At 54.5% G+C, this 142,235-nt stretch overlaps 1 protein-coding gene and 1 long non-coding RNA gene across 3 annotated transcripts; both read right to left on the bottom strand.

Annotated features, from left to right (window-relative positions):
• Positions 1-45,333: 45,333 nt before the first annotated feature.
• Positions 45,334-90,436, bottom strand: LOC110598580 (uncharacterized). Of its 2 annotated transcripts, none has more exons than XR_013423540.1 (4): positions 90,149-90,436; positions 56,737-56,891; positions 52,556-52,720; positions 45,334-51,752 (listed from the first exon to the last, which is right to left on the bottom strand). It is a non-coding gene; the product is annotated as an uncharacterized LOC110598580 (long non-coding RNA). The 2 variants fall into 2 exon arrangements; XR_013423541.1 differs by lacking the exon at positions 90,149-90,436 and adding an exon at positions 61,931-63,149.
• Sox1 (SRY-box transcription factor 1) lies at positions 76,649-80,712 on the bottom strand. Its single transcript, XM_078016348.1, has one exon. It carries the CDS (start codon positions 79,864-79,866, stop codon positions 78,697-78,699), a length of 1,170 nt encoding a protein of 389 aa, XP_077872474.1. The 5' UTR covers positions 79,867-80,712; the 3' UTR covers positions 76,649-78,696.
• Positions 90,437-142,235: the final 51,799 nt, after the last annotated feature.

Below are 142,235 nucleotides of genomic sequence, written 5' to 3'. Positions count from 1 at the left end.
AGCTGGGTGTGGTGCCATCTGCCAGTCCCACCTACAGCCACGGAGGCTGACGCGCAGTGGGTGGAGGGAAGGCCTCAGCGATCGTCGGGTGGATTGCTCATCACCAGGGAGAGGACGGGACCCCCACGGCAGAGCTCCAGGGCCGATGGGCTGGGTGGGCCTGACCCCCATGAGGGATAGCCAACACGCCACTGCCCGACCAGCCGGGCTTCCCAGGACGCCCCTGGGTCAGCTTCTGAGTTCAAGGTCCTGGGACCTCTTCCCGTGTCTGGGCACCGGGCCTTGAGGTCCTCCCAGTTCACACTTCTGCCCCCGGGCCATGTGCCAGGAGTGGGGGTGATTCCTCAAGAGACTTCCCCAGAAACAGGAGCCAGGGCCAGAAACCCAGCACGGGGGGCACAGGGGGGCAGGCCAGGGAGACTTCGCCTCCCACACATCCTGTCCTGCCTTCAGCGGGACGCCTCTCGTCAGCAAGGTAAGAGTGCCCTGGAGGGTCCGGGTGTGCGCGAGGTTTGCATTTATGCCAAGGGCAGCATGAAAACACCTTTAAAGAAGTTTGCTATTAAAGTTCAGAACATGAGACAAGGCCACAGAGATGGCCAGAGCAGAGGGACACTACACCAGAGCCAGCAGGACAGTCTCCAGCATCGTCCACAGGAAGTCCATCTCCGCAGCCATCTCCACTGTCCTATCTGTGCACATCGTCACGCCCAAACCCAGGTGCGTGTGCGTGGGAAGAGGCTTTATAAATGCTCCAAGTAGAATCCAGCTGGCACTAGAGAGACCCAGACTGTGTTGGGACACAGGCCACTGCAAATCGAGGGGTGGTAGCTATTTTTTTTGTTGTTGTTAGACGTGATTTTATCTTTATTAATAATAAAATTGTACCCATGTCTCGAGTCAGAATGATAGGAATAGAACCAACTTCAGTGTCTGCATTCTGCCTGTTGCCAACATCAGAAGGGAAAATTATAAATAAAAGAAAAACTATTGGATAGCTTTGTTACAGAGGCAACTCCAAATTAAAAATAGTAACATCAAGAATTTGTAACAAGAGGCTGCCTCTGATGTTTTAAACTAGAAATGCTGAACCATGATAGCCAGGATGAGGAGTCACAAGGAGGGGACGAGCAGAGGTGACAAGTTTTTACCTTGTTTGCTTCACATGAAGGGAAGAGGATAGCATCTGGCATTCTGGCTCCTGGTCTTCATCCAACAGTTAAGGAAAGTGTGTCCAAGTTATTCGATTATGGAACAGGAGCATGTTGACTAGCTGAGTGGGAAAGCAGAAATTCTAAAATTGACCAGGGAAAAACAGGAATAAATGACTAGATCACGTTGTCCAGAGTGAGAAAATGTAAAAATATAGGAAAGTATAACAAATATTAGTCATAAAGTAAGACTGAGGGATAAAATCAAGGGTATCCATTGTTACACTAGATGTAAATGAGATAAATTTCCCTATTAAACTCAGAGGCTATCAAACTGTTTTTTATAAAAGGCCATATTCACATATTCTTCTAACTAAGTGGTAACAAAAGCTAAAAATGAAGGAATAAGCAAATAGATATCAGCACATGAAAATGGAAAGAAAAATTGTAGTATGAATGAAGAATTTAGAGAAAATAGCTCCAAATGAGACAAAACAGGCAATATATAGTCATAAAAGTCACAATTCTTTATGATGAACCATTAACCTGAATGTGCCAATCAACATAGTGATAAATAATAGTAACACAAATAAATGCCAAAAGAAATTACACAATAATGACTTCCATCACAATTAAATTGAAAAACATCAGCCAATGAGTGTTGACCCATCTGATCTGAAAATGCAATGAGGGCCTTTGTGTATATTCAATGTCCAATAAATACAGTTACAACTTTATGACATGTAAAGTTTACCTTGTGTGTCTGATTTAGATTGAAAGGGAGAATTTGAGAGCCACTTGGGCTTCTCAGTGGCCCTCTGAAAGTCCCCCCACAACTCAGCAGCCATCCTGTAGGAGGCCTGTTAGATGGCTGACGCCCTCGAGCTGAAGTACTGGGAGGCTCCGCGGAAACCCTTTACCACCTCCTGAAGGCTCTCCAAAGCCTACAGGGTGGTCTGAAAGAAATGCAGGTTTTTCCCCAATTGATGTTACCTGGCTTCATGCATAGTCATGTTGGTGGGAAGTTTTATGTAAATGAAATCCTGTTTTCCGGTTGACTAGTTTACTGTTTAAGATTTGTTGTTTTTTTTTCCTTGATTGATTCTCAATTGACAATGGGTCTTACAATTGAGCTTTGAGTTTTTCTTCGCTCAGCCTTTCTAGTGAAGCATTAATGATCACTAAACAGGTGATTAGCTACACTTGGAGACAACTGCCTTTTAGCAGACTTTCAGTGAGTCTTCTGTACAGGACCCTTTGTTAAGTGAAGCCAGCTCTGCAGTGGTGATAGTAACCCCATAATTTATCTGCTCGGGAAGTGTGGGGCTGTCTCTGCTCGGCAGCATCTCAGCCTCCTCTGGTAACTATACCCTGGGTGCTGAAAGCCGGGTCACATCGCCCTTTGCCAGCCCAGGGGTCTCAGAGACAAGCCCAGAGCTGATGGCTTTTTCCAGGGACAAAGGATGCAGCCAGGCCCAAAGGTGACACCAGCCACCACAGCCCCGATGAAGGCCTGCTATGGCTGCTGGTTCCTCCAGAGCCTACCAGGCGCAATGAGACAGATGTGACTCCTTGGAGAAGGGTCCTGCTCACCACGGGGCTGCAGCAGAGGAGGGAGAGGCACCACCCAGGCCCCACTCATCAGCACAGGAAGGCGAAGAGCCAGCCAACCAGCAGGAACCAGAGTGAGACCCAGCTGGGGTGACGCGTTGACGCCTGAGCTCCCCAGCCTGCAGCTGGGCCCTCCCACCTCCTGAGTCTCTCTGGCGGTGAGTTTCTACCTAACCTGGCTGCGGGTGGGCCTGACCTTTCCTGCAACCTCAGGACTCCCTTCAAGCATGGATAGAGGTCCTTTGTTTATTTCTTTTCTTTTTGCCTTGGAGATGAGACTTTATTTTGCATTTTAAAAAGTTCATTCAAAAGCACTCGAGAACCTTGGCCAAAAGTTTTTAATGTGGCCACAACCAACATGCTCTCTCAGCCCAAAGCCTGCAGCAGGATCACAACACTGCTCTCTGAGTGTCAAACAGGGAAGAACCACATTCTCCCTTTCTGTACCTGAATTTAATGCAAAAGAGGATGCACCCTGTGGACTTGATTTCCAGTGGAGGACTGGGACTCGCCATGGGGGCATGGCTGGCCCCTCCTTCACCGTCCTGATGCCCACAGTGCTGGCTCCTGGAGCCTGGTAGACCTCCTCTCAGCTCCTCAAAACTCAGTGCCCCTGAGGCTGCTCTTCCTGCTGGGGATTTCTGCCAAAGGAGAAGAGCATCCTAAAGCCAGACCTGGAGCCTTCGTCCGTGCTCAGATGTGCATCCTGCGGACGGGAGCCCAGACTGACACCAGGACCCGCTGTGCGCATGGCGGGACCTGCGGGCCCTTCGGCCAGCCAGGTCTTACTGTCCACCACAGCTGCAGCCGCCTTCTCGACCCAGGATGTCCGGGCAGGTTGTGGGGATAGCCCAGAACCACGCCAGCTGACTCACAGGCTCTGCTTGCTTTCTGCTCCTCAAAACATTAATGGTGCCAAAGCGTGCCTGATATTGAACGGCGTCCCCTGCTGAGCAGTGGACAGTGCACTTATCACCCAGCCTGTTCCTCCATGAAAATGAAGTTCCCACAGGGCGTCTGAGATCCCTTTGGCAGCAGAGACTGGCTGCAGATATGTGATCCAATGATGCCCAGACGATTCTCTACCTCCAAACATTGCCCACCCCTATGCCTGGCCCTTGGAGTCAGCTTCTCCCAGCCTCTCCTCTGAACCTGACCTTCTGGCCTCCTTGGTGGTCCCTTCCCATGCACCCTCCTCACTCCCACATAGGTCCCAACCTCTTCCCCTCTTCTCTGTGGGGTCGGGAGGCCCATAGCTGTCTCCAGCCCCTTCTCTCTGACATCACAGACTCGCTGTGCTTCTGGGCACTTCCTCTGGGAGGCGCTGGGGAGGCCCTTTCATGTTCTCCATGCTACGTGGGTGCCGCAGCAGCCTCGGCAGGTGGAACTAGTGTCCCCACTCCGCACATGAGTACACTTGACTCTTGGAGGGCCTTGTGACCAGTAGGTGTGGGCTGGGCATGTGCCAGGTCCCTGGACGGCTTCCCGCTCTGCAGTGAGTGCAGACAGCACTCATGACTCAATCCAGTCCAGCAGGCCTCTGCCCTTGGCAATGTCCTGTTTGGGTTACTGGCTCACCCAGCCCTGGAGGAGCCTCCAGAGACCTCCGTGGGGTACACACATTGATGCTGTGCTACTGGGGTGACAGCAGCAGACTCCTGCCTTCTCTTTAGCCCCTAATCTGTGCTCCTCTGGTCATGTCAGTGGATCTCAGATGGGGGCCAATTAGGAGCCCCTGAGAGACATTCTCTCACGAAATTCCACGTGGCGGTTCTGGCTCAGTTGGTCTGAGCTGGGACCTAAGACCTGGGTTATCTGCAGTTTTAAAAAGCTCGCCAAGTGACTCCAATGCACAGCCGTACCTGAGGACCGCTGGACCAGTCGACACCCTCGAGTACGCCCTGCGGTTTGCAGAATGTAGCGCAGACTCTTTGGCCTAGAAGGCAGCCAGGACCTGCCTTGATCTGGTCCAGCCAGGACCTGCCTTGATCTGGTCCCTCCTTTCACAGACTCACTTTGCTCCGGGGGTCCCTCTGCTTGTTTGCATGGGTGTGGTGCCTCCCACACACAGGGCGCCAGTGGGCACCCCCAGGCCCCCGGAGGTGCCAGCAAGCACAGGCGCACCCCAGGCACAGGGGGAGAGGGGGGGTGCCCTGCGAAGGGCATGGCCAGAGCTCTGGGGTCCCCTGAGCTGCTTTGGAGGGTGACAGAAGTTGAGCAGGTAAGGAACATCAGGCATCCTGGGAGCAGAGGTGGCACAGAGCTGGGGAGACTGTGAGGCGCTAGGATAACTGTGGGCAGCATCGAGTTGTTGGGGGGCAAGGGGAGCAATAGCAGGAGGTGGGCTGCCCCAGACCCAGGTGTGGCTCAGGAAGCCCTGTGCACTAGTGCAGATGCTAAGATCCCCACCTAGCCACAGAAATACAGAGCATCAGAAAAGACCACCAACTGGCCAAGGTCACCAGCCAAAAAACTGCACCCATGTTTTTCTGATCCTAAATCCTTATAGAAGTATCAGCTATGACCTTATAGAAGGTCACAATAGCACATGCCTGTAATCCCAGAAATTTGGGAGGCTGAAGCAGGAGGATTGCAAGTTCAAAGCCAGTCTCAGCAACTTAGCAAAGTTCTAAGCAACTTAGTGAGACCCTGTGACTCAATGTAAAGTGCCCCAGGTACCAACAAAAGAAAAGAAATGCCAGCTATGACCTCTGCCTCCTCTGTCCTCTGCTGCGTGCCGTATTGGACTTCTCTGGTTCTCTCTTCCTGTCCTCTGATGGCCCTCGATGCTGTGGCTCCCCTACCTTGCCCACAGTGTCCCACATGCCTGGCCAAGCCTCCTGCACTTGGGGCCCAGTTTCTGCCCGAGTTCTCCATAGCAACACTCCTGCACCCCTCTCCAGGTGCCCGGGGGTCCTCTCAGCCTCCACACTTAGCCGCCACCTTGCTCCTCCTCACTGGCATGTAGGATTCAGGAAGCCGGGGGCTTCGTCTTCCTCTGCCTGCGCCCAGCACATAGACGACTACGTGCAGAGCTACTGGTTCACGACTTCACATCTGCTGTCCATGTAGAGGAGCCCCAAGCCCTGCCCCGAGGCTGAGGGTGCGCCACCAGGTCATTTCTAGATTCAAGGGGCCCTTCTTGACTGTTGGCTTTGGAAGACCTTTCTGAGCCTTCACACTTGCAGCTGCTGATGCGCCGTGAGACCAGGAAATCCAGGCAGAGCATGGAGGACAGGGAGCAGAGAGCTGGGGCAGCAGAGTGGACGAGGCCCCCAGGAAAAGTCAGGTGGTCATGTTTTCCCTTACACTTCCAACCCAGCTCATGAGAGACAAACTCCAGGAAGAGGCTCCACCCAGGAGTGCGTGTGTGGCTGGACCCATCTTGGGATTCCGCCATGGACCTGTGCACTGTGGGCCGGCTGCGGTGGGGCACTCAGTGAGTTAAGTTGAAGAAACTCAATGTCCCACTTTCCTAAACTCCTCCGCTCTCTAGATTCCTTCTTCCCCCTGCTCCTGATCTTATCGCTATACAACTGCAAATATGCTGGTATTTATACAGATCATTTCACCAAACTTGTAATTACAGTCATTTCTGGAGGAAGACATTAGGGAACTATCAAATTATGCATCATATAATTGTGAAATGTTTGAATATTTTTGGTTAGTTTGTATGGCTTTCAGAATCAGAGAATAATCAATAAAATATCTAAAACAAAACGCTGGTAACTTGGGGAGTGTGGGAAGGACCATGTGATCCTGCACCCCAGCATGGCTGGGGGCATCGTGTGCCCTCGGTCCTCGGGGTGGGACCCTGCTCTTCCTGCTCACATGCACCTGCCAGATTTCCACTGTCACCTGAGGCTGACTCTGGTTATGGGGTGCGACCCTCCCACTCCCCAGGAGGCTCTGTAGCTGCGACCCTCTAGATCTCCTGGCCAAGAGTGGCTGTGCCGCCCAGCCGCCACCCAGCCTCCCTCCAGCCACACAACACAGCAGCCTGAGGGCCAGGGGAAAGAAGGCTTCCGGATTCTTGGCCCTTACCTTGAAGGCGCACGTGCAGTTCTGGCATAACCACGCAGTTCACAAGCCTCCCACCTCTGAGTGTACCCTAATATCAACATCTGGAACGCAGAGTGCCTGTTTCCCAGGGTTGTGTGACAAATTACCACCAACTGTGGGTCTTAAGACAGCAGGGCTATTTCCTGGAGGCCGGAGGTCTGAGCCCAGGTCAGCAGCGCCCCCAGCTCCGTCCTTCCTGCCTCCCCCAGTTAGCCACTGCTGCGGGTCTCTCACCTCTTCTTAAGAGGTCCATGTGGAACCAGGGTCTGGCTAGGGTGGCCTTTCTCCCACCTGCAGTGGGTCTCAGGTTGAACCTGTAGCACCAAGAGTTCCAGGGCTCAGCCGGTAGCTGGACCTCCTCTCTGGTCTTGGTGGAGTTCGTGGGAATTTGCTTTAAAGGCCTCTACTCACTCTTTGGGAACCAAGACCCTGAGTGTGAATCATTTCCATGGCCGTGTGTCTGGCTGGCTCTTCTCCATACAGCCATGGGGACCGGCTGCCTGCCTTTCCTCCCATCTCAGGGAATGTGACTGTGAACTTTGCCCGGAGTGGAGGACGACGCTGGAGGTGGGCCTCAGCCACGGCAGGGCCAGCCGCTGTGAGAGCACATGCCGCGTCCCCGTCTCTGAGGTGGGAGCCGCGGAGGGGCCCGAGTTCCATTTCCAGCTTGCCCCTGCCCTGGGTGGTGACTTGGAGGGCATCCTTCTCCCTCTTGGCTTTGAAGAGCTGTTTTTTTCTTCATCTTGACGTGCAGATGGTGGATGTGAGCCTCTGTTTCCTCCAATTGGGTCCGTAACCCTTTCCTCGAGTGACAGAGCCACACAGCTGTGGGGTCTTTTCCTCACTCGTAACTCCTCTTGGCACCAGCCACCCCTGCGCCTGCTGCATACTGATTCTCTGTGGCAGAAAACACTCCACAGCGACAGCCTGTCCGACTGCCCGTCCTCCCCTCTGGAAGCTGACCTGGAGCCCGGGTCTTCCCTCCATGTCAGAGCCCACACCTGGCCAAGGGCCCACACCTGGCCAGGTCTCCTAGACAGAAGCCCCAGCCAGACCCTCAGGCCCAGCCTCTCGTTGCTCGCCGCGTTAGAAGCTTTACCAGGACCCCAGGAATTTGTCTCCCATTCCTTGGCCTGGAGGACCGTCCTTTTCTGCCCAGAGCCCCTCCCGGTTGGTGGGCGGCCACCCTGCGTGGGCTCCACTTCTCTTCTCATAAGGACTCTGATTCCATCGTGAAATCCCACGTGTGTGACCTCATGTTCGCGGTTTCCCCAAGGCCCTGTCTCCAAACGCCACCCCATGGGCATCTGCATGTGAATTCAGGGGATACAAGCATTTGGTGCCTAGCAGAGACGGGAGCCTGCACTCAGGAGTGTTGGGTTCCAACCTGCTCAGAGTCACTCTGGCCACACGGTGGTGTGCCACATGGTGGTGTGCCATGGGCCGCAGAAGCCAATCAAGAGATATGAAGATAGCTCACAGGCCAAGACCCTGTCCTCGCCACTCCATTCAGGGGGTGGGCCTCGGCCAGGCTGCCCAGGACACCCAGTGTGGGCACACAGAGAGCACCAGGGCCCTGGGTGCAGGGTGCAGGAAAGGGGCAGGGCAAGGCCTGAGAGCCAGGAGCTCTGCTGGCTGGGCAGTGCGCTGGACCCTGCTGTGGCCTGGGTGCTCTTGCTGGCAACATGAGGGGCAAGGAGCCCCCATAAGGGCTGCTCGAACTTGGAGGGAGGACGTCTCCCTTCACCCTGGTGGCTGGTTCCCCAGAGAGGTGCAGGCCTCCAGGAGACAAGGGCTGCCCCGTGGGTCTGGCTCACGCCCTCGGCACGCATACCGCGAAGCTTGGGGAGATCAAGGCCACAATCACACGTGGCATCCCTGAACTCTGCCACACACTGTGTGTCCTCGGTGACAGGAGGCTGTGCCAGACGTCGGCCAAGCCCCAGCCTCTCCCTTCCTGCCAAGGTCTTGGCTTGGCACAGAATCACGAGCCACCACACACTTGTAGATTCAAACAGCAATTCTTTATTCCCAAACTCACACCGGAAATCCCCAATCTGCCCCGCACAATTGACGTTCTAAATACTTTCTCTCCAGGAGAACTCAGCGGGAACTCAGGCAGCAGGCACACCCTACTCCCAGCAGCAATAATCTTCAACCTCCAACTTCCCTAAAACTCCTATTGTCCTAAACCGGGAACACCCTAAACCCAAGGACCGGGATACTTCCTCAAACCTGCAGGATACACCCTAATCCTGGATCCACCCTGGTCATTGAGCAGGGTCACCTTTCTCAACACACATGCAATGTCACAGCAAATTTCCAAGGCAAGTCCATTTAACATGGGGTACGCTGGCAAGGATTTCGATGCGTCATTCCTACTTGGCAATGGCCCTCAGCACTTCCAACCAGGGTTTTCCCCTGGGCAGGAGTCCACGGTTCTGGCCAAACCCAGTTCACCTCCGACGAGGCAGGGGGACAGTGCGTGCTGCTCAGAGCAGCTTCCTCCAGCCACTCGGCCCCTTTCCAGGCGCATGCAGCATCCCCCCAAATCAGAAAGGCAGAAAAGCAACCGGGTACCACGCAGGGTGTTGGGGTCGCCTCCCGCCTCCCTCCCGGTCGCGCTCTGCACTTGAGGAAGCCCCGCCCTCCACCCTGACTCTGCAGGTCTGGTGTGCATGGGACCTGGGGGACGAGGGCGACATGACAGAGCTACGAGGAGGACCTGTTGCGGCTCAGGCAGCCTTGGCCTGGGTGACACATGGCCAGGTATGCATTTCTCCGTGAAGGGCAGTTAACAGGTCATCTGGCCTGTGTCGCTGGGACTCTGTGGTCTTTGAAAGAGCAGGGCAGGCCCTCAGTGTGGGGTGCCATCGTCTTCTGGGTTAGGAGAGACCCCCACAGAACTGCTGGGGAGCCTGGCTGTCGCTGCTGCGTTGGGTCACCTGTGAGAACGGGAGCCACCCAGAAAAGACTGGACACGAGGAGGGAGAGCGGCCGGGGAAACCCTCTGTTAGCACACTGACGACAGAGGAGTAGACGGCTTTGTAATAAGTGCGGGATTCTCAGGGGAAGGGCCAAAGGGTTAATCTGATGCCTGACCCATGAGAGCCGATGACAGCAGTGCGGAGCCCCCAGCTGATCAGATGATCATGCTGCAGGGCTGTGGTTGAAAACCGAGCCCGGCCAGGCCAGGTAATCAAGGGAACGCACACGGGGAGGACCCGGCCGCTGAGCCGGAGCGGCCACCTGAGATTCTATTACCTGTCTTTCAAGCCTTATAATGAGACCACAGTAACCCAAACTGGCTGAAAACAGGGATCTGGCGGTCTGTCAAGTCCTTTGTGTCCACGTTTACCCAGTCCAGATCTGGTTCCTGTGAACCCACGACGATCATGCCGGGGGCCTCAGAGAAACCCTCGCTGGCCCCAGGCTGGCCTGGGCTCTGGCCTCTGACCAGCGCCATTGTGTGTGGCATGGAAAACTGGCTGACCTTCGCTCTCTGCACCCGGGATTCCCAACCGGATAACATCCTGCTATCCCACAGGCCTTCTTCCCTCGTCTGTGGCCTCTCCGGCGGGACTCCCCTGAGACCTGCGGCCACTGTGGCTCCCATCAGAGGAGTTCAAAGACCCTCCCATCCACACCTGGGAAGGAAGCTCAGGGAGCTCAGGCGCCAAAGAGTCCACAGGAGCTGCCTTCCCCCTCCAGAGAACCCTGTGTCCGCGGGAAAGTCGCCTCACTCCAGCTCCGCGGAACCCAGCCCTGGGGGAGCGCGACTGCCCCTTCCTGCCAGAGCCAGGGAGCACGGCCTGTGAGGAAGGAGTAGCCCCAGCACCGCCTTCTAGAAGCACCAGGGGAAGCAACGCCCCAAGTGCCCATGGCCAGTGGGAGCACCTGGGCCTGGCTGCGGGCCATGCCCTGGCTCAGAGGCCCCCTGACTCTCACAGCCTGTGAGCTGGGCCGCCAAGAGGGACCCTGAGAGACAGATCTGAAGATGCCTGCATGCCCTCAGCAGCATAGCTCTGCAGAACTGCAGGCGGGAATGAGCCGCAGATGCTGGTCTTCAGAGTCTTCAGGTGGGCTTGACGCCATGTGACCTGTGGCCTGTTTCTGGAGGTTTCTTTGAGGATGTGCATGGTGTCTGCAGCTCTGTCATTCCAGAGACCACTTCCCGATCCTTCGCCAGGTCAGTCATGAGCAGCTCTGGAACAGAGGCCGGGAGAACCATCTCCTGCCCTGCTGAGACGGAGCCCAAGGCCCTGCGGGAGACAGACCCTGGGTGCACACGGTGGGCCTGTGGAGGCTGAGTGCTGCCAGTCCACGTGTCTGGTCACCAGAGCCCCAGGCCGTGACAAGGTGAGACCCTGGGATTATGGAGACCTTCTCTCTACTGCCCCTCGGCCTGGGCTGGCCTGGTGTGACCTTTCTGGCAGTGATGCACCTTGTTCTTCGTCTGCAAAGTGGGAACAGTCCTCACCTCACCTCACACCCCACAGCCCTCACCTCGCACCCCATGGCCCTCACCTCACACCCCACAGCCCTCACCTCACACCCCACGGTCCTCACCTCACACCCCACGGCCCTCACCTCACACCCCACGGTCACCTCACCTCACACCCCACGGCCCTCACCTCACACCCCACGGCCACTCACCTCACACCCCACGGCCCTCACCTCACACCCCACAGCCCTCACCTCACACCCCACAGCCCTCACCTCACACCCCACGGGAACCTCATTCTCACACCCCACGGCCCTCACCTCACGCCCCACGGCCACCTCACCTCACACCCCACGGCCCTCACCTCACACCCCACAGCCCTCACCTCGCACCCCATGTTCCTCACCTCACACCCCACGGCCACTCACCTCACACCCCACGGCCCTCACCTCACACCCCACGGCCCTCACCTCACACCCCACGGTCACCTCACCTCACGCCCCACGTCCCTGGCCTCACGCCCCACGGCCACTCACCTCGCACCCCACGGCCCTCACCTCACGCCCCACGGCCCTCACCTCGCACCCCACGGCCCTCACCTCGCGCCCCACGGCCCTCACCTCACGCCCCACGGCCCTCACCTCACGCCCCACGGCCACCTCACCTCACACCCCACGGCCCTCACCTCACACCCCACGGCCCTCACCTCACACCCCACGGCCCTCACCTCACGCCCCACGGCCCTCACCTCACGCCCCACGGCCACTCACCTCACACCCCACGGCCACTCACCTGACATCCCACGGCCCTCACCTGACATCCCACGGCCCTCACCTGACACCCCACAGCCACTCACCTCACACCCCACAGCCCTCACCTCACACCCCACGGCCACTCACCTCACACCCCACGGCCCTCACCTCACACCCCACGGCCCTCACCTCACACCCCACGGCCCTCACCTCACGCCCCACGGCCACTCACCTCACACCCCACGGCCACTCACCTGACATCCCACGGCCCTCACCTGACATCCCACGGCCCTCACCTGACATCCCACGGCCCTCACCTCACACCCCACGGCCCTCACCTCACACCCCACGGCCACTCACCTCACACCCCACGGCCACTCACCTCACACCCCACGGCCACTCACCTCACACCCCACAGCCCTCACCTCGCACCCCACGGCCACTCACCTCGCACCCCACGGCCCTCACCTCACACCCCACGGCCCTGGCCTCACGCCCCACGGCCACCTCACCTCACGCCCCACGGCCCTGGCCTCACGCCCCACGGCCACCTCACCTCACGCCCCACGGCCCTGGCCTCACGCCCCACGGCCACCTCACCTCACACCCCACGGCCCTCACCTCACGCCCCACGGCCCTCACCTCACGCCCCACGGGCACCTCACCTCACACCCCACGGCCCTCACCTCACATCCCACAGCCCTCACCTCACGCCCCACAGCCACTCACCTCACACCCCACGGCCACCTCACCTCACACCCCACGGCCCTCACCTCACACCCCACGGTCACCTCACCTCACGCCCCACGTCCCTGGCCTCACGCCCCACGGCCACTCACCTCGCACCCCACGGCCCTCACCTCACGCCCCACGGCCCTCACCTCGCACCCCACGGCCCTCACCTCGCGCCCCACGGCCCTCACCTCACGCCCCACGGCCCTCACCTCACGCCCCACGGCCACCTCACCTCACACCCCACGGCCCTCACCTCACGCCCCACGGCCCTCACCTCACACCCCACGGCCCTCACCTCACGCCCCACGGCCACTCACCTCACACCCCACGGCCACTCACCTGACATCCCACGGCCCTCACCTGACATCCCACGGCCCTCACCTGACATCCCACGGCCCTCACCTGACACCCCACAGCCACTCACCTCACACCCCACAGCCCTCACCTCACACCCCACGGCCACTCACCTCACACCCCACGGCCACTCACCTCACACCCCACGGCCACTCACCTCACACCCCACAGCCCTCACCTCGCACCCCACGGCCACTCACCTCACACCCCACGGCCCTCACCTCACGCCCCACGGCCCTGGCCTCACGCCCCACGGCCACCTCACCTCACACCCCACGGCCCTCACCTCACACCCCACGGCCACCTCACCTCACACCCCACGGGCCACCTCACCTCACGCCCCACGGCCCTCACCTCACGCCCCACGGCCCTGGCCTCACGCCCCACGGGCACCTCACCTCACACCCCACGGCCCTCACCTCACATCCCACAGCCCTCACCTCACGCCCCACAGCCACTCACCTCACACCCCACGGCCACCTCACCTCACACCCCACGGCCCTCACCTCACACCCCACGGCCACCTCACCTCACGCCCCACGGCCACTCACCTCACACCCCACGGCCACCTCACCTCACACCCCACGGCCCTCACCTCACACCCCACGGCCCTCACCTCACACCCCACGGCCCTCACCTCACGCCCCACGGCCACTCACCTCACACCCCACGGCCACCTCACCTCACACCCCACGGCCCTCACCTCACACCCCACAGCCCTCACCTCACACCCCACGGTCCTCACCTCACACCCCACGGCCCTCACCTCACACCCCACGGTCACCTCACCTCACACCCCACGGCCCTCACCTCACACCCCACGGCCACTCACCTCACACCCCACGGCCCTCACCTCACACCCCACAGCCCTCACCTCACACCCCACAGCCCTCACCTCACACCCCACGGGAACCTCATTCTCACACCCCACGGCCCTCACCTCACGCCCCACGGCCACCTCACCTCACACCCCACGGCCCTCACCTCACACCCCACAGCCCTCACCTCGCACCCCATGTTCCTCACCTCACACCCCACGGCCACTCACCTCACACCCCACGGCCCTCACCTCACACCCCACGGCCCTCACCTCACACCCCACGGTCACCTCACCTCACGCCCCACGTCCCTGGCCTCACGCCCCACGGCCACTCACCTCGCACCCCACGGCCCTCACCTCACGCCCCACGGCCCTCACCTCGCACCCCACGGCCCTCACCTCGCGCCCCACGGCCCTCACCTCACGCCCCACGGCCCTCACCTCACGCCCCACGGCCACCTCACCTCACACCCCACGGCCCTCACCTCACACCCCACGGCCCTCACCTCACACCCCACGGCCCTCACCTCACGCCCCACGGCCCTCACCTCACGCCCCACGGCCACTCACCTCACACCCCACGGCCACTCACCTGACATCCCACGGCCCTCACCTGACATCCCACGGCCCTCACCTGACACCCCACAGCCACTCACCTCACACCCCACAGCCCTCACCTCACACCCCACGGCCACTCACCTCACACCCCACGGCCCTCACCTCACACCCCACGGCCCTCACCTCACACCCCACGGCCCTCACCTCACGCCCCACGGCCACTCACCTCACACCCCACGGCCACTCACCTGACATCCCACGGCCCTCACCTGACATCCCACGGCCCTCACCTGACATCCCACGGCCCTCACCTCACACCCCACGGCCCTCACCTCACACCCCACGGCCACTCACCTCACACCCCACGGCCACTCACCTCACACCCCACGGCCACTCACCTCACACCCCACAGCCCTCACCTCGCACCCCACGGCCACTCACCTCGCACCCCACGGCCCTCACCTCACACCCCACGGCCCTGGCCTCACGCCCCACGGCCACCTCACCTCACGCCCCACGGCCCTGGCCTCACGCCCCACGGCCACCTCACCTCACGCCCCACGGCCCTGGCCTCACGCCCCACGGCCACCTCACCTCACACCCCACGGCCCTCACCTCACGCCCCACGGCCCTCACCTCACGCCCCACGGGCACCTCACCTCACACCCCACGGCCCTCACCTCACATCCCACAGCCCTCACCTCACGCCCCACAGCCACTCACCTCACACCCCACGGCCACCTCACCTCACACCCCACGGCCCTCACCTCACACCCCACGGTCACCTCACCTCACGCCCCACGTCCCTGGCCTCACGCCCCACGGCCACTCACCTCGCACCCCACGGCCCTCACCTCACGCCCCACGGCCCTCACCTCGCACCCCACGGCCCTCACCTCGCGCCCCACGGCCCTCACCTCACGCCCCACGGCCCTCACCTCACGCCCCACGGCCACCTCACCTCACACCCCACGGCCCTCACCTCACGCCCCACGGCCCTCACCTCACACCCCACGGCCCTCACCTCACGCCCCACGGCCACTCACCTCACACCCCACGGCCACTCACCTGACATCCCACGGCCCTCACCTGACATCCCACGGCCCTCACCTGACATCCCACGGCCCTCACCTGACACCCCACAGCCACTCACCTCACACCCCACAGCCCTCACCTCACACCCCACGGCCACTCACCTCACACCCCACGGCCACTCACCTCACACCCCACAGCCCTCACCTCGCACCCCACGGCCACTCACCTCACACCCCACGGCCCTCACCTCACGCCCCACGGCCCTGGCCTCACGCCCCACGGCCACCTCACCTCACACCCCACGGCCCTCACCTCACACCCCACGGCCACCTCACCTCACACCCCACGGCCACCTCACCTCACGCCCCACGGCCCTCACCTCACGCCCCACGGCCCTGGCCTCACGCCCCACGGGCACCTCACCTCACACCCCACGGCCCTCACCTCACATCCCACAGCCCTCACCTCACGCCCCACAGCCACTCACCCTCACACCCCACGGCCACCTCACCTCACACCCCACGGCCCTCACCTCACACCCCACGGCCACCTCACCTCACGCCCCACGGCCACTCACCTCACACCCCACGGCCACCTCACCTCACACCCCACGGCCCTCACCTCACACCCCACGGCCCTCACCTCACACCCCACGGCCCTCACCTCACGCCCCACGGCCACTCACCTCACGCCCCACGGCCACCTCACCTCACGCCCCACGGCCACCTCACCTCGCACCCCACGGCCACCTCACCTCACGCCCCACGGCCACCTCACGCCCCACGGCCACCTCACTGGTATCCAGAGCTTCAGAGGCTGCAAGAGCCCAGGAGGCGGGGAAAAATCACCTCCTGCCATTAGGGAGCCTGAGGAGGCCAGGGGGCATGGGATTTGCGGCAGGACACCTGCCCCTGGCCTCATGGGGGTGGCCATGGAAGCCTGCTCCTGCCCCAGATGCTTAAGGGGCCTCGAGTCTCAGAACGGGGCCACCACAGTTCCTTTTGGTGGAAGAGGTCCAGCAGGCAACCTGGGCAGGTGGCGGGCGAGGCTGGCCAGGGGCTGGCCAGAGGCAGGCAGAGCCTGGTGGGAGGCTGGTTCTGGAGCTGCTCCCTTTCCCCACTCGTGGGAGGCCTCCCTGGGCCAGGAGAGTGGACAGCTCTGCAGTCCCCGCTGTGCTTTCTTGTCTCCATGTCCAGACTTTATGCGTCCACCTCTCGTCTCATCCTCACCCCGCTGCCGCCCTCGGCTCTGCAAGAAGACAGGCACGGGGTCTGGAGAGGTCCCCTGCACTTGCCCTCCCTCTATCCCCCAGGCATGGCCACCTCTGAGTCCGCGGGAGCTCCTGTTCTGAGACCCGAAGCTGCCGGTCAGGCCCTCCCCAGGCCCAGGAGCAGGTGTGCGAGGAGGGGCGTCCACAGGCCTCTGTAGCTGCCCGCACCCCTTCCCTGTCGAGCGCACTTGGCTCTACCGCGAGAGCAGCACCGATCCCAAAGGCCTTTGCAGGGGGAGTTCCCAAGAGAACAGTGACTCCTCAGAGGGACACAGGACACATCACCAATCACAGTCACTCAGCTGCTGACCAGTAACGCCACACAGGCGGCCAGTCTGAGGCTGGTCAGCCAGGGTGTGACTCCCCTTCACCGCTCACACCCCACGCAGAAGACGCAGAAGGGCTTTGGCCCCGGCAGGTGAGGCTGCTGCTGGTGTTGAGCCAGGCACAGGAGCAGTCTCCATGTGGCCCCAACACTCAGGAGCAGGGCCCCTGTGGACTCTGCCCAGACTGGGCACTCCCTTCTCTCTATGGCCAGGGAGCGCAGGGTCACTCTGGAGCCTCTGCCAACCCCCTGGCCAAGGTGCGATGGCCCCTGCGGTCTGTGAGGAGCTAGGGTCTCCGTGGAGAGCGGGCTGGGGAAGGCCTGGGTGGCCCAGACCTGGAAGGCGGGCTCGGGACGAGGTGTGGGCAGAGCCATGTGGGCAGCAGGTTGGCGGGCTGTGCTCGGCATCCCTTCTGCTGGGGAACGAAGCGGACCCTGGATGGAAAGGTGGGTGGGCCGCTGCTTGGAGAGTGGGGACACGGGTGAGGACGTGGGATGGCGTCAAGAGCAGCGGGCACTGGGGGGCCCCCACACCTGCACCTCGAGGCCAGGTGGAGCCCAGGTGCCGCCGTCACCTGCCCTCTCCCCCTCCACCCCCTGGACTCTCTGCTCGAGGTCCCAGTCACCATCCAGGGAGGGCAGACAAGTGCCCAGCGGAGCCTCCTTCTCTGCTGGCCGGCCTGCTGCCCTGCTTCCTGCAGGTGGACCTGTTGGCGCCCCTGGCCGAGTGGGGGAGGCAAGGCAGAGTCCTGTGCCCGGGGAACAAGGAAAGGACCTGGGTGGCTCCCGGGCCTCCCAGGTCCACAGAGCTTGGGGTCTGAGATCATGGCACAGACCTTGTTGGTGGCATTTGGGCCAATGCCGTCCTGTGGCTGTAGTGTGGGGGTGGAGGCACCTGTGGGAAACCAGGACCCGGCACTGGAGGCTCAAGGTGGGCCCGGATCTTCTTTTTAAAAGACTTCTTGGTTTTAAAAAATCTGCCCTAAATATTTACCTACAATGTCATGGTTGGGGGACGTCCAGATGCAGCGAGGTCGTCACTCTGCGGTGTCCACGTGTGTCGTCTGGAAATCTGGTGCCCAGGCAAAGCTTGCAGGATTGGGTTCGTGAGAGCAGCGGTTTGAGGCTGGAGGTGGGCGAGAGGAGCTGGGGACACTGTCCCCCCACACGTGGGGGCCGACTGAGGAGGTTTCCCATGGCCAGGAGGGGACAATGTGATCATCAAAGTGAAAAGCTGCCGTAGATGAAACCCAGGGTATGTTTAACTCCAGGAGCTCTTAATGAAACTAAAAAAATAATAACCGTTACCACCGGGGGATGCTGATGAATAATTCATTGTTTTGAAAACTAGTAAACAAAGAGAAGGTATCAAATATTTATTCCGCCTTTCCAATATAAACTGCACGACCCGGCAACTGGGAAGAATATGAGGAAATTTTTCTTTTCACAGAGGTGTCCGGCTAGTAAGTGGAGAAGGGCTGATAGAATTCGAGTCTGGCCACACGGCAGCTCTGAGCAGCACAGGACACGAGTACTTCAATAAGAGACAAGCAGAGGGCCCTGCCAAAGAGGAGACCGGGAGGCCCCTTGCCTCGTTTGGGAAACCTGAATCTGACCAGCCCCGATCTCATAATTACAGTCCACGGGGAACTGGGACACGGGTTGGACTCACAGGAGCATAGCTGGGAGACCCGGCCTGGAGTCCTGGAGATGCGCAGCTCCTTCCCTCTGCCCGTGGGAGAAACGGCAGCAAGACCTACAATTTGAAAGGACTTCAGAAACGGTCCAAAAAATCACAACTGCAGAAGCCTTATTTTCTTTTAGTTCGACAAATCAAAAAGCAAACTAAAAAAGTATTCTTGACATATATATGTATGCCAGAGATAGAGCATTAGGTAATACAACTGGGAAATTGAAACACCCACTAGGAACCTTATGATGTTAAGGAATTAGTGCTAACTTCTATAATAATCATGCTTTTCAAAAAGATTTCTTTTTTTAAAAAATTTTTTTAGATGTAGAGGGACACAATACCCTTTATTTATTTATTTATTTATTCATATATGGTGCTGAGGATTGACCCAGTGCCTCACACGTGCCAGGCAAATGCTCTACCACTGAGCCACAGCCACGGCCCAAAGGACTGCTTCTTTTTAAAGGATTTTGCACAAAAATATCCAGCATCTGGGACTTGCAGGGTCAGGGGGACGGACTGAGTAAGACCTCTGAGAAGGGCCCTGTGCTGGAACCCTGCTGGGTTTAGGCACTGCTTTATACAACTCTCCCACCTTTATGCCTAATGGGATGGAGGAGCAAAACACGCGTGCACAGAGGCATAGTCCCAGGTTCTTAGACGATAAAACCGGTCCCATTGCGGGAATGCTGGAGATTTTCTGCTCTTACACCTACGTGCGCCCGTGTGCAACATATATGAATATGTACACACAGTGAGTGTACTGCCCCGCTGATTTCCGTGAGTGCTCATTCTCAGGCAGCTGATGTGTATTTTAATTGCTTTCCCTGGTGAACAAGATCATGCATTCTGGAGCCATCGACTAAAAACATGAACTGCAAAATTATGCTGCAAAGTTTAGAAAACTTTCAGAGGTTACATTTGACACGCTCAGATCCTGCCTTTAACAATGACAGAATGCTACACAAAAACACTGTGCTTCCTCTGGTCTGGGCCTTTATCTTATCCTGACAGATTATTGCAGGTTAAATTGTAGTGCTGACTTAAAGGCAGGACTCTTCAAGGCAGTCAGAAATTAAGGCTTCACCAAATGGTAATAAAGCTATTAAAAATGCAAACAGCAAACAGCCACACTGTACAGGTTAGACAGCTAATCCAAACTAGCAGTTTAAAAAGCAGAGCAATTACACTTTTATTTAAATGCAAGGAATATGAGCAAGAATAGAATGAGGAGCCTTGTTTAAATGCATTCTTTTGAATATTTATTAGAAATAATACATGTAGTTAAGCCACTTATCTGATTTCAGTGAATAAGTAAAATGCAAAAGATCAATTTTCATAATTATACCAAAGAAGTCTGTCTTTCATAAAAATCTCATTAATAACACCATTATTACTGAAAAAATATCTTGGTATTATTATTGTTATTCTAATTATCAGCAAAATGCTACTGATAATGTTGTCATAAAATTTCCTTTTAGTATCCTATTAAGAGAGATAGACTAAGTAGTGGTTTAAGTTCAATCTAGACCCTAAGTGGCACCATAAAAATCTTTGTGTATTTGGTTAAAGTATATTATGTGTATAATTATATAAATTACTACAAGTTTGGCAAACAGGGCCGTGTGTGGATAGATGTCTTGTGTGGGTAGCTCGGGCACCCTGGCAGTGTGCACACCCGTGCACCTGAGCCGTGAGCCTCGTGGGGCCAGACCACTTGTCCTCCGACCAACCTGTGTCCTGACTTGTTGACTGAGGCCAGTCTCTGCCCTCGGAGGCCAGGGGTCGGTGTCCTCTGGCCTTCACCCCTCAGTCATGATCTGCTTGCAGACACTAACCTCCACCTTGCAGGAAACGGCTTCCTTTGGAAGTCTGATCATGCGCAGAAACTTCCTCAGGCATTTGGGAGCTTCTCGTACCGGTTTCCATCTCTGAAACCCACACAAGCGGGGCTCAGTAACCGTTGGATTCCTGATTGTTCAGCTAAAAGTACAACAATGGCTAGCTTGAATCTTGCCAAATATTGCTGCAACAAAACAAAACAAAACTAAAAGCATTTTGAGACTTCTCTTTGCATAATGAGCTCTATTAAGGGAGAAGAAGAATCTGAAGCAAAAGTAACTCTACAGTTATTATTGAGACTTTGTTCTCAGTGTCCATAAAAAAATGATGCCGCCATCTCTAGTGTCTTTGTTCAAGCAGCATGTCCTCCTCCTGACCCCTCCCACCTCCCCAGCCCATGGCCAGCCCCCAGCCCCTTCCTGCACAGGGCACCTGCAATACAGAAGGCACCTCTGTCTCATCTTGGGCCCCACCAAGAGGCCAGCCCTGCCTCCCTGTGCCCCCCTGTGCTGCAAGGTGATACAGGCGACAGATCAAACAAACAAACAAAAAATCTTCTTCATTTAATACCTGTGAGGATAGTTAAATACCACTGGGCTGGCATGAATAAAGGCTCGTGAATACTTGAAGCATTTAAATGCTGAGCTGTGTTTAGTAAATTAATGCTAAAACATCTCTTTGAATTGGAAGAAATAATAACTTTTTGACAACACAAATGAGAGGAAATAGCCACAATGGAGTAAAATGCTCATTTTCACTTTCCTTATTTTTGTTTCTGTTGAAAGCTGAGAGCAGAAAGAAGTTTGGGAAGGATGGGTCACCCCAGACTGCCCCTTGCTGTGGTGAGTGGGTTGGAAGGGAGCCAGGACAGCCACCCTTTGGGGACAAGCGCACCCTCCAGGATGGCCACCCTCCGGGGCATGTGCACCCTTTGGTAGATGCCGCTACAGCTGCAGGGGACACTCCTCTCTGGGGAGAAGCTCCTAGGGCTGCCCTCCTCCTGTCCTCGTCCCCAGGGAGAGCAAGCCTCAAGATGGGACAAGGGATCTTCCACTTCAGGGGATACTAGAGTGTAGAGCGTGGGTGCCCAACCTTCCCCAGGCGGGCACCTCCCTGCAACAGGGTCCTGCTTGGTGCCTGAGCAGACCCCTGGGCATGAGGGAGACCCATGGTGGCACCTGCCTGTCCTCTGGGGCACCTGGTGATCCCAGATCAGCCTCTGTCCCTCTGTGAAGGACCCAGGGTCTCTGGTGGTCCACGGGGGTCCTTCCCTACACTCCAGGACACCTCTCCTCGATAGGATGTGGCCACACAAAGGGAGGGGAGAAAGTTAGCCAGAGACTCCACAACTGTCACTCCTCCAGACAGGCTGCAAGGGGGGACGGGGTGGAAAGGACACGGCCTGGAGGGCGCCCAGGGGCCAAGCCAGGACCTGAAGGACAAGAAGGTGGTCAGATGTGGGGAGGGTGTTCACGATTCCAGAAGAAGGAGAGCGGGCAGCGAGTCCACCCCTCTGCAAGTTCCCTTTTGGTCTGGCTGTGGACAGCATGTGAAGTTGCCAACAGAGGCAGGCTGGTGACACAGGCAGGCTGGTGACACAGACAGGCTGGTGACAGAGGCAGGCCGGTGACACAGGCAGGTGTGGGCCAGAGGTCGTGGATAAGCAGAGAGTGAAGCCCTAGCTGTGAGAACGAGCGGGAAGAATGACCCGCAAGAGCAGGTCCAGGGGCAGAGGCCCACAGGCGGAGAGGCCAGGGACAGGGAGACAGCCTGCAGAGGAGGTGCCCGAGCAGGGCTCTCAGAACAGCTCCTTGGGTCTTCACTGCACAGGGGTGGAGCGGGCCTGGCCAGCTTACCTGGGAACCCGATTTCACTCACTGGGAGCCCAGTGCTTCTGTGAGAAGTCCTCTAGGTCACCGTGACCGGCGGTGGGGGTGACCCCGAGTACCCTGCATGCGCCGACACACCCTGGTTTCCAGGTGCCCTCAAGGTCATCCAGCCCAAGTGGCAGAAAACCTGAAGGCTGGAGATGAGTCCTGTCACCATATGGGCCGTAAGTGTCCCCATGAGGGCCGGCTAGAGAGAGGGAGGAAGGTCACTGGGGCGTGCCCTTGAGGGGACGAGGAGCCCTGGCCCTCCCCTCCAGGCATCCTTCTGCCATGAAGGGACAGCCCTACTGTGTGGTGGCCCCCCCATGGTCTCTGCCTCCACACCTGTCCACACCTGGGGAGGCGGCCCAGGGTGAACCTCGGAGACAGAAGTCACGATGATGTTCTTAAGCATTTGTCGCGGACACAGAACGCTGACTAACACAATTCCCCCTGTGGCTTAAAAACTAAGGCGTGAACAGCCCTGCAGGAGTCAGGTCTTGGCTCACCGTTGCTGTTCTCTGTGAGAACAGAGTTGCTGGGTGCCATCTCCATGGTCGCCCCGCCAGGCGACGGCCCCGGGTTACCAGTCTCATAAAAATGAATCACTAAACACGTGAAACGGAAGCAGCCCGCGGAAGACAAGCCGACGTCTGTGCTGGAGGTGTGTGTACAGCACGACCCCCTGCTGCTGCAGAGCTGGGGTGCCCCTCCGCCAGCCTCACTGCACTCACGGGCGCATGCCCAGCCTGCGGAGCGGGGGCCAGGGCCAGGCGGGTCCGGGTTGCACCTGACAGCCTGCCCTCCCTGGCACACAGCTCCACGTGCACATGGGACTTCAGAGCCGTGGGCTCTTCCTGGCCTGGCATCCCAGCGCCCAGGTGTTGTTGTGGCCATCTTAGGATGCCCGGGGCACCAGCGTTCCTCTTCTGCAGGGGCGTGTTGCGGGTTCTTCAAGACAGCCCCTGGGCCTTCGGGATACAGGGGCTGATGACTGTGTCCTAGAGCCGTGTTCTGGGGGTCACAAAGTTAGAGAACCAAAACACAAGACCACCCAAGGTCACGATGGTGGCCATGGCCTTGAAGGTCTATTCTGCTCCCACCCAGAGGGCCGCGTGGGAGGAAAGGAAGCACTTGCAGGTCCCCGAGCACAAGTGGCTTACGTCACCAGGTTGGCACAGGTCAGCGGTGGCCAGGCCCCGGGAAGCTCTTCCACCAGGTTCAAAGGGGCTTCGGGTTGTTTCCTGTGTTCACCCACAGATGGCTGCCACACCCCCTGGGCTCAGGGAACCCACCCCAGCTCCGCTAGGACACAAATTAAACTCTGTTTTTCTAGAAGCAAGAATAACGGGGTTTCCTATAGGACAGGGCTCTGTCTACCTGGCCCTGTGCATGTGCCTCACTCTTCCTTTCTCTCTCTCTCTCTCTCTGTCTCTCTCTCTCTCTCTCTCTGTGTGTGTCTCTGTCTCTGTCTCTGTCTCTCTCTCTCTCTCTGTCTCCTCTCTCTCTCTCTCTCTGTCTCCTCTCTCTCTCTTTTTGACTCGGTCTCTGTTTCTCTCTTCTCCCTCTCTGTCTCCCTCTCTCTCTCTCTCTCTGTCTCTCCCTCTCTGTCCCTTTCTCCCCCGTCTCTTCTGTCTCCCTCTCTGTCTGTCTGTCTCTCTGCAGCGCCACCTTGGTGATTGGCGGGCCCCTGGGACACGCCTGGCCCTTCCTGGCTCTGTGTGCTTGTGCGAAGGCACACTCACAATTGGAAGTTTTTTCAAGGAAAGCACCCACTGAGCCCTCGGCCCTGGCAGGTGGCCCTGAGGAGGGGGCACCGCCTTGCTGTTGCTGAACAGCCCCCAAAGTCCAGGAGAGACCAGCGCTGCCCGTGTGGCCATGGTAACAGCGGTTCAGCATCTAACTTTCCAGGGTATAAAGGAGGCGATGAATTTCTCCTTTATCCGTGTAGTTCACAGTGGCAGGAATCCTGCCCCCACCCCAGGTCGGACAGCCCCGGTGACTAATGACCAACTGGCCACTTTCATTTGTCTTTTTCTGAAGGAACTTTGATTCCACTCCAGGATTTTAAACTCCTCTGGTCACTTGTTAATTGCCAGAAAATGTCCTCCTTGTGTCCTGATTACCACACACTCCTGGTTTTAAGATGGGGGCAAACCCACCCGCGACATCCTGCTGTGTGGCCCAGGGAGCCCGCTCACGGCCCCTCTCGTCCTGCCCTGTGTGTTCATGCAGAGGGTTGTGTGCATCGTGGCCCTGGGTGTGAGGGTGCCTGTGAGATGCACCAGGTGACCTCAGCAAGCAAAGGGGTCTCCCTGCCCAGTGCCCCCGCAGGGCACTGCAGGCGAGTCCAGCTGTCTGTGCTGTAGTGTGTGAACGGTGGTGCCCCCAGGCTTCCTCCACCCCTCGCACACACGTGTGGGAGCTCCAGCTTCCCTTGCAACATGAGAAGGCACCGTGGTCACTGTGAGACCAGGGCACCCACACAGTGCCACAGTGGTGCCTTGGTCCCTTGTCACCGTGGCCTCTCGCCTCCACTCATAGGTGCTCCTCTGCTGGGCTTCACAGTGCGTGCGGCCCTTGCAGCCTGATGACAGCCAGGTGTGGACAACAGGGTCAGCACCCCTCAGGAGACACAGCAGTCCTGAGGTGGCCAGTGGCCACGCTCATGTGGACATTGACCTCATAGGGGGCCCTCCTCTTCCGAAGCGGACTTCCCCCATGCTCCTTAACCCACGTGAGTGGTCAGGGTCACTGTCTGCTCACAGCACAAACCTAGGGTTCTCTGAAGCAGACCACACCTAGCAAGGGTATGGAGGCTCCTGGGCAGACACGGGGGCGAACTGCATTACACTCACTCCGTGGAGCTGAGAGCTTAGAGGGCCAGGTAAGTTTCTGTGATGTTTAAGATAAAAGTCTTGCTCCATGAAACGGCCCTTGTGATGTTTGGAGGTGAGGTGTCCCGCAAAAGCTCACGTGTGAGACGATGTAAGAAGGTCTAGAGGAGAAACGATCGGGTTGTGAGACCTTGATCCAATCAGTGGACCGATCGCCTGATGGGATTAACTGAGTGGGCCGAAGGCGGGTAGGGTGTGGCTGGAGGAGGTGGGCATCGGGCGAGCACTGGGGTCTCTCTCTGCTTCCTGATGATCCTGTGAGGGGCTCCCTCGCCACACTCTCCACCCAGATGTTCGGCCTCACCTCCAACTGCAGGCCACAGAGACCCTGAAACTGCAAGCCCCAAGTCGACTTCTCCTCCCTACAGGTGTTCTGGCCAGATGTTTTAGACTTTTTTAGTGAGAAGGCTGGCTGAAACAGCCCGGTCTGTGGGCCTGTGGGTGGGAGGGAGCTGGACGAGTCTGTCCCCTGAGCTTCGGGCACATGAGCTTCGGGCACGTGAGTGGGGCCCCTTCTGGGCACTGGAGGGACGCAGCCAGCATGCTCCGATCCGGCTGCTGAGTGTTTGGCTCCACTCCCCTGAGAATCCAAGGAAGCCGGGACCCTGCTTTGGCTCTGAACTCTGCCCATCGTGCAGTGGCCGGTGAGGACGACAGGGAGAGGTAAGTGGCAGAGCCTAAAGGCGGGACACTGAACCCAGAGAGCCTCCTGCGTGGGCGTGGCACACGGTGTGGACAGGACGCAGCAGGGGCAGCAGGGCCACCCAGACCCTCTGTGGACCTGAGCCCGGCTGGGGAAGAAGTAGCCCTCTGCTCTGGTCTCATTGCCAAGGAAGGAGGCTGGTTCTGCGTCCACTGAAGGCCACACCCTCCTGCACCAGGCGACCCCAGGCCACGCAGCCGGCAGGTCCGGACTCCTAGGTCTCCGCCTGTCTCACACGGTGCACTTGGCTTGAAGCTGAGCATCGGGGATGTCCTGGTGCCTCTCCTTCACTGTGGTGGTGCCCACCCATCGCCTGCCCAGGCAGGACTGCATCAGCACCCGTCCACATCCTCCTCTCTGAGCCGAGGACAGACCTTAAGGGCCACACCACCAACGTACACTCAAACCAGGGTTTAGATGGCACCTGCCTCTCACTGCTGCGTAATGTGTGACCACCCTCAGGGCACAGACCTCATGGTGCCTCCCCAGGTAGAGGTCAGACATTAGGGGCCCTGGGCCTCATGAAGTGGTGAGGGAACAGAAGAAGGCATCATGGGAAAGAGCCTCGAATACCCCCCGACTGGATGCACAGAAGAACCCCCCAGCTGGGTGCACAGGAGGAACCCCCGACTGGGTGTGGAGAGGGACCCCCGACTGGGTGCAAGGGACCCCCCTACTGGGTGCACAGAAGGACCCCCGACTGGGTGCACAGGACCCCCGACTGGGTGCACATAAGGACCCCCGACTGGGTGCACATAAGGACCCCCGACTGGGTGCACAGGACCCCCCAACTGGGTGTACAGAAGGACCCCCCGACTGGGTGCACAGGACCCCCGACTGGGTGCACATAAGGACCCCCGACTGGGTGCACATAAGGACCCCCGACTGGGTACACATAAGGACCCCCGACTGGGTGCACAGAAGGACCCCCGACTGGGTGTACAGAAGGACCCCCGACTGGGTGCACAGGACCCCCGACTGGGTGCACAGAAGGACCCCCGACTGGGTGCACAGAAGGACCCCCGACTGGGTGCACAGAAGGACCCCCGACTGGGTGCACATAAGGACCCCCGACTGGGTGCACATAAGGACCCCCGACTGGGTGCACAGAAGGACCCCCGACTGGGTGTACAGAAGGACCCCCCGACTGGGTGCACATAAGGACCCCCGACTGGGTGTACAGAAGGACCCCCGACTGGGTGCACATAAGGACCCCCGACTGGGTGCACAGAGGGACCCCCGACTGGGTGCACAGAGGGACCCCCGACTGGGTGCACATAAGGACCCCCGACTGGGTGCACATAAGGACCCCCGACTGGGTGCACATAAGGACCCCCGACTGGGTGCACATAAGGACCCCCGACTGGGTGCACAGAAGGACCCCCGACTGGGTGTACAGAAGGACCCCCGACTGGGTGCACATAAGGACCCCCGACTGGGTGCACATAAGGACCCCCGACTGGGTGCACATAAGGACCCCCGACTGGGTGCACAGAAGGACCTCTCCAGAGGGCAGCCCTGGGCTGAGTCCAGGTTACAGGAAGGCGCATCCCGAGTGGAGGAGCAGCCTCCAGGCTCTGCAGGACCTGGCCCTGCAGAGGCCCCAGCACAGGGCCAGCTCGGCCTGGCATGATAGGGTGGGGCCACCTGGCAGAAGCCCATAGGCCCAGCCAGGGCCTTCCTCCTAACTGTGGAGGCAGCCAGACGGTTTCCCAGGTGGAGGAGCCTCTCCCCAGGGTCATCTCCAAGGCTCTGTGGAAAGTGGGCCAGAAGGAGGAGCTGGCAGAAGCTGGTAGCCAGCCTGGGAGGTCCATGGAGGGACGGCAGCCTCTGTGGAGCAGGGAGGTGAGTTGGAGGAATCAGGAGGCAGGACGAGAGAAGCACGTGGCTCCTGGCCTGGGCCTCTCCACGAGGGCTGGACAAGGCCCTGGCCACGGCCACGGGAGGAGAGCCCGGCAGCTTGTGCCGAGTGTCTCGGCACCCTGGGACATCGGCTCTGAAGTAGCAGGCCACGAGGGGCTCGGCAACAAAGGAACTGGAGCATAGTGTGACCTGGGTGTGAAGGGCTGCCGTGGGGTTCCGCAGACTCGCTGTGGTGAGCCGTGAACTTCTCGCGGCAGCAGACACAGCCGTCAAGTCCCCAAGCCAGAGTGCCTTGCAGGTGGCTCCTACCTGGATCAGCCTCGCTGCCCGGGCAGCGTGGGAAATGCCAGCGGAAGAGAGGCGTATCAGATCGGGGTCCCCAAGCTGGAGCAGAGGAGTGGGCACGTCCCACCCCAGGGAGAACTTCCCAGCCAGAAGCTCTGGTCTGTGGCCTCCCAAGGTGTCCTTAGGAGACTCTAGAGGCCCCAGTTCCCGGAACACAGCTATCTAGTCCCTCTGAGGGGAACAGGAACCAGGCAAGGGACAGCTCCAGGACAGCAGAGGAGGCTCTCGCCCTGGAGCCGGCTGCGCAGCACTGCCGTCCGGGGTGCTGCCCTGCCTCGGCTGGCCCTTCCTGGGCAGCATGCTGTTTCTGTTTGGTTTCTGGACATTACCACCTTCTTGGCCTCTCATTTTGCTCTGCTACACCAGCGCCTCCCTGGGGACCTCCCTGCTGGTCCAGAAGCAGAGCAGAAGGTCCTGCCCAGCGCTCCTGCCCACAGCTGCACACTGCTACTGCCTGCCAGAGGAAGGAAGCACACCGACACCTCGGCACACACGCAGGTGTTGCTGGTCCAGCTTCCGTGGACAAATGGTGACGGCATGTGTGTTGGGCTCCAGGCCAAGCTTCTGTCCAGTGCACACGGCAGAACAAGCAGGTGAGGTGGGTCCACCCGTCTCCCACCTCAGGTCCTGTGTGGGGAGGGCTTACTGCTGGGGCTCCTGGAAAGCAAACAGAGGAAGACAAGGACAGGAACCTCCCAGGGGCTGCTCCAAGCTCCTGCTGTGTCCTGACACCAGAGGCAAGACTGAGAGTCGGAGCCTCTTCATGCAGGACTCTGCCAGGGCCGGTGGCGGTGGCGGCGGGGACAGCGGCTGTCAGGGGTCCAGGAACTCCCTCGCTGTGGCAGTCCTCTGCCAGTGCACACCAGGGACACTCTCGCACACTCTCGCACAGTCTCCCTGAGTGTTTCTGGAGCACACCTGACCCCACGCCGAGGACACGGTCCCGCCTGCTGGGGGACCTGGTGGGAAGCAGGGAAACACTGAATGCTGCGGCACTCCGTGCACCCCCCGGAGCCAGCCAACCAGGGGGACTGCTGGACCAGAGGCTGGGTGCTGAGGGCCAAGCATGGTCCACACTGGCCAAGGGCAACGGTCGCGTCAGGCCCTTGTGACTTTCTAGGCATGCTGGACAGAGAGGCAGGGATGGAAAGACACTCACAGTGCTGAGGAGCTGCCCAGGCCCAGCACGAGGCCCCACGCACGAGGCCCCACGCACGAGGCCCCGCGTCCCAGACGTCCGCCCCTCGCAGCACCAGATGCCCACACCCCAAGGACCTCCGTGCCATGGGAGCTGTGTGACATGATTCCTAGGGCAGGTGGCTACGGGGAAAGCCAGGCTCAGGAGAGCGTGCGGGCCACCTTACCTTTTCTAAAGGCAAGGAGTGGAAATGCACACACACATGCACACACACTTGCATATACATGTGCACAGGCATGGTTGCACACCCAAGCACACACAGACGCATGTGAACACACACACATTGTGTTAGGAGAACACAGAAAGGATACAGCAACAAACAGACCAAACATTGACCTCTGGAGCGGTGGAAACCGGGGGAAAGGCCCTGGGGCAGGAGCGAGGCTTCTCTGAGCAGCCTGTGAGTCTGTTTCTAGCTATGAGAAAGCAAAAGTGCACAGAGATCCGGGACATTTCCCCTGTGGGTTCGTGTTGGTGGAATGATTCTGAAACCGTTTGCCACGTGAGTCGGCCGAACAGATGAGTGAGCCCCTCGGCATTCTTAGCAGCAGAGGTGGGTGCAGCAGGAACGGGGAGCGGGGCTGATGGTGGGAGCGAGACCCCTGCTGTGGGCTGACCCTGGAGACAGCATAAACCCCGACGCACGGTCCCTCGCTCTGCCCACCTCCAGAGCCCAGGGCATCTCGCAGCACACACAGCTCCACCCAAGGCCTCTTGTCTCAATTCTCCCATCAAAGGAACAAGATTCCTGAGGGGAAAGATTGAATTTAGGTCTTAAGCAGGTGACTTTGGGGTGTGTTCTTGTACCAAAAAGCAAGAAAAAACTCAAAATCTAGAGTGGCCTCGCTGCTGGCAGAGGGTGTGAGCCTGCTACTGGCCAGGCTCCCACTGCCCCACCCAGGATCTGGCAGAAGCAGAACACACCAGCCAAGGCCGCTGGAACACGGGGAAGGCAGGCTGGGGGAGAAGGTCAGCCAGGTCCCAGGATGGCAGTGTGAGTGCTCTGGGGTATCCCCCGCTTTGTATCTGTCACCTTAGCCTGAGGGTGAGGTCCCACCTCTGCAGCCGTCTGGGATGCTATGACAAAAGGCCACAAACCGCTGGCTCAGAGACCACAGACATGCACTTCCCACAGTCCTGGAGGCTGGAGGTCCAAGGTCAGGGAGCTGGCAGAGTTGTGGTGGCCGGGCCTGCTTGCTGTGTCCTCACATGGAAGGGCAGGGCGTGGATTCCACTCCTGAGGGTCATCGCCTTGGGCTAGGGCTTCAGTACAGGAATTTGGGGGAAACCCAGCAGTGAACTGAGCTGGGCCTACTCAGGGGACAGAGGCAGCAGGGCCCCAACTGGAGCCCAATATCCCTGCCAACAAGGAGACAGGGTCTCGACCCAGCTACCACCCAGGTTCCAGAATAATCCACGTGGTGCCAATGGCGGCCAGGCCCCGGCAGCAGAGGCTCTGAAACCTAACTGGCAATAATAGTCACCCACAGAAGTCGAGAGACACGTGAGTCTGTTTGCCACCTAAACAAACCACAGACAGGAACCAACACCCCAAAGACTGACCAAGACCCGGAGCCTCACCATGCGGCACTCAGCACGTCCAGGAGTGATGCCAAAGCACCTACAGTCGTCAACACCACCTGGCCAAAACCAAGGGTTAGGGGACTGCAACCAGCCGCCTAGGAGCCTCAGCGGGGTGGAGAGGACCTAGGCTCAGAGGGCTCACCATCTGGCCGCCAGGGAACCTCCAAAGGCACGCGGGGTCACGTGGATTGTGCTGCTCCACCTAGCGAAAGGTCACAGGGCGGCCACGACACAGGGGCTCCCGGGAGCCCGCCCGTGTTTGGACATGAGCCACCCGTTCCCGTGAACTCCAGGAGGAAACACGACCGCGTATCAACCCGCAGGCTGCAGCTGGAGCTGGTGGAAGGGACCCAGATTCCCACTCCACATTGGCCTGAGTCAGGCCCAGACCAGACCTTAGGAAGCCAGAGGGCATCCGCCACAAAAAGCCGAGGCAGACGAAGAGCAAGAGTTTCACAGAAACCCAGAGGGCAGGAACCCACCAGCCAACAGAGAATGTCCAAAGATGTCAGTAAAACCCAAGAACCGCAGGCTGGACCCGTCAAGGAGGACGGCGGGATGCCAAGGGCTGGTGTGGGGAGCCAGGGAGGTGGTGACGGGCACTGGGCAGAGAGCAGATGGGCTCTGTGAGCAACTGGGACCACACTCGAGCTCAGAGTTGGTGGGCAGCTTGTTGAAAGACACACAGCAAAAGCTCCTCTCCTCACTTGACAGGAGACAGGGAGCCTGAATCGTCCTGTGCCTCAGAAGGACCCTCTCAACTAGAAACTTCACAAAGCAAAACAAACTAAAAGAAAACCCAGCTCCAAGCCCAGTGGCTTCACGAGACAATGCCATCAGACAGGGAGCACCTTCCAGCGTGGACCAGGTCCACGAGACCCTGCAGCCACAGAAGGGAGCCCCAGGAAAGCCCGACCGTCCAGGAGCCTCACAAAGACACAGCAGAGGGAGCATGGCCAGTGGCCCTCAGGACACCACCGACCAGGCAGCTCCGTCCCAGGAATGCCTTGGACAGCCACAGAGACGTCGCGGCCCGCACAGATCCGAGAACCCACAGGCAGGCTCCTTGGGGGCCGGCAAACTCCTGCTGGGGGGGGGACCTCAGCAGACCTGGGTAGACGCTCCCTGATGGGGCGTCGGCGTCTGGGAGACCCTGCAGCCAGCCTCAGGCTGATGGAGGGGACAAGCACCCTCGGGGGCAGTGACTGGCCTGTCACTGGCCTCACCCCTTCTGCTTCTGACCACAGCAGGCCAGGACTCTGGGCCCTAAGCAAAGCCCAGGGATGGTAGAGGCAGAAGTGAAACCCCCTCTCTCCTCCCTGATGTGGCCATCTGTGCCCGAATCCCGGGGATCTACTTAGAACTGTCCTGAGCTAGAGGTTGGCCGAGTGAGGTCGCAGGAGGCACAAGCCGTGCACCAAGAGAAAAAGAAGAATCAGGTTATATCTAGACATTAGAAATAAACCACGGGGAATCGACTTTAAGTACCCTTTCAACTGCATCACAAAAATGACGTATTTAGGTGTTTATGTCTCAAATAGCGCAGGATCTGCCGGCTCAGACTACAAGATGGAAGACCTAAGTGAGAGGGGCGCGGTCTCTGCCCACCCCCTGGAAGATGGCGCCTTTGGCAGGTCTCTGTGGACTCGAGGCCACCCTAGCCCAAGCCCTGCAGGACCCTTTCAGGATGAGCAAGCTCACTGTAAAGCTGGCATGGAAGGGAAGAGTCACTAGAATCACCAGCAATTTTTAAAAAGCGCAAAAGGAAGAGCACCCAGGGCGTCACCCAGAGTATCTCGAGATATCTGAAAACCATGTGTCCTCGGGATTCTGCTCGCTTTAAGGCAGCGTCTCGGAGCCTTCCTCTTGACGTGACTGTGGTCCCGGGTGGGCCGTGGCTCACAGATGCCAGCTCTTCTCTCTGGCTGGATTCCTTGGGGGCTGTCACAGCCTGGGCATTGTGTTTGCGTGGGTGGTGTTTTTTTGTTTTCTTTAAGTGGCTTTGGGTGGGAATTGGCTAGAAACCCTGCAACCCAGGAAACACATCTGAGTTTTTCAATAGTGACCTTGAATGAGGAACGTATACTTGTGTTATGAAGCACAGTATTTAAAATTATGATTCTATAGAGAATATAAAAATTTGAAGGGGTACTGAGAAACTGACCAACTTAAGTTTTGTGAAGGTATGAATAGGTCATAATGTACCCCATTATCATGTAATTATAATGCACCGGTTAAAGTTAATTAAAAGCAATATTAAAAGTTGAAACAAAAACGCACCCAATATCAAGACTTATTCTAACAGCACTATAACCAGAAGAGTGCTGCACTGTCAGAAGGATAGAGATCAATACAAGAGAATAGAGCCCAGAGTTCACTCACACGATTGATTTTTAAGACAGGTACAAAGACAGGGCTGCGGAGAAGAGAGAATCCTTTCATCAGAGGGCCCTGGGGCCCCTGGACGTCTGTAGGGGACCCTCCTCCTACCAACACAAGGTCGATCCCAGATACGAATGTGGAACACAAAACTACAGAAACTGGGAGAAAAACAGGAGAAAACCCAGCTGACCTTGGCCTAGCAAACGTTCGTGGATTCAATTCCAGAAGTACAAGCCATAAAGCCATGAACCACTCTGGCCAGAGCTTCCTCAAACTTAAAGCCTTTGGCTCCAGCCCGTCTCTGCTGAAAGATCAAAACTGCAGGATGCAGATCCGGGCCAAGAATTTGACTCTCATCTGACAAAGGACTCCCATGTGAAGAACTCTCAGGTCAGTGCGAAGTCACCCAGTAATGCAGTCGGCTGGACGTTTGAGAACACCCCTTACCAAAGAAAACACACCATGGCAAAGAGATGCAGGAAGAAATATGGTCGGTACCATTTTTTTTCAATAGGGGAATTCAGATTGAGGCCACAGTGAGACACCACTGCCCCTGACCTAGGCAGCCAGCCCTCCAGCGGCTGTCTTTTATGGCAATACCGAATGTTGGTGAGGACGCTGAACAAGCAGAATTCCAGACAGTGCAATGGCACGGACACCTCGAAAGCACATCTCAGGAAGTAAACGTGTGAGAGCCGGCCACGCAGCTCCTGCGCTTTTGTGATAGCCAAATGAAACGGATCTGTGTTCACCAAGAAATCACTTTCACAAGTGCTCATGGCACATTTTATGGTTGATGTGTTCCGAATGCTCCCAGGTGGGAAAGAATCCAAGTGCCCCCTCACTGGGGACCCGTGCACAAACTATGGTGTCCCCAGGAAGAAGCCGAGGCCATCCGCGCAGGAGAGCAGAGCTGTGTGGGGAGAGGGGCCGTGCTGGAAAACGTGGGGCTACAGGGACTGGGCGGGTGGCTGCCGGGCTTTGCCTGGGGAACGTGTGAGCACAGAGCGGCGCATGGGGCTTGAAGGGAGGGGCGGATGGCCTGGCCTCCCCGGGCATTCCCAGGACTCCACATTTACCAGTCTCAGAGCTGCGCTTCAGACAGGTCCTGAATTTTAATGTGTGTGAAACTAAGATTTCAGTAAAAATGTACAAAAGTGTATTCATTCTTCCTGTAAAAAATGTAAGCACTTAACATTTTTAAAAGTTTCAGAATGGATCTTCTAAACCCTGACCCAGAGGCACCCCAGTGGACATCTTGGTGGACAGCGAGGTGTCCTGTGTGCCTTCTGGGCACGCTCTGGTGGTGGGCACATTCTGTACTTGGGCCCCGTGAGCAAGATCACCCTCCTCCTGTGGTGACTGCCCTCAAAATCAAGCCCGGGGTCCCTCGCCTGGCTCCTGTCCCTTCTCTGCCCTGATCTGCAGAGGGATGGGGCCCTCCTGGGCCCTGGTGCCCCATCCTTCCTGAGGCTCCTCTGTCCTGCTCCTCCCTCCCCGGCCACCTGAGGTCTGAAGGTGCATTGTTTGCCCCAGTTTACCACCATGATTTTTCTTTTTCTTTCTTCTCTCTCTCTCTCTCTCTCTCTCTCTCTTCTCTCTCTCTCTCTCTCTCTCTCTCTCTCTCTCTCTCTCTCTCTCTCTCTCTTGATTGTCTTGGTGCTGAGGGTTGAACCTGAGGGCACTCTACCAATGCTGCACCCCTGGTCCCTTTGTTTCCTATTTTTTATCTTAAGGCAGGAGGTTGCGAGGTTGCTGAGGCCAGCCTTGAACTCGTGATCCCCCTGCCTCAGCCTCCTGAGTATCCGGGATCTCAGGGGTGGCACCACACCTGGTTCATCACAATGTCTTTACGAACACCTGTGGGTGCAAAGCTGGATCTCAGTCAAGGGACCCTCTCTAGGGCAGATTCTTCCAGGATGGGTGAAATTGCACTCCTGAGTGGTAGCCAGGCCTCCTACAAAGAAGCACTGCAACCAGGCCTTAAGATGCAGCCCAGCTCAAATGCATCTCATGAGAGACCCAGGCCAGAGCAGCAAGCCAGCCATCCCAGCTCCTGACCACAGGGCCAGTGAGATGGACATGCCTGCTGCTAAGGTTTGAACAGTTTTTACTAGCCTTAGTCTGTTTTGTGTTGCTATAACCAAATGCCCGGGGTGGGGTACTTCATAAAGAAGTTGGGTTTATTTAGCTCATGGTTCTGCAGGTAGAGGGTGTGGAGCAACCTCTGCTTGGCTCTGGTGGGTGCAGGGTGGTGGCATCACAGTGATGAGTACAGGCATAGGAAAGGGATTCAAGGGAGGTGCCACACATGTGCATAACCACCCTTCTTTCCAGGACTGCCAGCAAGGGCAGAGGACAGCTCCACCCTCTCAGGACCAGTCACACCCATGGGCCCTCCTCCAACCGGGTCTACCCCCCTCAACCCACTCTGGACTGAACCTCCTGCCCGTGGGCTTTGGGACAAGCCACATCAGAGCAGCACACAGCCATTGACAGCTCAGAAGCAACGGCGCAAGGACGGCAGGGACCCTGGGGGTGAATGCAGCCTGTGCCTTCACCTTTTTACTTTTTATTTATTTTCTATTTATTTTTATTTATTATGACAGCAGAATGCATTAAAATTCTTATTACACATAGGGAGCACAGTTTTTCATATCTCTGGTTGTACACAAACTGTATTCACACCAATTCGTGTCTTCATACGTGTACTTAAGGTAATCATGTCCGTCACATTCCACCATGATTTCCAACCCCCTGCCCCTCCCTTCCCCTCCACCCCTCTGCCCTCTCTGGAGTTCATCTCTTCCTCCCGTGTTCCCCCTCCCTACCTCCCTACCCCACTATGAATCAGCCTCCTTATGTCAGACAACAGTCGGCATTTCTGTGCCTTCACTTTCTAACATCACGTGGGAAACATAGCTTGTGCTCAGCGCTGAGATACCTGGGCAAGTAGGACCGGGAAGAGACTCTTACCTGTGGAAGGCTGAAAACGCAGGCCTGCCTTGTCCTTGAGACCTGGACAATGAACTCCCAGGTGACCCATGCCACCTCCGTGGGGACAAGAGACTTCCTTTGAACCCTTGATGGACCCTTGGGAATCAGGCCAAGTGTCCAGTGAAAAATAACAGGCAAAGCGGCGGGTCCCGAGACCTGCAGGGGCCAGTCCTGACGGGCTGTCGTTGGTAAATGGTGTGTATCAAGATCTGCTTCAGGTGATGGACTAGTGGATACAAGGCGAGGACAGAAAAGAATTGTCTTGGAAGCCCTACCTGGGTTTACAGAGATAAAATACTCTTTCCACTACGGACTTGGATATGAAATTCTGCAGCCGAACGCAGGTACTAAGGTAAGAGACCTTTGCCGTGAGCACAGGCATCCCAGAGGAGAGGGAAGAAGATGGGCAGTGGCCGGCTCTGGCCTGCAGATTTCAGGAGAAAAGACCTCAGTCTATTACTGCAAGTGATCTTAAAAGTCTGTCCCTGCTTGCTGAGCTCGGTGGACGGGATGAGAGGTCTGCTGGGCTGCAGCACCGGGCCTGGGCACAGAGCTGCTCCTGGGCCGAGCATCCCAGACGTAAGAGATCGGAGCACCCTGGGCTGCCACCTGTGCCTTTTGCCAGACCTGGACGCTGGTCTCTTGCCCTCCTTCCCCAGGCACAGCTGCTCCTGAGAGCAAACACAGGGCGGGGGAGATTCTCAGTTTTACCCACTCACACCTGAGCATGGAGGGAGGAGAAGGGGTGGAGGAGCAAGGCCCAGAGCAGGGAAGGAGAGCGGCACCCCCAGGTGCCCGTGTTCCCACCCGCAGTGTCTGGACCCTTTCCTGGGTGGGGAGTGGTGCTCTCAAGGGTCAGGGCCTGAGGCAGGTGGGCACAGAACTCTAATGCCACCTTGCCAGCACAGCCACCAGGATGCTCTGGACGCCTGGAAGGCCAGCTCCTGCCTGCAGGCCAGGCTGCCCCTCTGCAAAGCCCTGCTGCGTGGAGATTCTGCGTTCTCCAGAACACACGTTCTTTCAGGGTTGGTTGACGTGGGCTGTACACGACCAACGGGAAGGACGCAGAGGGCCCAAGCTCTGGGGGCGCTTCTGGTCCCCCGGGACGGCAAGTCCTCGAGGGCGTGCCCAGGGCCACCGAGGGCTCATCAGCCTGGTTCGCAGGCCGACTCCGGCTTCATGACCCCCGTGTGCCAAATTCTGTGGTGGGACTCAGCTGCGTGCTGTCTCGGGACTTGTTCCTGCTGAGGTGAGGACGCCTACTCGGCTCCCGCACGGAGCACAGAGGTCTCCCTTCCCTCGGTGAGCTTGCGGCACCTCAAAATGCCCAGGAGAGCTGTGCAGTCTCCATCTGGACCTCAAGGTGTGAGCGCTGAGGGCTCCCATGAGGTTTGACTGTTCAGAGGTCAGGGCCAGCTGCGCGTGGGGTAGGGGCTAGGGTGGGGCGACTGTGAGTGGCGTGCGGGCGCCAGCAGCCAGGGAGGGTCCTCTGCTGTGGCCTTTGAGGTCAGCAGCATGGACCACCTCTGAGCAGCTAGCCTTCAACGCAGAGCGCCGTCTGTTCTAGGCCCAGGGGGAGTGGCAGCGATCTCCGCGCACAGACGTTAGTTACATTCACTTTTTGATCTCATGAGAACAGCCAGGTATGAGCGGACGGCATGACGGTTCTCTGTGACCAGCCCATTCACCAGGGTACCTGGAGTGCAGAATCATGTCCTCCTTCTCCCCCACCTCCCAGCTCACGCCGGGCACTGTCCTCAGTGCTCAAGAGACAAGTCCAGTGTAGACAGGCTTGCAGACCCATGAGTGCACGTCATGTGACAAGGCCTGGGGACACCTGCAGGGCTTGGAGGGAGCCTCCATGTGGGCTGGGGTGTCGGGAGGGCAGTCCATGGGCGGGTGTTATGGGGGAGGTGTGTGGGGCGCCCCTGAGCTGCACAGCGCCCGCTCGGCTGGCTGCAGGGCAGGGCTGCTCCGAGCCGGGTGTGCCTCCCTGGAACAGGCTCCACTCGAGCTTTAGTATCCACATTTCCCATGGTGAGCTGTGTCGTGTGACTCTGTTTAAGGGTCCTGTCTGCTGTGCACTGGTGCTTTTGATGTACAAGCAGTTTCTATTTCATTTCTCATTCATTATCCTCATATTCAGATTCAGAGGTGTGCTTTCACCCCGAGAGCTGTGCAGAGGACCGTGAGTGAGCCAGTCACGTCTCCTGCCTCCCCTGGGTTCCCGGTCTGAAGCCATCCTAGGCTGTTGGTGACAGCCCCTGGCCCTGGCAGGTCAGCTGAGGCCCCAGGCTCCCGGCACCCGCAGCGACGCCCGGCTGCCGTGCTCATCAAGGACCTGAGGCTGTCCTGGTCCCCCCAGCAATCTCGTGAAGGGGCAGCCTCTCCGATAGCCCCCTGATTGAGGCTCGAGGGCCCAGCAGGGATCCGGCAGCTAGGCGTGAAAACACGTCTGGGCGGCTCCATGAGTGGCGGGGGCTGAAGGCCTGAGTGGCAGTCACCAGAGCTGCCTCTGCTCAGAGTGATCCGGGGTGGGGCCAGCCACGTGAGCGCAGCTCTGAATCTCATCTCCTCCCAGACTGATTGGCAATTATACTGCCATGCGTAGCTGCAATCAGATCTGAAATCATCTTGGCCTGGCTGTCACGGGTGCTGGCCTCTCCCCGTGCGCCCCCGAGGCACTGTCTGGTGAGGCTCGGGATCTTGGGCTATTAAAATAGGTTACGTGCTCCGTCCAGTTTATTCTGAAGGTGCCTGAGCTGAGCACAGGTGGAAGATGACAAGGGGCAGGGAGGGACCCAGGCTGACCACTGGCTCAGCGGGCAGGTGAGGGAGGTGCTCGCTGATAGGTCCACCTGCAAATGCAGATAAAGGAGCCAGAGGCACTGCCTGTTCCCTCTCCCCCGACACGACTTCCTCCTGTCTCTTGTCCCCATAGAGTGCCCGTCCCTGTGTCTTTGGGACACATGATGCTGGGGCAACAGCCAGGCCCGTGCACCCACCCCGTGCTGTAGGTCTGCTGCTCCTTAAAGGGAGAGCCAGCCTGCTGTGGTGGTTCCTGCCTGCCCCCTGCCCCCGGGGCTCCCACAGCTGCAGTCTGCATAGAGGCCAAGGCCCAGTGATTGCCACAGAGACCTCTGCTCCCCACTCGTCCTCAGTCCTCGCAGGGATGGACAGTGAGTGCGGGCCAGGAGCTCTCTGCCTTGGGCTCCAGCCAGGCTTGGTCTCGGGGAGACCTGGCTGGACTGGAGGGGTGTGATCAACTGTCCCCTCCCCAAACTGCCCGTCTTGCATGGACCCCTGGACACAGCTCCCTTCTCCCTGTAGTGTCTCTGCCTTCCTGGCACTGGACATCCCGGTTTCCCCACATCCTGTCCCCTCCACAGGACCTCTTGAGGTCTCTTGTCTTGAGGTGCCCTCTGTGTCCTGAGAGCCCTCTCAACTGGCACTCTCGGGGGCCAGTCCCCTGGAAGGTAGGTGTCCATGCGAGTCTGTGGGGATGGATGCCCAGCCGGCCCAGGTTCTGCTCGGGCTGCTTTCCTTATCAGGGCTTGATGTCAGTGTCCCAGGGCTGCCCTCCCAGAGCGTCCTCCCCCTAAGCCTCAGAGGTGGGTTCCCTTGCAGTGCCGGGAGCGGAAGTCTGGGTGAGATGTTGGCAGGTTCACGCCCTGGGGCCTGAGGTCTGTGGACAAGAGTGGTTCCTTGTCTTCTCCTAGCTTCTGGGTTTGCAGACAGGAGGATCACAAGTCCAAGGCCAGCCTGGGCAACTTAGTGAGACGGGGATGTAGCTCAGTGACAAAGCAGGTTTGAGTTGGATCCCCAGTACTATAAATAAATAAATAAATAAATAAAGACATTGATTTAAAACTCTTGGGCTGGGGATGTGGCTCGGGGCTGGGGATGTGGCTCAGGCGGTAGCGCGCTCGCCTGGCGTGCGTGCGGCCCAGGTTCGATCCTCAGCACCACATACAAAGATGTTGTGTCCCCCGAAAACTAAAAAATAAATATTAAAAAATTCTCTCTCTCCCTCTCATTGCTGAAACTACAACACTCATCTGAGCCGCTGGGGAACCAGGGAGGATAACCCTGTTGGAGGTGGGCTGCCCGGCTCCAGGGTTGTCAGGCAATACCCCAGATGCAACCAGCAAGGCAGGGCGGGCTCTGCTAACTTGGGGACAGCCCCCACCCGCATTCTCCACTAGGAAGCGGAGCATGTGGCTGCCGAGTGTTGTCCTGTTTCAGTGGTCAGCAGCACCGGTGAGATGGCAAACATTTCTTCCTGTGTGTCACCTAAGTTTCTGCTCTAATTTGGATGTAGAATGTCCAGGAAAGGCCATGTGTTAAAGGTGGTCCCCAGGGTGGCTATGGGGAGGTGGGGCCTAGTGGGTGGTCCTTGGGTACCCCTGACCCCCCAGTTTTTCTTTCTTGCTTCCCAGCTTCTGTGAGGTGAGCAGTCCCCCCAGTGCTCCCACCAGAGTGCTCTTCTGGACCATGGGCCTAAGGGTGACAGCGTCAAGCCACCATGAACCAAAACCTCTCAGGCTGACCAGCACAGCTCCCAGGAACAGCGAAGCACAAGGCCTGACAGGACGCGCTTCAGGCCGCGCCGTTGGGCTTCGAGTCCGGAGTCCAGCATCGACCCTGTTTCCTCACATCTGAGGTGCTCCTAAGGCACAGAGACCCTCCTGAGCTGTCTGAGGCTCATCTGAGGGAAGTCCGCACAAGACGCAGCCAGCCCTCACCCTACACATGCTGCGGTGTGGCTGCGTGCGGGCAGCACTGCCTCTGGGCGGCCAGCCGTGGGCAGCACTGGTCCGCCCAGCTGGAGAGCCAGGGCAGTCTCATCCACATGTGGGCATGAACCCCTGCTCTGGCCTCTTCTCGATGAATTGACCACGTCCTGCGGGAACAGGGCCCTGCACGTCACGTGACTTCTGTGATGTCTCGGGGATCTCAAGCTGGTGTGGATGAGGGTTAAAGTGGGAACCAGAGTATGGGAACAGACCAGAAGATGGACAGTGCCAAGACGGCTTCCGGAACTCTCTAGTTTCATTTCGGTCTTTAAAAAAACAACAAAAATGAGACCTGTCAACATTTAGAGATTAATTAGGTATTTGTGCTTTTTCCCAGTGTTTAGTGCTTCCTCGTGGAGAAACGGTTTGTGGTATCAAGATGCTGACTTGGGTACTTTCACTTTCTCATCCGAGTCTCGGCCCGACACAGCAGAACCTTCCGTGCCAGCTTCCGAAGCGCCTGTCCCTAGTGGTCCTCACAGCCTGGTCCTCCGTGGACCTAGGCTTCAGCCCTGCTGGACAAACTGGAGGCTTCCCACGCTGAGGCCCCCTGGGCGCGGTGCCGACCTGGGCTCCTGGGCAGCATCCTGCCTGGCTCGCCCACGCCACACCTGGCCTGGCTGAATGGCTGCGGAACACAGGACCTTGCCTTCTCAGGCCACCTGGAGTCAGACCTTTTCCCCACCCGCTGTGGCCGAGACGCTCCTGGAGCACAGCATCTCCCCGCGCCCAGGAGGACAGGGCAGCCCCTCTCTCAGACACTCGCCACTCACACATGGCCTCTGTCCTCTGCCTGCCCCTGGCCATTTGTCCCCCCTCCTTCATTCAGCAAATCCCTGCGAGCTGCCGTTCTGTAGCCAAGGACGCAGGAACACATAGACAAGGATGGACAGGCGGACCTTTGCATCCCAGGGGGCGAGAGACGAGCAGACACTAGTAACCTATGTGACATGTTCCTCAGTGACAGTGCGGAGAAGGCTGAGGGGAAGAGGAAGAGGGTGTCAGTGTTGAGAAGGTGCCAGGGTGCAAGGTCACGGCAGCCAGAGGAAGGGAGTGGCCATCCATCCTGGCTGGTGTGGACTGGCCAGGGAGAGTGCAGCCTGAAGACTGGACCCCAGGAGCCCGACCGTGGAGGGTGGTGTGGGCCCTGGAGCTCCTTCCCCCAGCTGCCCTTCTGCAGGCTGGGGGCTCCTGCTGTCCCAGGACGAGATGGCTGTGCCCTCCTGGCCTCCCACCACGGCCAGGCGCCTACTGTTCTTATATTTGCTCTTTTCCCTCCAGGGTTGGGAACTTCTTGAGAGCGTGAACCATGACCAGTCTCCTTCTTAGTATTGTACATGCTCTTCACGAAGTGCCATGAGTATGATCTCCAACAAAGACCCCCTGAATTGAATTCTTACTCTGTCATCTCCTCCGTCTGGTCAGGAGGAGTATAAGTTGCCGTGTTTGCTTGTGAACAAACCCCAGTAAAGACATCAGCTAACTTTTTCAGACTGGAAATAAAAAACCAGGCACAGATCTTCAGGGGATCTGTGAGTGACCTTTGACCCCCCGTTTCCTTAGTCCCTAGAAGAGCAGCCTCCTTAGAGGAGGAGACATGAGATAGAAATTTTACAAGCCAGAAACCTTGGCCTGGCTCAGACTAGGAGGGATGGTCTATGGGTGGCAGCTGGACTCAGAGTGAAAAGGTGCATGTCCACCTGGTGTCCCTGTGGGTTCTCAAATGCACCCCTCTCCTGGACAGCAGGAAGAAACGGGTTTGCTTTTCCACCCGAGGAGCTATAGGGCTCTGAGTCGGGCCCAGCCCTGCACCTGCTTCTCTAGTGCACCCTGGGGTGCTGTGTGCAGTGGCCAGACAGCTTAGGAGGGTCCAAAAGGTCACGTGCAAAGGGCCAGCCAACCCTCTATGGTGTGTCACCTCTGGTGAGCCCAGGCGTGTCCTCTGAAGGCTCTGCCATCCCCCCAGCTCCAAGGTCAGCTGGTGATGTACCCCTGGGAATTTCCGAGGACCGAGTATGGAGGGGCTAAAGACTGCAGCAATCCTCTTCCCCATCCTTCCCTGGACGTCCCCGGATGGCACACCTGCCCTGAACAAGTGCCATCACCAGGCGTCTGACACCAGTGGCCACAGCAGAAACTCTGGGTGTGCAGAGGGCACCGAGCCAGGAGCCTGACCCAGCAGGGAAAGTGCCCCCAGGACATGAACAGGGGCCTGCGAGCTGAGCGGCTCTCAGCCCTCACTTTAGCGTGAAGCGTGGTATTTAAAATGTAGGAATTCATGATTCCAGACCTCAGCCGTCCGCTCCTCTTGCTTTTCTATTTTGGTTGTGGCAGCTGTTTCTGAGAGTTCACATCCACCCACAGCTGCTGCTCCGCAAGGCTGGGGCCGCGCAGCGCTCTGCACCCCGCTTCCTTCCCCAGCAGAGCAGTCGGGAGCCTCCCACCCCAGGGTCGAGTGTGCCCCTGCTACAGTTCATGGTGGTGCTTCCCTATTAGAGATGCGGCCCGGCCCGAGGGAGAAGAGGTGGGGGGCAAGTTCAGGGTGGAGCTTCGTCAGTGTGCATTCTGGAACCTCATTCACTAGAGCCATCCATCAGCTCCAGCAAACTATTCACTTATTAAACCATATTTATGATGATAGATAATTAAAATGGTCACTGGAACAATTCAGTGAGATTCGCTGAGACTCATAACTGCAAAGATCAGACAAAGAAATCATCGTCTCTCCCATAAGATCCCCAAGGAGGCCAGTTTGTGAAGACCAATAGCTCTGGAGAGCCTGAAGCCCAGCGGCCTGGCAGGAAAGCCTGCAGAAGCACCTTCCCAGGCTCTCCCCTCAGCCACCTTACAGGGACAGAGCCGAGAAAATCACCTGTCCAGGAAGCCCTCCACAGCGTCATCTGGGTTCAGTCTGGGAGCCCTCCCTGTTCTAGGAAGAGGGGACAGTCCAGGTGGGCGCCCTGACCTTTGCTGGGCTTTGTGCCCCACACCAAGGGTATTGTGGGGAAGAGCAGGAGAACTCACCAGTGGTGGGGGACCGTGAACTAGGTGACTGGCACAGAATCATGGGAACGCTGGGAACGGCTGTTTTCCCATACAAGTTATCTAACTTGCAAAAACATTTATAATTTGCTTACCGCCATATTAAAATCTAGATAAGGCCCCTCAGTTACAAGAAGACTTCATGGCTTTCTTATCTGCTTTTGCAACATCTTGTAATAAGTCTTCTTTTCTGGTCTGTAGTGCTTTTTCAATCAATGCAGCTGACACCAGATGATTTCCACACAAGGGGCATGTCACGCTGGCCCTGTGTGAACGTTGACCTAATTTACTTAATCTTAGATTATTTATCTGGAATATCTTGCCTGTGAATATTTGAAAGTGCGTAGCCATTGTCGTCTTTAGGGGAAAAGGAAGAGCGGAGGGAGGAGGAGCGCCGCTGCCCTTCATAAGCCGGCAGCACACTAGTCCACGCGGCACGCAAGCTGCTAGTGAATTGGAATTTCCAGCCTGTGGCGTCTGCCCACGGGCACTCGGGGTGCAGGTCCCAGGCTTCTCCTGTTTACCCTTGCTTGCCCTGTTTAATTCTTACATTCCTGGATGGATCTGGAAAAGGGGGAGAGTTGCTCATTTCTGCGGTTTTCCTGGTACTTGCTAACTTCAGTCAGAGCAAACATGAGCCATCACAAGACAAGCATCCTCTTGGCCACACCAGAGCCCGGGCACCGAGACCCTCAGCCTGGCGCAGGGCTCGGGCTCCTCGGCAAGACACCTGCCTCACTCTGCTAGTTCCTTGGCAACCTTAAAAAAACAGGTAGTTTGATCGAAGACGAAAGTGTTCCTGTCAGTTCCTTCCTTACGGGTTGAACAGAAGCCTCAAGAGAGAGGGATGGTTTTCAAAGAATGGGCTCCCAAATAAAGCCATTTCAGTTTGCTTACCCACAAAACTCCCATCATTCTTGGTTATTTTACAACGTCTTTTCCTTAGTTAAATAAGTATTCATCCAAAAATAGAAAAGTGGATGTTAAATAATGAGCAACAGGACAGTTTCTTTTACAATAAAAGTAATTTTATTCTGAATTATCTTTGAGCTAGTTACAGTTTGTTGGCCAAGTGAGCTGCACTTCAGACATGGGCTGCTGCTTCCTGTATTAATTATACATCCCTCCCAGTAAGTACAGCGATGACACACGTAGATGCCACAGCCGTGGGCAGCCCGGAGTTCATGATGCACTTCTACCCAATCTATTCAAAACAGTAAACCTGGCATCAAAAGGAAAAATATGACTTCTAATTTTTGTAACTTCATTTCAAGAAATCTTGTGTCTCAAGACCATGTTTTCCTAATGGTGAACAAAAACTTTTTTTTTATATTATTTTTTAGTTGTAGTTGGGCAGAATACCTTTATTTCTATGTGGTACTGATGATTGAACCCAGAGCCTGGCATGTGCAGAAGCCAGTGCTCTACCACTGAGCCACAACCCCAGCTCAAAAAAACCCCATTATTTTAAAATACCGTCTTTAAAATAAAAAGATTACAAGCATGTCTTCTGTCATCGCTGTGATCCGAATGTGATTTCACATTTGAAAGCTTTGAGTCGGTCACAGGAATTAAAGTCCAGAAAGAACCCACTGCAAGGAGGACAACGCATTTCCCCGGAAGCAAACTCTTGCTTGCAGTTTTTGTTTTCTCCCTTAAATCTTTGGTTCTGTTTGTGGGTACAGTGGAGGTAGGTGGAGGTGGTGACACATTTGCATAGAAGAATTTAAGCAGAAAAGTGTCAAAATGCTGACCCCAAATTGGAAAGCGAACAGGGTTGTTGTAGAACTGCGTGGACCTGCAGCAGTAACCTGTAGTACCTACATCCCACCACGGGCCAACATTTTTGTAGATTTTTTCAAAAGTTACTTGCAATTCATTTAGGATCTCTGACTGAGAGATGTGGCCATCGGACAGAATTCACATTGACATGGAAAGGACATGAATCAAGCAATGAAATACAAGGCTCCCCTCCCCACAAGCACTCTCTTGTGTAAAAAGACTTTTAGGTAAGAGGTGCTGCACAAGTCCCTTTGATGTAGTGGCTCTGCCTTGGGCTCTGGCTAGGTCACACCCTGCCTACTCCCCACCTCTGCCCCCCATTTGGCTTTTCCTGTGCACTTTCTAAAGGGTCACTGAGAAGGCTAGGAGAACTCAGGGAAACACAGCACAGCTCCAGATGGGAGCCGTCCATTTTAAACCTCCAGACACTACATTTTAAAAAGATAAAAAGGAGGTGAAATTGACTTAACTAATACATTTTATTTAACCCAATGTATCCAAGGTATGATCATTTCAATCTGTAGCCAGTATTCTAAATGATTAATGAGGTATTTTGTAGGCTTTTTTAAATTTTTTTTTTATATTTATTTATTTTTTAGTTCTCGGCAGACACAACATCTTTGTTGGTATGTGGTGCTGGGGATCGAACCCGGGCCGCACGCATGCCAGGTGAGCGCGCTACCGCTTGAGCCACATCCCCAGCCCGCTTTTTTTAATTTTTAAAAAATATTTATTTTTTAGTTGTAGTTGGACACAATACCTTTATTTTATTTATTTATTTTTATGTGGTGCTGAAGATGGAACCCAGGGCCCTGCACATGCCAGGGGAGTGCTCTACCGCTGAGCCACACCCCAGCCCTTTGTGTGCTCTTTTTAACTTGATATCTCTAAAATCCAGTGTGGCTGCCAGGTACCCCTCCGATAACACTGGTCTGCCCAGCAGACTAGAGAAGCCAAGTGGGTGCTGAGAGAGAGCATGGACCAGGAGTTGGTCACAATGCGACAGTACAGTCAACTGCACTGTGCTGGGCAGGATCCCAGCTCCCAAAGTGCAGAAGGACCAGGACACTAAAGTTTAGAAATGAACACATCCTTCTTCCTGCTGCAGCTGCTGGACTTCCTCCTCCCGGGCAGGGTCAGGAGCCCAGCATGCACAAGCCCCCCACCACTAGAGATTCAGGTGTGTGTGTGCATTGGGGGGAGCCCATGGAAGAGTGAGTGTGTGACTGTGTAGTCTGCTTGTCAGAGAGGTCAGTCCTAGGTCCCGTGTGTGTGTGTGTGTGTGTGTGTGTGTGTGTGTGTGTGTGTGTGTGTGTACTACAGTAAGAGTGAAGGCTTCCTTCAGGAATCATGTTCTGACACCCTGACCTGTGGGAGTCCTGGAGCTGCCTCAGTGACTCAGAGCAGCAAAGCCTCCATCTCCTCAGGACCCCACTGCCCACAGGACCCGACTGCCCACAGCCAAGGTCTCTGTCAAAGTCTACCTCTGGGTTTCCCTGGCCTCCACAGTGCATGGCCTGGCAGGGGGCTTGGCAGCCCCACACACCACAGTGGGCAAGGACCAAGAGGAGCCACCACAGGTCCAAGGTGCCCATCATGCCATTCTCCACAGGGGGAAAAGAGTCTTCTCCTTCAGTCTCTCCAGAGGTGTCCAGGTTGAAAAGTCTCCCATCCCTAGGCCCAGGTTGACCACTGATAGTGACCTGTCCTTCACCCCCACCCATAACCAAACCAACCGTGTCCATTGATTTCTTAGTTTCCCTCTGGGTGAACAAAAATCGTACCCCAATCCTCCAAATCCTACCCACTCCATTTGTGGAGAAATAGGAAGGCATCTAAGGAGGGATCCGGGTTCAGGGAAGACCTCTGGCCCACGGGAGAGACCTCGGAGCGCAGGGGCCACAGCGCTCTAGCCTCACCCTAGGAACGGGCCTGGTGCTCTCCGTGTTGGCCTCCTTTTCCTGGGAACCTTTTCCCTCCCCCGGACGCGGCCGGGAGCTACAGCAGACCGCAGCCCGGGAATGAGCAGAGGGCCGCTGGCCGGTCAGCGGACCAGGCGGAGCCGGGACCCTAGGAATGCGGGGAGCCCCGCTCTCTTCCGCGGGTCCCGAGCTCCGCCCCCGCCCCGCGGACACCAAGCGCCTCCTTCCCACATCATGGCTCCAGAGAAAGGAGGTCACCCGCGAAGGTGGGGGCCGAGGGACCAGGCTCTGGCGGCGAGCAGAAGCCATTACAGGGGACGCTGCGTGGGGACTGGCAGTTGGCGGGCCGGTGGCGGAGCTGGCTTCACTCGCCGGCCGCCCTAGGAATCACTGGTCACTGGAGCTCACTCCATGGGAACTGGGGGGCTTCGGCGGCCCTCCTAAAACCCGCTGCCTTTGTCCTCTCCCTCACTGACCACGGGCCCCTTCCCAAGGGCTGGAGAAAACGGCAAAACCGCGAAACCTCGGGGCACGAGTCAGACAGCCAGACTCAGAGCCCCAAGGACCAAGGTTTGTGAATCCACCAGAAAGGGGGGACTTCGGCTCCCCACCGACTGTCCCTAGCGCACTCCCCAGCGCAGTCCGGGCCTCCCCCCTCGCCCCGCCCACAGAAGCACCAGACTTTTAAAATTGCCGTGGAAAGAGAAGCCTTCCCGGGAAGGCCCTCCTGGATTCAGATTGTCCGGTGTGGAAATCTGACGTTTGCCTTGATGACGTTAGCGCGGCAGCCCGGGCCCAAGGCGGCCAGTCTGCGCAGCTGCTGGGCCTTTGAAATGCCCTGGACAATGGGCTCCCTGTTCTCGGAGCGGGGCCTCCCAGCATTTGCATAGACTGTTGGGCCTGATTGACCAGCAGGCTGTCGGGATCAGTATTGTGCACAGATCACTTCAAGATGGTCCCCGGTGACAAGATTCAGGTGAGAGATGAAGTGGGAAGATTCCTGACAGTCACTGGGAAGAGCAGCCTTGGAAACCTTGCAAGAGCTTTGGTTTGTTGATTTTAAAAAATATATTTTTTAGTTTTAGGTGGACACAATATCTTTATTTTTTATTTGTATGCGGTGCTGAGGATGGAACCCAGTGCCTCATGCATGCTAGGAGAGTGCTCTATCACTGAGCCACAACCCCAGCCCTGTGTGTTGATTTTTGAAGTGGGTTTGTACTTGTTTGCTCCTAAACACCTCCTCAGTTGGAAGGGAAAATTCAAGAGCAAAACTTCCTAACAGGAATTGACAAAGCCCTGTTTGTTTGGGGTGTGTTCTGAGGTATTCCTTTACCTAAAAACCCAATAAATATACTGCCCAAAGGGGAGCAAATAGTTTCATTCTCTGTGGCCAAACACTGTCACCAGTTGAGTCCGAATTTGCGATTTTTTTCCAGAAACATTTTTAAAGTGACAACCCTGACCTCGGATGGCAAACCGAGCTGTAGAAACGGGTGAAATCAAGATGGTTCACCCTCCAGCTACTAGCCAGAAGCGGTACTTGGTTCTAGAAGTCGATGGTGCCACACTTACTGCAGACCTCACGGCGCTCAGCCCTTCCACCGCCAAAATGATTTCCACTTAACGCTCCTGTTTTGACTTCAGCTCAGAAAGACAAAATCTTGATAACACAAGTGCTTCTTCCCCAGAGGTTTGACACCATCTGCCACCACCTTACCCAGCGCTGGAGCGGGCGGGAACTGTGGAATTGGGATTTGTTTCCACGCCCACAGTTTCTGTCTTGGGATTCCAATCTTGGAGGGTGTATTGTCAATAATTTGCAGGGACCAGGATCCTGTGGGAGGGGGTCTGCAGGGAGGGGCCAAAAGCGGACGGATGGGTGGAGCAGAAGATGAAGCTGGAAGAATCAAGACCATGGGCGGAGTCATCTTTTGCAGCCAAAAAAAAAAAAAAAAAGTGGGTCTGAGGGCTTCATTTCTCCCAGGTCAAAAGCGTTCGATTCCGACAGACAGTTCCGCGGCCGCGTGCACCCGGAGGCTGCGCGCCCTCGCGGAGAGCCTACCCTGCCGCTCCCTCTGCCTGCAGGCCTTTCTTCCCACTCCCTTCGCCTCCGCGCCCCGGCGCCACCCACCCGAGCTAAAGCAAGTTCTAGAGGCGCACCCAACTGCCCTCACCCGCGGGCTCCGACTCTGGCGCACCGCGTCCGGGCAGCTCCCGGGAGGCGTTTCCACGTCCCCACTGCGTTTGCTGCGGATTGCAGCGACGCTCATCTCGGGAATATAACGATTAATCCAACCGCAGGTTTCCAGATAAGTGATTGTGATGGAGATTGTTGGCGAGAAAATAGACAATTATCCGCTGTTAGCTTTACATAAAGATCGCATTAACTCAAATTAGTTATCAGACAAAAGAGCGTCGGCGCGCGCGCCCTGCCCGCCCGCGCCCTGCCCGCGGGGACCCCCGGGCGCAACCCGGCCCAGCGCGAGGCGGGCGGGGCCCAGGCCTCGCTGGGCCAGCAGGGCCAGGAAGTGGGGGGCGTGCAGGTGGGGGAAGCCACCCTGGCCCCACGCAGGGACTGCGCAGAGTGCTGCGCTAGCCTGGACCCGGCACAGGGCGGCCTGTCCCCGCGCCCGCGCTGTTTCCCTGGCGCTCCCCTCCACTGCCCCAGCCCCCTAGCCCACGTCCTTCCCACACGCGCGTTCTTCTCTCCTGGACGCTGGGCGAGGCCGGGTCATTCTCTCCCAGCCCTCAGTAGCCCCTGGTTTTTGGTCCTTGAACTCAAGCGGGGACATCATCGGTGACTCCGGGAGAGGAGCAGGCTCTCCTCCCCAGACGCAGAATCAGACTCTGCCTCGCCGAACGCGCTTTGACTCCCCGGCCCAGGGGAGGAAGCCCACTCTCCCCTCGTGCCACTGCCCCTGTACCGCACCGCATCGGTGCTGCTCTCTACCGGACCCCGCTGCCCCGCGGAATAAGACATGAAAGGGGACTGGGGGAGAAAGGGGCCGGAGAGACCCTCAGAACTGTGCGTCGACGGCCTCGCCAGGGTCCCTGGCCGAGTCCCGCAGTGCGAGGGTGGGGTGGGGGCGGGGCCTAAGCAATGCGGTCGAGACAGCGAACCCGCGAGGGTCCACGCACGGCGGAACCTCCTGCCACGCTCTTCTTCCTGTTGCCTATCAGCGTGGACAGCGGCCTGTTGGAGTAGGGATTTCACGGATGCTGTCGATCCAAACAAGCCCAGCAGCGCCCATGCCCCAGTCCAGTCGCAGGGCCCAGCAGGGTCCCCACAGTCGCTGGCCCGCGCTGGCGGTGGCGCTTGCTTTGGGGCCGGCCTCTCCGGGCCCCCAGGGTCCCCGGGCCCCGCTGAATAGGGCGGATAATGACCCCCGGTTCCCAAGGCAGGCTTTCTGCTGCCTGGTGAGCCTGGATTTGTGTGGTCCAAGCCTTTCCCAGCTTGTCCCATTCTGTCACCGGGATAAGGGGCTCCCTCGGCTCGTTTGCACCTGCGTCGCTTTTGGCTCCTTCAGGAATGCGCTGAAGCTTGTAATCAGCTTTGTGAAGCCATTGAGTGCACGGCTGAGTGAAACTTCCAAAGCTCGAGGAAAACCGGCCCGCTGAATGGGAGCCAGCATGGGGCAGCTCTCCAAGCCTCTGCGCTGCCAAATTCCAGCAGAGCCCCTCACAATCGCGCCGCGCGGGCTTGACTGCTTTCCCCACACTGAGAAAAGTGAGAAAAGAAAAGCGAAATACCAGTCACCGAGGTTAGCCGTTTGTTCCCAGATTAATGGCGAATGCTCCCTCCTACTCCACCCCCATCAGCATAGCTCACCGATTCAGGAAATATGACATAGTGGAGGGGAGGGCAGTTACTAACAACTCCTCATCTGATTTTACATCTTCTGTCCCTCCCCTGGGGATGGGGTCTCCAGGCCAAGCCTGGAGGTGCCTGCCCTTGGGCCTCTGGCCTAGGGTGACCACAGTCTAACTGCCTTCTTGCTTGAGCAGAGGTGTGAGATGAGCCACATGCAGAGCTCCCAACCTGGCACTGCAAAGCCCCCAGCACATTTCCTCCAGGACACAAAGCCAGCAGGCCAGGCTCTCTGGCTCACATGCCCACTGCACCAGGCAGGCTCTCTCCTCCAAACAAACAGGTGCCTTCCGATCTCCGAAAAGAGGAGGGTGCAGGGAAGTGGACCCCTGACATCCATTTGCTTTCCTCACCAGATGACTTGAGAAGAGGGGTGCCTTTGCCCTCAGAGTTGTAGCTGCCACCCCACTGCCAGGTTCTTGGTTCTGGTTCAGGAGGGCAGGCATCTGAGCTGGGATCTCCTACTGAATTCCAGCTGGGAATTCAGGATAAGAGCCTCCCAGTGCCTCCCGGGCCCCTCAGTCCTGCTGTCCCTCAAGGCGAAGGAAAGTTCCAGGTCAGCTTTCTCTCCAGAACAGAAAATCTTTGGCAGCCAGTAAGAGGCCAGCCCACTTGCAAAAGGTAAGCCCACACCCGCCAAGGTCAAGACCTACCTGCATCCTCATAGCCTGTTGATTGCTGGTTCAGTGGACTTCTCTGTGCCATCATACCAGGTTCTGAGGCAGAGCCTGGCACTGCTCAGGTGGAAGAGATGTCAGCCTGTGCCTGGGAGTGGGCACTGTCCAGTTTGCCCTGCTCTCAGCCTGGAAGCAGGTCATCTGAAAAGGAAACATGGAGTTCTTTCTCTGGACCATTTACGAGCCCTCTCCTCTGTGACTCTTGTAGAAATTATTTGGAGGAAAGAAAGTGAAGGCAACGTTATGATCTGTGCAGAAACAATTACTGTGAATTTCTTTGTGCAATGATTTCCACCATGAACTGGAAGTCTTTCCTCTTCTGCAAGCACACATACAAGGTTTGCTGTGCCTTTCCTCCCTGCACACACAAGCTTGGTCTTCCTGCTGTGGCAGAGCCTTGCTTCCTATGGGGGCATCCTAATGCCTGACTGTGGCTCTGTGCTATAAATAGTCCCTTGTAGATCGAAAGGCTTAATGGGCCTCTTTAAATACCTAACTTATTATAAAGCCCTGGGGAGAATAGAATTAACAGGCAGAGCGGAACAAGAAGAGAGCTCCCCCTGTAGATGCCCCGTTAGACCGCTCTGGTCCCACTCTGGGGAGGTGCAGAGTGGGCAGGAATTTTCCTATTTTTATACATCTAGGTGCATAGGAGCCACAGTGCTCCTAGCACTAAGAGAGGCCTTGCTTCATGAAGCCCAGCCTGTGTGAGCAGGGAGGAGACTGTCCTTAAGAGGTCAAGTGAGCAGCCCTGACAGAATTATTTGAGGTATCCTGACTGTTATCAGTGGTCATAATAAGTAAGAAAAGTAGTACATGCTTTGCCCTCATTTTAAATGCACCAGATAGTCCTGGGGACGAGCAAGGAGACCTCCCCTTTCTGATAGTTCTGAATCCCCAACAGTGGCACAATGAGGAGTGTGGGACTCACCCTCCAAGCCAAGACTTCATGCAATCATTCGCTAAAATGCTGCAAACATCCCAAGTCGCACCACCCAAGCAGGCATTCAGAGTTTACTTTTTTTATCATAAAGTTTGACATGATGTTTTCAGCAGTGTTTCTCCTTCCAACCATTCTCAGTAACAAGTCAGGAGGATATGCTGCAATTCAGAAATTAGTGAAATTTTATTCCTGGTGGGGGCGTTGGATTAAGAGGCTGGGAGAGTGTGAAGCAAGTCAACGTGTAATTGCATGATAAGGCTCTCACGAGGAATTTATTGGCCAAGTTGCTATTTCTATTCCTTCCTAATCTCGTTTAGCACATTCGTTCTCTGCAATCTGTCTCCATAATCTTCCATAGCAGAATGGCAGCCAACAGAAGCACGCGTGTTTGGAGAGAAGAGAAAATATGCAGAAGCGTGATAAACTGATGCTAATTATCCATATTTAGGACACCGAGTGCAGAAGATCAAGGTTTACAAATAGCAAACCAGAGCCAATGGTGATGGCTTCCTCATGTGGAATACATCGGAGGGGACCAGATAAGGGTTTCATGGGCAGGAGAGATTTATTGGTCAAAGGGTTCACCTTCCACTTTTCCACTTTTATGTGGCAGTAAATTATTTAGGCTAAATTCACCAGAACATTACTCTTTCATTTGGCGATGTGCCACGACTTGCTCTTTCTTTGTGTCCTTTCAATGCAAATCCTTGTAGTTTAACATCAGTCGATAAGAAACAAATAATTGAAGTAATAGGTAATTCCCTTTAAATCGTTCATATAGGATGGTCCCAGGAAGAATGAGACGAGGTGGAGAGCAGAGGCTGAGAGGGAAGCTGTGTCTGCCTCAGCCCTCCAGCCCTCGGATGGCATGGCTGTCAGGAGCCAACCAAGAGCCTGGATGTGCACGTGAGGTGCCTCTGTGTGTGGCCCAGCAGGCACTGGTGGTGAGCGGTAGGTGTCCAGCAGAGCCACATTTTCCCCTGGCTGGAATCCTGATCGCTTAAAAAAAAAATCCACACTTTGTCTTTCTCCTCCTCCTCTGTCCACACCTCACTTCAGACTGACTGAGCATCACCCACAGTCCTCTCCAAGACTCCTGGCTGAGAAGAGTGAGTGAGGGCGAGTGCCCACAGGAGGGGCCAGGTGGCACCATGGCCAGCACCGTGGAGGTCCCGGTGTGGAGCTTTCCCCCGTGTCACCAGGTTGCTAGGAGCACTTTCCAGTGAGGAGCTCCAGGTGGACAGGACTTTGCTGAAATGTGCTTACTTTAACTAGCTTTATACTCTCCAGTGGTATTTGATATATATATTTTTTGACACATCAACTTTGGTGCCAGCTGGAAAATTGGTCTCCTTGGTCCATCCTGAGATGCTTCTAGAGCCATCATTGGTAGCTTTTTTAGTCGATGGTAGAGAAGGAAAGATTGAATCAGCATGAACCACTTATAGGGACAAGGTGGTTTTGGAATAAAAAGAGTTATGTTGAAGTTTGGGGACACTGTTTAACTCCTAGGTAAACAGGTATTAGGGCCAAACAATCCTTACCAAGTAGCTTTTCTTCACCTCTGACCACATGGACCTGAAGTTATCTAAAGGAGATGTCCACACATCTTTTCCTCTATTCCACAAGCCTAAGATGCATCTTTAGTTTCCACCTCACGATGAAAGAACAAGGTCCGCCAATCCCAAGTGGTCATGACGGAGACAGTGCATTGAGGTTTCAGAGATGACAAACACATTTAAGTTATGTGATATGTGTCTTAGAACCAGAGGATTGTAGTATGCATCATTTAGCTAACTAAATAATGAGTTTATAACATTTTGCCCAAAATATTTTCAAAATTACCCATTGTTCTATACAAGTTAACTTCGTTATAAATCAAGTCTATAGTTACATGTAATTTTTAAATGTAGAATTGAAACAGTTATTCATTCCACTCACCAAAAGAAGAAAGGAAAGAAAAAATATATATAAATATTCTTTTATCAGCAACAATCTAGCAATTGTAGGTTGCTAGTTTTTCCACAAATTATCTAAGTTAGAGAAGCCCCAGTTGTTTACACTACTTGACACATTCGGACACTAAAGAGTGTGCTGGTCCCCATCCATGCCTGGTACCTGCCACTAGGATGTGCATCATCTGGACCTGTTGGGGTTTGGTCTGGGGACTCCAGAGTGGACGTGGTTAATTGGATCATTTGTTTTCCAGAATCAGCCTGTCATCCTCAATGACAGGAAGGTGACCTACATGACACACTGGTGCCAAACTCTCCACCTTTCCATGCCCTTGTGTTGACCTCCACAGGTCACTTCTTCACCCCATGCCACCACCGGTCAGTCTGAAATTTTACCATTATTCTGAAAACAGGATCCCCTTCAGAGAGAGATCAGATAAATGCCCGGTTAAACTGTACCCGCTGAAGCGAATGTTAAAATTTTAACTTCTTTTTAAATTAAATTCAGCATTCTCTTTTAAACCAGCTTGTGTTCGTCCAGGTGGACACAGAGACTGATTTTCATCTGTCTGAGCATCCCGGGGCAGAATGTGGGAAGGCAAACAGCAGGGACTCATCCAGGGACCTGGGCCTCCACCACAGGCTGCCAGGACACCAGTGTCCTTCTGCAGCCCGTGGCCTGTGCCTGTGTGCAGGTGTGGGCAGGCGTGTGTGTGCACTCACAGGTGGGGTCTGCCCAAGTTGAGCTCTTGGAGAGCAGAAAACAGGGGGGTGTCGAGAGGCCAGGGGGAAGAGAGAGCAAGCGATCAGCATCCCTCTGAGGACGAGTGTTCTCCTTAGGTCCGCGATGCTGACAGGTATGAATGCCGTCTGTAATGGGGCACGGTGGTGTATGAGTATGACCCCAGTGACTCTGGAGACTGAGGCTGGGGGAGTGGCAGGTCAAGACCCACCTTGGCAACTTAGTGAGACAGACCCTCTCTCTCAAAAAAAAAAAGGACTGGGTGGGGCTGAAGCTCAGAGCAGAGCATCCCTGGGTTAAACCCCTAGTTCCACAAAATAAATGGATGAATGAACAGACTAATGTGATCTGTGTGCTCGACCCCGAGACCCAGGCCCTTCTTTGTGGTGTGGTTGGGGATGTGAGAGGCTGCTGTCTCTGCTTCCAGCCTTCTTAGCCCTCTGCCCACGTTCTGAGCCAGGTCATAAGCAGATATCACTTCATGCACGGAGACCCCAGTGAGCATCTCCACCAGTACCTGCTTCCCAGCGGGTCTCCACGTGCTGCAGAAAGGGCTCTGGGAGTCCACCTCTCTGGATCATGCTGGGCCTCCTTTGTGGAGGCATTTTGGCCTCCTTAGAAAGTGTCTCTGAGCTGTGGTCTCTTATCCATGGGCAGTGGACATTGAGGCATCTGAAACAAGCACAGAATCCAGTGATTGTTTGCCTCTGAATTGGTCAGCAAGTTGACGAGAGATGCTGCCATGTGCTTGGCATGTTGGAACACACTTTCAGCTCCAACGCCTTCAAATGGCTTCTGAGGAAAATAAATAAACAGAATAAGGGTGGGACTTATTTGGAATTATTCATTATGAGACCACCCGCAGCCTGACACTTCCAGTCCTGTCTTAATTCTTTTTACAGGGCAGGAGGGGACCTCAGATCCCGACATGTGCAGCAGTTAGCCTCGGCTCCCTCTGTGGTGCAGGGGCTGACGGGTCACCGTGGGGCCCTCTGCAGTCACCCGGGGCTCACCCTGGCTTTTGCACATTAAAGAGGAATAAATACCCGGCTGACTCTCCTCGATCATTATCTGTGAGCTGATGTGTTAAATGAGCCCGTTGCTTTAGAGGTTGTAAATGACAAGATTTTTACTATTACGAGTAATTTATAGCTATTTCCTGTTTGACGTGACAGATCCTCATGGAGAAGTCCAAATTTGTCTGCTTGACATACATTTATTTTAACACTTTTCCCTTCCCCAGATTCTAGCATGTACTAACTACTGTTTTCCTAGGTGTCAATTTGCACCTGTGGGGTCTACCTCTCGAGGCCTCCGTGAAGTCCCCCGGCCTCGACTCCAGACGGCGCCTGCGTTCCAGCAGCTAATGTAGGTGATTACTGGCATATTTACTGTAATTTATAAAAATCACAGGAAATGACATTTTTATTAGTCACTGCCTCCACCACCACCGACGGCAATGGATGTTATGCATACAAATCCATTTTTTAAGATTGTTCCTCTGAAACCAGCCGCTCTTTCCAGGCTAACTGTGAAGTGATCACATTTCACTTAGTGTGAACGGATCAAGAAGGAGCTTAGACTGCAGCTGATCTCCCAGGCCCCCCTGTGGGGACTGGAAAGGGCAGGGTCAAGGCTCTCAGAGACCGAGAGGACCCAGCACCGCCCTGACCTGGCCCGAGAGGCAGCGTGGAACCCGGCCAGGCTGGGCCCTCAGGAGCACTGCCTGGGTCCACTGCCACCGCAGCTGGTGCACACGTCCCTGTGTCAGCAGACTCCAGACCAGGGCAGAGGGAGTCCAGTGGAGACAGGCAGGGCCTCTCTCTTCTGTCTTGTCACTCCACGTCCCCGGGCAGCCTGGCTGAGTCTGCGTTGGGGACTATGGGAGATGCTGGGCTGAACACTGCCAGGTTCTTAGTGTTATTGGGTCTCAGAGAACAGAGGAGGGAACAGCAAAATTCAGCCTGGAACCCCACTTCCCAGGAAGCCTGTCCCAAGCAGCCCGAATCCCCGCTGTGGAGTTTGAAGGGTGGCCTGCGGGCATCGAGAGGCTCAGAGCTGCTGTGTGCGGAGTGGGGTCTGGTGGGAGCCACGAGTCCTAGCAAAACCAGGTGGTTGGTGACCCACCCGTGGGCAGGCCGTGATCGGGGCAGGAAGAGGGCTGAAGGTGTGCTCTGGAGGACTCGGCCCCCACAGGGGAGATGGAGAAGAAGCCGTGGAGGGGAAGGAGGAGCCAGAGGGTCACCTTCCCCCACAGGTGAGATGGAGAAGAAGCCCTGGTGGGGCAGGAGGAGCCAGAGGGTCACCTGTCCTCACAGGTGAGATGGAGAAGAAGCCGTGGGGGGGCAGGAGGAGCCAGAGGGTCACCTGCCCCCACAGGTGAGATGGAGAAGAAGCCATGGTGGGGCAGGAGGAGCCAGAGGGTCACCTGCCCCCACAGGTGAGATGGAGAAGAAGCCATGGTGGGGCAGGAGGAGCCAGAGGGTCACCTGTCCCCACAGGTGAGATGGAGAAGAAGCCATGGTGGGGCAGGAGGAGCCAGAGGGTCACCTGCCCCCACAGGGGAGATGGAGAAGAAGCCCTGGTGGGGCAGGAGGAGCCAGAGGGTCACCTGCCCTCACAGGTGAGATGGAGAAGAAGCCCTGGTGGGGCAGGAGGAGCCAGAGGGTCACCTGCCCCCACAGGGGAGATGGAGAAGAAGCCCTGGTGGGGCAGGAGGAGCCAGAGGGTCACCTGCCCCCACAGGTGAGATGGAGAAGAAGCCATGGTGGGGCAGGAGGAGCCAGAGGGTCACCTGCCCCCACAGGGGAGGTGGAGAAGAAGCCATAGTGGGGCAGGAGGAGCCAGGGGGTCATGTCAGGAAGCTCAGGCAGGGAGACCAGAGAGCAGGGCTGTCCGCTGTCTGCGCTCCCTAGAGCAGTCACCATCTGCCATGTCAGGGAGTCACCATGGGTCACGAGGCCCAGGTGGAATGGTGGGGCAGGAGTGAGGTGCGGAGCCAGCAGACAGGGGCAGAGAAAGGACGACCCCGTGGTGAGATGACTGTGGGAACAGGAGGCGGGGCACCTGGGCATTGGGAGGGTGGCACACTGAAGACACAGTGTGGCGCATGCTGCCTTCACCTCACAGTCTCTCCTGCCCTCTTTCCTCATGAAAACCGCCAGTGGGCCACAGCTTGCCTTTCTCACTCCTGTCCCCAGTAGTGAGGAGAGATGGAAGGGCTTCGGCCAGCATGGACAGGGAGGCTTCGCCTTGGACAGGATGGCTGGTGGTTGCCGGTGCTCTGGCCTTGCACAACGCACCCACACTGGGAATCCAGTGTTTATCCTCTGTACGGAGAGAAGGGGTGCTTCTCATGACCATGTTGTGAAAGAGAAAACCAGGGTTCCCAAGACACAGGTCCTAAATACGAAGGCTCACGCCCACCCTGAGTCCGCACAGAGAGCACACCATCAATCCCCCAGTGGACGCGCTCCTCGCAGGGTGGCCGCAGCCCTGGAGGGTGTGGCGGGCAGAGCCAAGACGATCCGCGGTGCTTGTCCAGGGAGGACGAGACCCAGACACCAAGCAGAGTGCAGCCGTGGTGTCCAGCATGCGTCGCCAGAAGATGGGGGGAGTGGGAGAAGAATAAGTGAAGAGAAGCAGACCTTCAACAGCAGAGCGCGCGCTCTGGCCAGTCATTGTGGTGGGCTGAAGGGCTGAAAGGAAAGTCTGGACACTTCGTGGGACAGAAGAGGACCGTGGACTGAGAAGCATCACTGGCTGAAAGCAAGGAACTCTGGGACTGAAGGTCCAACCTAGAGCGCGTCTTCTCCCCTCCCGGGAACTCCCTCACGGCCGGTGTCTGCTCACTGTGCTCCTGGCCAGCGGCCTCAGAAGGAAGTGGGGACTTCTCGGGCAGCCTGGGCCCTCCCACCATCACCTGGCCGAGTGCTTGGCTGGACCTGGAGAGGCCATGGTCTGCACTGGCCGTGGGGAGGGCCAGCCACGTGTGGCCGAGTGCTGAGCCCCAGGGACAGCAGCTGGGTTTCTGGTGGTCGGAGCACAGGCCTGAGGTCTTAAAGAAGAGGTTCATGGCCTCAAGGTCAATTTTGTGAAAATCCAGTCTAGCTGATGTTGAAGGAACCCACACGATTTCCAGGGTTTGAATAACTCCATGGCCTGTAAGGAACATTTTGTGCCGTGGGAGCTGTGAGTTGGATGGCGGGTTGTAAGTGAAGAGTGCTGCGCCACACTCACTCCCCGCCCGAGGCGCATCCCGCCGGGCATGTACTCCTGCAAAGGACTTGGGAGTGCATGTTCCCAGGGAGTAGCCCAGATAATTTTGGCCACCTGTAATCCCAGTGGCTTGGGAGGCTGAGGCAGGAGGATCCTGAGTTCCCAGCCAGCCTCAGCAACCGTGAGGTGCTAAGCAACTCAGTGAGACCTTGTCTCTAAATAAACTACAAAACAGGGCTGGGGTTGGGACTCAGTGCCTGAGTGCCCCTGAGTTCAACCCCCAGTACCACTCCCCCAAAAGAAAGAAATACCAGGAAAAGAGAAGATGCCCACACCCAGACACGGGGTGGACGTCCATGAGTGCCACCGTAGAGGCTCTGCTCCTCTCCTGTGACTCACGTTGGTAGGCACCAGTACGCCTCCTTGAATGCCAGCGTGGTCTTCCCCTTCCTACCTTGGATATGGTAGGCACCGTGCGTTGGTGAACCAGGGGACTCGTGGGTTGGGGTGAGTAGGACACCATCTTTGCACACATGCTGCACCTACACCAGGAAACTGGTGATGTGCCAACCTGGGTGCTCTGGGGAGCATTTCCGCTTTCGCGTGGCCAGACACACGGCACAATGAACCGGTTATGGAGAGCTGGTTCGGGGCCCTTAGTTCCTTCTTGCCATATGTAAACCATAAAGAGAATCTGCACACAGACTCACCCACACATGGCCTCTCCCTGGGAGAGCATTCGCGGTATCTCGCCAGGCAAGCGGATGAGTGTAGGTGCGGCCCACAGAGTTCCCTTATGAGAGTCAGGTTTGGAGGCTGCTGGGTGGTATCCTGGGAGGAGCATTGGGTTTCACCAGCGGGTTCTATCTCCTCCCTGGATGCCAAATTAGCAGGCTGAGTCTAAATCCCCACCCAGCTGAGATTTTCGTCTAATCAATTTCTCATTGAACCCCCAAGTTTCTGGTACTACAAACTAAAAATCTCTTTGTGGCGAGTATGTCTATAATTTTAGAAAGGTTTTCTGATATTCTGTCTTACAGGAGTTTTGGTCTGTTTTAGATTCTTTGTTTTATTTTAGAAACCAGACTGTCTTGCCGTTGCCGTGTTTCTTGTATTGGTGTGCGCGGAGGACACACCAGCAAGCGGCACCCGGGCCCTGGGCAGCTCGGATGCACGTGGGGCACGTTAACTGGGGATTACCCAAATGACTCCACTCTGCTGGGTCGGCCTCTGTCCAGCCCAAGGGAGGAGGCAGCACGATTCTATTTAAGTGTAGCCACATATGCACATCTGGGGAGAGTAGCTGTTTTCCGTATTATTCCTTGCATGAATTCTCTCCTACCATAAGGCCTTATCATTTAGATCCCTTGACTGATGTTCAAAAAATTCATCCAACATTTTGGGCACAGAAGCTCCACTGAACTTCACTGGGGGCCTCTTTTCTAGCTGTCACCCACCTCTGTGTGACAGGTAGGAGATTCATGGGTCAATACCTTTGTAAGTCCTGGGTGTGATTTCCACTTCTGGACATTTCTTTACAGGGTCCATGAATCACTTAAAATTTTTCTGAGTCTTTCCATGGTGATTCCTTGGTACCTGCTGGGAGGTAAAATTCATGTTTGTGAAGGAAACTGGCACTTACCCTGTGGGTCCCCACTTAACATGCCATGGCTCTCTCGAGGGAATGCACTGGCCTGGGAGTGGGTCTCCCTGTTCACCTGAGCCTCACCAGTGACCGACTCCTGTTGCCCCTATGGGTGATGGTGGTCGGGGTGTTTGTCACCAGGGTGGCTTGTTATTGAGGTGGTTTGTGGTGGTGAGTGTCAGGGAGGTGGGTTGTCACTGTAGTGATACTTGACCTTGGTGGTTGTCATGGTGGCGAGTTTCAACATCACTGTGGTGAGACTGCCATGGTGGCTTCTCTTATCGGGACCTAAGGGAGTGTCCTCTGCAGATGTGCCTCCATGGCAGGGGAGTGCTCTGGTCAGCGCTTTGCTGCGTCTGTTCAGTGAGAAGCTCTGCCCCTTCCGTGGGCTCACACTGCCTTCCCCTCCATGTGGAAATGGAGAAAGTCTCCTGGGGTGAGAAGGAGAGCAGGCTCCCAGGCAACAGTAAACAGTGGTGCCAAGGTCAAATCAGCCGCACCTGGCCTTGGCGCACCAAGCCCAGAAGACAGGCACTTCACAGTGAGCCGGCACAGTCTCTGAAGCTGTAGGTGGAGAGTCCGCAGATCCCCTCTGGCAGAAAGGCCTTCACTGCACATCCACCCAGGGCCCTCCTAGGCACCCAGAAGGGGGTCTTGCTGCTGCCTTCAGGCCTTGCAGAGCTCCAGCCAGTCACCTCTCTTTGTAAGTGCCCACTTGATGGCTCAAAGCTTGGTGTTGTGTGCAGGGATGAAACCTGGTGGTTAGAAGAGAAAAAGGTGGAGGAACTAAAGCCTCCTCAGTTTTCCCATAAGGAGCCAAGAACATGGAGAAAAGAAGACTCGTGTGAGAGAAAGCAGTGAATTTTAGACCTAATAAAAGAGGAAATCCCAATATGGTTAGTAATGAAAACCTTGAGATAGACGACAAAGCCATGAAGCAGAGCCACCCAAGGTGTGTTCAGCTCACCGAGGTGGTGCGTCGTGAGCTGCAGGCAACTGGCATAATGCTAAGATCAGAGAGTTCCTGGTTAAGCCTGGTGGCTTGAACACTTATATTTATTTATTTGTCCTTCTTGGAACCCCACTAATGTGAGAATTAAGTAATAAAAGAGAGGAGACAAGAGTGGCCTCTGAATAATAGCTTCTGTAGAGATGGAAATAAGGAGGGATGAGCAGACTCAAGAAAGCCAAGAACCAATGGGTAGAGTGAGTGAAACCATGAAAACCCGCCAGTGCCTGCCACGGAACCACAGGGGCCCAGACGGCGGAACCCCGCATCACAAATGCTGGTCTGAGGCCAGGTGGAGAGTGACTGGTCCATAAGTACTTCTCCAGCCCAGCAGACAGAAGCTGCCCTCCAGCAGACTCAGAGGCTGGAGACCCACAAGAGCTAGATCATGGGACAAAAGGCCCAGCTGAAAATGACGATCCAGTGCAAGTGCACAGGCTGAGCTGCAGGTCCCCTGTCTGCCTCCTGCTCCCTTCTAGGAATGTTTGCTGGCGACTGCAGAATTCTCTTCTAGAGAAACAAAAGGATTCGAAGGAGGGAGGAAGGAGAAAACTATAAATAACTAACTGACATCTGAATGTTCCTGCAATGAAAAGTCCAAGCTCAAGGCTGGAACAAGGCCTGCAGGTGTCCTGCAGCCCACTCCTGGGCTTCTACTAGCCTCTCAAGGCCTCATTTGAAAACTGTTAACAGGTAAAAAGCATGACTACACAGCAGTGGAGAGTCCCCAATGTGACAGACTCCTTCAACCTGCAAAATGGATCCCAAAGAGCAGAAGTGACCTAGGGCAAGGAGGGAGTGTTTCTTAAACCCGGAAGACATATCAGTCATGAAACAAAGTGAGCCAAGTAAAACAAAAAGATGGGAGGAAAAATCAGAGAACTAAGTAAGTTTTGAAGGATAAAAATATGATTGCTGGAAAAAAAAAAGACCAATATACAAAGGGAAAGACAAGTGTGGAAACTCTCTAAAAAAAAAAAAAAAGAATCAAAAGAAAAAAATGGAAGATTTTTTGACATCAGAGGATGGTCCAGGAGTGACCCACAGTAAGAATTTCAGTAAGAAATTAAAAACCAAGGGAAAGAAATTTCCAAGAATACTTCATGAAATTTCTTAGAATTGAAGTATGTGGCTTTCAAGAGTGAAAAATACATCAAATTCCCAACACAACATATAAAAAAAAGGCCTCACATCAATGCATATCACCATGCAAATAAAAATGAAACAAAGAAACAAAGTAGCTTAAATAGAAAGACTATAGATCAGATTTAAAAAAATCAGACCTAGCAAAAATAGGACATGTATAAAAGATCAGAAATCAAAAAAGCATGGACAGCCTATAGCCACACGGGACCATGAAAGGGTGGCTGTTTCCCTAGGTCAAAAATAAAACAGAAATGCCTGCTCACATACCTTCTGTTTACACCATGCTAGAGCTTGTAGCCCATGCAATAAGACAAGAGAAAAAGAAGACTTCCAGATTAGAAAGGAAGGAATAAAAATGTTCTTATTTACAAATGACGGGATTGTCTATGTCTAAAGTCTAAAAAGGAAATAATTTGGCATAAATGTAACAACAAAAAAAAAGATGTACAAGATTAGTGCACTAAAAACTCCAAAACATCACTAAGAGAAAATAAAGAATATTTAAAGAAAGGGAGATATGTGACATGTCAATGGATTAGAAGAACAATATTGTTAAGCTATGAATTCTCTCAAAATTTATCTATATATTTCTTGAAATCCCAATTAAAATTGCAGAAGTCTTTTTTGTTTGGGGTAGAAATTGGCAAGCTTATTTAAAGGGGGGGAGGGGAGATAGTAGAGGATAGGAAAGGCAGCAGAATACAGCAGACACTAGTATGGCAGTATGTAAAAAGGTGGATGTGTAACCAATGTAATTCTGCAATCTGGGTAAAAATGGGAGTTCATAACCCACTTGAATCAAATGTATGAAATATGATATGTCAAGAGCTCTGTAATGTTTTGAACAACTAATAATAAAAAAGAAAAAAAAAGCTTATTTAAATATTTATATGGATGTTCAAAGGACATATAAGAGTTAAATGACTTTGAAGACATGAACAAAGTTGGAGGATTTATATTACCGGTTTTTAAGACTTATTATAAGTACACAGTTATCAAAACTGTGAAGTGTTAGCATAAAGGTAGAATAGTAGGGCAAAGTCATAGCATTGAGTCTAAAAGTAGGCCACACATACATGACCAAGAGATGTTTGACAAAGGCACCAGGGCAGTTTAATGTGGAAAGAATAATCATTTTTGGAAAATGGCAATAGAATAACAAATAACAATATGCAAAAACATTAACCCTTACCTCATGTTGCATGCAAAAGTCAGGTCAAAATGCATCACAGACCTAAATGAAAGCTAAAGATGCCAGATGTCAGGATGTCCCATAAAACTTTCTGCAGCAATGAAAGGCACTTTACGGTTCCAAACAGCTGCTGGCCTATGTGACTACTGAATATGGCCAGTGTGGTGAAGGAACTGCACTATTTGTTTAATTTATTTTAGTATGATTAAATGATGAATTTAAAAAGCTATATGTAGCTATTGGCCATTGAATTAGCACATTTTTTGGTGAAATCGGGGAAAAATATCTTAGTGACTTGGAATTTGACAATTATTTCTTAAATAAAATAGTAAAAGCATATGCACTATAAAAGGAAATCAGCAAGTCAGACTTCATCAAAATTTAAAATGTTTATTTTTCAATAGAAAAGTCTGCTGGGTGCGGTAGCACACACCTCTAATCCCAGCAGTTTGGGAGGCTGAGGCAGGAGGATTGTGAGTTCAAAGTCAGCCTCAGCAACTTAGCAAGGCCCTAAGCAACTCAGTGAGACCCTATCTCTAAATAAAATACAAAAAGGTTTGGGGATGTGGCTCTGTGGTTGCTGTCTTTTCTTTCTAATATTTGGTCTCTCCAACATGACCCACCTCTGGCTTCCAACTCACTTCTGGCTTTAAGAAACCTCCTGTTGCAACCATTTCCTCTGGGCTCCATGTGCTTCTCAGCCTGAACCGAGATCCGTGCTGGCTCCTAGGACAGTCGTTGTGTGAGTTCATGCAGCTGATGTATGATCTCCTTCAGTTCAACTGCAGTGATACGATCGTAACACAGGCTCTGACCAATGGGCAAGAGGCTCTGAAGGGTGTTTTAATGGTGAGAATCAAAACCATCTCATATATTTTCACTGAGCCTGGGTGAAAACAGATAATGAAGCCTCAAGTCTTTTATTTATTAATGTATTTTTCCTGGTACCATTGATTGAACCAGGGGTGCTTGATCCCTGAACCCCAATCCCCAGCCCCCCACCACCACTTTTTTGAGACAGGGTCTAACTAAGTTGCTTAGGGTCTCTCTTAAGCTGCTAAGGTTGACTTTGCAACTTGTAATCCTCCTGTCTCAGCCTCCCAAGCTGCTGAGATTACAGGTGTGTACTACCATGCCTGGCTCTGATGTCTGTTTTTGGTGGGGGGATACCAGGGATTGAACTCAGGAGCACTCAACCATCAAGCCACATCCCTAGCCCTATTTTGTATTTTATTTAGAGACAGGGTCTCACTCAGTTGCTTAGTGCCTTGTTTTTGCTGAGGCTGGCTTTGAACTTGCGATCCTCCTGCCTCCGCCTCTGAGCCACTGGGATCACAGGCGTGCACCACCACACTCAGCTGATGTCTTATTTTTTCTCAAACTAGGGTATAATGGTGTGCTGTTCAGTTGTAAGTTCTTTCTTGTTCTCACTTGCTTCCTTCTCTCTTACTGTCTGGACTTGACTTAATTTTCCTCAGCTTAACAAAAGAAGAAAATAAATTTTAAAATAATAAAAAAAAACTTTTGAAAAAAAGTTCCCAACATGCAGTACTTGGAGTTGTCACTTTCAGTGGAAGCATTTTCTCGTATTTGTAAATGTTTGATGAGCATGCAAGATAAAAATAACTACTAAAAATTAAAACTGTTGATCAAAAACTTGGGTTTGGGGGCAACAGTGTCAACCTCTACTTCTTCTTCCTGTATTCCTTTTGCAGTGCTGTAGAGCGACCCAGGCCCTGTGCGTGGTAGGCACGCGCTCTACAACAGAGCCACACCCAGCCTGGCCCCTCTGCTTTGGGGACTGAGTTGGGGGCCATGGTTCTCCTCATCAGGTGGTGCCAATACTATCACTGCTACTGTGAGAGCCACCTGGGCATCTCTCACACACTGCCCACCTCCAGGACTGTCCTGCACTGTGGACACTGTCACCAGGTGGCTCACAGAGAAGAAAATCCTGTACTCAAAACCAGAATGTGACAGAACACAATTGTCTACATTTGACTCAATGGAATAAAATGGAAAAGTGAAATCCAGATGACCTGAAGCAGCTCTGCGGATGGCCACGGCTGGTGGCAAGCAGCCCTTAGCACACAGGTGGAAAGTGCAGCGAGGGGAGCGCTGGCGCCCAAACAGACGAGCCTCTACGGGCACGGTAGCGGTTTCCTGGCGTGGGAGCTTGTGTGCGGGTGTTTTGTCTAGTTCTCTCTGAGCTGCATAGATTTAAATTTGGTTATGTTAATCTAAGATGTTAATGTAAAAACTTTCTTGTTCATTTTTTTTAAAAAAAATAAATGAATCATTTATTTCAGCCTTTAAACAGAGAATACTGCTAGATATGTCTCGATTTTAAAACACTGACTATGAAATTCTGATAATAAACTAAATTATCCACTTACTAAGGGAAATTATATAAAATCTTAAAAACTAATTAAACCAACACTTTATTATCCCAAAATGAATAAATCACCTCTAGCAATTATTTGCAGAAAAATAAAATTCTATTTAAAACCGTAGGTTAAATCAAGTGATGCAATTCCATGAAGACATCCTATGAGCCAAACCTGGTGGGTTCAGATGGCTCTGTAAACTGGCATGTTGACATCCCGTTGAACAGGGTAGAATTCACACCCCCCCCCATGACACTACTCGTTTTCCACAGGTCCCTAGGCTAAAAAAGTGTGGAATGGTTCTGTTTTGTAAGCAGTTAAGTCCAAATAACATATTTCTGCTCCAGTAACTTAGCAACCTTTAAAAAAATACACATAGATTGAAAGAAATATGATATTTCGCTCCTCTTTGGGGGAAGAGCTACCCCAGGTCTGGTCAGTCCCTGTGGACCCTGGCCTGGCCCTGGCTGGTCCCTATTCCATTTCCTGGTCTGCCTCACCTTTCCCTCAGGCCTTGTCTTTGATGTGGCAACTACCCCAAACCCAGTTTCCCTGAGGCTGCGATGTCACCCAGGGGCACTGGCGGCAGTTCACCTGGGGACTGAGGGCCACATCCACCTGCAGTTCACACACAGGGTCTCCCGGTGTTGCCGGAGCTGGTCTAGAATTCTTGAGCCTGAGACATTCGTGAGCTGCTGCGCTGCTTTCAGGAAAGGCTGGGAAATACCCTGTGCTGCTTCCCTGAGTTCACTGTGGGGCCTGCGGCCTTGGCTTGCAGCTTGGGAACTCACAGGAATGGGAACAGAGTGTGACAGGTGGCTTGTGCTGCTTTCTCCCAAGGGCCTGCACATTGGCTTCCTTTGCCCAGTGCTGACACCAAGCATTCCCGTCACAGAACATCAGTCTTTAGTTTTGTAAACAGTACTTTGAAAACACAAGCAAGTCACACAAATTCACGCCGCAGTAAAAAGTTGTAAGAAGAGAAAGAGCTGGTTGGGGTTAACTAGCAACCTCCTTCCACATGGAGGTCACTGTCTTAAAGTCTGCCCCACCCAGAAGCCCTTCCCAGATCCCGGAGGCACTTTGTGGACCAGCATCCTCTGGCCCCTCCTCTGCCTAGCTGGTCTCAGCCTGGGTGGTGGCAGCTTCCTCCTCTCCAGGTGCTGAGCCACTCCTTTGCAGCAGGATCTTCCCAGAGGAACCCTATCTCTGCATCAACATGCAGCTGACAGCTTGGTGCACACACTGCGCACCCCATGTGTGCAGCAGGTCTGGGGAACTCTGAGGCCAGAGCCGACTCCCAGCCCTGACGCAAGCTTTGCACAGTACTTACATAATGCAAATTCCTGATTCCTTCCCCCTGGAACCTCTAAGCCCATTCCCCAGTTCTGCCACCACAGACCTGAGGCCCAGGCCCACCTAGCAGGGGCCAATTACCTCCCTGTCCTTCTCCACTGCATCTCTGGGGACCTAGGGTGCTTTCGTAGCTCCCTCATCATCACCTGGCCTCTACCACATGCTGTGACCAGCAGCAGGGGCACTACCTCCTTGTCCCACTGCACAATGACAAGAGGACCCTGCATCGAGAACAAGGAGGCTGTCTGGGTGGAGCAGGCCACCCTCCTTTGCACTGGGAGACATGCATGGCCCGCATATTTCCTGCTGAACTGAATCAAGGAATTACTAATTGTTCTTCTGCATGACTAGAACCAGGCCGATGCTTGAAAGGACAGTATTCTAAGAAATTGAGCCAGGCAGGGTGGCTGTCCCCAAGGGTGGGTGGTTGGATGCTGGTAGAGGTCTGTCCCCACATGACCTCTGCCCAGGACACACCTACTCCCAGGGTGCACTGCGGGAAGGAGAGCCCCCTCAAAGCTATCCCCCCACCAGCAGCAGTTGCAAGAGCAAGGGGCGGGCGGGGGTGGCGGTCGTTTGGCTAACTTTAAAAAAATCTTGAAGTGAACAATTCACCTTAAAGTGTATCATAAATGTTCTATTTTCCTCAAACCTAATTTAATATCATTGTAGCTGTTTCAAATTCAATGAAAATTTATGCTATTCAAATTGATGTTGAGCTTGTAGCTTATAGACTGGTATTGTTATCTATTTTCATTTATATCACGTCTTAATGCAATTGAATGATTTAATTTGAACTTTAAATGCAGTTTTATTTTTCTGAAAATAGTCACTATACATGCTGCATTCATTTTTTGAATAGTAAAGTGCTAGCTTATTTATCTTTAAATTTCATGTGATTCTCTTAGTAAGTGGATAATTCAGTTTGTTTTCCAAATTTCACAGTCAGTATTTTGAAATTGATAATATGTTTCTAATAGTATTCTCAGTCTGAACGACTAAAATAATTGGTTTGTTATTTTAAATGAGCATTTTATTTCATGTTTGGTTTTGTTCATTTTGTTTGACACAGGGTCTCGCTGTGTTGCCTGAGTTGGTCTAGAATTCTTGAGCTCAAGTGATCCTCCTGCCTCAGCTTCCTGAGTGGCTGGGGCCATAGGTTCCTGCCACTGTGCCCAGCTATTAAGAGTATTTTGAATTTTAAAATTAAAAATATTTCTCATTATTTCTTATCTTAAATTTATTGTCTTACTTGCTGTGCTGAGCTGTTCTTCCACCCCACGGCCATCTGTACCTGCTCCTGTGACTGCAGCCAGCAGCAGCAGCACCCATCACACTGAGCAGGACACTTTGCAGACACCTGCTACACACAGTGAGTGCTGTGCGCCCACCTCCCTGAATCACGCCCTCCTCCCTTCAGGCCTCTGAAGTCCTGAGTCTTTCACAAGGAACAGGAGAAATCCGATCACCGACTGTTATTAGTGGGGTTTTCTTTTGATTCCTTCCTCCTTCCTTCCTCCTTCCTTCCTTCCTTCTGGCCTTCCTTCCTTCCTTCCTTCCTTCCTTCCTTCCTTCCTTCCTTCTTTCCTTCCTTCCTTGCGTCCTTCCTTCCTTCATGCACATGCTACTGGACCCTAGCCTTGCTCTAGGCCAGTGTCCCCCGAGCTACTCCGAGCCTGATAGCCCTGATGAGACCACTTGACCACCCTGGGTGCAGCACTACATGGCCTCCACTCTCAGGCCCCAGCAGCCCTGGAGACATGGGACCATGCGTGCTCACCGGGCGGTGCACACCTGTTCTATGCCCACACAAATCCGCTTGGAGAAATCAGGCATCAGTAGAACACAGTATCTGTCTCGGATGCTCCTTTTCTCCTTAAAGCAGGCATGTGTCTGGGCCATGTGCCTCCCAGGTCTGTGTGGACTATCCTTCATGAGAGTGGAGATGGGTTTTCAGGGGCTGAAATAGCCAGTCAGAAAATGGGAAATGAAATCCAAGGATCAGTCGCTTCTTCCAGTCACAAGATTCCAAGAATACAGCTTGAAATTTTCCTTTTTCTTCCACTAATTCAATTTTTATTAAAAAAAAAACACTTAAACTAAACAATTAAGTTAGAGTACTTTATAAATAATAAATTGCTACTCAGATTTTAATGATCTCCACACAGCCTTGGTAACTACTTACCATAAACAAGCATTTAGTCCCATCTCCAAATGCAGGTTTTCCAAGTATTGTCCAGAACCTGCTTCAAAATCTCCTTCAGTGTGCATCAGAAAGGGCAGACTCCGGGTCAGCCCCTCAGGGGCCCCAGATGGGGGATGGGGGTTTGCGAGGGCTCCCTCAAGGACCCTGTTGCCCTGAGGTTGAGAGAGAGCTGCCTTGTGACTCTCCACGTCTGAATCTCTGACCACCGGAACAATGTGGAGGGCCAGCTCTGCTCAGCTCCACCCACCACACACTCAGCCTCTGACTGTCACAGTCCAGAGGAAGTCCCTGGGAGCACCACACAGTGACAGGTGGCTTCTTCCCAGGTCCTCCGGGTTGGGCCAAGTGCTCATGGAGCATCCAGCATGCACCTGTCACCCAACTGCACCCCCCACTTCTCTCCTGCCTGTGACAATGCCTCCCAGCAGCAGAGGGTGAGCCTGTCAGGAGGGCCTTTGAATTCTTGGCACCTGGCAACAGGCCGGACACATGGCTTGTGCTTGTGAAGAACCTGGACACATGACAGAGGGTGAATGTGATGCCTGTCATGTGACTCTAAAGAGGAGTCCTGTTCTCCAGGATGAAGGGCATGCTGTGTGTGGTTAGTGTGTGACCACTGACTGGCTCCCACCTACACTGCTTCTGGTTCCTGATGCCCCAGTTCTCCCTGTAACCCTCCAGGCGAACAGGGTCCCTCTTCATGTGAGCATCCATTGAGGCCCCCTGTTTGCTGGGCTCCATGTCTCCAAAGCACGTGTCCCTAGGAAGCTGGATTTTAGCTGCCATTTTATTTAGGACACAGATGCCCAGGTGACAAAGAACTATTAACCAGGGAAAGGGCAGGTGGTCAGTCCTTTCAGGATGAGGGCCTCTCTCCCGCTCAGTGAGCAGTGCAAAGCACTGAGCTCCTCCATCCACAGGGCCCTCTCAGGCAGAAGCTGGGGCTCTTTCACTTTCTGAGGTCTCCCCGTGGTCTGGATCACTTAATGTACAAAGCTGCTCCGTCCTTTCCTGGTTGAAACATGCTCACCTGGACTTCTTCCAATTTTGTGACTTAGAAATGAGAAGTTGGTCTCTGCGTCAAATTTTGGGGGGACTCTCTTGACACTACTACTATTTGGGTTTTATATGCCTATAGGCACCTCTGCCCTATAAACTGAGTACTTGTCAGGTAACATCTGGGGTCAGTCCTTGAGCTAGCCAAGACTCTCCTTCCAATAAGTGGGTAGTCTAACTGTGCACGGTGGCTGCTGCCAAATATCAGTGCTAGTTAGCATTTCCGGGGTGCCGGAGAGCAAACAGTGTCTGGGTGATGACTCTTGTCAGTTTCCCCATTGTCAAGCCCAATCTCACGATCCTCCACACTCACAATATTTCCCCACTGGGAACATGCCTGACATTGCAATTTCTCAAAACTGCAGCTCTGCAGTGAATGCCTAATTCCTGAAACTGCAAAATCTAACAAAAGCTGATTTTTTCCACTGATTTGACTGGCTGACTGTTTCCAGGCTTTGCATGTGATGACCTGCTGTTCCTCACAAACAGCATCTTTAATGTACCCACACGGTTGTTCTGAAGTGGCAAAGGGCAATTAAACCTCTGGAGCTGTCTGCAGGGCATCAGAATTGCTCCCAAGGTCCAGCGTTTCTGTCCTGAACTAGTTTTGTCCGTGGGTCACACCTGGCAATGGAATCAGTAGCGTTCTGGTCTGGGTTTTGAACTCAGAACCCATTTTCAGCACAGGGCTTAGAGCCACCCAGAAAAGCGTGGGATGCTGACTGCACCTGGAGCTATTGGGTCTGTTGTTTTAGAAACTTCCCTCCCTCCCCGTGGTGTGAAGTGTTTTCATATTTGCAGATGAAAATGTGGAAGAAAATATGGCAATCATATGCTTGTTTTTTGTTTTTACTATCAAAATAGGTTATCTTTTCCTGTCGTTGGATGTACCACTTGTTTGGATTCTTATACATTTTTCATATTTGTTAAACCTCTTGATGGAGTCTCAAGCACAGATTTCCCAGCCTGTATTTGCGGAAGAGAAACGGATCTGCTTGATTCCCCGTCCACTGGCCTCCCTCTCAGTCTTGACCCCCAAACCCAATACTCAATCCGGTACTGGTGCGAGGAGTCGGGGGCTTTTCACCCGCCGCAGCGCCCGATTCTCCAGCCTAGCGGCGAATGGGGTCTGGCCACAAACAGGCCTTAATACAGCACCCTCCACAATACTACTTCACACTCCCCCAAATAGATCAAGGCTGCAAAGAATCCAAGATGAGACAGGGTTTCGGAGGGAAAAGAGACAGGAGAGCCAGCCAGGATTTGGTCTCTGATTTGTTTTATTGTTGTTGTTGTTGTTTGCTTATGGAAATGGAATCGCTTTTTAAAAATGGGGCTTCTTAGGCAAAAGGAAGCATTCTACCTAGACTCCCATCCAGAGGAGCCGTCTGAAATACGACCCCAAAGTGGGAAATGCAGGTATTTCCTTGAGATGGGTTTGGATCCGCAGGTAGTCGCCGCAAAGGCCCGGTCCACGCGGCCGTGGATACTGGCTGCTGCGCCTCCTCCCGGATCTGGCTCTGGCTGGCGACCCGCCGGGCGACCATGCCACCCCTCCCCTCCCCCCTGCGCCCACTTGTTGCGGTCCGCCGGAGACCCGCTTGTTCCGCCCGCTGATTGTTAAAAAGGGTTTGACTCGTAGCTGACCCGGGGTCAGGACTTTCTCTGCAGTGACCCTTCTCTTCTGAAACACAAAACGCTGCCCGGGGCCCTCGCATCAGTCATTTTAACCCCCCACCCGCCCTCCAGGCACGGCGTGGACCGGAGAGAGGTGGGCTCCAAGGCCGCTCCGGCGACCCCGCGGCCCTCCCGGCCCGGCCCGGCCCGCAGGGACGCGGCGAGGGAACGGGGACCGGCCATTCCCAGGCACCTGCCCGACCCGGCCTCAGACAGGGCGTCCCGGCTGCAGGGGGTGGACGAGGGGAGCGGAGCGCGGCCTGGCTGGGCGAGGCAAAGACAAAGGCGGCCCGGCAGCGCACAGAAGGGAAGTGAAGGGCCCGCGGCGGCCCTGGAAGCAGAGGGGAGAGAGAGCGGGGGCAACCCAGAAGTGAAAGTGAATGGATGGTGCGGGCGGTGGGAGGCAGAAAATGCGCAGGAATGAGAAGGGGAGAGCGCAGGGTTCCGGGCTTCTGCGAGGAAGAGGGACTTGCGAAGCGGGAGGCACCGCGGGGCGGAGAGCCAGCGGGCCCAGGCCCGAGCCCCGCAGGAGGCCCGCACCCTGCCCCGAGGCGTCCGGGACCCGGCACCCGGGCAGCAGGGCTCCTCCCGCCACCGCGCTGCCCTCGCTGGTCTCCCGGGGGCGGGCGGAGCGGGGTCCCGCGGGCTCGCAGCTGGAGAGGAACGACCGGGGCGGGAGGAGGGAGGAGGGGCGCTGGGAGGAGGGAGGCCGCGAGCGAGGAGGAGGGGGAGGGGTGCCAGCGCCAAGCCCCCCGCCGGGCCTCGCCCTGGGACTGAGGGGGCGGTCCCCAGGCCGGGCTCCGAGAGGGAGTGGAGCGCCGGGATGAGTCTGCAGCGTGCCCACCTCCCGGCCGCCCCACTCTGCGGGCCTGGGGCGCTCTAGCGCCGGGGCCTGCGCCCCCTCACCCCTCCCCATCTGGCTGGGCCTTTCAATCCCGCCAAATAGTCACGCTGAAAGAAAGCTGCGCCAAGGCCACGTCTGCTTTTCACTTGAAGTTTCCAAGGACTCAACCTATGATTAGACTCCGCGCCGACGCGGCCGGAGCACTAGCTCCGCGCGCCAGGCTGCGGAAGCGGGGCGGGGGGAGGGGCGGGAGCCGGCGAAGCCCACCCGGACCGTGGGTCGTGGGCTGGGCCCGGGCCGAGGTGCAGCGCGCCTCCCCGGAGCATGCTTCTTAGGCCAGATTGATCGAATTAACTGGAATTTTCGGAGACAGAGATCTGCGGTGCCCAGTCTTTGTGGGGAAAATGAAATGCGTGAATATGAGTGTTATTCTTCTCCTACATGCATGATTTTAATAGACCTATCAGTCACACTCCCCGACACATCTGCAGATCAGGCGCGGCAGCACCAGCAACTGTTAAAAAAATTAATTCATCTAGCTACTGGTGTTTTTTTTTTTTTTTTTTTGAGGGAGGGTGTCAACCTCTTAACAACAATAACAAAGGGGCCAGTGAATTGAAAAACAAAACAAGGTAGAAAGAAAGAGGAAGAAAGACCCGCAGGCACACCGTCCTGCCTGGCCCCTTCCCAAAGGCCAGGGGTAGGAAGAAGTCACCAAGTTAAGAAAACTTTGTACCAAACCTTAGAAAGATCCATTCATTCTCTACTAGGGCTTCAAAGAAAATTGGAGTAAGCGACAGAAACCACCCTGTGATTTGGAAATGAATTAAGTCATCATACAATAATCATCATCATATAGTATTTCACGTTTGGCAACGATGAGTATTACCTGGGCAGGAGTGGAAATCGCAGCTGAATGAGACATCTTGGGTCCTAGTGGAATATCTCCTCCACTGCTAGAGACTGTCAGGGGTGAGTCCACTCCAGCCCCGACTTGAATTCCTGCTAATCTCTCTTCCTCCACCTCCTGTGGTTTTTAAATTAAGTCATTAAAGAATTTATATCTGCCTTTCTCCCCGTAACTCTAATCAACAGAACAAAAAGAAACTAAGGTGGTTTGAGGATCTGGCTTTGAATATCCCAATGGAGGATGGATGAAGCACCAGCAATGAAACGCCCAACTCAAGGCCATCCTGCAGGAAGCAAGGGCAGCCTGGCCTGGTGCTCCCAGTGCAGTGGCGAAACTTTTCTAAATTCTGCAGCTTTAAAGTGGGGCTCAAGTAACTAGTATATGTGAGGAGCCAAGACAGATGCCCACAGTCCAAGGCACATGGAAACCACCTCTATGGAGGGCAGCTAGGACGAGATGTCTCCGTGTCTCTGGTGGAAGATACAAGGATGGTGCACTGACTACTTGCCATAGTCAGCAAAGAATATGAGAAAGATCTTTTAGTCTTTTAGTGCACCTCAGGGCAAACCTGGCCTGGTCCTCAGAACTCCATGCTGAATTAACAGAGATTTCCCAAATTACAGAATTTCCCAAAGCACCTCCCACAGGAATTGCTTTTGGCATTTGTTTCCGGACTGTTTCACGGTGCCGATCCCCCAACAATCCATGTAGCCCACAAACACTTTTAGGAATGACTGCTTCACAAAAGATAAATCCTTAAGAGGAAAAAAAAAGTGAAGAAAGGAAAAAAAGGGGGGACTTTTATTATCTTGTTAGAAAGCAATGGACATTGTTCTTGAATTTTTTTTGCAGTCATCTTTAACGAATGTGATTTAAGCAAAATTATCAAAATGACTCAAAAAATTACACATGTCAATTGTCAGATTAGCATCATACTTAAAGCTATTCTCCAATGCAGGCTGAATCCAATTCTCACTAAACTGATAGCACAGGCCCACTTCTGAACGGATAGAGCATACTCATTCCAAGACAAGAAAAGACGTGGAGGAAAAAATAGGGGAGAAGCCTAAAGCTGCTGAAATTAGCATATTTCTCATTTGGACTTAAAGGTGTTTTTTTTTTCCGAAAATAGATTTTCATCTTATTATTATGGTTAATTTCAAAACATATTTGCTACAGCATAACTTTTAAATGCAATATTTAATGCTGTCAGATTACTTGAAGACAAAGTTTTACAGAAAACTTTAAATTCCAGAAAAAAACTGCAATGTACCAATAAACACCTAGAAAAAAATATAATTAAAAATTTAAAGCATCAAACAACCTCAAGATCTTGTCAGGAATAAACACGGCAAAAGCCTTCACATCAGTTGGCAACTTGCATCCCCTTCTCAAGGGGAGGGGGTGTTCCATTTGTGTGCATGTGAAAATCCAACAAATCATCTTGCCTTTTCCCAAGGAGGGACAAGCTATGGCGGGAGGGGCTGGGGTTGGAGCCTGGGCTCAGGGGTAGGGTGTTTTGGTTCAGCCGTAAACCGGTTAGTGCTTCTCTGAGTCAAATTCAGATAAATTCCATTTGCAATCCGAATTGCAGGGTAGTTGCGGGTGCCAAGCCTTTGCCAGGCTCCTTTCCCCCACCATTGGCCTGCTCTCCACATTGGGGTCTTCCCTTTCTCCTTCCTCCATCATACCAAACTGTCCTGCAGATGCCCTGCCAGGTAGAACGGCAGAATTCTCAGCAAGTACATGCAGTATGTCTGAGCCATGACAGTAAAAGAGCTAGACCATAAAGGGAATTATTTATCTTCCCTACTAATGCTTCAACTCAACAAAATCCTCTATTGACTTTAACTTTCTCTCCTTCCATGGAATAAAGCTCGTGGACATCCTACCCTCTGCTTCCTGGGGTTCCCTCATTCTTAATTCCTGCTGATAATTTTTCTCCTCCAACAGATTAGTTATTGTATTTTGAACTTTTAAAACATGCATATAAAATTAGCACGTTTCAATTTTGTGGAAAAAAACAGCCTTTTCTCTTTTAAATGTATTGATTGACTCAAAACTCAAAGCATTTTTTTTAGGGGAATCTTTTTTCAGTTTTAGAAGAAAAGCTTTTAGGAAACTATGTACATGATCTGATTCCTCCTCTCCACACTGCAACGCCTAAATAAAAATTTCACAATGCATTTACAAGAAATAATACAAAACCAAAAAAAAAAAATGGAAATGCTCAGATACAGAAAGTTTTACAAAACCCAGAATATAACTCCGCCATCTGAAGGGGGATCTCTTTGTATAAATTAACAAACCAACCCAAAGGAGCCGTAACAACTACAAAAAACTTGTAAATGTTTGGATCTGCCTTACTACATTTGTAACAAGTGAGAACAACTCTCGGTCACTTGGCCTCGGGCAGTCAAGCATCAGGAAGCGATGCAGGGAGGAAAGTTAGGGCGCCGGCCTGGATACAAAAGTTGGCATCGCCTCTCGCTTGGTTCTGTCTTTTTGTCCCCTCGAGCAGAGAAAACACTTTCTGCCTCCTCCGTGGATGATAAATACTGTACAAAAACTCTCGAGAAAACACCAAAGTTCGGTCTAAAATGCAAGACGTGTGTCAGCGTCTCGTGGTCCCCAGGAGCTCCTGGAAAGGTGAGTGAGGGGCATGTATCACCTGGTGTTCATCTCCAGTGTTTTCATTTTTACAAGAATGTGGAAACGTCTGTACAAAAGCAAGGCCGCGCTGGACCGGGGCGACAGCCCGAGAGCTGGCCGCGCGCTCGTTGTAGCCGGGTCGCCCGTAGCAAGCCTCTGTCCCCGGCATCCCGGCGGCGCTAGATGTGCGTCAGGGGCACCGTGCCATTGACGCCCGCACCCGCGCCCTGGTAGTGCTGCGGCAGCGAGTGCAGCCGGCTCTGCGCCGCGGCCGCCGCGGCCGCCGCCGGGTCGCCACCCTCGCCGGCAGGCAAGTACATGCTGATCATCTCCCGCAGGTCCCCAGGACAAGGTGCCCGCGAGTGTGCCGGGGCCGGCGGGCTGCCGCTCGGCTCCGACTTGACCAGCGAGCCGAGCGCACCCAGGGCACCCGACGACGCTGCCGCGGCGGCAGCCGCCGCCGCCACCGCCGAGTTCTGGTGCGCGCCGCCCGCGGCAGCGGCAGCGGCGGCGGCGGCGCCGTAAGGAAGGCCGCCGTAGCCCGAAGGCGAAGCGCTCATGTAGCCCTGCGAGTTGGAGATGGGACTGTATTGCAGCGCGCCCATGTCGTAGCGGTGCATGGGCTGTGGGTTGTGCGGGTGCGCGTGCGGGTGGTGCGGGTGCGGGTGCGCGGGGTGCGCGTGCGGGTGCGCGCCGCCCGCGCCGGGGTGCTGCCCGTAGGCCAGCTGCGCCTCCTGCATCATGGCCGCGGCCGCTGCCGCCGCCGCCACAGAGCCAGGGTAGGCGCCGTTGGCCCAGCCGTTGACGTGCGCGTAGCCGCCGCCCGCCGCGCCGCCCGGACTCTCCAGGCGCTGGCCCACCGCCGCAGCGCCCACGCCCACACCCACGCCCATGGCCACCGCCGCACCACCGCCGCCAGCGCCGGCCGCCAGCAGCCCCCCGGCCAGCGAGTACTTGTCCTTCTTGAGCAGCGTCTTGGTCTTGCGGCGCGGCCGGTACTTGTAATCCGGGTGCTCCTTCATGTGCAGCGCGCGGAGCCGCTTGGCCTCGTCGATGAACGGCCGCTTCTCGGCCTCGGACATGACCTTCCACTCGGCCCCCAGGCGCTTGCTGATCTCCGAGTTGTGCATTTTGGGATTCTCCTGGGCCATTTTGCGCCGCTGCCCGCGGGACCACACCATGAAGGCGTTCATGGGCCGCTTGACCCGGTCCTGGTTGGCCTTGGCGCCCCCGCCGCCGCCCCCGCCGCCGCCGCCGCCCCCGCCTGTCCCGGCCGGGCCTGAGAGGTTCGTTGGGGCCTGGGCGCCGCCGGGCGAGTGCAGGTCGGTTTCCATCATCATGCTGTACATCGGGGCGGCTCGCGGGTTCACCAGCACCGCGGGGAAAGGGCCTGGAGCATAGACGGCCGGTGGGGTGAGATGGACAGTGGCTCAAACCGAGCCAGACGCGGGGGTGGGGGTTTGCCTAGCACAGAAAAGAACGGGAGGGTGGAGGTAACGACAACAAAAAGAGGCAAAATCACACGCACTCAGTGCCGGCTCCACTTGCTGGTGGAAAGTTTCTCCTCGTTCACAAACCACTTGCCAAAGAGGCCGACGGCTAGGGTCGCCGCCGCCGCCGCCGCCGCCGCCGCCGCCGCCGCAGCCCAGTCGCCCTCGGCGGAGTGTTCAAACAGGTGCAGTCGCGGCCAAGTTGCGGCTTCACTTTCTCGGCCCGCCCGGGGTGCGCTGTGCCTCCTTGCCCACCGCCGCCGCGCACTGCCTCCTTCCTCCTGGCTCAGTCCTCGGCGGCCTCCAACTCCGGGGCCGCAACTTCTAGCAGGGCGGCACGCCGCGTGCGCTGGGCATGTGCGGGTCCCAGTTGCCCGGGGGGAGCCAGGCGCCGAGGGGGGAACAGAGGGGGGCCCGGAGGGGGCGATTACGCTGCAGCCAGGGAGGGGGTCTGGTACAGCGAAGGAGTGAGAGCGCGCAGAGAAGCCAGGGAGCCGGGCCGCAGAGTGCAGGACGGGCTGCCCGCTGCCTGCCCGGGGCAGTGCGCTCGGAGCGGAGGCGCACGCGGGGCCGGCGGCGCGCGGGGCCCAGCAGCCATACGCCGGGCCCGGGCTGCCATTAAATGAGCGCGCCGCGGCCAATAGGAGCCGGCGGCGGCGGTGATTTGCATGGCGCGCTGGCGAGTGACGTGGGGAGGGAGTAGATACACTGGGCGCGGGCGGCGGAGCGGGGAGAAGGAAAGGAAGGAGGGGGGAGCAAGGCAGGAAGGAGGGGGAAAGGAGGCCCGGGAGGGGGGGTCACAGCCCCACTGCTTCCTGAGTGCGCGCGCCGCGGCGACAGCGAACCCCGATCTCGCCCCCCTTCCCTCTCCCCGCCCGCGCGCTCAGAATGATTAACGATTGGGCTTAAAAGCCCAAAGAAAGAATCGTTGTGTGTGTGGTGCGGGGCGGGGGGGGGGGGGAATACAGCCCCGGGCCGTGTTTAAATGTGCTCACTGGAGACCCAGCTCCTCCTCTGTCCCCACCAGCCAAGTCGCGCCGGCAGGGAAGGAGAAAGTTGGGAGACCGAGGCCAAGACCTCGCCTAAGCTCATTCCGAGTGCAGAAAAGGATGCGAGCAGGGGCGACCGTCCCGGGGGCACAAACTGAAAGCCCTCCCCACAAGTTCTCCTGCAAGGTCGGGCAGCTCAGTAGCCCCCACCCTCCGAATTCAATGCATGCTTCTCCTAGGTTCGCTCGGAGTTGGCCAGTCCCTGCTCTCCCCGAAGGCCTTTACAGTCCAGGCCTCATAGTTCTGCCAACTGGGGACGCATTTGTATGGCTCGTGGCTCACAGCTTCGTTTAGTATAGGAGACCGGGTTCCATTTTTCCAGTGAGCTTGGAGGTTATAGGCAGGTACTCATCCCATTTAACGTCCTTCTCTTCAGTCTCTTAGAAGGTCAGTAACCATAAGATATATCTGGAATCTGGTTACTCCAACAGTTGAAAAAGTTTGTTGATATCGCAAAAGTGATCTAGCCCACGCTGTTCTGGAGCGAGTCTCCCAGGAGCTGTTGGCTTGAGAATTGCCAAGCTGTTCGAATTGAATCAAAAGGTGGGGCCTCGTGACCCATGGCCAGATACTATTTTCTTACATTAAGCAAAAGGAAGGCCCCGGCTCATGGAATGGTTAAGGCATCCACCTGCGGTTGTAATTGTTAAACCTCAAAGTGTGTGTGATTCCGGGATGGGATGCACACGAGATTTCCAAACCCAGCCTCAAACTCTGTTGGCTCAGGCTGCTGAGGACTTTTTCCAAAGAATCCACTGAACTCTTTTCCTCCTCTCGCCATTCCTGGGAATTGCAAGGCGTCTTCTACAGGCAACCCGAAATGAGGAGATGGATGTGGGTAAACTAGGGCTTCAGCCAAATGCCTCCAGACCCACCCTCCCATAACAGAAAGACTCAAGATGTTGGTGATGATACTAGTAGTAATAAGGGTGTTTAGACATGTTGCACAGTGATCATGTGACACTTCTCTTTTTTAATATTAAAAAAACGCTCAGATTGTGAATTTCCTGACCTTATGGCTTGTTCAAGGTACAGGAATAATGCCTTCTTTTCTCTCAACTACTATGATTATTACTGTAGGTTTTTTTTTTTTTTATTGTAGGGTTGCTACAGTATGCAGTGCAACAGCAAATTGATCTCTCTGCAGATTAAACTGCTTTCATTTCAGGCCATTCAGCATTTAATCGTAAACTCATCAAATGATGTATAATTTTATTAGAAAGGAAACATCGTTTCATATTTTTTCACTAAATATCTGGCTTATAAACATGGTTTTCAACTACCTTCTTATTTCAGCAATCAAGTTTGTTAAATCTTTTGATTTGTTTCACGCACTACCTACAAATATCAGTTACATTGTGAATGAACAAAAAAGAAACAGGAATATTGTTTAAGAATGCTTATAGACCCATTTTTCCTTTGATAATTTAGGAGGCGATGGGTGTGCAGTGAGATCCAGTGTGTTAGGAGAAGTCAGCAAGACTGAAATAAAGGAAATGGTTTACAAATTATAAACTGTATTATCCACTTAGCAATTGAAAGATTTCTTTCCTCTGCTTTTCAATTTAGATTTTAAACTAAATAGCCGAAGACCCCCTGAAAATGCTTTGTATGAATCAAGCTTGGCACATTATTTTCCATATCAATGGAGCAATTTATTTTATAAACACCCTGCACTCCAGTGTGCTTTGCAGGAATGCTTTATGCTTTTGGGAACTTGGATAGCTGACTTTGAAATGGTCTCATTTCTTTCTACCATAGCTCTGAAAATTGTTTCCAAATACGATGTTACCCTTGTTTTCTAGAGCATCTAAACAGGAGGTGAACAGTTTCGCGTTACTTGCGATCATACTAGTGCTTGTCATTCAGGGTGACCTCCATAAGCTCTTTCAATGATGAGATAGTCCCAAGCCCAAGTGGGTGCATACCCTATGGGTGCCCACCTGCATAAGTATTAAACCACAGCTGCAGGTGTAACTTGTTGCCAAGTGATAGATGATTGGCAGTGGCAGCCTGTGCCAACTAGGCAGTGGCAGGGCACTGCATGCCAGACCTCCTAGTGCCTGGCATGAAAATTGAGGAGCATCATGTTAACTCCTACCAGTGATGGCTTTGGGTTTTCTTGCTCCCACCCCTTCTCCCAAATGACTCTTCAAAAACTGAGAAAACAGTCCAGAACCAGTTTAGTCTGCCTCCTACCTCCACCAGATTAGCAGGAACCTCCTTCCAGCTGAAAACCTTCCCCAAAGCCAGATTCTTGAGGATTTGAAGACAGATTATACTACTTCCAAGCAACGTCAGAGAAAGTCCAGGACCCAAGGCAAAGGATTAGTTTCACTGTTGATTGACCAAATTTGCTCTTCTGGCAACTCATTCCACAGTGCTTCTGCTCAAAATGCCAAGAAAATGAACTTAGAAATGAGAATTAAGATATTTTTTATTTAAAGTTCTTTTAAAAAATTTAACCTGTGGTTATAATCCTCAAAAATCAGACCCAATATGTCATGAGAAGAAATTATGTACATATATATGCATATTTATATGTGGCTATGCACACTTAAAACATACACGTGTGTGTGTGCGTGTGCGCGAGTGTGTGTTTAAGCAATGGCACAAGAGTGAGTCCTTACAAATAAATTGAGTTCTGGACTTAAATACCATTATCTCAAATTGCTATATGGAGTAATAAACACATTTAGCTTTTGCTCCCCTTCACCCCTGTTGTACTTATGAAAAATCTGGGCAGCAGAGAGGGTACCGGTGGACAAAATCCCCTGCCCCCAGCAATCTTCACATGAAAGCAAGCTTTCAAGAATCTAGAGAAGGGTTTTCTGTTTTCAGCATCAGCCACAAGCTCCAAGCTAGAGCCGTGAGTGATGGACAGGCGGGGAGTTCGGGGGCACTCCACGGCCTGCAAAGACTGCCTGTTCTGGTGATACCCTCCAAGGAAACATGCCAAGACCATGACCACTCCCGGGGCTGCTGGGGCAGTTGAAGGATGGAGGCCACTGGAGGTGCCTCTCTCCATCTCACAACCTTCCCGGCTCTGGTGTCGCCCCCAAAGAACTGAGACCACAGAGACAGGCAACTAGCTACCAGTTTTCAAGAGTTTTTGATAGAAAAGAGTAATCTGAAGGAGGAGGAGCAAAGCAAGAGGGGGAGAGCAAAAGAACAGTTCAAGTTGGAAGAAGCCTTTGAGGTCACCTGGCCAACAGGAGGCACAGACGGAGGGCGAGGGGGAGAAGATGGTGTGAGGGTGGGGGAGCGCGGTGGGGCTGCAGGGCCCACCAACGCAGTGGCTCAAGGCTGGGTTTCCTTCCCCCAGCCTACCGTAGGCGGTGGAGGGGGGACGGGCAGGCCATTCCGATCCGGCCCCGAGGCCAGGCGGCGCGTCTGCGCTGGCCCGGCCATCGCACGGGCCGCGATCGCCGTCTGCTGGCCGCCGCGTTGTCGCTGCCCTCGCAGAGCCACCGCGGCCCTTAGGCTGTCTCCTCTGCCGCCGCAGCGCCCTTGTAGTCACAAGCTTTGCCCGAGGGCTGGCCACGTGTGATCTGATGTTTGCGCTCCATCGCCCGCGACTCGTCGCCAGAGGACTCCGGGTGAGGGGTGGTCTCTCCTGGGTTCTTGGGAGTTCTCGGCCCATTCTCTGAGTTCTAGCCCGGACTAACTTGGCCAGGCTGTGCTCATACCAAGGCAGAAGAACCGAAGTGGACCAAAGTTTTTGTTGTTGGTGGTTTGATTTTGTGGGGGTGGTGGGGTGGGGGCTCAGTCAAGGTAAAGGGGAAGGTGTGGGATAAGAAGGAAAAGAATCCTCTGCAGGTATGGAACTTCCAATGACCCTGTGCCATTAAGAGCAGCTACAAAGCACGCCTTTCCAGCTCTCAGCATAAAGCACAGTGTCTCCACCAAAACTGCAAAGAGCCTTGGAGAGAGGCAGCAGCAGCGTCTCTGGAAGAAAAGTGAAGTCCTTCCCCTCCAAGCCACCGAGGTGCTCTTTCCAGCGATCAGCTTGGCGACCCTCATACTCAATGGAGAGCACAGCACTGTGTGTGCGAGCATGCCTCCTAGCTCTCTGGTTGGAAGCATTCGGAGAATCTCTGGGAGCTTCGAGTAGGGGCTCACCCTGTGAGCAGTACTCACACATATAATTCAAATTTCACAGCTGACCTGCTCTGAAAACCTCAATCAGCTTCTAATTGAAGGGAAAACAAAATATTGCTTCCCTACAGCAGAGCTAACGATTTAATCATTATATCAGACATTATAGCTTTTAATTAGGCTAATGCTGATACTGTATGGAAAGAGATAATTCAACACAGTTCTTGATGAATTCTGTAATTGGGTTAACGGCGGAGCAGTCGGGGGAGAGACGTCAATATTCAAGCTGCGTCTGTAGCCACCAGGTTTATGAATGAAAGAGAAGACCAGGGTAGGGAAAGACTGGAACCCAAGGGGGCATCGCGCCCTCGCTCCCCAGAGCTGCGGGCGCTTGGGAGGGAAGTAGCGGGACAAACGAGCAACGCTGGGCGGCCGCCCGGTGCCAGGCCGCCAGGGTCTCGCCGCCAACTGCAGGCTCTCCTGCCGCGGGGCCTCCCTGGCCATGCTCCGGTGTGAAACTTTCGAGAAGAATCTCAGGAGGCCACCAGCCTGGTGTACCTCAGCACCGGCTCTCTGCAAGGTGCCCACCTAGCCCAAACCCAGAGAATTTGGGCCGCGCGCAACTGCGGCGTGCACTTCCATCGGATGACCCTGAAAGACCGTGAGCGCTGCCCAGCTCCCACCTCGCCTCGGGTGCTAGACCGGCGGGCACAGCGCCCCCAGCCGAGAGCCGCTCTGGTGGTGCGGCGCGCGGGCTCAGGCGCGGTGGGTGGGTTTCGCAGGCACCCGGCGCCTCTGGGCACTGCTGACGGCCCGCACTTTCCTGCGCACGCCAGCTATCCAGGGGTCGGTGAGAAGGACTGCCGCAGCGAGGGCGCGGCCTTCGCCCCTGGGCCCTGCCGCCTGGGCTGAGCTGCCGCTGGCCCTAGGGCTGCAGACGAAGATGAGCAATTGGACCGCTGGGAGGGCGGCTCCCCTTCCTTCACCTTGGCTAAAGTCCTGTAAAAGAACACCCAGTGAACAAGCCGCGGAGACTCGCGCCGGAGCGCACTGCGCAAGGGGCATGGGACCCTCTCTCCCACTTTCCTAGCCCAGTGCCCGCAGGGCTCAGCCACACAGGCGGCTTCAGGGTCCCGCAGCGGCGGAGCCCGGCCCTCTGCTTCCGCCTAGCTCTCCTTCCGCGAGGTGCGGGGTACTCCAGGGTGGTGGAGGGCCTGGTCGCCTCCCCGCCCTCTTCCGCCTCCCAGACTTCCAGACCTGAAGCAGGTGTGCTCAGACCCACTCAGAATCTGACCTGCCGTAGGAGACGGCGCGCTGGTCTTGGATTTTGAGGAGAAGATGTTGACGCCTCTAAATTTGGTTGGGCTTTTTAGAAAAGTCACCCAAGCCGCGCCTTCCACAGTTTTAACCCAGATGATTTTAGGGTGTGATTTTTATGCACTTTTTATATTCCTACACCTTTCTTAGGTTTTTTTCTTACTCTTTGATTCAACTACCTCAGCCCAATGTTCTCTGTTCAAGATAAATATACTGTATTGTGATTCATCCCTGTCTTATCTTGTCAGTAATTATGGCAAAATTAAATGGGTCACTGCTAAAATTTCATTTACACAAACCTCCATAATTAACAGTTTGAATACACCTTTTTACATTGTGCAGAAGTTGTAATTTTCTAATGCATGTTGTCTCTTACTGATAAAGAATGCTAGTGATCACTGTGGCTGTATAGGGAGACACAGCCCTCCTCCCGGCCAGAGGGTGTTGCTTTCTCCCCCAAGGCAGTGTAAAGAGTGAGCACAAAATCAAACTTTTCTGCATAGGGATAGCTTCCTAACTATTTGCAAATTTAATTTGAGCATGTAAACATGCAAGAATAGAGGACACCTGATTAAGGTACACCCCTAAAACAAACTTTGAAAACCAAAATCCTTGGCGGAAGCAGACAAGCCCCAGACGCCTGCTGCCTGGAGAGTGAAGAGCAAGGAGGGTTTCACTTCTCAGGCTCTGTAAGCTCATTCTGAGAGACCCAAAACAGTGTTTCAGGACTGGGCAGAGATCCACAAGACCCCAGTGAGTCCGTGACCAAGGGTTGTGGCAAAAAGGAGCACTGTGATGGTGCAAACACAGTCCTGTCTCATTCTCCTCTCTCATATTCCAAGCTGGAAAGGCGTCACTCACAAGAGGAGGCAAATCATAAGGAACTTCTGTGTAAAAAGAGTGAAGTGAATTCAGACGTGCTTCTCCTTACAGGCCATCCCTGCTACTGCAAATTAGATTAGCCGCCCAGGCTTCAATAAGAACATGACACAGTTTGGCAGTTAAAGCCCGTCCACTCCAATCACGCCTTTCATCGAAGCAGCGCACATAGATCACGTCTTGTCCTTTAATACACGCTTTCAATGAGATTAAAACATCACTTTGACACAGTTTCAAGGCTTTTCAGTATGTGTGTTGCTTACTTCAGGAAGCAGCAAAGGGCAACAGTGGATCCTCTGAAATCTCCTGGCTAAGGGGTGGGCTTTAGAGCCACAGAGGCCCCTTGGCCCAGTCTTTATGTCTTCATCTTACCACTGTCCTGCTTCTGAAGATCAGGTTTTCCTCAGGTTGGGTGGATGTCTGTCAGTTACTTGGGTGCAGCAACCTAGGGGGCAACCTTGGATAAGAGGCTGAAAAAGGGCCAAGGCCCAGATGCTCTCTCAGGTCACTCAATCTTTTGGGGTAAGTGGACAATGTAGATGAGGTAGAGAGAGGTCTGGCAGATCAGAGACAGAAAGCATTGTTTTAGATAGCTGTTGAACCCTAAATCTTAACTTAGGGACAATGAGGGGAAAAAATGGAAGTTTTCTACAGAATTGGCTAAAGGGAGTTGTACCTCTCTGTGCTTCAGAAGTGCCCATCTCCACTGGACACCATCTCTCTCTCCAGGCACCTGGGACTCTGCACCAGCAAAGTGGTCAAAGATCCCCTAGGCACAGAGGGGAGTCTGGCTTTAGCAGAAACTCTGTCTCCGGTGTAGTTCAGCTGTCTAAAATTGTGCTCAGCTCTCATTAGAGTAAGGCACACAGGTCTTAAAGAGAGGCTGGCTACCAGTGGTCTTCAGGTGGAGGGTTCACCATTTCTCTGCCTTGCAGGTAGTCCTGCCACCTGGAGCCTCCTCCCTCGGACCAGGAAAGACCTAGAACCCGGCTCAGGCCCCTCCTTGTCCAGAGGGAAGCCTGGCCAAGCGCCTAGGGTGCCCAGTGCCTGGGAGAGACCCCTTCCCTTCCATTCCTCCAGTCCCCACCCTCCAAGCACTCAGGTACTTGGCTGGATTACTAGCACTTGGCCACCTGGAGCCTTTCTCCTGCTCCTCACCAGGCCTGTGGAGTTCCCTGGGCATGGGGAGCCACCTGGCCTGCATTGCCCCGTCCAGGAGAGATGCTTCCCGGGTCAGAAACCAAGTAGCTGTGGGGTGATGCACAGGGCATCACTTTTCTTCCATGTGGAGCCCAGCCTTGATTGCTGTCCACACCCAAAACCGGGCTCCTCTGCTGCCTCTGCTGCCAGCGTCATCCATCCGCCAGACTGGAGGAGGGAGACAGGACTTGGGGTAAAAAGACTGTAGACCTGGGGAGGACTCTCTGGTACAATGCCAGAGTAAGGGAAAAGCCTTCTTCCCGGGCTCCTGTGGCTGCCCGATGCTGGGGTGGCAGGAGCTTCCAAGGTCCCCTGCACCAACTGGGGTGCCCTCAGTATAGCTCCTCTCCATCCCCGCCTTTCACAAAAGAGCTAACAGCTCGCTGGCCCCAGGGCGCCGAAGGAAATCAATGTCACAAAGCGGGTTTTAATGGGTTAATTTAAGACTGGAGGCCACTATCGCATTCAAACACCTGTTTCCTGCCGGGGGACTACGCCAGCCGGGTCCCAGCCCAGGTCGCTGCTGGCAAACCAGCCACACCCTGCTCATCACTCCAGGCCACGCCGAAAATCCATTTCACTTCTGAAACTTCCTGACCTTTCATTTCCATCGACTGCTTCAACCCCGGGAAAGAGAGGGCAGAGGCCGGCAGCCTGCGGGCGCAGGCTGGGGAGACAGAGGAGGCTCGCGTCGCGGTGCAACGGGAAGCCGAGCGGGTGCGATTTCGCTGGAGGAGGGAGGACGCACCAAAGGGGACTGGGCGACCTGGTGGATGTTACTCTCGCCTAGGGCGACCTGTACGCAGGCGGGGCTTTTGAGGTGTTCGGGGACCCCACTTTTGGGCTCCCTGCTCTAGCCCACAGGACCCAAGCATCCGCCGCACCGCGAGGCTCCTGGCAGGGCACGGGGTTCGAAGGCACTCGGTGCATGTCAACGGCTCACGGCTCATTGATTTTTTTTTTCCTGGTAGCAGAGTTAATACAGTCAAGTCTGTCGGTCAGTCAAAGTTAAATTGATTCTTTGCCCAAAACACCTCTCACGAAATGGCACACGTTTCGACATGTTAATTTTTAAAACGCAATTTCAGCTCACGGCTTTAGTTCTCGGCGCTGCTTGGCGTGCGTGGCGACGAGCCGCAAGCCAGAGGCGCCCGGGGCAGGTGCAGCGGGTGGCGGCGGAAGCCGCGAGCCCTGCCGCCGCGGGGCGGGGCGGGGGCGCGCGGACTGGGGTGCACCTGGAGCGGCCTCCAAAGCGAAACTCTCCCCAGTTCCACTGGATCGACCTCTCTCCCCCCTCCCGGAAGCAGGCGACCCAGAGAGAAACAGCTTCTGTCCATGGGGCTGTGGCCAATCCAAAAATCGGAGGATGGGGGGAGGAGTGAACACTGATAAGAAAATGACAAATGTACCCGGGAGTCCGCTCTTGGTGGTCACCACATCGCCCACTCGTATTCTATCGAGAACAGAAAGCTGCAGACTCCCCATACTCCCTTACGAAAAGTCGCCGTAGAGACGCGCGCCCCCTCCCAGAGCCTCTCCCGCCGCGATCCCCAGCCCCAGGTGGGGGAAGCCCCCGCGCAAGTTCGAGACACACTTACAGTTAGTTCCTCCTCCAGCTCCAGCGGGTTCCCGGAGCCGGTCCGCGCGCCCCCAGCGCTCGGCGCGAGGGCACCTCCCGGAGCCCTGACTCGCTCCCCGCAGGGGTCCTGCCCGCTCGGTACGCCGAGCGCGCTGCTGCCCGCGGACCCCGGCCCGGCCCGGCCCGGCTCCCGGCGGCGCCAGCACCGAGCGGCGGCGCCCGCGCCACGAGCACGCACACTCACACGCGCACTCACACGCGCACCCCCGCTCGCACACTCGCTCGCACACGCTCCTCTCTTCTCGCCTGGCATACACTCTCCCAGACACACATACTGCAGGCGAGAGAGACAAGAAAATGAAATTTATTATTGATAGAAAAGACTTTAAAGACAATTTCAAGTTATTGTTTCTCTCTGGAAAAAGGGGGATCCCTCTACATAATGAAACGCCTTTTGTGTGGCGCCGAACAATACCAAACAAGTATTCTAATAAATAGCCACTTTTTTGTTCCTACTCGACAGTGAATAGAATTGAGCAGTTGGTTCGCGAGCAGCTGGGACGCCGTTTTGAGCTGGGAGGTGGAGCCGCGTCTCTCGCCGCTCCCCGGGCCCCGCTCCCCCTCCGTTCCCCATTCGCTCGCGCGGCCACCGCCCCGCCCGCACTCGCCGCTCCACCGGCCGAGCCCTGCTCGCGGTTCCGGCCTGGCCTGGGAGGTTCGGCCCCCCAAACGGCAGTGACCCGGCACCCCTCCCGCACCCTCGCACCTCCGCCCCAGCGGCTCGAAAGCCACCCTCCCCCAAAGACAGTTGTCACTCGTGTCACCACCCAAGCTACCCGTTTTCTCCTGGAACTAGGCCTTCCCCTCCCCCGTCAGCTCGGTCATTGCCCAGGGTCTATCCGCGCGGAACTCCCCCTCTGCCCGGCCGGGTGCTCGCGGGCAGGCTTTCTGGGTTGGGGGACCCGGCTTGAGCTTTGTGACTCGCTGGGGACGCCTTGGCCGTGGGCGCCACGTCAGTCCTCCCCCGGGAGCCTCTTGGCCTTTCTTTCTTTTTGCTCTGCGACGTGCTCCTCAGTGCGCACCCCACTCCCCGCCCAAGTGCCCTAACGACTAATGGCAGCTGCTGGACGAAAGATAGTGTCTAAGGATTAGTGTTGTGGACACAAGGATTTCCAGGTAAAAGTCGCCGCGCCCAGGCGATCCGCGTTCCCCGCGCGCACGGGGGTTGGAAGCCAGGCCGCGTGGCGCCGGACTCTCAGCGGCGCGGCCACCCTAGCCCCTGGGCGCAGACCCTCGCGGCGCGCCGTCACTCCCTCTGCAGGCAGACCCCCCACGCCCCCAGCCGCCCGCCCTCCCGGCAGAACGGCGCGCGCACCGCAGCAGAAGGCGGAGGAGGAGGCCAGCGCTTCCGAGAAGGCGTTGGGGTTGGAGCCGCGCATCCCTCGCTGCCTATCTCGGTCTGTCTGTCTCTACTCTCTGCCCACCCCACCCCTCGCCCCAATTGTGTGAAGATGTCGGCACTTCGGACTTAAGACCGCCACCATCTGAGACTCTTTGGAAATGTTTCAAAAGCAAGCCAACTGCATTTTTTTTTTAAACGACGACCCTACTTTCTGCCCAATTTATGAACGCCTTCCACCTGAAGGAAATATATTTATTAACACTAAAGCAATAACTAAACAAAAGAAGCACAAATACAGCAGGGTGAAGATATTAAGCGCTTGCCGCCCGACCATATTCTGGGGTGCGGGTGTATGTACTTATCTATCGATCGCTCTTGGACAAACGTATGATAATTTTTTTTCATTGCTCGCAGCTGCAGTTTTGAGGAGACCCTTGTCTGTCTGGCTCTAATCTCCAAGACAAAAAGCCCACATGACTTTTACTCAATGGATCTTAATCTAGAGAAACGCTATGTCATTTGCAAATTATTTCTTAATCGGACTAAGCCATTTAGAAGTGGAAGTAGAGGAGTTAGTGTTTTGGAAATCTCCAAAGAGCTGATGTTGCCTAGGAATACTGTCCTTAGAAGCAATGCTCTCCCCAGAGGCAGGTTGCTCCAACCGTTAAAGGGAAAATAAAGCAGGTATGTTTCTTTGCTTGGGGATTAATTTTTCATTCGACTTTTGAGAAACCATATTCCCTCCGAGTTTAAGGCAATCTGGTTTAGTCATTCCCAGTGTCAGTACCAACAGGGAGATTTGGGTCCTTGATATTTTTTGAAACCTGAGTTTGTGCAGGAATCCGCTAGTGGGAATGGGAAGACGATGGAATTGGAGCGGTTCCAGCAGGCACCCTGAAAGCGCTCTCCTTTTGTATGGAAAATGGAAACATTTTAGAATCCAGATTTAAAACTTTGACTTATATTTTACATGTTAAATCACTGAAAGATTGGGTACAACACTGCATAAAGCTTCACAACCTGCAAATATTTGAATGGTTTTTGTAAGCCGAGCAGCTGCCAGTCAGCTGGCTTTGACAGGCTGCCACAGTTTTGTCACTTAATAGTGGGTGTTAGGCTAAGTGCAAAACACTCTGGCAAACAGATGTCAAACCCATATCAATGGGGGTTGTGAAGTGGAGTTTTAACCCCCGTCTAGGCCTCCGCAGGGGAGCTGGTGTGTACACGGTACACAGGATGGGGAGGAAGGCTAGTGCTCCTGAAAGTGTGGCTTGGCCCTGGACACTGGAAATGCGACCCTGGAGTTCTGGAAACGCAATGGCGCGTCTCTGGCACCCAGACCGAAAGAAGCGGGGCCAATGAGCCCTGCAGGATGTGCGTGTGGGTGTCCCAGTCTGTAAATGCCCCTAGTTCCTCTCCAGTCCTGTACCCCCACCCGCTCCAATCCCGCAGAAGGCGGTGGCTCTTTGCAGATTCTAGGGTGCGGAAGACAGCAGGCGCTACCGCATGCTTCCTGGGCTCTCTGGGCGCTTTGGCTCTCCCCAGCAACCTCCGCCCGCAGCTCTTTCCCGCCTCCGGAGTGAGAGTGCTGGAGACCAGTGGAAAGAAGTGGGATGCAAGCAGAGTCCGCGGGCAGGCCAAGGTCACCTGGATGTCTGCGGCCACGCCGGACTTCAGCGAGGCCCAGAACCCAGCGCAGGAGCGCAGGAGCGCACCAGGGGCTTTATTGCTGTCTCCGGAATCGGGGCGTCTGGGTACGAACTAGCTTCGCCTCATTGTTAGGACTGAAGGGGCGCGAGGGAGGGCGGAGGCTGAGAAGCACATCTTTGTTCGTGCACCCAGAGGCGGGCCCAAGCCTCCTCTCCTCGAGCAGCGAGCAGCGTGCTCCCAAAGGTCTGAAAGGCCCCTCGGTCAGGAGGGCCAGCGCGCTTCAGCGGGGCTCCTAAAGAAGCCTCTTCTCTGGCAGCCTGTCGGATCCTAGAGTTGGTGTTTCAGGTCCCGGCTGTGACACTTGGGCTGCGGTGAGGTGTCCTTACCTTCCGCCCTCCAGGCGGGCTAGAGTGCAGTAAGAACACCCGTGTTCACTCGGAGCATCAGTCACCCTTGAAATGCCTTCCCCAATCTCCCCCCAGGCGCTGCCTAACTTGTAGCAGGACCCTCCTCTTACCTCAGGACCACCACAAGTTGTTAAGGGTCAGGGTTTACAATATGAATTGCATTCGGTAGTACTTAACTCACACTTGCCCTTTCTTTGTATTACCATGCTGCCAACTCGTAATTTTTGGAACTTAAACTTGAAACTGAAGGTAAAAAAATATTTTTTTTTAAAAAATGACTATACTACAAAATGTGATGAACCACAAATGTGTCTTTATGAAGATTAAAACAGCAACAACAACTACAACCTGTCGAGGCTCTTCCTGAAGGAAAGCCGCTGCCCTCGCATGCCGGGTTCTTTATGGTGGGTATTAAAAGATGACTGTGACTCTTCCAGCTTGTATCCACTTACAGCAAATAGAGGTCAAATCACTGTAATTGTAATTCATCTTACAATAAGATCAGCCCGAGACCTTCCTTATGTTCCATGAATGTGTACAGTTCAAACGAGATCCCATATTCTCATTGATGTAATGCAATCAAAGCAGAATTCAATGCCCCAACTCTCAATGCCCCCAAATCCCCCTCTATATATGTGACAAACTTCTGGTAGAGAGGAGGGAGGAGTTGATTTGCTAAGATAGCTGAAGTCTCTCTATGCCATTGATTTTAATTATATTTTACTGGAAAAGCAGATGTATTACATTTTAAAAAGCAGTTTTCATGGGTTCATCCAATTAATAAAATTTTAACTGTATTCAGATGAAGTGTATTTTCACCTTCTGGCTAAATTTCTCATGTAAAAGTATCTACTCAAAGGTCTTCTGCAGTGGTATGCTTTCCAGGAAGGAGAGAGATTGGGGGTTGTCTCCAGCAAGTACCCTGCCCAGTGCCAACCAGGACATCTGACATCGAGGCAGAAAGGAACCCCAAACAGGTCCTTATTAGATAGGCTTATGAGGATAAAAAAGCACCTGACTCTTTGCGGGGGGCAGTCCCTCTTGCTTACTATCCCAGATGAATGAGGACACATGTGAACCACCTGGTCCAGGTTCAAGGCTAGGTGCCGGAAGGACTATTCCAGAGGGTCAGCAACTTCTGGGTCAGGGAGCTTGAGGGCTGCAGAGGATGCTGGTGATGAGGGCTTCCGTCAGAGGATGGCATGACCATGGCAGCTGAGTTCCGGGAAGGGAAATGACTGGAGATTCACAGTGGTGGCCTTTTTTCATTTTTTTTTCCTTGAAGCAGTCAGAGCTCTATGGCATGCTTGGCAGTGTTTGCTTTCCCTACCAGAGCAAGTGTTGGAAGTCAACCCTCGAAAATTTTCTTCATATATGTGAGTTCTGACTTTCTTTTTTTTAAATTAGAGGAACTATTTTCACTCTCTGGTGATATTTTTGTATGCAGTTTATCTAGGTGGAACCAACTGATGAAGCATGAGAGAATGAGTGTGGCTGGTTTGTCAAATTTCTTCATGAGCAATGACCCAGGCCCCTCTTCTTCCTCTGTCCTGTTCTCTCCCCAAACTCAACTCACACAGCAAACAAGATGCAATCAGAACGGAAACCAAAGATTGTTGAATAGGAATAAAGTTGGGAAATCAAAATATTCTTGGAATCAAAGTTGAGCAGGGCCAATATTTCACTTTATCCCAGTTCTTGAATATAGAAACACAGTTTTAATTACTGGAAGACTTCACCAAAGAATAAATATTGTCAGCGGAGGAAGAACATTGCCAGTCAAAGGAGGAGGCTGCTAATAAGCACATGTCACATGTATGTACATATACACACCTGCTAATAAGCACATGTATGTACATATACACACCTAACAAACCAGCACATAACAATACTTCACAATATAATAATAACCACATGAATAAAGGGACTTCTATTGACTAATTCATAATGAAAACAAAATTTATTTGAAAATTTAAATTTGTGATATATCCAACACATAACGATCATGCCCAATTTGTAGGTGCTATGCACATGAGAGGCTTGGCCAGAGACTTAGCAGTCTCTTGGGTGAAGTCATGGCATGCTGGTCTGCAGTCGCCTGGAACCGTGGTGATAGCTCACAGGTTTTGAGATACTTGTTATGAATGAGAGGGCGACGTGGGCATTTGCACCAGGCAGTCTTCCTGGGCCTGGCTTTGCTTCTCTGTTGTGCACTCTGCAACCTTGGGCAGGTGATTGAACTTGTCCAGTCCTCAGGTGCTTGACCTATGAAGTGGCAATGTCACCTCCTGCATTGCAGCATTACTGTGGCAACCAGAGGGTGTCATGCACGGAAAGGCACCTGAGACCCAGCACTGCAAACGGGCCGCAGTGCTGTATTCTCCCACCTAGGTTTTCCTGCACACTCTTCACCGGTTCCTCAGCATAGACAAGGAAGAGTGGCCCAAGCTGGGCACACCCCGTCTTTCTGGGGTCAGCCCGAGGCTGGCGGGCAGCACCCTCTGTCTGTGGAGCTGTCGGCTACAGCCCTGCACTCTGGTCTGGAGGCCTCTGTGCTTTCTGCTTGAGGGCGCCAACTTGAGGTGGGCTTCCTTCCCTCTGCGGTCCATCAGAACTCCTGGACTCTCCCCTGTGGTCCTGTAGTCCAGCTGGCTTCTTGGTGGAAACTCTTGCCTCCACCGATAAAGGCTTATTCCTTGACTGGGCTCCACGAGCATCGGGACTTTCGTTTCCTATTTCATAAACTAGAAGGGTCGAAGGTCTTGCCCGAATTCTACCAGGAGGAGTCTTGATCCAGAACGCCCTCGTCCATCACATGCAGGTCTCTGCGGATCTCCTGCCACGTTCCAGGCCTCACTCTAGGCCCTGGGGAGGAAATGGTGGGCTGACAGTGGGGTCTTTGTCCTGGGGGACGGTGGAGTGGTGTCCAGGCGGGCTTGGGTGGAAGCGGCAGGCAGTCTTCCTAGACAGCTGCTTTGTCCTTAGCTGGGCTTCTTCATCCGTTATTCACTTCTTAATTTTGTTTTTGTTTGTTTTGCTTTTGTCTTTGTTTCTGGTGATGCATTTTCTTCCTTTGCTTCTCTCCTAGGTCTGTGATCTGTGGGGAAAGTGATTCCTTGAAACAAAACATGTGTATATATATATATATATATATATATATATATATATATATACATTTTCCTGGCTACATGATGCTAAAGATTCTGGATAATTCAGCCTGGATTTCAGTTGAATCTCTGCTCATTGAGGTCAGTGTAGACTAAGGTCTGGATGTGCACCGGGCAGGCTAGTTCCCCTTTCCAGGACCTCAGTTTTCCAGGCTCAAAAGTAAAGAAGCAGAAATCACTGGCGTCTGAACCGTCTTTCCATGACAAATGCTTTGTGGCTCTAGGATTGAATGGTGTCGTGGTGTTGGCCTGCAGCGTTCCGTCTCCTGACCCATGAAGTGGGTGCAGAACTGAAGTCACTCACAGGAACATTAGTGTTCCAGTAGGAATCGGATCTTCCAGGCACGTCGAGTGCTGGGTCCTGGGGAGTCTCTGTGGGCTTACCCCACGTCCAGGGCACTGCCATGGGGAGAGGGCACACCACAGCACTGTGGAAACAGCGGTTCCCATTTGAATTCTGCAGCTCTGGCAGAGTACTGGGTATCAGGAACTCAAAGAGTGATTTCATAAAGAAAAAAAGTGTAGTTTATACCAAAATGGAATAAACCCCCTTTTGAGTAACAACAATCTGCATAAATGCTTTAAGAAAGCCTATAATTATGATAAAAATGTTGCTCAAAGTTAAGATTATGAAGCAATCAAGATTTATAAACAGTCTCTCATCGACTTTTAATCATTCTTTTTTTATATACAAACTGTACACAATATATGGTTGCAATATATCTTTCTATACATTTTATTTTTGGTAATTTAGCTGGGTAAAATATATGTGAGGTGACCCTGAGGAGCTAGGTTGTGTGTGATGTGCTGATGGGCAGGGAGCGCTTACCACGCACACATGACACACACACGGAGGCAGGCCACTCTGTGGTGACTTACATGGGAAACACACATGCTCTCACTGTATCAGAATCCCTTTAAAATTCTAATTAGCATAGTCCCTTTTGCAATAGTTTGAAAAAGTATGCAGACATATGAATATTAATTACCTTTTGTCAAAAGGAAATATTTTAATCACCAAATAATGGAGGCTAAAATTAACTAGGATGATCAATATTTGCCTATATTAGGCAATAATTACCTATTTTGGTGGTTAAAAGTCAGTAATCTGGTGACTATATGAAGGGCTGACCTAAAACATGTTTGTTGCTATTATGTTTGAAACTTTTTCTGTAATAATTCTAAAATGCATATGCTCATGTTGCAGAGTACAGTCCAAGGATAATACTAGATACTATTTTTTGTTTCCTGGTGGTGCTGGGGGTCAAAATCTCAGGTATGCTGGCAAGTGCTCTACTGCTGAGCCACATCCCAGTCCAACAGATATTGATTTTATTTTTTTAGTTGTAGATGGATACAATATCTTTTTATATTTATTTTTATGCGGTGCTGAGGATCGAACCCAGTGCCTCATACCTGCAAGACAGGCACTCTACCACTGAGCTATAGCCCCAGCCCCAACAGACATTTCTTAAGTGGCACAATTCTGTCAAGGATCTGAAGAAAATTCTGGAAATATTTCATGTAATTGTATAGGAGTTGAACCTTGCAAGAATTTTTTTCCCCAGGATCCATCTGTGTCTCCTTTGACCACTCTCAACCCCAACACCAACTTCACTTTGTCTCACTGCCCTCTGGGTTTACTAGGCCAAGCCACCTAGGTCCAGTTTCTCCCTCGGTTGGTCCTGGCCACATAAAGTCCAACCTGTCAGAGTGTAAGATGGACTCCAACCTCCGAGGGGATCTCAGGCCGATTCCATCACCTGCAGATGTGAATGGAAGGGTCAACCACGGAGCCTCGGCTGAGCCCGCAGATCCTGACCTGCGGCGCGTGGTCCTCCCAGGTCAAGCCTCCTGGGCAGCTCCTCCTGTTCTCAGCCAGGGTTGTTTATTCCCTTCCTTCTGGGAGACCAGGGCATGGCAGGGCATCGTCACCAACCCAGACTTTGCAGCTACCAGAGTGGTCTGGGCCTGGACACAGCCTTGATGGAGACGCTTCCAAGGCGCCCACTCTCTGGAGGTGCAGCCTGGGACCTTCCAAGGCCCTGCCTCCTGTCCGGCCCCAGTGGGCTGCTGCCCGCAGCACGCCGCCCTCCTGGGCCTCCTCTGGCCCTCTTCTTGCCCTGCTTTCACCTGCCCTCCCATCTCCTCCTGTCCCTCAGGGTCATCTGGCTACTTGCCTCTCAAGTCACTTGTTGAAGAAGGCTTTCTTGCGAGGCACAGTGGCTCATTCCTGATTCCTGCTGCTCTGGAGGCTGAGGCAGGAAGCTCACAAGTTCAAAGCCAGCCTCAGCAGCTTAGTGAGGACCTAAGCAACTTAGGGAGACCTGTCTCTAAATAAGAAATTAAAGGTTGGGGGATGTTGCTCAGTGGTTAAGCACCCTGAGTTTCAATCTCTGATATAAAAATAAAAAAATAAATAAAGTCTTTCTCCCCTAGTCTAACTTGGGCTGCTCTGCTAAGGCCTACGGGCTTTGCTTTCAGTGTGCACTATTGCAGTTCTAGTACAGATCCATTCCTGGGTCATTTGTTCGATGCCTGCTTCCCCATGAGCGTGAGGATGGGGGCAAACACCAGAGTGCTCTGTTCTTGAAGCAGCTGCAGGCTCAAGGTGGGACGTTAGGCAGGAGGGCCACTCGGCCAGAGGGCTCCTGAAGCCCTCGGAGGTCCCTGGCAAGTCTGTGGCTGAGGGCCAGGCTGTCCATGCCCCAGGAAGACTACCCGTGGCTCTCAGATAGTGGGTTGAGAGCGGAGCAGATAACCAGCTTCAGCAGAGGCCGAGAGCCTGGCAGAGCGTTCACGCCCCCAGGTTCAGAGACCTCAGGGAGATGCCGTGGAGCCGGCCCACTCCTGCCTCAGAACTCACACTGAGCCTGGGAAGACAGGGGCCCAGAGATGGGACGGCAGGTCTGGCCAAGTCAAAGAGGCCTGGAAGACACTCTGGGCGCCCCCTGCAGCACTGAGGAGGCACCCACTCAGCAGCTGGACGTCTGCTGTCCTCGTCGTTGGCACCAGAGAGGAAGGTCACAGGACTCGGGTCCTCTAGCTTGTTATCCACAGTCAACATGCGGTTTGAGGAGGCCACAGAGAGAGGAAGGGGAAACGAGACCCCAGTGGAGAGGGCAGTCACGGAAGCCCCTCGGGAGGTGACTCAGACGCTCCCTTGCTGAAGACTCCAAGCACCTCTCATGTCCTGTGGTAAGAATCGAAGGGAAGGACGGTCAACGAGGGACAGGTCGGAGATCTTAGCGAAGCTAAGGAAGTGATCAAGAGCCAAATGGATGCTGTGGGACGTAAAGGCACACACTTCCCCGGCAGGTGAGGCTCAGGTGGAGAGCGTGGGTGTGCGGGACATGGACCTCGTGGCATGGTCACCCTGAAGAACTGAGAGAGCTGGGGGGAGTGGGCAGGGCCCCCCTAACTTCTCCTGACGTGGAACGACCCGCACTCGGGGCCACAGGAGAACCAAGGGGTTGGCAGTCTAAATGCTTTTTAGAGAATCATGGCCAGATGCTGCCTGGCTGGGCGACAAATAGGACTTCCAGACCCAGAGTGAGCGGAGTTGGCGCGAGAGCCGTGGATGTGAAGCAGCGATGCCAGCGAGGTGTGTCAGTCAGAGGCCGAGAACCAAGGTCCAGAGAAGCAGTGAGCCTGGCCAGAGGAACACACCGCTCAGGGGACTGGGGAGTGTCCTGACAGGACGGAGGGGGCACTGGACAGTGATGGAGGAAAGCCAGAGCTTCCCCCAGAGCAACCCTGCAGGAAGCAACACATCCTCCCAGAGAGTGTGGAAGGGGACAGGCTGGCCTCCGTGAAGGCCCGAGGCACTCAGCCCGCAGTCCCGCACTGCACAGGTGCCCAGGGCGGGGACAGCAGCCGGGCCGTCAGGGTGTGGGAGGACAGTCAGGAGAGGTGGCTGGAGAAGCACCCTCTCCTGGCTTCACGGCTTCTGTGGTGCTGGGGCGGGAACTCAGGGCTCACGCTTGTGCCTCTGCCACCGAGCCACCCCAGCCACAGCTTCCCCAGCTCTCACAGTGCCGTGCTCCTCCACAGCTAAAGCAAAGATGAAAGGCAGAGCGCAGACCACACCAGGCTACAGAGGACCGGTCACCGCCACCTGAACAGAGGCGCCGGGGAGAGTGGGCTCAGGAGGTTTTGCCAGCCGGGGGCTCCGCTCAGTCTCACCCCAGCCCTGGAGAAGAAGACTCCTGAGTCCTCCCACTCCTTCCTCCTGCTGTCCTCATCCCTCACCTGTCCCCGCCTTCCTGGGAGTACTGGGTGCCGCAGACCAGGCACAGGGCGGAGCAGGGACCTGGCCCGATTCAGCAGACTTGTTGGTGACGCCAATTGTTCTCTTATTCCACACCCTCAAGATAATTTGAAATTTTTTCTCCTTGTAAGAAGTTCATGGGAAAGACTTTGGAGCCACATAGGTATTTGATCTTAGATGCTTATGTACAGTGATAAAGATGCTTTTCTTCTGAGAACTAAAAAAAAATTAAAGGTGAGCTCCCACTTGGCACTGCCCCTCCTGCCCCTCTCTTCCTCCCTGTATCCCCTTCCCGTCCCCTCCTCCCTCTTCCCTGCTCTCTCTCGCTGGGTATTGGCCATAATTTCCCCCCTAGTAACTAACGGTGGAGAATTCACTGGTCCATCTTAGACGGATTAAAACCAGGAATGAAAGAACTCGCTGCGATGATTGAACTTAGTACTTGGGAAAAGAAATGTGTTAGAATGGAGGCAGCAATGCTTTTGAGGACCTTTTCATTCAAACTTCTTTTGCTTTAAAACTCGTGTGTGTACGGTGGTGGCTTCATCCATGTGAGCGACGTGCAAGGATCAAGGCGGGGTAGTCAGCATCTCCTTGGACATTGGACATCTCTTTGTTTTGGGAAACTCTGAGCTCCTCCCTCTCATCCTTTATAAAATGTGAGTGTAGTGAGTTGCTGTAACTGGCTCACCTGCTGCCAGCACAGCACTAGCCCCTGCCCCTCGGCACCTGTGAGCCGGCCTGCCTGTGCCTCGGCCTCTCCTCATCCCAGCCTCCGCTCTACTGCTTCTATGAAATCAGATTTCTTAGCCTCCGTATGTGAACAAGAGCGTGCCTTGCTTACCTTTTCATGCCTGGTTTATTTCACTTAACAGAATGTCCTTCATCCAAGTTGCCCCAAACGACAGGGTTGCATTCTTTTTTATGGCTCATTAATTTCCAATGTATACACACTATATTTTCTTTATTCATCATCTGTCTTTTCCGATCATTTGCCCATTTTTAAGTTGAATTTTTAATGTAGAATTCCTTGTGCAGTTTGGATATTAACCCCTTGTCAGGAGTCTGCACATATCCCCTTCACTCTGCCTCTTGTTCCTCTTGCTGTGAAGAACCTCCTTAGGTTGACATAATCCTCTTTCTACTTCTGTTGCCTGTGCTTTTGGGGTCTTGTCCAAAAAGTCATTGCCTAAGCTGGCGTCTACATTTTCTTCTAGTAGGTTCATAGTTCCAGGTCTTACAGTTAGGTCTAATCCACAAGTTGATCATGGTGGGAGAGTGGGGATCCACTTTCAGTTTTCTGCACGTGGATACCCAGTTTTCCTAATGGCATTTACTGAAAAGGCGATCCTAATGCCAGTGTATGCTTTGGGCACCTTTGTCAAGGACCAGGCTGCAGATGTGTGGATTTGTCTCCAGGTCCTCAGTTCTGGTGTGTGTGTTGGATTTTAAGCCAGAATCACAAGTTTTTGGTCAAGTATTTTGATGTCTGCAACTTTGCTTTTTTCGTTCCAGATGGCTTAGGACCTTGGAGTCTTTCACGCTCCATAGGACTTTTAGGGTTGTGTTTCTGTTTCTGAGAAGAACGCCATTAGCACTGGATGGGTGTTGCACTGAGTCTGTGGGTTCTTTTTGGTAGTGTCATCCCTTTTAACACTACAAGATCTTTCAGTCCCTGAGCATGGAATATCTTTCCATTTTTTGTATCCTCTTCACTTTATTTTGTCAATGTTTTGTAAGTCTCTTTGTTCATTACTTCTTAGTTAAATTTATTCCTAGGTATTATTATTATTAGTGTATTGTTGTCTTGATTAACTTTCTCATGGAGTTCATTAATGTGTACAGAATTGCTACTGATTCCTGTACATTGATTTTCTTTCCTGTAGCTTTACCGAATTTAATTTTTGATGGAATTTTTAGCCTGGCTTTATGGTTTTGTTTTTTTTTTAACCCATAAAATAAATAAAAGCATGTCATCTGTAAACAGGGATAATGCAACTTCCTTCTTTCCAATTTCAATAACTTTCATTTCTTTCTCTTACCTATTTTCTCTGGCTATGTCTTCCCAGCTCTATGTAGGGAACAAGTAGTGAAAGTGTACATCCTCATCTTGTTGCAGATCTTAGAGGAAATAATTTCAGCTTCTGCCCGTTTTGCACATTGGCTGTGTCATAAACAGCCCTTATTTTTCTATACCTAATTTGTTGAGTTTGTTTTTTTTTCAATGAAGAGATGTTGAATTTCAGGGAATGATTTTTTTTTTTTAATTTAGAGAGGGTGATATGGTTTTGTCCTTCATTCTGTTGAAGTGGTGGTTCACATTTATTTTTTGAGTATGTTGAAACATCTTGCATCTTTGGGATAAATTTCATTTCATCAGGATGCATTGTTCATTTGAGATCTTTCCATTTTTTGATATAGGTGCTTCTTATTATAGATTTCGCTCTCAGTGCTGCTTTTGCTGTTCCCAAAGGCTTTGGTATGTTGTCTTTTCATTTGTTTTGAGACAATGTTTAATTTCCCTTTTGATTTGTTCATTACCTCATTGGTTGTTGAAGGGCGTGTTGTTCAATGTCTACATATTCATACATTCCTAAAGCTCTTCTTGTGGTTGACTTATAGTTTTGTTTAATTGTGACAAGAGAAGATACATGCTATGATTTCAATTTTTTAAAATTTGTTGAGGCTTATTTTATGACCTGAAAAATATTCTAGGGGTGAATGAAGAGAGGATATATTCTTTAGCTTTTGGATGAAGTGCTCTACAAACACCTGTCAGGTCTAATATTTAGCCTATAGTATAACACAGCTTAACGCTTATGTTTCTTCCCCTTTGGTCTGGGTGACCTATTCACTGATGAAAGTGAAGTGTTGAAGTCCCCAACTATTATTGTATTAGAGTCTAACTCTCCCTTCAGATGTGACAATGTTTTCTTTATATAATTGGGTGTCCCAGCATTGGGAGCATGCACATTTACAATTTTTAGTTTCCTCTTATTGAATTAATCTCATTATCATTATATAGTGACTTTATCTCTTTTTACAGATTTTTACCTAAAGTGTGCTTTATCTGATATAAGTGTAGCTACTCCTGCTTGCTTTTGATTTCCATTTGCACAGAATACCTTTTTCCAAACCTCACTTTCAGTTGAACTCTGTCATTACTGGTGAAGTGGGTTTATTATAGACAGACATATCGTTGGGTCTTTTTAAAAACCCATAAAGCCACTAAATTTCATAACTGGGGAGTTTAATATTTATTTATTTATTTATAATGTTTAGTTGTAGATGCACATAATACCTTTATCTTATTTATTTATGTGGCGCTAAGGATTGAACCCAGTGCCCCACACATGCAAGACAAGCACTCTACCTGTGAGCCACAACCCCAGCCCAATACATTTATTTTAAGGTTATTGTTGATAGGTAAGAACTTATATCTGTCATTTTGTTACTGTTTTCTGGCTCTTTGTATATTCTTTGTTCCTTTATTCTGTTCGTTTTTGTGGCTTGATTATTTTCTATATTGCTAAGCCTTGGTTTTTTCTCTTTCTCTTTGGTGGTCTGCTCTACTAGTGAGTTTTATACTTCATGTAGTTCATGATGGTACTTATGATCCTTTTGCTTCTAGATGTAGGACTAGAGTAAGCATTTCTTGTATTGCTGGTCTAGAGCTGATGAATTCTGTCATTTTTTGCTTATCTTGAAAAGTTTTTATTTCTCATTTCATTTCTTTAAGATAGTTTTGCTGGGTAGAGATTTCTTGGTTATCATTTTTTGGTTTCAGGACTTTGAATCTACCATCTGTTCTCTTTAGCCAATGAGATTTCTGCTGAAGAAGTTATTGTTGGTCTCATGGGGATTGCTTTATATGTGAGTTGACATTTTATCTTGTTGATTTTAGAATCTCTCTTTTTTTTTTTCTTGGACTTTGGTTAGTTTGACTACTATACATCTCAGAGTGGACTTTATTTGGTCTAATCTAATATTTGAGATTTCTAGTTCCAATGTCTATATATTTTCTAAGATTTGGAAAATTTCCAGCTATTATTTTATTAAATTAGTTAAAGGTTTTCTATGGCTCTTACTTTTTTTAAAAAAATTTCCGGAATACCCCTAATATAAAAGTTTGCTCATTTAATGATGTCCCACAAGTCTCATATGCTTTCTTCATTCTTTTAAGTGTATTTTTCTTTCTTTTATTTTTGATCCAGGTTATTTCAAAAGACCTGTTTTTGAGCTCAGAAATTCTTTCTTTGGTTGATAGAGTCTGTTGTTTAGGTTTGCAACTGAATATTTCATATTATTTATGTCATTCTTCAGCTCCAAGATTTTTGTTGTATTCTCTTTTGAGATCACTACCTTTTTTAAAAAAATACTTTTCAGTTGTAGATGAACACAACACCTTTACTTTATTTGTTTAATTTTATGTGGTGCTTGGATCAAACCCAAGGCCTCACACACGCTAGGCGAGCGCTTTACCGCTGAGCCACAACCCCAGCCTGAGATCACTATCTTTTTGCTGCATTTCTCATTTGGATCAGAGTTGTTTTCCTAATTTAATTGACTGTATTCTCTTACATTCATTTAATTCCCTTAAATCATAAACTTGTTTTTCGTGGACTTTGTTGATTTCCTTATTCTTTGCTGTCTGCTGCTGGAGGGTTATCGTGTCTTTCAGAGGTTTTATGTCACCTTGCCTTTCCACGTTTTTTTTTTTTTTTTAAAGATAGAGTGAGAGAGAGAGGAGAGAGAGAGAGAGAATTTTTAATATTTATTTTTTAGTTCTCGGTGGACACAACATCTTTGTTGGTATGTGGTGCTGAGGATCGAACCCGGGCCGCACGCATGCCAGGCGAGCGCGCTACCGCTTGAGCCACATCCCCAGCCCCGTTTCCACATTTCTTACATCCCTCTTGATGTGTGCACGTCTGGCAGGTGCGTCGCCTCTGTTAATTTCTGAAACGTGGCTTTGTGGTCAGACTCTCTCCTGGTGATGTGCTCTGGAGTGTCGGTTGGGTGGCTACAGTGGTTTGTCCCCGGGGGGCAGCAGTAGAGTCCACATGGCTTCTTTAGCTTGGTCACCCCGGGGAGGCCTGTGGGCGTCTCGGTGGTCTGGGTGGCAGCTGGAAGGCAGCTCGTTGAGCAGGGTGGGTTTGCTGTAGCTCTGGGGTAGTTGTGCTGCATGTCATGAGTCTCCCCTTCCACACAGCGTGGCATGCCTGCTAATAGGGTCAGGAGGCACGTCAGCATCGTGGGCCAGGTTGGGACCAGGCGTACCTGAGGGCCAGGTGCAGCACCTGTTAGTGGCTGGTCAGCAGAGGTGCCTTTGTGACTCTTTGGTTTCCTGAACCGTTCAGAGCAGTGCCACCCAGCTGCTTCCTGGGGCCCAGGGGAGGTGTGCAGGGGCACTGGGCTGCTCCTGGGGCTGACTGTGGGGACCTTTCCTGCCTCATCCTTTCTATTTTTTTCTTTGCTACTTGACACGAACACACACTTTTTGTTTTACCATCTCGCTATCTTGGAGACATTTGCACACACACACACAAAACTCACCCTCTTCCGATGAGATGCACTTGGGAGGACTTTTCCTTGAGGCTGAGCTCTCTGCCTTCTTCCAGCTGATCTCAAACACTGAAGCTCTGCATCTTGATAAAAAAATCTGAAAAAATGGGTTTCATTTGCCAGTTGGGTAGTCATGTGCAGTGACAGAGATAACATTAAAGCCATGCTGAGCTAAATAAAGTCTTATTTGGCTCCTGAAGACCATCTTACTTACACGTGAAGAACAATTGGGAGACGATCGAGCATTCTTTCTGTTGGTACAACCGCAGGTGTTCTAATACCCTCTGTCCTTCAAGGGCTGCCCTTCTGAACTTGGCCTCTTGGAAACGCGGTGCTCCGTGACCAGCAGCACACATGTCAGCAGGAGCGGCAGAGCGGCAGAGCTCAGGGGTCCCCAGGCGTCTCATCTGCATGGCGAGAGGATCTCTGGAAGCACTGCTCTCCTACAGGTTTTCAGACTGGCCTCGTAGATTTGGAGAAGAATAATGCAGCACACTGCTTGGTGACGGCTCCTACGGTGGGTCCCCAGACAGCAGTGTCGTGAATGCTTCACGACTGTGTTTGGCACGTTCCTGGAGTGTGTGTTTAGATTCAGTGTTTTACAGGAAAAAAGACTGACCATTTTGTATTTTAAAATAATGATAAAAATACATTCTGCCAACCCTACAGTCTAAAGACAGTTGGTGAGTTTCTCTGATTACTTTAAGTCTTAGTTTAGCAGGTACATATTTAATTTTTAATGTCTAGTTACTTATTATCATCCATGCTGCTTTATCCTTGTTGAAATATAAACTAGTTTCTATGATTATAAAATATAAACTTGCTTTCAATCCTGTGTGCTTCCTAAAATAAATGACCATTCGGGTTATAAGCCCTCCATCATTTAGACACTGACAGAGAGTGCAGGAACATTGAAATGAAGTGACTGTCCGTGAAATGCTGTTATGGGTTGGGAAGCAGAGAATTGGGCCACAGCTACAGGGTTGGGACAGCCAGCCTCTGCATTAATTTTACCTCTCTTCTCTCTGGATTCCTTACGCCATTATTTACAAGCTGTCAGATTTTATGGTTGAGATCATTTGCACAGAATACACAGTGAAAGCATATTTTATCCACTGGCTTCTTGGCTGCTCATAGTGGCCACTTGTCTCCCGAAGAACTCTTTTCTGCTTGCACAGAGCAGATTAAAATGTCAGTCTTCGATCCTGTCTCTCATGCAGAGAGAGAATGTGCTTTGAAGTGAGTCAGGGTCGGGTTCAAACCACAGCTATGCCCTCGACCACTGTGTGTTCTTGGTTCAGTTATTCCATGTCTCTGGGTCACAATCTCTTTATTCTTAAAATGCAAATTATACAAGTAGAACATGTAGAGTTGCCATGAGAGTTAAATAGGTTGACACACGGGAAGCCCTGTTGCTTGGGAGCTTTTAAAGGGCTTTCGGATGATTTTCCTAAATGAAGATCTTTGTGAGCACAGCTTCCTGGACACCTAAGCCTCCTGCTGAGGGAAGAGCCACTTGCAGGAACAGCAGAGCAGGTAATTTGCAGTAGCCCCCCTGCAGGGGATGACCTAAGAAGCCGGGCAATAATAAATAAAATCAATATTTTAAAGCATCAAAATAGACCTGGCTGGAAACCATGTATAATTTCATCAAGTAACAAAGGTATTTGAGGTTGTTTTGCAAGAAATGCCTCCAGAACTTGACACAGACCAGCTGAAAAACGGTCATCCCCAGCTGATCCTGCCCAGAATCCATTCACCTAGCCAGTGACCTTCCAGTGTCACAAGTTCACAGTCCCCTGTGCAGAGCGAGAATCCCCCGACAGGAACCTGGGGCCTGTGAAGAGATGTGGTGACACTGTGCCTGCTCCAGAGAAGCCCAGCACTCCCCTTCTCAGCATCCGCACGCACAGCAGCAGCTTCCCTGTCCCTGCCACACGCCCCACGACCAACCGCAGGGGACAGAGTGGAGCTGGCCTCTTCACCCCTCGCTCGTGGGCTTTCCGTAAAAGTCCAGGGCCACATTATTGGCTTCCATGGGCACTGACCATGGGCTCCTGCTGAGTGTCCGAGGAATCACTAGGACAGTGGAAAACTACTGAAGCCAAATTTGGGGGAGGACTAGGCCACCTGGGGTCTATGGGCATCGGCTGAACAGGGGGATGGGCTGAGACCCTGCCGTCGTCTTGGTGGCATCGCTGAGTTAAGGAGACAGAACCTGGAATTTAGGTCCAGCCAATTTGAGGACCTTGACCAACTAGCCCCACTGTGAGCCGGCGTCCTGCCCTTAAGGCTGCACCACAGGACGAAGGGGAGTGGATGGAGTCAGCTGCTCACAGATCTGCAGCACTATCTTTCCAACCAGGCAGCCAAGAAAGCCTCAGGCTTGCTACAGTTTGGATGTGAGTGTCCCTCAGAAACTCACATGTGAGATAATGCGAGAAGGTTCAGAGGAGAAATGATTGGGTTAGGAGAGACTTAGCCCAATCAGTGAATTAATCCCCTGACGGGATCACTGAGTGAGACTGGAGGCAGGAGGGGTGAGGCTGGAGGGGGTGGGCACTGGGGCTTTGGGGTCTATATTTGTGTCTGGCAAGGAGTCTCTCTCTGCTTCCTGAGCCTCAAGCGAGCTGCTTGCCTCCACCACACTCTTCGACATGATGCTCAGTCTCGAGCCCCAAGGAATGGGGCCAGCTGTAGTGCATTGAGACCTCTGAAACGTGATCCCCAGATCAGCTCTTCCTCCTCTGCAGCTTTCCTGATCAGGTCTTTAATCACCACAGCAAAAAAAAACTGACTAAAACAGGGCTTGAATTTGGTTTTAGGTGGCTCAGACGACTACTTCCCCCAGAGCCCCAGAAACACATAAAAGTCTTCTCTCAAGGAGCATAACATTACCCCAGCCTCAAACAATTTCAAATACTTTGGAAAAACACGACACGAGCACACAATAAGAAAGAAGTAGACACAAGGAAGCTCAGCATCCAGTGAGCACAGGCAGAAACCAGAGACCCCAAAGCAGAAGGAGGTCCCAGACCTGGTAATGGGAGGAGGTCTGCGCTGTGAGCTTACTCACTGTGTCACAAGAAACTAAGCTTTAAACAGACGCATGGGAATCAGGAAGCCAAAAGGCGGAATCCACATTTAAAAAGAAATTCAGAAAAGAAAAGTACAATAACTCAATTAGGAACTCATTAGATGGGTTTAAATCAGATTAGCTATAAAAAAGAGAGTCAGGGTCCTGGAGTCAGCTCAGAAACACAACCAAGATCATCGTGGGGAGGTAGAGCCAGAAAGCCCAGTGCAAAGGCCAGAGTGCTGGTCACAGATTGTAAAAATCGAATCCGTGCTTCACTAGAGTCCTAAAGTGAGAAGATGAAATAGTTAGAAAGGAAAAAGTTGGTACCTTCTCAGAGCTATCAAATGACAGCCAAGTACAGGGACCCACCCTATCCCAAGTGGGGTCAGTTAAAGGAACTCACAGCCAGGGCACGTGGTAGGGAGACTACAGAAATCCAAAAGCATACAGAATTTAGGCGGGTGCGGTGGCGCACACTGTGATCCCAGCGGCAGATAGATAGACGCAGGAGGGTCGCAGGTTCAAAGCCAGCCTCAGCAACAGCGAGGTGCTAAGAAACTCAGTGAGACCCTGTCTCTAATAAAATACAGCATAGGGCTGGGATGTGGCTCAGTGGTCGAGTGCCCCTGAGTTCAATCCCTGGTACAAAAAAAAAAAAAGGTACAAAGGATACTGAACTTCCACGTGGCCAGGGACAGGGACAGACTCCCTCAGGAGTACCACTGTCTCCCCTGGCTGCTGATAACAGAAAAAGACAGTGGAACCGGTGGGGTTGCGCACGAGGGCGCAAGGCACCTGCCCTCGGCACAAGACCTAAGGAGGTGTCAAAATGCCGGTTGTGAGACCAGAAATACCTCTTGGCTGGAGGAGGGGTCTGCAAATTTGACAGTTATCCACCACGTCAGTGGAAATGGCATTACCATACTACTGGGGCAGGACCATGGTTAACAGCACTGAAAACCTGCTTGGCCCAGGGATCTTGCATGTTTTTAAAACTGATCTTAAACAAAATCTATGACTTAGCATTAACTATAACTGGAGGAGGAAAAGAACACAGTTGTGCCACCTTAAATGTGATTTCCGCAGGACCCTGCTAATGTTCATTCCTGCGTGTGGTTTTACAGGCTGTAAGAACAGGACTTGAGCTGTGGTGTGCTGAGGACCCTCGACCACCCCCACCCTACCCCAGGGCAGTTTCCTGTCACTTCTGCAGCACAGTTACAGTCCCCGAGGGTCTGAGAACCAGAGCAGGGCCCTGCCCCTCCAGTCTGGGCCTCTTTCAGCTTCGGGCGGTGGCCCTTGCCCGGCGAGTCCTGGGTGTGCAGCGCCCCTCTCAACTCTGCGGCTCACACCTGCCTCTCTCGCCCCAGTGTCGGGTCTCGTTCCTCTTCTTTAAGGACCCCAGTCCTCTCGAGTGGGGACCTACCCCCTCCCGTGTGCCCTCATCCTGACCAATCACATCTGCAAAGGCCCCATTTCACCTTCGTGGCCCTAGGGTGAGACCTCCGCAGGCCTCTTTGAGGGACTCGCTTCAGTCCCTGAAGGCAACCGGGAGGCAGCCCCGAGCCCTGGTGCCTGTCTGCCCTCCTCTGCGGGTTCCAAGTGAGACCATCTGCCGTCCTCCTCTACTCAACGGGCAAAATGTCTGGTTGGGCTGGAGATTTTCCTACTGGGAAGAGAATCCAATGGGTCATCTTCTCAGGAAATAAAACATGGGCTGCTCTCAGGGGGACAGCCCAGCCGGTGTGGGGGTTCAGTTCCATTGCTTTGTCAGCAGAAAGTCCTTTGTCCTGGTGCCAACCCACATCCACTCCTTTCTGAGTCCCAGTTCCTCGCCCCTGGGACTCTGGCGAGGGGCGCCTTCTCCGTGGGAAAATCACTGGTTTTCCTGGTGTTGAGAGGACAACGTGGTCCTTCTTACAAGGTTAAAGGTGTGAAATAGCAAACGGGGACAGTCATGCATCCCCAGGAGGCCGGCTGTTTCCACGCTGACCGAGCACTTGTCTGTCACCACTGAGCGCGCCACACTAGAGACACTGCCCACCTCCCCAGGGCAGCAGCGGCTCGCGGAGGACGCGCACAGCAGAGCAGAGACGCCGCGCGGCGCGGAGCCGTGGCCTCTCTCTCCTCATGGTCTCACTTTCTATCCAGTGGGATGGCGTTTGCATCAGGATCATGTCAGTAGCGTGCCACTGTCATTTGGGGGACACCCATGAAGTGTGCCTCCACAGAGCGCGAGGCCTCGGGCCCACACTGAGCCCAGCGGCTTTCTTGGGGACAGGCTAGGGCTGAGGGGCAGCTCCAGAGTGTCTTTCCCAGGCCTCAACAATGGTGCGCATGGTCCAGATTCCACGAGGCCTTGTTGGCTTCTCTCTGTCCTGCTGCTAGGTTGGCCGAAGGGCATCTTGTAGGAACGGGATGTTGGGACAGCAAGAGGTGGGGATGAAGACAACGATGGGATCAATTCATTTTGAAAGCGGCGGTGGAGACATACACTTACTCTTTTCTTTTTTTAGTACATTGAAGTCTTAGGAATTTGGGGGGTTAATTTTGACAGACTCACCAATACGTACAACAGTGTGCTCCATTCATTTTTTTTAATATTTAGTTTTTAGAAGTAGCTGGACACAATACCCTTATTTTGTTTATTTATTTTTATGTGGTGCCGAGGATCGAACCCAGGGCCTCACGCGTGCTAGGTGAGTGCTCTACCACTGAGCCCCACCGCAGCCCAGTGTGCTCCATTTCCATCCCCAGTACTGTCCCCTCCCTCCCCCTCCCTCCTTCTGATCCCCTCCCTATCTTCTCTGGGTCTTCCTTCTACTCCCTCCCAGATTGGTGCCTTGTAGTCATTGTGAAAGCGGGACTCATTGTGATACCTTCACGTGGAACACGGCACGATTTGGCTGGTTTCATTCGGCGACTCCACCCTTTCCCACCCTTCCTCCCCTCCTTTGGTCCCCTTCAGTGTTCTCCCTTGTATTTTCATAAGGTTTCCCCCTTTTACAATTTCTTATTTTCTCTGCCTCCATACGTGAGAGGAAACAGCACCCCGCCCCGACTCTCTGAGCCTGGCTTATTTCACTCAGCATTTTCCAGTTCCACCATTTACCAGCAAAACAAAACGAAACAAAATCCCCCAAATCCAATAATCCAACCAGTAAATGGGCAAATGAACTAAACAGACATTTTTCAAAAGAAGAGCAAGTGGCCCACAGATGTATGAAAAAGACATTCGACATCTTCTGCAGTCACGTGACCCGCGAATCGGCCAACTGGCTTTTCATCTTACCCAGTCAGAATGGCAGGAATACAATGAGCACAGAAGCTGGCGGGGACGCGGGGAAGGTGCACTCGTGCCTTGTTGGCGGGACTGCAGACGACCCCAGTCCTCGGGAAACCAGTGTGGGCCCTCCTCAAAAGACCCGGAATGGACCACCCTGCCATCCAGGCGTCCCACCCCTCGGGGTTTATCCGGAAGAACTGACATCGTGGTGCCACAGTGACACATGAGGCCAATGTTCATGGAGTGCAATTCATGATAGCAGATGCCCACAACAGATGGATGGACTAAGAAAACAACAAAGCTCTTAAGAGGCACCATTAGGACCCAGTAGGACTCAGCAGTGGTTGCTGTCACTGTGACCCTCGACATGCTCAGAGCTGTGTGCGGTCATAGCGGCACACAGCACCGCTACCTTGAGAGGCAGCACCAGGGACCTCTTGGTGGTCACGTGGAGCAGAATGACTGACACACACAGGCGCACATGCATGAGGCCTGCTTTGGAGAGCTTGGAGGTGGACGAACGAGTCTGTTCAGGGACCAGCATGGGGCTGCAGGAGGGAGCACTGTGCGCAGGGAGCCCTGACCACAACCCCAGTCCTGGGAGGTGACTGTGGAAGCCCCAGAGGCAGAGGGGCGTCCAGAGGGGCGTCCAGAGGCAGAGGGGCATCCACTTGCCGGCTTCTCAAGTCTCAGAGATCACTTAGGTCTTGGGAATGAAGAACTGGAGGTTCTCAAGGGAACAGCATCTCAGCCCCAGCCTGCCTCCGCAGCTCCACTCTGCCGCACAGTTGGGAAATCGTGGAGGGCGATTCCTCCTGGCGGGGACGGGCTTCCCTGTGGCGATGCTGTCCGGCCACGCCACACCTGGGGGTTTAGAGTGAACTCCAAACGCTTCTGCAGTTAGGTCGCTGCTTCCTTCCACACAGCTCTCTGGGAAGCCAGCCAGGCGGCAAGAGCTTCACGCAGACAAGATTTGTGGATCTGCTACCTTTTGATGCTGGGACCTAGTATTTAAAGAAGGTACTGTTTTGTTTCTGCATTAAATAACGCAGTTTATCCCCACCTCTGGGAGACAGAGACTTGCTCAGGGCTGTCCTGTGAGGAGACAGGGATCTGTCTGCTGAGTGTGCAAGGTGGCGAATGCCACTGAGGACTTGAAGTTTAATCTATTCTAAATTGGAAACTAACGGTAAAAGATACAAATGGATACTGAGGATTGCTCCTTTGTTTCATTTTATCAGAAGCAGGGTCAGAGGTTTAAATCAGAATTTTCATCCTGTTCACATGTGACGTGGTGCCTCTGTCACGTGGAATCTAGTGTCACATGAAGGAGTGATGGACCTTGGGCTCCAGCCACGACCTGTACCAGGACAGGTCCTGGGCCCTGCTGGGGCTCTCCATGCCCTACCTGGCCTCTCCATCTCGGTGGAGGGGACTGCACAGTCCTGGTGGAAACAGGGACACTGGAGCAAGAGGGGAGAAAGGGAGGGTTGGGCAGGCTGGCGGGCAGGATGTTGATGGCTGCTGGCCATGGGGATGTTGTCTGAGTTCTTTCTGCTCTGAAATCTCTTCCCGGGTGGACCGGCAGGGCCCTGACTGCAGACGTTTGGCTTGAACTTGAAGGGCCAAGGGAGCTGCCTGCCTGGACTTTGTTGAGGTGTGTGCTTGCTTGCTTTGTGACGGTGCTCCTTAGCAGGGGAGCTACGGCTTGGATTCCTCCACAGCAGAATCCAAAGCACTTCTGGTTGTGCATAGAGGGAAACCCATGCATTTGTAGTGTTTCTACTGTTTTTCAGCATAAGCAGGTGAAATAAGGAATTATGGGATGGCTTCAGGGTTGGGGTACACTCGGTGGTGAGCACGCCGGAGGCCCTGTTCCAGCCCAGGCACTGCCAAAGAGGAAAAAGGAAGGGAATGAAGAGCCTGGGTAGGCTCTAGGAGGTGAACGACTTTCTCAGCTGATACTTATATGAGCCAAAGTCACTCTGTTTTCCCTTGGTCCACCCCATGTTTTCTTCTTTATCGAGAACTTGCTGCCTGTGGTCAGCAGTCCTGGCTGGGAGATGGGGCTGGGCGCTCGCTGGTGGAAGCGAGCACAGGCTCTGGACAAGCTCGTGATGGGCTGAGAGAGAAGGAGAAGGCAGTGCCTCCCAGGTGCCGGACCCAGCGACTTGCGGGAAGAGCTGCTGTGGACGACGGTGGGGGAGGCGAGGGAGGACGTGGGGTAAGATTCCACCAAGCGAGGCCTGGGGTGCCCTTTCTGCAGCCACCAGAGAGTCAGGAGCACCGCTGTTCACCGGGGCGTGAGCAAGGAGCCCCCAGCTGGGACCAGGGGCTGTTGGTGTGGCGTGGCCGGCAGGGCCCCGGGGGCAGCAGGGCGGACATCAGGGGTGAGCCTCGTGCTGAGAGGGCAGGTGCAGAATGGACCCACAGGGCCCGGGTCAGCAGGACCGGCTGTGGGAGAACCAGGGCTGGGGTTCTCTGGAAGCCTGGAGATGATGGTTTCTCAGGAGGGAGGGAGGTGACTTCTGCGGGTGGTCCTGAAGGCCCAGGAGGCGAAGGCTGAGAAGGGCCTGGAGTTAGAGTGAGGAGGCCATTGAGCCTACCGGGTTGGCATGCTTGGCAAAGCCGTGCTGGTGAAGCAGAGCCCTGAGTGCAGCTGGTGCTGGAGAGGCCCAAGAGGGCAGCCGCGGTACCAGGACCTCAGCAGTCCCCAAACGACACGGCCGAGACCTCGGCTGAGGTTCCAAACCTGCATGGAGCACTGCCTGAAGGCTGCACTCTCTTGGTTAGATCCCCACCTGAGGCCAGGCTTCTGCAGGTGGCAAGCAGTGGCTGAGGGAGGCAGAGGGGACTGCCCCTTCACTTGCAGAGCCTGGGCCTGTGTGGACTGTCCAGGGGACCCTTTCAGTGACTGGGGAGAGTAAACCCTTGAGTTTGGATCCAGGTCCTGAGCAGTGAGACCTGGGCTGGTGGAGAGGGCTCCACCCGGCTGCCCCGGGCACGGTGCTGAGCCAGGAAGCCCAGGCCTGCTCCCGGGGAGGGGAACCGTCCTGTGCAGCGAGGAGCGCAGGCGTGGGCACAGGGCGTGGGCGCCTCCAAGCCAGCGGGTGACAAGGAAGGTGCAGACACAGTGGCCTTCCCGCCCACAGCTGCCACGGGAGCCTCGGGAGTGACTTCCACTTGGCCTTTTCATCTTAACGGACCATGGGAACATTCGGGAAGAGAACACACCAGGAGCACTTGAAGGAGGAGGGGTTCGGGCCCTGGCAGCAGTGAATCGTGCAGAGAGGGAGCCCAGGTGGTTAGAGGGTGCACTGCTTCTGAGAGACGCTGGGCAGGGTTTGGTTTTACTCCTCCACAGGAACCCAGGCCTGAGTCCACAGTAGGACCAATGGGTTAACGCTGTTAACTGCCCGTGTCAGGAGGAACCGCACCTCTGCTGCATGGCTCCCCCACAGCCGGTCCTGCTGACAAGGGGCCTGCTGGCCACCACACTGGACAGGGGCACTGCTTCCCCTCCTCACAGCCGTCTTGCCCGCTCCCCAGCAGGTCTTCCTGCCCCAGCAGCCGGGAACTCCAGAGCCCACTCTGACCCGCTGCCGCTCGGGGCCTGAATGTCTGTCAGTCACACTTCCCGGGGCAGGTTCCCCTCCTGCAGGAGACTTCACGCAGACGTGAGGTGGACGCTGTCGGGGCATTGAACACTGCCTGCTCCTGGCAGGCTGCACAGGCGGGCACTTCCACGCGGCCACACCGTGTCTGGCAGCTGTTGTGTGGCAGGGTTTGTAAAGGGCGATGACGGGGTCAGCCTCCTGTGGAGTCACCAGTCCACCATTTGCAGCAGCAGCAGTGGGGTAGGGTGGGGTGGGGTGGGGGTGCAGCTCCCTGGCCCTGGCTGTGTGTTCTGGGGCCAGACCAGTGGTTTCAGTGGCACTTGACCTAACAGTTCATGCTTGTGACAGAGTGGTCAGAGGACCAGTTCTTTGAGATCTAGGGGTCAAGCTGGGGGCAGAGGAGAGGCCAAGAGGAAGAACTGGGGAATGAGCAAGGCTGGCCAAATCATGCCACGTGCATGTGTGAACGCACCGCAGTGCCTCCCAACTTTATGTCGCACCAATCACAATAAACAGAGGGAGACCCACAGCGTGGAGGAGGGCCAGCAGAGGCAGGGAGGGCAATCCCGGGAGGGAAGACAGAAAACTGTGTCATGCGCATTCGAGACTGTTTCAGAATGAACTCCCTACTGTGCATCAGGCAAAACGAGAGAGAGGGTCTGAAGGCCAGGCCTGCAGCCCCTGCCACATGGTGACCCTGCTGCGGGTTACTCAGCTCTTACACTGGACCCTGGAGATGGCGTCTCTCTTCTGCTGAACCCTCAAGGCCCCAGCCCACCATTTCTGGGGCAGGTGAGATGGTCCCACCCACCCACTCAGATGCTTTTCATCTGACCAATGTCAACACTGACCATTCATGACGTGGAGATACCTTCCCAAGTTCTGGGCAGATTAAAATAAATAAGACCTGGTCTTTAAGGAGACGAGAATCTAGTGGACAGAGTGACAGTTCATGGCAGTGAAACAGCATGGGCCCTGACAAAGGGCACCTGGGTGAGAGCAGAACCTGGCCCACCAAGGTTTCCGTGAACCACTGCAGGAGAGAAATAGGAAACATAGTCCCTGATCTCAGGGAACGCGCCAACTGAAGAACTAAAGAGTCTGCAAAGGCCTCACGGGGCAGGCGATGCTTGCGGAAGGCCTGAAGGAGAGAGGGCACCTGGTGGCCTTTGTTCCCTCCGTCCAAGGGCTCTCACTCAGGGTCCCCGCAGGACTGCCAGGCTGACCTCCGGCCTCCTGTCTGCAGGCCCCCTCTTCCCAGCAGCCGCGGTCCCTGTTCTGCGGGGATCTCCCGCCACACGGAATTCAGTGCAGCAGCTCTGGCCCAGGCTCGGTGCAGGTGCTACTCCACCTCTGCCCACCCCAGCTGTTGCTCTCTGGACTCCGACTCTGCACCCTGACTGTCTGGGCCAGCCAGACGCGGAGGCCACCTGTCCTCGCTCAGCACACATGCACAACGGGGCCGGGTGACCAAGCTCACGGTGACAGCACGAGGCCCTCGCTCCACAGAGTGCGGACCTCCACGTGTGGGCGTGGATGTTGAATGGAGTGAGAAGAACAGGGCTTCTGTTCGCAGGACCTGGAGGTGGACCGCGCTCACTTAAGAAACCGTTACAGAAAGACAAGTGAGACCCCCCCCCCCCCCCCCCCCCGGCATCCTGTCTAAGGATGGCCTGGTTCAGAAAGCAGGAAGCCAAGCAGGCAGTGAATTCCAGGAGTCAGGGGCTAGCCTGGGGCCCGGGGAGCCTCAAGAGACAAAGGGCATCTAAACAAGCAAGAAGCCGGAGTCCCGGTCAGCCCAGAGTTGGCAGCGAGCTAGCAGGCGGGCTGCCATGCCCCGTTCCTCCTCACAGACAGGAGCCAGAGGTGGGGCTCCCAAGGCCCTCATGGCTCAGAGGCAGAGGCAGGACTCCCTGGAGGCCCAGGAGGCGCTGGCCTACCAGGTGGGCGGTAGGAGGCACTGGGGCCAGCAGGCAAGAGAGGCCAGCTGGGGACCTGGGGCTTCCCAGGAGCACAGGACACTCAGGGGCACTCGGTCGACACTGGTGACTTTGACAACTCACACTGGGACTCCCACGAGACCAAAGGCAGGCTGGGACTTGTTAGGCCTGTCACACCGTCTACTGCCATCAAGACACTGAGACCAAGGCCACACTTACCGGAGCCTCAGGTCACCCAGTGGCAACGTGGGAACGAGTGTGTACCTGCCGCAGTGTTCTGCAGGTCGGAGAGCGCACATCAGAGGTCCTCATGCAGTGCCTGGCATACAGCGGGTGCTCAATAACGGGCACCTTCACCATCCCCTCACTGACACGCACAATACAGGAGCCTCCCACGGGTGTGAGGAGCAGGAGTCCAAGCACCCTGACCATTGCCTGGGAGCCAGAGCCAGCTGGGAGGCGATTTGAGGTCCCTGCCTCTGCCATGACTGGTCACAGCTGACCTGGCTGTCCCCTGGACCCGTCAGGGGACCCGTCTTGGTGAGGGACTCTCAGTATCGATTCTGTCCTGGCACCGCACATCCTGGGTGGTGAGCTCTCCGCCGCAAGGCCCTGCATTTCCAAATTGGCAGGGGTCTCAAAAGGTCATTTGGTCAGGCAACAAATTCAGAAATTCCGTGGTCCTCCCCTGCTGGTCTGTCCCCCTTGGACAGGACCCTGCGAGGACTTGGTGGGATTAGTTCCCTGCTGCCTGCAGTTTGCCACCCTTCCCCCAGGTCACCCTGTGGAAACTTCCCGCAGACGTGCCTGGGCAGGTTCTGAACCTAGGACAGGAAGAAAGCACCGTCTCTGGGAGCCCCAGGGCCTGGCCTGCTGTCCGCGGCCATCCAAGGCTCCTCCAGAAAGCTGATGCCAAGAATCCCGGCTGCTCTTCAGGCCTCCTCGGCAGGGTTCCCCCCTTCTGTATCGATCTCCCGCTCTGCAGCCAGCCCTGCAGGCAGAGGAGAGCCCCAGCCCCAGAGGTGCCGGCTACATTCTTCCGTGTGCCAATAACCCAGCGTGACTTTGGCCGGCTGCGTGCTCACCCCCGGGAGCGGTGAGGACAAAGCGACTGTGGGCCTGTGCATTGATTTCAGCATGTGTGGCTGGGCAACCGGGGGCTCTGTTGGACGCTGACTTCCGCGGAAGCTCCATGGGTGTGAAAATATGTCAATCAAATTGTCTCTTTGAGAAGGAGGCTCTGCTGTCAGGCACGGAGTCTACCGTGTGTGAAGAAACACCTCCTCCTGATGGTGTGTGTGGGGGGTGAAGTTCGGGTCTTTAAACAGTCTGCAAACTCTGAGGGTGCTCGGGAAGGCAGGAGCCCTTCCAGGCCCCCAGGGCCCTCCTGCTGTCTGTGGCCTGCCACTCCCCCAGGTGAGCACGTCTTCTGTCACATGCCCTGAGGGCCCTGCGGAGCCCTGTGGCTTGGTCAGTCTTCCCTCTGGGCATCCTCCCTCAGCCGCTGTCCGTGCCCGGCTCTCCTGGGGCCCCCGCACTGCACAGGCCACCTCGGTGCCTGGCCTGCGCCAGGTCTCACCTGCACCTCAGGACAGCCTGAGCCCCTCCCCGTTCAGAGTCCTGTCCCAGTTTTCAGGGTGTGGAGTGGCAGAGGGGAAGCTGGACACCTGGGGCTGCAGGGAGGGCTGCGGGGCGTCTGGGAGAGGTCACAGGCCGGACAGTCTCACCTATGAGGGACGCGCACTTGTGCACCCCATCTGATCCGCTTTCACGGCCCCCGTGGGTCCAGAAGCCACGTTCACTGAGAGTTCACGTGCGATTTAGTATTGGTCCACCGGCTGGGCTGGCCCCTGTGCTGATCACCTGACCCCACACTGCCCTCCCTGTGCTGGTCCCTTGGATGCTGCAGGGTCAGCTCTGCCAGTCTCAGCCTGGCTGGTCACACCAGCCCAGAGCCGCGGTCCTGCTCACTGCCGAAAAGAAGCCGGCACCAGGCTCAGGCAGCAGGCCATGTTTAGACGAGACCAAACCACTGGCCATTAATCAGCTGGTGAAAGTAATGTAGGGGCAGCCCGAGAGACGGAGAGTCCGCGGGCAGAACTAATGAATCGTGTCACACGGGGGCCGCGTGGGCGGGATGATCGTCTCTCTGTGGTTCTCCTCTCCCGCAACCCTCCTCCTCCCTTCCCAGAACCTGCTCATCCTTCTAGTTCCCTGCAAGTCCCCTCTGACCGGGCCACACGAGGAGCACAGCAGAGAGGCCCACCGCTGCTCAGGTCAGGGCCACGGGCAGCTGCGTTCCTGGACAGAGCCCACTCCTCCGCCTCTGAGGCCCACCGTGTCGCCTTCCTCCGCTTGTGTTGCCCACTCGTGTTAGCCTCAGGGAGGTCCAGGGTCCAGGAAGGTCCCCTTCTGCCAGTGCTGGACTCTTCCCCGGTGCTGCTGGCCACCTGCTGACCATCAGTGCAGGACACCCATGCTCTGCTTCTTCCTCCCTGAGCTGTGATTTTGAGCAGCCTCTTCACAGAGCTAGTTCTCCACGTCCTGCTGCTGCCCTCCATCCCCTCCCCTCCTCCAGGGCCCTGCCCCTCTGACCGGCACCCTCCCAGCAGGAGCAGCAGGGTCAGAAACTCCCCTCCTGCGATCGGGAGTGGCCCGGACCTGCAGCCTCTGTTACCACCCGCCTCTACCTCCCCTCTCCCCCATCTGGCCTCCCGCGCCCTTGCTGGGTAGACTGGGTCTCGGGGTCTCCAGGGTCTCTGGTGGTCTTCCCTCCACTCGAGCTTCATGCCATGGCCAGCAGGATGCAGACGGTGGCCCCGTGGCTCTGGGCTGGGCCTAGGCAGTGTGGCTCCCTGGGCACCTCCTTTCTGGCCCCACCTCTTTCTGGTCTGTGTGGTCAACCGCCCTCTGTGATGGCCAGAGCAACTGGATGTATGGCCCTGCCCTTGCCTCTCGTCAGAGCCCTTCCGTCCTCCTGTCCCTCCTCCACCTGGTGAACACGCATGGAGACGTGTCTCAACCGCGGCTTGACCTGGCGTATCCTCCTCCACCTCTCATCCAAACCACGGCAGACTGGGACAACCGGGCCCAGGGTCAGTGGGCGGCAGGGCTTGTCTGGGGCGGCCACCGTCGTGGGCAGCCCTGGCCCACCTGGCCTCCTGGATCTTTGGCAGAGCCCCTGTGGAGGTGTCCCAGGACGCGGCAGGAGGATGCTGTTCACATGCAGGTGCCAGTAGGTCTCTGCAGGAGTCGGGCTTCTGTCCTGTGCTCAGGGACAGAGGAGGGAGGTGCGTCCCCTGCACCCAGGGAACGCCTGACCAGGCGCCCAGGTGGCCACAGCACCCCAGGTTCCCCAGAAGAGGCCTGCGGGAAGTCACAGCCATCTTCCTGAGGCCCTGGGAGGACTGTGTGCAGACCTTGCCCGGCTGGGCTGCTGCCGGAGGAGCTGGGAGATAAGGTCGGGAGATAAAGGTGTCCAGCCACTTCCCTGCCACTCAGGGCTCTGGCAGCAGCAGCCCAGGCTGGGGCACTCTGGGGGCAGGCATGGCAGGAACAGAAGCCCTCACATGTAGTGACCTTGGACGGCTGCAGGGGACCGTGAGTGGCAGCAGTGACTGGCTTCGTGTCCTGGTGACCGGTGCTTTCTGAGGCGTTCAGGCAGCTACATTTTACACGTGTCTCCTAAACCGTTCTCCTTCGTGGTTACGAATAGCAAGGGCCTGGGCGGTAAAGAAAGGTCCCCAGGCCATGCCATTGGGAGGTGCTGTGGACCCAGGAGGGGGGCCTCATGGGTCTCAGGGCATTGCCTTAGAAGGGGACGTGGGACCTGTTCTCCTCCTCTGTCCTGGCTCATGAGGTGGGCAGCTTCGCCCCACTCTGTGCTCCACGACATACCACTGTGTCAGCCCCAAATCAGAGGCCAGCCCGTCTTAGACTGGCTCACCAAGACAGTGAGCCAAAATAAAACTCTTTGCTTCATAAAGTTAATTGTCTCAGGTGTTTCGTGATAGTGATGGAAGCTGACTCATGTGAATAGCAACACCATCAACAGTAACAAAACCAGGAGTAAACTCAACAGGAAACTGGAACATGCATGTGAAGATAGCTTCACGGTCTCTGGTGAGCACGGCACAGAAGCCCCGAGCAGCCGGGAAGCCACTCTCCTCCTGCTAAAGTCTCCACACTACATATGGATCATCTTGTCACAAAAACATGACACGATCCCAACAGGATTACTGAGGGATTTCTTGTTTTCAACTAAGCAAGTTAGTTTCTAAGCTCACGAGGGAAAGTGAATCCTACCCCAACTCCTAGAGAACAAGTGAGTCACAGGGTCCTCAGCTGACAGGACGTGGCCACCGGGACTGTTAGCTGGCAGCGAGGGGCTGAGCACTGGAGACCAGGGGGGCAGAGAAGAAGGCCCAGCCTTAGACACGGTCTCTGCAGGAGCTGGCACTGGACACAGCTGTGCCCAGGTCAGGGAACAGAGTGAAATTTGCCCATAGAGCAGGACAGCTGGGCAGCTGACCACAGACCCATAGCTGGGTTCACTTGCCAGGCCACACAGGGGACAGACTCCAGGTGGACCGGGCGCTAACGTAAAAAACATGCAGAGCAGAGCGAGCTCCTCTGTGACGTGGACCGAGGAAGTGACCCGGACTCAGGAACTCAAGTGTAGCTGAGAGGAGCGCGACTTTCACACTGTTCACAGAGTTGAACTCGCCCTGCACCAACAGGCAAACTGTTATGTCGCAGAGAAAAGGGATGCGATCTGCCACAAAGACTGATTTCCCTAATATGTAAAGTGTCTTAGGAATCAACAAGAATAAAGATCAGTAAGGTAGGAAAAAAATAGGCAAGAGAAACGAAAAATCGGTCCTCAGAGAAGACGATGCAAATGCTCCTCACACCCGGAAGAAGGTGCTCCTGGGACCCAGGTCCAAAATCTGGACGATGCTCTCTGTGGTCTGGGCAGACTCCATGCACAGTGGGTGGAAGGTTTGGCAACATCTGTGAACTTAGGGATGCAACCTGGGAATCGACTCTGAGGGCACACCTTTGCACATGTGAAAGGTCTACAAGAGGCCGTCCATCACGGTGCTGTGCAAGCTAGTGGACGGCCACCAGCGGCCCTTGCGCTCACTGATGAAGGCATGCAGATGTCACATTTTGTCATAAATAGAATACAGAACCCTAAGAATGGGTGGGGAAGCTCTGTGGGGACTGAGGGTCCAGGATCCGAGAGTCTGTGTGGCCCAGAGCGGCCGTGAGCGGGGCCAGGAGGAGCCTGCCAGGTGCCAGCGGTGGGCGGGAGCCACCTGTGAGGAGTCCAGCGGCACACCTGCGTTCCTGCGCTCCGAGGCCCCGCCCCTGCCGCACCCCGCACAGCCCCTCTCCTCTGTCATTTATTTCAGCATTTGATGTTGGACGACACTGACTTACAGGAATTCACAGAAACGTGCTGGGAGGACCCTGCCCAACACTCAGGCCCCGTGGACACTAGCAAGCTGACGGGTAGATCCGCAGGGCTTTCCCAGGTCTCTCTGGTGGCAGGAGCCTCCAGCCAGTCCCAGGTGTACCCACGTGTGTGCACGCGTGTGCATGGCCCCCCGGCTCTGTGCAACCTCACCTGTCGTAGCTTCACGCCATCACCACCTCAGAGGACACCCTGGCTTCTGAACGTCCTCCTCGTTTCTTTGTACCAACAGAAGGAAACGTAAACCTCTTCTTCTTTTCTGTCCTTCCACACTTGCCCTCTGCTTCGCTCAGTTCCCACCCAGGCTGCTCCTCCCTGCCCTTCCCCGACACAGGTCTGTTCTCCTCTCCACCACGTTGTCACTTCAGGAGAGCTAAGTAGAGGAGCCGCACCCACCTTCCAAGGGACCGTCCTTGAGTTCGTCCACTCTGTGCACCTGCACCCAGTTTGCATCTTCTCTTCCTGGCCCCCAGCCGGCACTGGGGATGGGACCTGGGGCCCTGCCCTGAGTCAGCGGTCCACTCTGATCCCACCCCTGCCCTCCTTGCCCCTTCCTACTCCTGGACACTGCTGCAGGGTGCAGAGGGCTTGGGTTTCCTCCCACTGAGCAGCCTTGTGAGTGTCCTGCGTGATGCAGGTTTGGATCCTCTGGGTACGCCCAAGGGCGCATGGCTAGGCCGGGTGCCAAGTCCATTTCCAGTGTGTGGGAGCCACTGTGCTCACTGGGGTCTACCTGCACAAGCCTGTGCACTATTCACTCCTAATGGTACAGAGTGGGGTTCCTGGATTTGGGGAGCCGGGTCGACAGGGAAGCAGCCGGCTTGCTTTGCTCATGCTGCGGGGGGGTACTCTGACACGACAGGGCTCACGAACCCCAGAGAGAGAGACCTTGTGATTTCCCCGCAGCAGGGCTACGTCAAGAAGGCTGGGATCAAACCTGTGCCATGTCCAGCCGCAACAGCGTGGGACTGGAATCCAACAGAGGAGGAAAATCCACAAACGTGGAAGTTCAGCAGCCTGCCAAGAAGCCTTCAAAGAGGACTTCAGAGCCTCCAATGGCCGGCCACGCGGAGGTCCAGGAGGGTGAGGGCCCCAGGGATGGTGGGACCCCCTCTGTGCAGCCACAGACCCCCGTGTGCTTCCCAAGGCCCTGCGTACCACAGGGGAAGCAGGACATCTTCCTGCTGAAGTGACCTTCCTTTCTGATGCTCATGAGCCACTGCTTCAAGAGTGAGGCCTCGCAGAGCGAGAACCGAGACGCAGTGAAATCGCAGACAAGATGCCTGCCGTGTGGGCCTGACGGGGGCTAGGGCCTGGGCTGGCTGCATGGGCCTGTGGCCAGGAGGCAGCACCGCGTCTCCCAGTCGCTCCTCCAAGGCTGGGAGAGAGTGTGGCGCCCCCAAGACACCTGGCCCCTGAACCGGAGTCTTGGGGGAGGGTAGCCGCATCACTCACGCCCAGAGGTCTGGTCTGTGAAAGCTCCCGGAACGGGAAGCCGACTAGCATCCTGGGCACTCTGCCTCCCGGAGGAGGCCAGGGAGAGCACGGGAGGGGGGGGTGCGGGTTCGAGGCCCCGAGGACTGAGTTCATCATGTCCACACTGCACTGGTTTCCAGGCTGTTCCAGGTCTGGGCCGATGGGGCGAAATGGCCACAGAACCGTCTCAGCGGGTGCAGGAAGGCACCCGGAGGTTTAGCACCTTTCCTGGTGAAACACCTGACGGTCCGGGTGCAGGGAAGGGGGGAGGTCCTCACACAACAAGGGGCACTGGTGGAAACCACGGCGTGCCACGGTCAGGGGCACATCCCGCAGCATTTCCGTGGAGACCTGACCCAGCGGGGCGCCCACCCGTGCTTGTGTTCAGCACCCCTGGGGCACTCATGGGGCACGGGACGAGGAAGGGGACCAAGAGCCTCCCATCAGGACCCATGCTGCCATCTGAGTGTGAAGGACCCACTCCACACGCTCTCACCACGGCCAGGACCAGGGAAGGAGGGAGCTCGGGGAAGCTGCAGAATGTGGGCCCCAGGCCAGGTTTGCAGCCATCGCCACCCGGCAGGGGACCATCCTCCCAAGGCAAAACAACTCAGGATGTTGGGAGGAGGGGGAAGAGTTGTATACTGGGGAGTAGGAAACCCCCATGAACAAACCGAAAAGGGCGCATAAGTGGTAGAACGCCCCCTGTTTCTGCACCAGAATTAATGATTCGGTGTCCACGGGACCCACGGCAATAAACAGACTTAATGTCACTCCCACCAAAGGTAAGATGGCCCTCACTCTTTGCAGAAGTAGAGACAATCCTAAAACGCATACGGATCCACAGAAAATCCTGAGTAGCAAGGCCAAGCTGAGAAAGAAGACCAAGGTCGGAAGCATCACACGAGTGACTCTAAGTCTCACCCGACACCTGCATCCGTGGACGCAGCCTGCCCTGGACACGGAGCCGGATCCTGGGAGAAGCAGCGCCCAGAGCAAACCCCACACCCACACCTCCTGGCCAACAGGGCACCACCAAGGGAGCCGAGAAGACAGGACGTCCTCCTGGGCCGCATCACACACAACGCTGGATCAGGATGGGCAGGGCCTGGACCCAAGCCGAGACCACAGAGCTCCTAGACTAGGACGTGGGGACACCCTGGGACGCGGTGGCAGTGGCCTTGGCAATGGCAGTTTGGACTCACACCAAAAGCTCCGATGGGACTTTGTTGAGGGCCACAGCTGAGTCGGGATGACGCATGGCATTTTTGCCAGAAGCAGTGGTTGAGAGGTGACACCAGCGAGCCATTAAGATGATGCCTTTTGAGTTCCCCTTGAGTTCCAGTTGAGCTCTCGTGGGGGTTCCTGAAGAGGTGGCGTTGGTTGGGGAAGTTCCGGGTGGTGTGGCGTTCCTGGAGGAGCGTGGGTGGCGTGCGGGAGAGTTCCCGGGGAGCGTGTGTGGAGTGTGCTGGGGGAGTTCAGAAATAAAGTTTGTTCCTGCGTCACTGGCTCGTGACCTGTGCCCAGCCAGACTGCGCCAGGACTTCATCAAACGAGAACCCTCTGCACAGCACAGGGGACCGTCCCCAAGACGAGCGGCTGGAGACACTTCGCAGCCACGTGACGTCCGATGAGGGCTGAGGATTCATAAGAACCTCGCAGATGACCTGATTCTAAAAATGGGCAAAGACCTCAACAGAAATGTCTCCAGGGAACACATAAAAATGGCCACCAGATACGGGTCACCCTGTATCGCCACTCCACCAAGAGGGAAATGCAAACCAAAAGTGTGGGTTGGCCGCCACCAGACCAGCGATGACAGACATTGGCGAGGGCGCCAGGACAGTGAGCCCTGGCACACTGAGGGCGGAAGGAGGGCTGGTGCAGCCACTATGGAGGACAGTGTGGGGGCCCCACAGAAGCCCACCTGGGACCACGGTGGGACCCAGCGCTCCCAGCCCCAGACTGTGCTCACAGGGGATGGCCTCGCCACGGAAAGACTCGGGTACTCCTGCGTCCACTGCCACCCTGTAGCCACAGCAGGACCCGGCACGCCTGGGTGTCCGCAGTGGGCGCTCAGGAGGAAGACGTGCTGATGCACAGGAGGCAACACTGGTCTCCCTCAGGAGGAAACGGGAGCCGCGACTTTCGTGACGGCAGGGGTGCATTAGGGGGGTAAGCAAACCACGGCACGATCCCGTGTGGAATCGAAAAGACAGAGAGGAGCGGGAAGGGAGGGAGAGGAGGATGAGTTCAGTGGTACAGGGAAGGGGCGGAGGGGGGGATGGAGGTGGGCGAAGCCAAAGTCCTGGATACGCAGGACGAGGACTCGCCTAGGACGCGAGGACTCCACCAAAGCCACAGAGCTGGCGGGACAGGGCTCAGAGGCTGTGGTGGTCCCATGCTGAAGACCCCCCTGCACCCAGAGTCGGGGCCACACTGGGGACCTAGGCAGGGGTTCTGTTGCATGTGACGTAATTAGAACATTTCCCCTAAGAATCTCTGAAAGGTCCTCCTGTGTCTGTAAAGCCCAAGGGTGTGGGCAGTCAGGTGGTGGGCCCAGCCTCTCAGGGGCGGTTACCTGGGGCCACAGGATTCCACCTGAGCTGCCCGTGGGTGAGACTGGGTCGGGGCTTAGGAAGTGGCACGACCCTGTTCCTGGGAGGGGACGAGGCAGGGATCCCCTCAGACCCGCTTCCCCTCCCGGCTGTGCCTAGTCCTGGGACGGCTGCCAACCTGCTCTTGACCCTCTAGCAGGGAGGCTTTACACCCATGCCACAGGAGACCACTGGTGGATTGTTCCGGAAGCGGCTTTGGCTCTACAGCACAAGGTGTGGGGACCCTGGCTTTGAGACATTTTAGGTCACTGTGTTCTGAGGAAGTGCCTGGACACTTCAGGAGCCTCCCCATCTGCTGGGTCAGTGGACTATCCAGAGCCCTCTGGAGCCCAGCCTCAGGCTCCGCAGGGTGTCTTCCCAGAGGCACACCTCTGCTCTGCTCGGTGGCCGTGGCTTTTGAAATGCCAGGGGACTGTGCAAGAGCTCACACAGGGCTGGAGGACGGGCAGAGGAAGAACCCTGCTGACCGGCCCTTGTGAGTGCTCAGGGCTGTGTGTGGCCACCGGGGGAGCGCGAGGCCACCGGCACAGAGAACGGCAGGTGTGAGGGTCCACGCCCCGGAGAAGGCAGCCCTGGCCTCAGGGTGGGTTCCGCAGGACCCAGCCCCAGGGAATTCAATTTGGAAGGAGTCTTCAAGGGGCTGTGCTTCTGGGGTCACTCAACCCTCCCCCAAACCTCATGAAAACCCCAACTCACTTGGGTCAAAACATTCTTCTTCAAGTTGAAGTTCCCCCTCCTCAATCCGTGTCCTGGTACCTGGTGCCCCCACTCAGGTGGCCAAGAAACCAGAGGTGCAGAGACAGAATTCCCTGGAAGCCCAGAAGAGGCCTTCCTGTCGGGGGAAGATGCTGGCCTCTTCCTGTGCCCCAGCTGGCCTGGGAGCCAAGCCGGTCACCCCCAGGCTGAGGAAAGAAGGCTCACAACCAGGGACACTCCCTGTGCATGCCCACCCTGGGTGGGCCCCGGGCCTGGCGTCCCCAGCCTCAGACCCCAGACACCACACTGCAGCAGCCTGGTCTGCTTCAGAGAACTTCCAAGGCCTCCGGTGGACAACCAGGGACACTCCCTGTGCATGTCCACCCTGGGTGGGCCCCGGGCTTGGTGTCCCCAACCTCAGACCCCAGACACCACACTGCAGCAGCCTGGTCTGCTTCAGAGAACTTCCAAGGCCTCCGGTGGCAGTGTGGGGGTGGGGAAGTCAGCAGAGCAGGGCACACCACACTCCATGGGCCACTTGGCTCACCAGCTGTGCCAGGAAGTGCCAGGCCTTGCCCGACCAAGGGGTGAACTTCCACACCAAGTACCTGTTACGGAGCGGTCTTAGGGACGCGGAAGGAAAACCCACTCGGGTTGTTGTCTGGGGCTCACAGGGCACCTGGTTGTTCCCGTGTTGTCTCGGTCCCCTCGGGCAGACCCGGCGGTTCATAAGTAATGGACGTTTATTGCCCCTGGTTCCAGAGGCTGGAGCGTCCACCACCTGAGTGCCGAGAGTCGGGTTCCTCGTACGAAGGAGGCAGGAGGTGAGACCAGCCCTAGACACCTGGCTTCCTCCCCTGCAGGAAGGGTCTGTGGGCTGGCCGCTCCTCGTGAGGAGCTGGACCCTCGGCCCGGCCTCGACTGGCTGGGATGGTTCTCTTCCCCCGCTGGGCGGAAGCCTTCTCTGAGGAGCCTGGGAGCCAGCGGCTCTGGACAGGCCTTTCTAGTTGCTTCAGGAACCTTCTTCCACGGGGTGCCCCTCTCCCCTCCCCCTCTCTCCTCCCCCAGGACAGCTGCGTCCTCCTAGTGACATGGGTGCAGCAAGCACACGGGTCTCGCTCAGGCCGCAGGGCAGCTTGGTGACAGTTTGGATGGACTCTGAGAGGCGTCAGCTGAATCCCTGTCAGGGCTCCGCGCTGCCCCTGCCGTGAGGAGAAGCCTGTGCCTGGCCTCCTGGTCACGCGGGCGGACAGAGCTCCGCTAAGCCGCTTGGCTTTCCCACCAAGTCAGCAAAGTGGACCAACCCACCTGCCTAGGAGAAAACTCGAGGCGCTGGTTCTCCTTTTGACCCATCAGACCAAGGGCAGGAAAAGAAGGCTGGCGTCTGATCGCGTCCCCAGGACTGTGCTGAGCTTGACTTTAAGAAGTACTCAAGATCTCCAACCAGAGACGGGAGCAAAGGCAGGCTCAGCGGCAGCACCGGCCACACCCCAAGGACCCGCGGCCCACAGGCTGGGCTCCTGGTCAGACGGGATACAGCAGTCTCACCTTCATCACGGCCACGCGCCAGACATGGCGGTGGGCTCACGGAGAGAGTGGGGACAGAGGACCCCGCTGGAGAAGCGTGCGGGGTGCACAGAGGAACACCACAGGGGACCGCCAGAGGCTGCCTGGTGACGTTTCCTCCATTCACACGCCGCCCCAGGCTGTGGAGGGGAGAGCGTTCTAGGCCCAGGGGGACGTAGGCGGAAGCCACCCGGACGCGCAGACCTCATCGTGTCCTGACTTGGACAAGGCTGTGGGGAAGAGGCCCTCGGAAGACAGCTGGGAACCGCGACCGGACATTCATGACACGACTGGAGTCAGACACGCTCCTTCTGAAAACTGTGGGAACACACTCCGTCCCACTCCTGCCATTCCTGAGCAGTTTGGTGGCATCGAGGACACTGCATTGCTGCACAACCATTGCCCCCTAACTCCAGGGATCCTCACCCTGAACTGAAACTCTGTCCCACTAAACATGAGCTCCCCACTCCCCGCTGCCCAGGTCCTGGCACCCACATTCTGCTTTCTGTCCCTGTGAACCTGACAGCTCTAGAGAGGTCACTTAGGGAAGTCCTCTGGTATCTGGCTCTTTGCCCTACTGTAGTCTCTCCAAGGCTCTTCCTGTTGTAGCTGGTGACAGACTGTTCTTCCTTTTTAAGGCTGAATAGTATTCCACAGTCTGTATGGACCAGTCATCACCCCCAGGCACTGGTATCTCCTCCTGCCTTTTGGCTGATGTGAATGATGCTGCCAGGCCACAGGTGGCAGACGTGCCTCCCAGATCCCACTTCCAGGACTTCTGGGTCTGGCACTGCTGACCCCTTGGTACCCTAGCATCTCAGGCTTGGTCCCACCGTGTGCCACGGCAAGCAGACCTCTGGCTGCACCAGCACACAGGCCGCTCTCTCCTCGCTCGATGGTCACATCCTCGCCAATGGGCAGCCACATCTCATTGTGGCTCTGGTTGGCATTTCCCCAACCAAAGGCTGAGGCTGGGCCTCTCCATGGGCCTCTTGGCCATGTGCCCATCTCCTTTGAAGAAACGTCTATTCAAGCCATTTGCCCATTTCACAATCAGGGTTTTAGGGGCTTTGAACCTTGGGAGTTCTTAATGCACTCTGGGTTTTCACCTCTTATCAGTTACTTGACCTGTGAATATTTCCTCCCATCCTAGAGTTTCCCTCTCAACTGTCGATAGTGCCTTGGATGCACGGACATTTTAAACTTTGGTATCATCCACTTTGTCTATTTCTGTGGTTGCTGCCTGTGGTTTGGTTTCCCACTGAGAAGTTACTAGTGAATTCTGTGAGTAATCGGGGCAATAATAATCTTGCTCATGCTTCCTGGAAGTCCTTATCTTCAAGACACGTGCCGGCATGTTATTGTTGAACAGCGAGGTCCTGGATTGCTTTCTAGCCCTCCAGAGGCGGGGTGGGGGGGCACAGTGGCCTGGGGTGGACAGTGAGGCTCGGGGGCTGTTATTCTAGTCTCTGCTTCAGGATGTGGTAGAAATTCTCCGCAGTGAGGAGTTCAGAAACCAAAGGATTGGAAACCCAGCTCCTCCCTCCAGAGCAGCCAGACTCCCCGCTCTCGGCGATTCCTGCCTTCCCGAGGCACCGCCAGCACCGGCCAGGCAGAGGTCAAGGCTTCCCTCCCTCAGCAGCCGCCTTAGTGGTCTTCTGACTGAAATGTCGTGTTACTTACTGGCTCTTTCAGAGGAGCAGGAGCTTTGAAGGGACTTTCACCTTTTGACATGAAACATGCTCTCTCGGGGCTCTGGGGACCCCTAGTTCCCTGCCCGTGATTTACAATTCCCCTGCATGGCCGCTGCATGCCACAGGCCCCTGGGTGGCCCTGGAGGAGTTCCTCAGGGCAGGGTGGAGCGTGAGGGCTGAATGAGGGTCTCCAGGGAGCCCTGGCTGCTGTGTGGGCCGAGGACCCTGGCCGCCTGCGGTCTCCCTGCCGTGGAGCAGGTGCGGGGATTGTCTCACCAGCGCCTTTCCCGTCTTAAGTCTTTATAAATTGCTTTCATCCTGACCCTGGCCCAGGCAGCAGCACCCAGCACCCTGGGTCCCTTTGGGGAGCAAAGGGGATGGAATCAAGTGACCGAGGGTCAGGTGGATAGGCTTGGTGCCGGGGCTGACTCTTGGCTCTATCTGTGCTCATTAGATCCAGCACAGTTATGAGATGACCCCCGTTGGATTAAATGTGGGCCCAACATACGTGTGTTCTGCTGTGCGTCCAGGCCGTGCCCATGGTCAGAGCATCTTGATTACTGTTAAGATGAAGCCAAGCCGGCCCTCCGAGGGGCCTCTCTGGAGAAGGCTCATAAACCAGTGCATCACAGCTCCACGGTCTCCTGTGTGGCCGAGTCAACAGCGATCAAGTGGCCAGTGCAGTCTAAACAGGGCCAGACCTGCCTTGCCAATCATCTGTAAGGTATTTTCTGGATAAACTTGTTCTACAATATCAATGTCCTTAAAATATCAATGAGCATTAGCAACGCATTTACTTTCCGTTTTCAGACTTGCATCATCTATCCCCCCGCCAAAAAAAGGCTTGTGAGAGACACTCGAGTCAGACGCCCACCCTCCAAGGCGAACGAGCCGGGGGCTGTCCTCGGCAGGACCCTGCATGCTCCCAGCCTCACTCTGTGTTGGGCTGAATTGAAGCCAAAAATCTTTCAAAAACCTGTGTTCACCAAAAAACAGAGTAAACTGCCAAGGCATAAATTGAATTCTGCAGATTAACGGCAGCTCCAGCCATTGTTGGCTTTTATTGTCTTTGTTTGCCTCCGAGAATGGATTTAGGCTGAGGTGTGGGCTGCCTGTGTACTAACTCCATGGGTCTCACCAATAGGATATTTTTCTTGCTTTCTAAGATTTTTATTAAACTTTTGTTTTCTGTAGGATGCAAGTTGTATACCTTTTTAAATTGAATAATGGCCTTCATCAGAGTCACCAGTACTTGTGAATTCATTGGGACCCGGGTGCCCTTTCTCAGCCCACCCTGGTGGGGACAAAGACTTGGAGCAGAGCTACGGGTTTGGCCATCCCCGGAGAAGCCAGAGGCCGCAGCATCCTCTTGGCCTGCAGTTTGGTGGGGACGGTCCCTGGAATTGCAGGTGCCTCTGTGAACTGACAGCGCTCCCAAGCCCATCCTGGGACTGAGGGGATGCTGCCATCTCTGTGGCCTGGGTGGAGTCCTTTCCAGTTTCTGAAATTCTGCAAGATTTTCCTTCATGATTGGCAGTTCTCAAAATGGGGTACTCAGGTTAGAGTTTGGAACCCCAACTCTAACCCCCAGATCACAGCAGTTTTACCCCTTCAGTGTGTCGACGTCCAGAAGCACAGGAGCGGCCAGCTGTTGCCTGGCCCGGCCTGGGCAGCAGCACCCATTCATCCATGAGGGTCCCCACACGCTCCTCACTGCCGGCAGCCAGTGACAGTGGCAGTGTGACTTGCAATGCAGTGCATATAGCTCGTTTACATTGTCCCTGCCCCTTGAGCCACTGTCACAGTTGGTGACCATGTGAGTGGCAGGCACACTGCAGGTGGGGCTCCTGCAGGGGCACTGTGTGCAGGTGGGCAGCTGGACCAGCTCAGGTTGTCCTCACCAGGGGACAGTGCCTGAGTTTCTGCCCCTGGGGGCCTGCCGGAGGACAGGAGCTGGGGTGGGAGGCAGTGGTGGTGGCCACCCGGGCTGTGCAGGCCTAGGCCAGGGTCGTGTTGTGTCTCAGACTTTAGCAAAGACATTAGGAGTAAAAAAAAATAAAAGTCAGAAGAAGAAAAAAGAGCCTCGGATCAAGATAAAAAGGAAAAGATACTTTTTACAGCTGAACACTGTGTCTGTCTTTGAGCTAGGTGTTAAGACAAGAGTCAAAAAGTTGGAAGTATTGAAAGTTTATAAAGCAGGAAGTGACAGTGGCTCAGGTTGATTGTTACTGATTAAAGGGAAAACACTGTGTGAAGGAGCATCCTGAGAGGAGTGCCATGTGAAGTCCACAGCAGGGTCAGGTCCCCAGCCTGCAGGAGGGACCACCCGGGTCCTGCAGGCCTGTGATGCAGGCCCCTGGGCGGGTACCACCTTTCAGCCTGCCAAGCAGTTTCGCCGTCCCTCATCCATGTTGGGATGTGTTTAGACGTGTCACGTGGGCTCAGGTGCGTAGCTGGCTGCACCACGCAAGCCTGTGTGAGTTCTTGCAGTGGTCATTACAGCCACGTTCTCACCACGGCCAAGAACCTGCTGACCGTGGGGCCGTGTGGGGCACTGTGAGGCGTCACTGTGAGAAGCTGTGTGGGGCAGAATTTGCTTCCTAAGTTTCAACCAAAACAGCAACAGAGGCACGTGGAGCTGTGAGAATCCAGTTGTCCTCCCTTAAGCCAGGCGTCAAACACTGCCACGAATCCTTTCACCCCTGGAAAACAGAGTCATCTTGCCCAAAAATGTCACAGAGTGATGACTTACGTCCGATGGTTATTTTTAAATAAATTAATAAATACCTAAATGTTTCACCAGTTTTAATTTTAATGTGCTAAGTATTTGTAGATACAACTTGAGGTCAGGGGGCACTTCTCCCGGACTTAATGGATACAAGGTGGTGAAGGGATGGAATTAATTGGAAATCAGCTTTAACTTCCTCATTGCCAGGTGAGAAGAGCTTCACACACGCCTTCTGTTGTCACAGCGTCCTATGGGCAGCACAGCTAGGGCCAGGCCTCGTTCGTAGGCAGGCGTGGGAAGTGGAACGAGTCTGGGGGAAGCCCGGGTAACCTCCCCCAGCCCTGCGATGACTCGGGGAGAGGTTGCTGCTGACGTCTCCCCTCGGGGCTGGAGGCCGCCCTGGAATGGGTACGCCCAGTGCCCCGTCTCCTGTCTTGAGCCGCCAGGGAATGGAGAGGAAATGACCATGTGGAAAAGGGGACCTTCCTGCTCTTTCCTTGTTCAGGTTCCGAGTTTGGGAGCTGGCCCAGGGTTCCTGAAGGTCCTCAGCTCGGTGAGCCACCTCAGGGCCTTGTTCCAGGCTCCGGTGTTGACTTCATCTGTAGGAAACGCTGGGAGTTGAGCCTGTGAGCGCTGAAGGCGTGGTCCTTGAACCCTCCCATCAGCAGTACTGACTGAGTACTGTGGAGGTCGGGGGCACTTCTCCTAGGCTTAAATTGCATTTAATTGTGCTACAGGTGGGCACGTGGGTAGACACAGGTACACGCAGGAGTCTGTGGTCGTGTGGAAGCCATGATTCTGCAGGACTCGCTCCTGTGCTGGTGCGTGGAGCAGAGAGGAAGAGGAACAAGGGACGGGCAGGGAACCCCAGATTGCCGGGCCCCCTGTCGACTTGATCTCCATTCACGGCCACGTCCGCGGGCTCCAGTGTTTTCAGAGCATTTCGGATGCGATGCTCTCAGAGTGAAATGTTTTAGTGCCCCTGCTGAGTTCGTGATTTTCAAATGCTAATAATCTTACTAATTTTAGTTCAAAAATTCTTTACACTTCATAGGATTGATTCCCTTTTTCACTGAGGTCTTCCCACGTGTGGCAAGTTAATTTGCCGATGCTTCCCCGCGATTCAGAAGTGCTCGGTTTCTCCTGAGGCCGGGAAGCGGCAGAGGTCAGGTGCAGCAGAGGTGTTGCCAAGGGCCTTGAGCCTGGCCGGCCGAGGCCGCTCCTTTGTCTAAGGAGCAATGCCTGTGGTTAACACCAGCAGGACAGGTTCCCCTTGGACCCAGGCTCCCGGGACCAGGGCTCGCTGGGTCCTGGCTTGCAGGGGCACCAGGGGCCCCTGAGGCCAGCTGCATCACAGGCCACGTTGCTGGTGCTGGGTGGAGATGCCAGATACGGCCCACTGAACCCGGCTGCCGACGACACTACCTTCATTGCGACATCCTCGCACGACCCCAGAACAGATGTTGCCCTGGCCAAAGGCAAATCATGCAGAAGTGTGAAGCTCATCCCACTCCGGAGGCTGGGGAGGGGCCGTGGCCTGGGCGGAGCCCCTCAGCTCTTGCTCCCCAGGGAGAAGCCCTGCGATCACCACTGAGGGGGTGTGTGTGTGTGTGTGTGTGTGTGTGTGTGCGCGCGCGCACGCGCACGCGCACATGTCTGTTTTATCAGATGGATAAACGCAACTCTTGAAAGAAGACCTAGCACTGAGCACACCCGGCCTATGACCGCTAGGGTCAGGGGGAAGAAAATCTGATTTCTATGTATTTAGCTTGGCAGATTTTGGTGATGGCTAATTTCAAAATCCAAATGTGCTCACCTTCACATTTAATGAAAGGTTCAATTCATCCTTAAATCTCTTGTCAGATATTTCCAAAGGCCACGGCAAAAGTACCAACAGGAGAGTGGGGAAGACGGAGACTGAAAGGGGAACTGTCAGCCGTAAACCGGGCTGAATGACGCTTTAGGTTCCTGAATCAGGAAGCACCAGAGTTTGGGCTTAGCAGGGCGAGTCTCGCCTGTGGCTGAGCAGAGTCGGCCCCTCGTCGTCTGGGCTGGGGTGGGGCTTAGGTGAAACTGCACAGCAGAGAGGGTGCCCAGCCAGTGGCACTGCCTCAGCCACAATCTCCAGGCCCAGAGGTGGCCGCTGCATGCCGGGGACACAGCGCGGAGCAGGGAGGACACCTGTGCCTCCTGCTGCCTTCTCCCTGGCCGGCCCGAGGCGCGGTGTCTTTGCTGAGGCAGAGGCAGCGTGGACCCATGTGGGGAGAAGAGCCCGAACCCTTCAGAGCCTCTGGCTCTTACTCAGGCGCCCCATGTCGCTCAGCTACCCGGGAGGAACAGGCTTCAGCAGGGCCGGGACCTGTGTCCTCCCGTGGCCAACAGAGGGCCAGCTGAGACAGGAGTGTCTGGAGCCAGAAGGCCCGCCCCGCGGCTCTCCTCTGGGGCCCTCACGGCCATTCATTCTTCAATGCTGTCACAGGGACGCGGCACCCGGGGGACCCCAGAAGCTTGAGACAATGATCTCTGCTCGTTCCTCAGAGTCCGTGGCCACTCTGCTCTGCAACCAGGGCCCGGTGCTGCCTGTTTGCTCGTCTCTTCACTTAGGACCATCCGTGACAAGGACGCCACGTGACCAGGTTGCCCAGGGAGGCTCTGGGCTGCAAGTAACCGAAATTCCCTTTAACTGTCTCCAACAATGGGGACTTTGGTTTTGTTTGTTACTTATAAAAATCTCCTTTTATTTATTTCTGTTTTATTCCTATCTTTTTAAAATTTAATTTTAATTGATAAATAATTGTGTATATTTGTGGGGTAAAATGTAATGTTTTGATCCATGTATACATAATAGAAAATTTTAGTTAATCTAATTATTATTATTTTTTTAAAGAGAGAGAGAGAGAATTTTTAATATTTATTTTTTAGTTCTCGGCGGACACAACATCTTTGTTGGTATGTGGTGCTGAGGATCGAACCTGGGTCGCACGCATGCCAGGCGAGCGCGTTAACGCTTGAGCCACATCCCCAGCCCGAGTTAATCTAATTAATATCCATAACTTCACTAGTTTATCCTTTCTTTGTGGTGAGAACATTAAAAGTCTATTTTAAAATTTAGTTCTAAGCTCAAATACAAGGCACCCAAGGAGCGGGGCTCCAGGCTCTAGCGGGGTGAGGAGGAGGCAGACACCTGCCCCTGGGGGTCCTCACGGCCTGCTGTGCCCAGCTGCCAGCACCACGTGCTAACAGGGCCAGGTGCTCTTGCCTGTGTCCAGGGTAGAGGGAGCGAGCCCTCCACAGCCGTGTGACGGGCCAAGAGGCCACAGTCAGCATCCCGCGACCGGCTTCTTCTGGCAGCGCCTACACCTGTCTGTTGGGACCAGGTTGTGGCCACTGAGGAAGCGCTCTGCAGCTAGGCTGGGCCGTCCCCCTGGAACTCACGGTCCGTGGAGGAGGAGGGCGGCTGCTCGGGGTTCCCTCAGGAGGGAAAAGTGGGAAGGCGACTAATCGTGTCCGCTGTGGGGGGGGAAGGCACCCCCAATGGCCTTCTTACTCTTCCAAGTTGGGACCAAGAGACCCTGGGAAGTCCTTCAGCAATGTTCCCGGAGGTGGGTGCCCATCCTCCTTTGTGTCTCATAGACACTGAAGGCCAGGTGCCACCCTAAGGTGGACCTCTCTTTCCTGGCAAGTGCTTCTGCTGGTGCCACCGCCTCAGCAGTCGGCAGAGGGAGTGACTTGCTGAGGCAGGTGTCCCCAGTGCTGCCCTCCAGGATGGATCCCAGCAAAAAACGGGTCCTGGTCTCCTCTGTCTCTGCAGGGGGGCTGCAGAGCTCCCGAGATGGGGGGACACTTAATGTGGGTCCAGGGCCCGGCGCCATCAGCCTGTGTGTGGACATGAGAAGAGACCCTGGGCACCGGTGGAGGGCCACCTTGAAGGCTCCCTTGGCTCCCAGCACAGGCTGCAGGAGGCAGCTGACCTGGAGCTGGACAGAGCAAAGGAGAGAGAAAGCCAGCTGTGGATTCAAGGCCAGTCAGATGGCAGCTGGGCCCTTAATCCCGCTCGAGGGGACCGAGGTCCTGGTTTAGGTGAAGGGAATGTCACTCTCAGTACTCATGAGTCACGTGGGGTATGAATTAGTAGGTGATTTTCAATGACAGATGACTCATGAAATAAAAGCCAAGCTCTCAATAAAGTCAACCTGAAATGTTGTCCTTTCTGGAAATCTAATTAAAAAACCCACAGTTTAAACACTGCGATTAGGTAATGACTCAGGACAAATAAGCCAACCTCATTGGGTCTTACAAAATAATTTGGACGCCATGATAAATTGTTCTAGAAAACCACATGTAGTGATGGGTGCAATATAAAATGCATGACTCTGGTTGTAAAAATTCAATGATATATTATTTGAAGGTCTCCTTTATAATGTTACATTATCAAAAATTGATTTTATAGTGGATAAAAATATAATGTTTAAGTGTTTATAAACATAAAGAAACAAATTAAACACCAGAGAGAACAAAAAATTTTGTGCATAAAATGCACATAAATATATCAAGGTTAGGATTTTTTTGGCTACATAATGTATACAGTTTAGTGGAAGAAAAGCAAATGACGTTCTGAAGCCCATTCTGTGAAAACAGTACTTAGGAGGGTCACACAGCAGTCTCTATACATTAATCCTGCTCCCGGCAGTTAATCACATCACCCTAAGACAGACGTGTAATGTAATTAGAGATTTGAGCAGTTCACAGCCAGATCACTTAAAGTAACATTGTTAATGGGCTCGGCAAGTTCTCCCTCCAATGTTGCCAGTGTTATAACTTCTAATTACCTTAATAATTAGGGCTCTGTCACTCCCAACGGAGGCAGCAGTCCCTAACACTAATGGGCACCAGCCATCTTGTGCGAGGCATGTTTTGATGTTCTCATCCGGTTGCTTAGGGTCGGAGGAGCATTTGCCCTTGGAAACCTGGTGGTTGCTATGCGGTGGCCGGGCACCCCCCCACCGCCTGCCTCCAGCTGCCTTAGCCACTGCCGTCCCCATTCAGAGGGAGTATATAAACTATTCACCAGGCACGCCTCGTGAAAAGCAAATGTGCACCTATGGATGAAATTTTCTGAATTTAAATTGCCCCTGTTGCTCCTACTACAAAATAACAGCATAAACTTGGATGTCAAATCAACTGGAATGGAAATTAAAAGGCATCAAAATTTCCTTCATGTATAGCTCAGATCTGCTGTTAATTGACAAAGGTGAGATTCAAAGTAAATGGGGGAAAAGAAAAGAGCCCCACTGCTCTGTGGAGAGTCGTGACGGTGTGGATGGGGGAGGGCCATGAGGGAACACGTGGGGTGGGGGAGGGTGGCATGGGGCATGTGGATGGGGGAGGGCCATGAGGGAACACGTGGGGTGGGGGAGGGTGGCATGGGGCATGTGGATGGGGGAGGGCCATGAGGGAACACGTGGGGTGGGGGAGGGTGGCATGGGGCGTGTGGATGGGGGAGGGCCATGTGGGAACACGTGGGGGGGGAGGGTGGCATGGGGCGTGTGGATGGGGGAGGGCCATGTGGGAACACGTGGGGTGGGGGAGGGTGGCATGGGGCGTGTGGATGGGGGAGGGCCATGTGGGAACACGTGGGGGGGGGGAGGGTGGCATGGGGCGTGTGGATGGGGGAGGGCCATGAGGGAACACGTGGGGTGGGGGAGGGTGGCATGGGGCGTGTGGATGGGGGAGGGCCATGAGGGAACACGTGGGGTGGGGGAGGTGGCATGGTTGTGTGAGTTGGGGACAGTGGTGAGGGTGTGGCATGGGCAGGGTGGCGAGGGTGAGAAAGGGGCAGATTGGTCCACTGAAGCGTCGACCTTGGAGTTTGTTCTCATGCACTTTAAGGAATTTCCTAATATTTAAAAAGGTGATGGTGGAACAAGCGCATTCATGTGGCACAGCTCACCGTGGGACTCGACTTCCGAGCAGCCCTGAAACCTGGGCAGGCAAACTAAGCAGACGTCACAGAGGAGACGACTCTCCCGGTGGCTGCTCTCATCTCAGGTTACAGGCCCAGGGCCCAGCATCTCTGCAACTCCCGGCAGCCCAGCCAGACGTCCCAGCTTGCTCAGGAGACAGAGCCTGGACAGGAGGACAGCTCTTAGCACACGATGGACCCATCCCAACCTCCTGAACACATCCCGCCGTGCACACCTGGTGGACTCCATCGCCTGAGCCCAGCTGGAGTCCAACATGGAAACCAGGAAACCTGAAAATCGCCTACAGTACCGTGGCGCAGGCCAGACGGTGCCAGCTGATGTTGTCCTCGCCATATGCCCACAAGACCAGGGCCTATTCTTGCTTTCCATGGGTGTGAAGTCAAGATGTGACCCACATCTAGCTTACTCCAAATGTCACTGTGAGAACTGCTGGTGCCTAGAAGTCACAGTGCCATGCAAGACCTTGTAATAGAAGCTGCAGGGCTTCATGGGGAAAGGCAAGTAACAAGCTCATCATTAGAAAGGCAGCTTCCGACTCTGGGAAAAAGATCAGGAAGCCCAAGACAGAGTCTTAGGAGACCTCCATCTAATGCTGAGGCACAAGGCATCTGGGGACCCAGCGGCCAGCACGGCCCCTCCTCCACGCTGCATCGCACCTTCATGAGCAGCAGCCCTCCAGCAGGGCTGTCCAGCTGTCTCCAGCTGTCCTGGCTGGACAGCCCCTGAGCCCGGCTCAGTGCTCCAGCCCTGGGGGGCAGAGTCCTCCTCTCGAGAGCTCCCGGGACGGCTGGGAGAGAAGACATTGCTGCAGGACCACGCAGCCACACATCCAGGCAAACGACAAGAACTGGCTGCAAGATGCGGCCATGGCACACACGGCACGTCCCAGGAGCTCAGAGAGAGGAGCTCTTCCGTGGGGCAGGCCCTGAGGCTTCCTGGAACAAGTCGGAATTGGCTTCAAAAGGCAAAGAGATGACAGACACAACTGCGGTCAGGAGATGTGGAAGGCGTGCGTAGAGAGGACCAGGGGATCAAGAAGCAGAGCTTGCAGCAGACTCCAGTTGATCTCTGAGCAAAGGAGAGCTCCAAGACCTGGGAGCCGGGATCAGAGGCAGGCGGGAGAGGAGGCAGAGCGCTCCTCTTCCCAAGAGAATGAGCTGCCAGAAGTAGCAGCTGGAGAGGATGAGAAGAGGTGCTGGTCCTGAGGAGCAGCGGAGTGCTCAGGAGGCGCTCTGCAGATGGCCAGGGGTGCCGTTCCTGGGCTGGACACAGCAGGCGCCCCAGGGCCTCAGGATGGGACCTCACTTGAGACAGGTGGTTGCAGACGTATTTGGCCCATTGTGAGCGGCAGCCTATGGAAGGGGACAAGGACACAGACACACGGAGGGAGGCATGCAGAGTCACAGGGAGAAGACCACCTGTAGCCCCAGGAGTGAAGCCTGGATCACAGGGGCAGCCCTACAGACGAGTCTGGCCTGGACT

This window comes from Ictidomys tridecemlineatus, chromosome 6 (genome assembly GCF_052094955.1).
Source record: "Ictidomys tridecemlineatus isolate mIctTri1 chromosome 6, mIctTri1.hap1, whole genome shotgun sequence".
Taxonomy (NCBI): Eukaryota; Metazoa; Chordata; class Mammalia; order Rodentia; family Sciuridae; genus Ictidomys; species Ictidomys tridecemlineatus.
The sequence above is the reverse complement of the archived record's forward strand: the minus strand, read 5'-3'. Positions and strand labels throughout refer to the sequence as shown.

Coding starts and splice junctions, on each gene's coding strand:
- Sox1 (XM_078016348.1), bottom strand. CDS start 79,866: ATGTACAGCATGATGATGGAAACCGACCTGCACTCGCCCGGCGGCGCC.